At 43.7% G+C, this 144,179-nt stretch overlaps 5 protein-coding genes across 6 annotated transcripts; 3 read left to right on the forward strand and 2 right to left on the reverse strand.

The window, feature by feature from the left end:
* Positions 1 to 1,903: 1,903 nt before the first annotated feature.
* On the reverse strand, positions 1,904 to 18,647 carry LOC308292606 (homeobox-containing protein 1). 2 transcript variants are annotated; one of them, XM_080734992.1, is made up of 10 exons: positions 18,180 to 18,647; positions 17,139 to 17,613; positions 15,968 to 16,053; positions 15,184 to 15,294; positions 12,937 to 13,185; positions 11,947 to 12,103; positions 7,982 to 8,064; positions 7,472 to 7,567; positions 7,118 to 7,230; positions 1,904 to 4,703 (listed from the first exon to the last, which is right to left on the reverse strand). In XM_080734992.1, the coding sequence occupies exons 1-10, from the start codon at positions 18,262 to 18,264 to the stop codon at positions 4,557 to 4,559; spliced, it is 1,602 nt and encodes a 533-aa protein (XP_080591118.1). In that variant the 5' UTR covers positions 18,265 to 18,647; the 3' UTR covers positions 1,904 to 4,556. The 2 variants fall into 2 exon arrangements, with proteins under 2 accessions (XP_080591118.1, XP_080591119.1); XM_080734993.1 differs by lacking the exon at positions 18,180 to 18,647 and adding an exon at positions 17,808 to 17,944.
* Positions 18,648 to 21,154: 2,507 nt separating this feature from the next.
* Positions 21,155 to 22,153, forward strand: LOC308293166 (gap junction beta-4 protein-like; the record flags this gene model as incomplete). The annotated part of the gene is made up of 2 exons (XM_080735601.1): positions 21,155 to 21,690; positions 21,871 to 22,153. The coding sequence occupies 2 exons, from the start codon at positions 21,155 to 21,157 to the stop codon at positions 22,151 to 22,153; spliced, it is 819 nt and encodes a 272-aa protein (XP_080591727.1).
* A 4,361-nt stretch (positions 22,154 to 26,514) lies between these two features.
* LOC308293167 (gap junction beta-3 protein-like) lies at positions 26,515 to 27,204 on the forward strand (the record flags this gene model as incomplete). The annotated part of the gene is made up of 1 exon (XM_080735602.1): positions 26,515 to 27,204. One exon carries the CDS (start codon positions 26,515 to 26,517, stop codon positions 27,202 to 27,204), a length of 690 nt encoding a protein of 229 aa, XP_080591728.1.
* A 1,085-nt stretch (positions 27,205 to 28,289) lies between these two features.
* On the forward strand, positions 28,290 to 40,723 carry LOC308292255 (keratinocyte-associated protein 3-like). Its single transcript, XM_080734566.1, has 6 exons — positions 28,290 to 28,428; positions 31,132 to 31,328; positions 32,973 to 33,032; positions 34,396 to 34,587; positions 36,716 to 36,853; positions 39,321 to 40,723. The coding sequence occupies exons 1-6, from the start codon at positions 28,416 to 28,418 to the stop codon at positions 39,546 to 39,548; spliced, it is 828 nt and encodes a 275-aa protein (XP_080590692.1). The 5' UTR covers positions 28,290 to 28,415; the 3' UTR covers positions 39,549 to 40,723.
* Positions 40,724 to 45,234: 4,511 nt separating this feature from the next.
* LOC308292239 (hippocalcin-like protein 1) lies at positions 45,235 to 115,634 on the reverse strand. The gene is made up of 5 exons (XM_080734548.1): positions 115,604 to 115,634; positions 65,532 to 65,709; positions 50,130 to 50,411; positions 46,417 to 46,522; positions 45,235 to 46,004 (listed from the first exon to the last, which is right to left on the reverse strand). The coding sequence occupies exons 2-5, from the start codon at positions 65,625 to 65,627 to the stop codon at positions 45,907 to 45,909; spliced, it is 582 nt and encodes a 193-aa protein (XP_080590674.1). The 5' UTR covers positions 65,628 to 65,709; positions 115,604 to 115,634; the 3' UTR covers positions 45,235 to 45,906.
* Positions 115,635 to 144,179: the final 28,545 nt, after the last annotated feature.

Raw genomic sequence — 144,179 nt, forward strand, 5'->3', positions numbered from 1 at the left:
AAAGAAATTGGCTATAATGACAAACCAAAAATAACGACGCTACTGTAGTGGTTAATGCCTGCGATAAAGTGAGCCTGCACTGCAGTCAGCTCCAGGGATCAAATCTCTGTCAGGACAGTATCATGCTTACATTATTTTAGGGCCAGGGCCAATATATCATAATCAGCTATTATTTGACTTTTCTATGACATTGGTATTATGCAGTCCATGAGTCACCAATTTTAACCACTTTAAACCTGGCATGCCTTATTTGGGCATGTTATTTAGGAGAAAATATGTCTGTCAAATGTAATCGGTAGTCTAGGACTAGTCGGGTACTAATTAGTTTCACAATGAGTAACAATATTACCCTCTCATGGTACTCTAGACAGACGGCTCCAACAGTACTGCAGTGCACTGATAGAACCTGGAAATGAAGAAACATGTTGAGTAAATAGCAGTGTTAACTTTTCTTGTGGTGGAAACACTGTTTAAATGTTAAGTGTAGAATAATAGAGCTATATGAGTTGTTCGACAGATCTGGATATTAAATTGGTAAAATGCCAATTGAAATGACCGATATGTTTGTAAATTTTTTAGACTTCTATCTACATCACGCAATAAAACTGTGGTTCTTCAGTAGTTCTTTGGGGTGGTTGAGATGTTGTATATATCAGTGGTCCTCAACCTGTGGGTCTGGACCCCCAGGGGAGTCCCCACATGATTTGATGGAGTCCCTAACAGTGAACAGACAATTTAAGGACTTTTAAGACCTTTTTAAAACCTAAAAAACACTGCTAGCGTACAAAGAACCCATTAATATTCCGCATTGCCGCAAGAGGAAAATGGATGTGTTTCGACCTTCTGGCCTTTCAGAGTGAGCGCTGAAAAGGTCAACTCAAAACGCCTCCATTTGTGATTGTTGCAGCATAAGACATTTTAAACTTTGTTTGAGTGCGGCTGGTTCCTTTGTTGTTCTAGTTGTTAAGTCCTAAGCCTTTATGTCTCTACTGGTTATTCGGCTATAGTTTTGGCCTCTCTAAAGCTACTACACTGTATATACTGTAGAATGATGTTACAGATAGGTGCTATATACTGTAGCACGAAAAGATGCATGCTCCCCAACAATTATGAGCTTAAGACCCACTTTAAGTTATATTTAACATTTCTGTTTAGCATGGATTGTGACAATACAACTGATTATACAGTACATAGTGTAGATTGGTATTTCAATTTTTCAAACCAGTAAATACCAGGGGCATAGTTCTGCCGATTTAACATGACTCCAATACGGAAGTAAAACGTCCTATGATTGGCCGCTAGTTGCGCTGTTTTCCCCCCCGGCCGATCGCAAAAAGAATTGTTCTCCATTGGATCCCATTCATTTTCCCCTTTCGTTTTCTAACCTTAATTAACATTTTCATGAATACTGTATGGTTCCTATCGCTAGTTAACAAATGCCTTTCAATCACCATCATATTCGTTTTGTCAAAATGTGGTCCAATTTATTTAAATAAATGATAAAGTTGCGGGGGGGCGTGGCCAACTAAACTGATACCAGCCGGCTGTGTTCTTCGTGTGCTGTATTTCGGGAGGCTCCGACCATATTCTCCCATGTGTCCCTGCAGTTGCACGTGACCGTTGGCAGCCAATAGCATCTCTGATGCCTTTACCATTTTATGATGGCGACACCCATTCCAAGGGGTAGAAAGGGCCATTTGCGCTGCATAGAAACCAATGGCTTCACATCGTCCATATTTTTCTACATTCTATGGTAAATACAGATTAGACCTTACAAGATAGTAGAAAAGTTTCAGAAAATATGTGCTGAAATAATCTATCTTCCAGACCAGTCTCTCTAATAACAAAGTCTCTCATATCTTAGCGACATTCATCTAAGAGATAACTCCCAATAAATCCAGACGTGTCACAACCATTCAATATATGATTTATTACTGTTATTGTTTTGTTGTTGTCAGATAAAAGCAGATAGAGTAGAGAAGCTTACTAATCAGAAACAGCGTGCTGCTTTGGGGCGGAGGAGCGGCAGGGCTCCTCCAGTCCAAAGCAAACAGAACTGTCTGAAATCTAGGGATGGGACGATAACTGCTATTATCGTTTATCGTGATAAAAAAAACACAATAATCGTATCGTCGAGATTTAATTTATCGTGAAATTATCCTCCGTCATACACTGGGATCAATTCGCCTTTCATTTGCAGAGCTGCATATTCGGTACCATTTAAACCCTCGATAATTGGTAAAACAAGACCTGGAAATAACGTACTTGATACAGTCTTTTCTTTTCTTCATTCTCTACCAAATCCCTTTGCCCAAAAATAGCAGATCTACAAGCTTGTAGAACTGCAATTCTTTGGCAAATGTTCCACCCCAGGATAATGGATATTGAGGATATTTTGATTATCGCGATAATATCGTAAATCGCAAATTTCTTTCGCCACAATAATCGTGACATGAAATTGTCATATGGTCCCATCCCTACTGAAATCAGGACACTACAGCACAGGGCAAACCACCCCACCGTCATGGATGCTACATAACACTGTCTGTATGAGAAAACAGTCATGGTGCGAACAGCTACTGTCGTTCTTTGACAACTAGCTCATAGTCACGCGCGGGTGTCGCGTCACCAAGTATATAAACCGGGCTCGACACGTTCATGACACATTAGTATTCTTGAGGTAAGCTAGGGTTGGCTAGTGTTGTACTGAGCAAAAATGAACGTCTACGTCTATATGGTGTCATGACCGTGTCAATATCACTTGACATGACTTGTGGGATGTCGTAATGATCTGCTGTTTCCTATGTGAGCACAGTTTACATCGGTGCTCGCCTCTACCTTGACATAGCTTTGGCATTAGGAGGTAAAACAGGTTAGCGCCCCGCTGTGGGCGATCTGAGGAGAAGCAGCTTGGTTCATTTAATGACCATTTGGAGAATGTTGACCCCTTAATTCTTTGTGGGTCATCAAGTACGAGATATTACGCAATACAGAGGAAAGTCTCGTTTGTTTGTTAGTCTTGTATTGATATTTGACAGTTTAGTTTCTAAATCAGTGTTTCTCAAACTTTTAAATTCCAAGGTCTTCCCTTAACTCTGACAGTATACAAATGGAACCAAATGGAACCGTCAGGGTCCATTTGTATTCTATCAGAGTTACAGACTTGTAAGAGTCAATTTAAACCTTCCTAAAGGAACTCAGTCATTGGAAACCACTTTGAGAAACACTGTTCTAAATGGTGCCAGTGTAAGTTGAAGACCGAAGAAGCACCCATTGAAATAGATATTTTCAGCGATGCATATCTAGGCCCAACCGCATGACTCGTGTGTCTCGATTGTTCCCTTCTTTTAATTAGAGTGGAGTCCACTTTTGAAGTGCTGCTTTGCAATTATATAAACTTATATGAGCTTAGCTTATTCCAAACGCGAGAAAAGGTGCTTCTAGCGAGTAGGTCAGTACGTTATGATTACTGATAATAATAACATTTGTTTTTAGCGTTGTTTTAAAACATAAAAAAAAGGAAATTTAAAATCTAACAGTATACTTTACTGTACATAACTAGTCTAGTTTCACTGTCTGGGTGGAGGGTTCAAACGGATAGACGTACAGTAGATTACAAAAACAAAAAGAACACAAGAAATACTGTTCAATTGATCCATTGATTATATGGATGATAGATAGCTAGCTTGGCTAGTACAAAAAGGTACAAGTAATATGGCCTATTTTGGCTTAACATAGTCAAAGACATTCATCTGAAGAAAACAAAGCTTATGTCACAAGGAATAATAATATTAATAATATAAAAAACAAAAACAATCCTTTACTGTTTTGATCCACTGTCTTTGGATTACCTGAGATTCCTTTTCTCCCTCAGGGCTGTACTCGTTTTGATATCAAGACTACTAGGTTTGATTGACCGATTGATTTAATCAATCGACTTGATTGAGGTCATAGTCTCGCCACTAGGTGGGGGTCAAAGACACTCAGGCAGGCTGAAGGCATTCCTCATCACAACAAGCTCGAACCAATATCACGCTTCATGTCATCATCATCATCATCATCATCATCATCATCCTCACACCAAAGAGCAAGTCACACTCTCCTGTCAACCAAAACACACCTGACCTGCAGGTTCTACACAATTTAAGTTCACCACAGTCCACCAAACAAACGTTCGTCAAACATGTTTAAAAAGGAGGCATGTTGCAAAGAAAAGGAGGAAAGGCTATAGCTTAAAGAGGGAGAGTTATTCCTTTTACACTCCTCTCCCTCTAAGGAATTTAGGCTTCTTAAGACTGTCTTGGAATGCACTATATATAGAGAGATAGATATTGCCTTTACTATAAGCAGGATTACTGTTGATACATACAGTGGCCTCCTTACCACTTGGGGCACCGCAGCGAGCATTTAGCACCCTTCTTCCCTTTGGTTGCTGAGTACCACAGTCCCCAAAGGCCACCAGGGAAGTAGGAGATACTCAGACTTTTTCCCCCCCTTATTTTCTTTTTCTACTTAGGATTCAAATACGTGATTATCCAAGCTCCTCTGGGCTTTGGTCACTCCTCGTCCACAGTCTCCCTTTTTGATTCCTCAGCTTTCTGCTCCAGCACCTGAGGGCTTGGACTTGGAAGAGGCGCGAGCTCCGCAGCAGCCAGTAAGGACGGGTCTTGTGGATCCATGTTCTTCTGGGAAGATGTGTCTTCCTGTGAGAAAAGCACATATAACTGTAACTAACCACCAGTAGGACTCCCTAATCAGGAGATAAGCGACCACCAGGTCCAAAAATGTGTTTGAAAAAATGGGCCTGATGGTGGCGCTAAATGGGACAGAACCATGTTGATGACATGATTCTAGACATACTGTGTACCACTTGATGATGACTTGATGCATGATTTTAGGGCAAACTTTGTAGGAGCAGTGTAAAAAAATGTGTTTTGCAAGAATCGGCCTCAAGGTGGAGCTAGAAGAGGGCCATGTGAGAAATGAGGGGTTGAGGTTGTGGCTTGGCAGCCAAGGAGTGTGTGTGCAAAGTTTGGCATGGATGGGGCAACGGTGGCGGAGATATGAGTAGGGCAAAAGTGTGACGTGGCGGACAGACTGACGGACTGAAGGCCGGTGGAGGTTTTGATGGTAACTGCGACCTGACGGTCACAATTATTTTTAATCGACTAATATGTGTTTGTGTGTGTGTGTCTGTGTGTTCAGTAGGCTATGTATAACCCCAACGATCATGAACCCATGATATAAGATTTGTCTAAGTCAGATCAATTGTTAGTTTGCAGCGTGCACTCCATGTAATACCAGTAAGACTCCCTAATCGGGAGATAAGCGACCGTTGGTCGCTTATCTCCAATCTCCATATATGGAGATTCAACATTCCAGGTGTATTGTATGACATCACGCCACATCATCAGCTGTGGACTCTGTGATGTCATCGTATCTATGAGTTGGGGAAAAGTGTGACATGACGGACAGACTGACAGACAGCCGGTGGAGGTTTTGGTAGTAAAGAGCTGTGGACTATGTGATGTCATCGTATCTCCATATATGGCCATCTCCGTATATGGAGATATAAGTCGTCCATGCCCAAGTATGGGCTGGTGAGGTCAGACTTTGTGTGATGCGTAGGTTATCTCCATATAATGCCCAAGTATGGGCTGGTGAGGTCAGACTTTGTGTGATGCGTAGGTTATCTCCATATATGGAGATTCAACATTCCAGGTGTATTGTATGACATCACGCCACATCATCAGCTGTGGACTCTGTGATGTCATCGTATCTATGAGTTGAATCTCCATATATGGAGATTCAACATTCCAGGTGTATTGTATGACATCACGCCACATCATCAGCTGTGGACTCTGTGATGTCATCGTATCTATGAGTTGGGGAAAAGTGTGACATGACGGACAGACTGACAGACAGCCGGTGGAGGTTTTGGTAGTAAAGAGCTGTGGACTATGTGATGTCATCGTATCTCCATATATGGCCATCTCCGTATATGGAGATATAAGTCGTCCATGCCCAAGTATGGGCTGGTGAGGTCAGACTTTGTGTGATGCGTAGGTTATCTCCATATAATGCCCAAGTATGGGCTGGTGAGGTCAGACTTTGTGTGATGCGTAGGTTATCTCCATATATGGAGATTCAACATTCCAGGTGTATTGTATGACATCACGCCACATCATCAGCTGTGGACTCTGTGATGTCATCGTATCTATGAGTTGAATCTCCATATATGGAGATTCAACATTCCAGGTGTATTGTATGACATCACGCCACATCATCAGCTGTGGACTCTGTGATGTCATCGTATCTATGAGTTGGGGAAAAGTGTGACATGACGGACAGACTGACAGACAGCCGGTGGAGGTTTTGGTAGTAAATGCGACCTGACGGTCGCAATAAATACACATGCCTCAGATCATTTGAAACAGTGGACAGCAAGTCGTTTTTTTCCCCCTACTGTAATGTTGTGAACTTCAAAGTTGTTTATGGGATGGAACTGTGAATTATTATTATGCAATTGAAATAAATGCCTGTAGGAATGGGGGAGAAAAGCACCTCTGATATCCTGTGGTTGATTAAGATCTTAAAATGTATTAGCCCGCTTATAGAACAAAGCCTAGCTGTTCTTCACACTGGTCCGCCTGTCATAACAACAGCGATTATTAAAGTACTCAAATATAATTTGCTTAATTTACTCCTGATCGATTACCTGGTTACTTCACCACTAATAACTGTTAGAAATTCCTCTAACATCAAAAGTAGGGATGGGTATCGTTTGAATCGATACGATACCTTTTTCGATACCTGGGAATCGATACGATACCCCTTTCGATACTTTTTATTTAAGTTTAACTGCTCTACCGCAGCGGTAAACTCTCAGTAGCCCAACTGTTACAGATGTGACCGGCCAGGGGTGCATTCCAGAGTATCGAAACAAGGTATCGTTCATTTTTACGTGAACCGATACCCGATAGTATCGACGTCATGCAATCGATACCATTAAAAGTATCGCAGACGATACCCATCCCTAATCAAAAGTTCCCCATAAATGAAGATTAAAGGTAGTTATAACAACCTAAGAGTTTTTGGTCCTCAGTTTATGACTCACTTGCTCAGAGAAGCGCTGATTCTCGACAAACTCCTGTGTCTCTGCATCCTCCCCGTTGGAGTGGCAGCTTGGACTTGGCACCTCAATCCCGTGGCTTTCCAAAATGGCAGCCTCTGGCAGCGTCACAAAGGGGAGGGGGTGGTGAGACACAGAGACAAATGGGGACAGATGAGCTGTAATGTGAATATCTCAGTTCAACAGGTTGCTCAGTCCAATTGGCGATGCTGGGCTCCTTGCTGAAAATTTGGCCGCTGTGGGGTGGCCGTCATCTTGTGACACAACCTATTGCGAGCTTGCTACTTTTGCGATTTATCTTATGACGAAGCGTATAGGGCTTAAGCAGTTAGAACTCACCTATGTTGGCCCTTCGTTTCATCTCCTTCCGACGGTTGGCAAACCAGTTGTACACCTTCAACGCTGTCACACGCTCAAACTCAGACAGCTTGCATCCTGGAAGCACACAATTATGAGGCCATTATCTGACCATTCCATCACCTAACCTCAGCTAAAAATGAAGCCCTCATAAAAAAAACTAAACTAAAAACATTTTGGAATCTTCCATGTCTAAGAGTGTGTATGAAAGATCTAAGAAGCAAGAGACATTCCCAAGGTGCCGCCCGAGGGAATTGGCTATGCACAAAGTTTTCCATTCAAATCGTAACAATTTGCAGAGAGGTACACCTTCAATTTGTGAAACCAAACAATAGGCAATTTTCTGCACTTACACATTCTGCACAGTTACAGTAGTTTCAAGGATATATTTTTTTGGCGCCTTGCATTCGTACTTATGTGCTAGACATTTAGTTCATTTTATTACATTAAATCAACAAACGCCAAACGTTTTATAGAACTTAATGGTAATACCCGGTTTCTGGATGACTGAATTGCAGGCGTTGGCAATCTCCTCTCTCTTTGCCTCATCTGGATACTGGTTCTCCATGAAGAAACTGGAAGACATAAACACACACCCAGCATAATGAACACTGCTATGTCATCATGTTTTTTTGTTCATTTATATTGTTTTGAATTATCTTTTGGCAGTTATGCTTTATTTACACAGGGAAGTGTACATAGCAAGGCAAGGGGAAAACGGGAAAGACACAAGTGGTCTCCAGATAAAATTGAACAGACATTCTATGTAGTTGACGTGATATCCAGTAGGGCTTGGTAAAATCAATCAATCAATATTATGCAGTATCTTCAAGGTTTAAGGTTGTGCTTTATTGTTACATCTTGTGTACAGGAAAATAAGAGTAAAACCTCTTTTTTGTTAGGCTTCCTTCAGAAAAGGCAGCAGTATAGATAATAACAATCCTAAAGAAATTTATTTTTTAAAGAGAGTTCAACAAAGAGCAAAAAAGAAGAGAACATCAGCATATGTACACGTGCATATAATCTTGGTATATTATATACACCAACAGCATTTTGGCCCTTTTTTAGCTGCCACCTAACTTAATGTAAACGACTTCACAGTATACAGCAGCATGTCTTTCCCTGGTTTAAAAGCATTAAAGAAAGGTGCTATAATATTCTGAATTTAGTTACCTGACTGTTCTAGCTGTTCTATTTGCTCAATGGCATCAATGGTCACCAGTGTGCATCCACAATTTCGTCACAAAATCGAAAATTATTGAGGCATTTGCTCAGAAATATTGTGATATTTTGTCTACATGTGCATCGCCCTGCACTACTATCCAGCCACCTACCCGGTGTGAGTGCACCCCTGCTAAACAATGTCTAGGGCTGTCACGATTATGACATTTTACATGACGATTAATTTTCTCTCAAATAATTGCGATTAACGATTTAATTGTGTTTTTGTCGTTGACAATTACATTTCTGTTTGGCTTTTAGGCTTTGAAGTTGCACATGGTAGATATGACACATAAGCTAAATATACAAAGAAATTACTTGACATATTTGACAACTTTATACTTAAAAAAGAACCTTGATAGTGGAAATAGCCGATCTACAAGCTCACAACTTGTAGATCTGCTATTTCCACTGTTTTTGACATGGAAACGATTATGACGATTATGAAAAATAATCACGATTAGACGATTATGTAATAATTGTGACAGCCCTAACAATGTCCTATCGACCAATGGCTCTCCGTTTTACTCCAAGACAGCTTCAAACTGAACGCAGCGGACATCAGTTCCGAAATGTTACACCTCATCAATGTAGAGTCCTTGTACTGTTGTCAGTGGAGAGGTAGGACACAGCATGTATCCCATGAAATGTACTGTTGTCAGTGGAGAGGTAGGACACAGCATGTATCCCATGAAATGTACTGTCGTCAGTGGAGAGGTAGGACACAGCATGTATCCCATGAAATGTACTGTTGTCAGTGGAGAGGTAGGACACAGCATGTATCCCATGAAAGAGCAGGGACATGAGAGGGCCGTGATCATGATCCATAACAGGGACGTGCAGAGAATGTTAGGGAGGCAGGGGCTCGAAAAGGTCCTTTTGGTGGAAATAATTGAAAATAGCTGACCTCCAAGCTCACAACTGCGACGCGTTGTGTGCTTGGTGGTCAGCTATTTTCGGTGCTTGATACCACACTGAACAAAGCATTATCAAGTCAATAATGGAGATGTGACGTTCAACTTGGATTAGGGCAATTCTTTCAACAAAAGATGCTGCATTCAAGTTCAGGAGAGTTTGGACAAGGCAATTCTCTTGAATGCTGCCTTCAGGTATGGCATGGAAAAGAGGGCATTAGATTTTCTTTCACCATAGTAAAAACTGCATTCATGGTCTGGAGAGGGCACTTTTTACAGACAAATAAAAGGGCAGGGGCTCAGGCCCCCTTTGATGTCTATGTGTGCACGTGCCTGATCCATAATCCAATCTGCATGTTCCTCTGACAGCAGAGGGGCATATTCATGAGCACATTACGTGGATAACATTCTGTACTTTTGCCAGTGCGCATGGAAATGTCTTCCTATAAAGGCCCATGAATACCAGGCAGCTCTTTACAGTACAGCTACAGTATCCATCTAATAAAAAATAAATAAAAAAACAGCCTTGAGAGGATTACTGACTCCTGCCCCTCCTGGGTTTCATCCATTTCCTCTCCAACCTGCTCTTGCCCTAGACTCCATGGGTTTTTTATCTCTGCCATGGCTGAAAATGAATAATTATCTCACTTTACAAAATGCGCATGGATCAATTTCTCCTAACCCCTTATTCCTCTGCTTTGCCCTCCACCGTTCCCTCTTGCCCTATCCTGCCCATTCTGCCCTACACACACACGCGCGCGCACACACACACACACGCACATGCACACTCACACTCTCTCTCACACTCACTCTCTCTCTCTCTCCCTCAAGCTCTCCCCTCATCTTAACCTCCACGTTCGTCCTTCAGTCTTAACTAGCTCATAAAGATCAGCACTGCAGTAGAATTGTGTAATCTGGGAGCAGCGCTGGTGAGTGTGGTGTGCGTGCCAGTGTGGTCCTATTACTGAGAGTGCCCCGACTGCACCCTATACTTACAGCAACCACATAATACAGAAATCAATGACACATGAATGGTTGGATGCTGTGGGAGGGGGAAAAAATGCCTTTTCTTCTCTCCCAAACATCCTCTGTGTCATGGGTAATCACAGTGTTGGGGGGACAAAAAACGTTATCTTTAGAGGTGCAATAAGCTATTGCAGGGGTCTTCAACGTTTTCAGGACCCCTTAGTTGTGCGAGAGATGAAGCAGGGACCCCCCACCACCTTTTCATAGATTCCATATAGTTTCATCATTTGACAGCACAATCATCAGTGTGTTTTAGATTCATGTCAATTTGTGTTTTCAGATATTTAACCACTTGAACCGTTAATACTTAATAAACTTTACCTTGCTCTTTTTCCCCTCTACACCAAACCTCTTGCCGAAAATAGCCGATCTACAAGCTCAAAACGCGTTGTGTTGTGAGCTTGTAGATCTGCTAATGTTGGCTAATGTTCTCAGAATATGGATGCTAGGGTTCAAGTGGTTAAATATAAAAAAGAAGGACCCCCTGAAGTAACACTGAGGACCCCCTAGGGGTCCCAGACCCCCTGTTGAAGACCCTTGGGTTAGATGCTGTGGGGGAAAAAAGCCTTTTCTTCTCTCCCAAACATCCTCTGTGTCATGGGTAATCACAGTGTTCGGGGGACAAAACCGTTATCTTTAGAGGTGCAATAAGCTATTGGAAACTGGGACAGCCAACCTTTAAGGAGGACCCGTCATCCTGGGTGAACGCGCAGAGTGATAGCCTACTTTAAAAACCAGGAGCGAATGCCCCCAAGTCACGTTGAAGTTCAATCCATCATCCAAACCACCTCTGGAGATGGTCATAGAAGCATTTAGCCGCATTAACGAAAAAAATGAAAGATGCTAAAAGCAACGTGGTGCAAGTGTGAACTGTGAAGGGACAAACACATTTCTGCACTTGGATCCAACTAGAATAATCATGCAGGAATTGCATTTTGTGTCACATAGATCCAGGTTCTATAACTAACCTGACGAAATATTATACAGATGTAAATGTTTCTGATCATCAAATATTACGTCATTGTAATTGTTCTAGTGCAGTGGTTCTCAAGGTGGGTTCCAGGGACTCTGTGGGTTCCTTTAGGGGGATCTAAATTGACCCATACAAGTCTGTAACTCTGACTGTGTACAGATGGAACCAAATGAACCCTAACAGGTTCATTTGGTTCCATTTGTACACAGTCAGAGTTAAGGGGAGATCTTGAAAATACATTGAAAGTTTGAGAAACACTGTTCTAGTGAAAATAAATTGAAAGTTTGAGAAACACTGTTCCAGTGATAATTAGGTTATCTCACCTCTCCATGATTGACTGGCACTCCTTCCTCCAGGTGAACCTGCTCCCTCTGCGCAGCCGCAGCGGGCCGCCCACGATGCCAGCCCTTTCCCCCGTCATGATCCCTGACCTCCAGTCGGGTTCCTCCTTTACTAGCGAACGCATCGACAGAGTGGCACCTGTTGAGACGGAGAGAGACAGAGAGAGAGACAGAGGGATACAGTAGATAGAGAAAGAGAGAGAGAGAGAGAGAGAGAGAGATACAGTAGATAGAGAAAGAGAGAGAGAGAGAGTTTATTCATGATCTGAAGTTGTGCACAAACAAAGAAATTATCAAATTTGAACTGTTGTGATTTTAAAGATGCAGTGCCATGATTTATTTCCCCCCTAAAACATGATTATCAGGTATTATGATTATACTAGGAGGAGTATTTTCTTTTCCAAAAGATTGTACAGAAAGAGTTAAAAATATGTTTTTATGTGGCCAAACCCACCAGTTCATTAAGTATGCCTGGTTGTTCAGGTGGATGGGTGGCGACCCAGCTGAAGTTAGCCACACCCACAGTGTTGGGTGAATGGTAAAAAGGGAGGGGATGATTATATGAAGTAATTTAATCACTGTTTTTGGATCGGCACTTTCGACTCACAACTTCACAAGGTGTCAGCCTCTAGGAAGAAATCCAAAATACAAAGGGAATATATAATTGCTCATAACAACCACACCAGGGGGTCTAATGAAGTACTGTCAACCTCATAGACACATGAAAACCAGAAAAAGAACAAAACTATGGCACCACCTGTCGGTCTCAATAGTACAGAATGGCTTCCTTTTTCTTTTTGAGGGGCTAACCCCCCAATTCAGGTCTCCTGCTGAGAGGATGCCACCTAAAACTATTGGAGACACATCCATGGCCCAACAAAAGGAGTGACTACATATAGACACTGTATTCCGAGGCTGGCTGCTGAGACCCCAGTGGCCCCCCATCGCCAAGAGGGGGCTAGGCGTGGTTACCTGGTTGTGACTGGGCGGCTGCAGCGGCCGCAGTGTACCACGGCAGCAGATGCATCAGCAGCTCTCTCTGCCTGCCCCAGGCTGGGTTGGGGTTGAGGTTGGTGTTGGGGTTGAGGTTGGTGTTTGGGTTGGGGAGGATGTTGGTGAGGCTGGCACTTGACCCAGCGCCCGTCCCGTCTCTGTCTCTGTCCCCTCCCCTGGCCCTGGGCATGGAACCTAGGGCGTGCTGGCTTTCACTCCATCTCAGCCCTTCAGTTAGGACAGAACCACTGGTCAGGCCATAGCCATATATAGATTGATTGATTTATAGACAGATGTGACTGGCTGCTGATTTCAATGGTGCCATTTTGGCCCTACACAAACTTAGCCTCGCGTTGCCAGACACGAAATAGCCGGTGCAAACAAAAATGTTTTGCCCTAGCCTGGCAAATTCTATTCACAATCAGTTCAGATTCAAACCTGTGTTTGCTTAAAATGCAATCCAGTCCTCAGTCCAAGATATGCCACATTAGTCAATTTGACTGATAACAGTACAGATACGTAATTGGTGAAAGAATGTGCCCAGCTCTGATTGGAAACATTGCACAGAGAATGTGTTATTGTTAGTATCATTATTGTTAATAGCCTGTTTGTTAGCCGTGTAGGAATGAAAACCAGCACCGGAGTACCACCAGGTTCAGGTCTGAGAACACTGCAGTAGATACAGCAAAGCCGGGATGGGTTTGGGAATGGAAAATGGAGGGGTGTAACGTGATAGGGGGAGGTAGCATGTTTAACCACTTTAAACCTGGCTTCCCTATTTTGACCATGTTGTGGCATGGTGAAAATAGCTGATCTACAAGCTTAAACTTTAGTTGCGCTGCCTGTGAACACGTTCTGAGCTTGTAAATCAGCTATTTCTGCCAACATACAGAGAAGTATAAATTGAGCTTACATGATTAATGGACACTATACTGTAAACGTCTATTCTCAGACGTGACTTGATTAGATGTGAATGTCTAAAACATCATATCAGCAGAAATCTGGTTAGTTGCACGTTATTACTGGTTTCTAATGCAGAACTTGTGCAAATGCCACATCCCTGCAACCCCCTAGGACACCGAGAGGTCGACGCCAATCCAAGCTGTTACTCTACCCTGTTCAGACAAACCACATTCACCCACTAAAGTTTCATCTCCAACCAGATGACTTAACATTATTGATTACCATCTCACGTGTCAGGATTACTTCTATCCTTTGTCTTTCCTCTGATTCTTCTTTTTTATTTTTTTTATAGATTTGTCCCTTGTCCTTCCTTGAACCTATATGGCTCTCAAAGACCAGGATGGCAGGGGTGGTGTGCGGGGAGGGTGGGGGTGGGGTTTACCATGCAAAACACGTTGACAGGCAAAGGATAGAGGGGACGGGGCAGAGGAGAGGCTTGACATGCAGGTGTCAATACCAACATAATGGGCAAAAATGCACCCGCAGCTTTCTTGCAGCCTTATTACCTACAAACATACCATCTGTACTTTCTGAGTTGTTGTATGTGAAAACCCCCTTCAGTTCCTTCTATAATGCTGTTATAACACTGCTGATGCTATAACACTCCTGGCTTTCTAGTTTCTTTGAAGCACTTAATAGTTTTCTTTTCTTGCACTCTATCTATGTGACCACTTATATTGTCATTTGTTGACTAAAGGTGGTTGCACACACACTGCTGCATTTTGGAAATCCTAAATCCGCAAAAACGTTTTTCATGCCAAGGAGTGAGAGAGGAGGGAGAAAGCACCAGTGGCGACAGTTGCGAAAATTGAAAAAAATTGATCCTGGCCCAAAAATAAATACGAAACGGGAGGCAGTGTGCAAACGTGATTCAGATTGACATAGCGTGTCGTGAGGTAGACTTTTTTATTTTGCATGCTCCGAAATTCGCTCTAATATTCGTCCGAAAAAACACAGCAGTGTGCAAAGACCTCTGTTAAGTCTCTCTGCTAAATGCCCAAATTGGTATTTTAATATCACCTAAACCAAAGTGGATTCCAGGGACTCTGTGGGTTCCTTTAGGGGAGTCTAAATTGACCCATACAAGTCTGTAACTCTGACAGTGTACACATGGAACCAAATGAACCCTAACGGGTCCATTTGGTTCCATTTGTACACTGTCAGAGTTAAGGGGAGATCTTGAAATTTGAAAGTTTGAGAAACACTGACCTAAACCCATTCCTCCATACGACCCAACTCTATAAGTCGTGCCATGCTGCTCACCTGGGTTGTTCCTCTCCAGCAGGTACCAGCGGTAGAAGGCCCTGCGCTTGGAGTCGCTCATCTCCAGCCCCTGCTGTAGCAGCCACTGGGATATGTAACTCTGACTGATGCCTGAGACGTGAGACAGGGGGGGAAATGGACCTTTTTGACATATGCTGCTGATGTACGTTCCAATTTGACTTGGAAGCGTATACATTTTTCCCGCCCCCCCCAATGTTAAGGAGCCAACTTTCTGTCACCGTTTATTCTGTCCGTGATCACTTATTTGTGTTTCAATACAGCGTGAAACACGGCACAGATGTTGGCACTGACTGACGCCTGTTGCCAGACTATATAATAAGTGATTTGATCGATATTGCCAACAGCCCACAGGAATTACCATTAACCTCGGCTAGCCAGTAAGTATTTTGTTACCCTCAATCAAATCATTTTTTTAAAGAGTTGGGCAGTCGTCTGACAATAGCAACAAAAACATATGTTTATTATGACAAACATCTGCACAGTGTTATCCTCTACTGAAACACAATAGAAGTGATTATAGACAGAATCGGAGGCGACAGACTATTACTGCCTTGAATGGGGACGAACAATGTATACGCTACTAAGTCAAAGCAGGCTGTGTTTGTGGAAAAAGGTCCCTTCGTTGTAGAGACAAACTATTTATTCCAACACTTTTGTGACTTTATTTAAATTTTTTAATCATCAACTGCCATTGTACCTGTATCCATAATAACAATATTTGTAATAATAATTTGAAACCTACAGTTAGTGGCAAATAGACTACCTGTTACTTGGCCTACGATGGCCTGAGAGATCCTGCGGTTGTTTAGGAACGTTTTGATCTCTTCTTTCACAAGGTTGCTGTCTCTCCTGTGACAAAAACAAAAGAAAGGAAAAAACGACAACAACAACAACAACCAAGCACAGTGTTAAGGCCACAGCATCACACCACGCAGGGACGTGCAGAGAATGTGCAGAGAAAATAGCCGACCTCCAAGCTCACAACACGTCGCAGAGCTTGGAGGTCGGCTATTTTCGATGCTTGATTCTTGATGGGCAATTCTTTCAACTTTCAACATGAGATGCTGCATTCAAGTTCAGGAGAGTTTGGACAAGGCAATTATCTTGAATGCTGCCTTCATGTTTGGCATGGAAAGAGGGAATTTGCATTTCTTTCACCATAGTAAAAAACTGCATTGATGGTCTGGATAGGACACTTTTTACAGACAAATAAAATGGCAGGGGCTCAAACCCTCTTTGATGTCTAATTTGTCTATGTGTGCACGTGCCTGACACCACTGTTAAAGCGTTGTTCAGTCTAACATTATTCAGTGATGGCCATCATCAGTGGGTGATCTTGTTTCGGGTATCCCTGCACACCTGACCCGAATTAGTGCTACTAAATATTCTGTTCTCTGGGGACCATTCACTTGTCATTTTATCTGATGTTATAATAGTCTCCCATCCTCTCCACTCTCCACTGTTCTCCGTCTCAACCTGTCCTCATGTAGCCTCCATTTCTCAGTATACTTCTCTCCGAGGTTCAACAAAACAAACCCCACGTGTAGGGATGGGACGATATGACAATGTCATGTCACGATTATTGTGACCAAAGAAATCGCGATTTCGCGATATTATCGCGATAATCAAAATACCCCCAACATCCATTATCTTGGGGCGGAACTGCGACGGGTTGTGAGCTTGTAGATCGGCTATTTTTGGGCAAAGAGATTTGGTAGAGTGTGGAAAAAAAAGACTGTATCAAGTACGTATATTATAAGTACGTTTTATCAATAGAGGGTTTAAGTGGTACCGGATATGTAGCTGGGTGAATTGATTGAGGACGATTTCACGATAAATTAAATCTCCACGATACGATTATCGCGAGTGCTTTTTATCGCGATAAACGATAATATCGCTTATCGTCCCGTCCCTACTCCACGCGTGCGCCTTACCTCATGTACTCCTCCACCTTCTCCTCGAGGTCCCACTCCTCGTCGCCCAGCATGTCGTAGCTGAACGCCCTCTGGGCCGCCGCGCCGGGCGGGTAGAGCGGCGGGGGCGAGGCCTCGTAGCTGTTGCTGGGGGACAGCGCGCCGGGGCCGTCCAGGAGGCCCGAGGTCTGCGTGGTGGCCGAGGCCAGGGAGAGCGAGGAGGAGGAGGACGAGGAAGACGAAGGGGCCGGGGCTGCCGGCGCCCCCGGGGCGGCCGGGGTCGAGGAGGAGGTGTCATCGTTGGATGGCGCCGGGACGGCGGCGGCGTGGGGTTCACAGTAGGACGACGGGCGGCTGTCCGGGTCGAGCCTCTCCAGGGACTCCAAGGCGTGGATGATCTGGGGTTTGGTCATGCCTGACAGACGCAGGCGCTGCAGGAGGTCGATCTGCTCTATGGTGTAGCGGGGCTCCACCTCGCAGCACTCCATCCTGGCATCTGGACAGATGGAGGAACAGGAGGTGGTGGTGGGACATCATTCAGGACGCTGCCAGGTTTCTCTGAGCAAACTTTATCAAGTGTAGCTTTTTGCTGTTAATGTAAAGGTCACTCAGACTTTTGTTCGTTCGCATTAAAAAAACTGAAAGCAATGCCACCACTGTACAAGAAGCCATTTACAAAATTGAACTTACCCATTATCAGGTACAGGGGGGGGGGGGGGGGGGGGGGGGGGAATAGACTGCATTCTCCTCTGAAGTACCTCTGGGTCATTCAAAAACTTTGGCACAAATTCCACCGCTTGGCACAGACAGTAGAGACTTACTTGCTCCATTTATCCTTGCTTGCTCCATTTATCCAGGGCTATAACTAACGCATGATCACCGATCCATAATAAAGGCACACAGGCCCCAGTGGTCACCCGAAATTAACACGTTATTACCTTATTATCTGCAGAAAGCAACCATGCAGCCTCCTCTAAACATCAACACCCAGCTGAAAGTTGGCTATAGAGGAAACACAATGTTCCCATTCCCCAATCCAACCCCCCCGCCGTGGTTAGTTACCTGATGGTAGAGGGGGCGACACTGACAGGCGCCCCGTGGGGAGTGGTTCAGTGCGTGGGGTCGCAGTGAGACACCACTGTCGCATGGCTCGGTGCGTGGAGCTCCGCTGAGCTTGGCACCGCTGCTCTGCTGAGGGCGAGATGGGGACAGTGCAGTGCGTTGCGGTTTAACGCGGCTCGTTTAGCTCTCCCAACAAGCAGCTCACTCTCACTTATCTGGGCTAGGCTACGTGGCTAAGCTAAGCTGTTTAGTTACACTTCTCTCCCGGATCGCTGCCTGCAATCCGCCCCGACACCATGCAGACCCGCTTTGTCCTTGAGCTTTAACTTCGTAGGGTGGTTAGATCGATATAAGGCTGGTAGTTACGCTTTAGCTGGAGGTAGAGGAGGGATCCACGGTCCGGGGTTGCTAATTAGCTAGCTGGCTAACTTAACTAGCTGGTGGTGGCGCTGTCCCGTAGCAGCAGCGCCCCCCTCTGTGTATGTGTGAGTGTATGTACACTGTACAGTATCAGTATGTATGTGTGTGTATGGAGGGGCGGCTGCAGGCACGGCAGGCAGGCTGCAGCCCGGCCGGCAGGATGGGGAGTGCAGCAGGCGATGCGATTGGTTCGCCGCCTAAAAAAAAGTGCTGGTCCCGTGGATGTTAAACGTCCCAGTCGATGGCTGGCCCACCGAATAGAGCAGCACCCCCGTCCGTGTGCTGTTTCCCAACTAGCAGCCAGAGGCAACTCTGCAGGGTCACTCACTTGTTCAGTGTGTGGTCCTAATGGTGATGCAGTGATGGATGGTGGTGAGTGAACTGAAGAGAGACAGACTGACCTGACCTGGCTGACACAGTGAGGATTCAGGGAGGTTTTATGAATGGGAGTAACTTTATTCCCGTTTATTTGTGTAATATTATTATTTATTGATATATTTTTGCGACCGTAGGTCGCATAGTACTGTCAGAACCGTATCCGTCTGGATGGGTAACGCCTGACACTTGTGGTTTCCCTGACACATCACTGTGACATCACAGGTGACATCACAGGTAACATCACAGTGATGTCAGATACGCAGAGCAGGGATCTCCATATATGGGCATAAACAGGTGTCATCACAGTGGTGTGGCTGGTTCAGACAGTGATCTCCACGTTGAGATGTCATGGGAACCACTAACAGAATCCCTTTTATGCCCATATATGGAGATCCCTGATGTCATCAATATTAAGCCCATATCTAACAGGACTTGATATGGGAATGCCCATATATGGAGGAAGAGAGCCCATATCTGTGTGGCTGGTTCAGACAGGGATCTCAATGTATGGGCATAAAGAGATTGTATGATGTCAGATGTGACAGACATCATAAGATTTTCACATAACGAATAACTGAGTAAGCATGTTTGGGGTCTCGCAGCATATGATATACAGTACATGGATCACCATATATGGGTACCAGGAGTCTCCATATATGGGTAACTGGTCCGATATACATCACTGGGCCACCCGATCGGGTGACTGGCCAGACGGCCAAGACATGGTGCGACCTCGCCCTGAGGCGTCTTACTAGTATTATTATTATTATACTTATTATATTTATTTATTTTTGTAAATTAATTTACTTTTGTCTTGATTTATGTTTATTTTTGTTTCATGTTTGCTTTGGCCAATGTAAACATGAATCCCCTTTTGATTGTCAATTTGAAATCTATCCTTCTGAAAGTATTCTAGATCTCTTTCAAGTTTTGTCATGTCACAGCAGTAACCTCTATAGCTTATGCTAATGTATTATAATGTAATGGCAGGATGCATAAGGTGTGTGTGTGTGTGTGTGTGTGTGTGTGTGTGTGTGTGTGTGTGTGTGTGTGTGTGTGTGTGTGTGTGTGTGTGTGTGTGTGTGTGTGCGCGACTGTGCGTGCACGTGTGTCTGTGCGTGCGCGTGCGTGTGTGCGTGGATAGACCGATATTGATCTCGCGGGGAAAATCAGTCTCCAGTGTGTGAGTGTGTGTGTGTGTGTGTGTGTGTGTGTGTGTGTGTGTGTGTGTGTGAGCGTGTGCACGCACAAGAACACGTGTGATACCACCCAGAGTTGACAGGCCTGAATTGGTTTTATGTCCCAGCTGTGTGTGTGAAATCGTCTCTCTCTTTCTCTCTCAGGGCAGGGGCCTGAGAGAGAGACGGGACGGGTGCTGGGTCACGTGTCAGCCTCACCAACATCCTCCACACCCCAAACACCAACCTCAACCCCAACACCAACCTCAACCCCAACCCACTGCACCCAGCCTGGGGCAGGCAGAGAGAGCTGCTGATGCATCTGCTGCCATGGATCACTGTCTGCCCAATCACAGCCAGGTATATTCACACCTAGTCACGCAGAGCTGTGTAACATTGCAGTTTCTGTAAAAGAAAGAAACACACACAAACACAAATACACAAGATAACTCAAAATAAAAACAGCTATTCTTTAAACGTGTATTTTATTAAAGGTATTTCCGAGATCAGCACGGCGCAGATAGTGCAGGAATACACAGATCATGTATTTTCTTTGGTTGTTTTCCATTGGATGTCCTTTTCCTGTCACAATAGCTCACAAATCATGCAGCTGTGTTTGCTGTGTCCACATCACGGTATACCTCACCCTGAGATATGGACGTTCTTTGTTATTATTAGTCATATTTTTTGAAATATTTTTTGTCATGTTCTCGTAATATTTTGGGGGTGTTTGTAATCTGTGGGAATTACGTGTCTCCTATGACTCTGTACAGTTGGCAGGTAGTCTCTCTTGCCACACCACTCCCTTTGAGTTTACTTATCTTATTATTTCTCCCTCCCCTGTGCTTGTGTCAAGAAAGGCAGGAGTACCTAATAAGTACCATATTAAACCACCAGGCATTGAGGGGCATGTGTCTTGAGTGTTTCTTACTGTAGCACACCTCAGGACATTCAGACACGCGGTGGACTCGGTCGTCCCGTAGAGTCTGAGACGGCAACATGAATTGGGCGTTTCTCCAGGGTCTCCTGAGCGGAGTGAACAAATACTCCACCGCGTTCGGGCGCATCTGGCTCTCCGTGGTGTTAATATTCAGGCTCATGGTTTTCCTGGTGGCCGCGGAGAAGGTCTGGGGCGATGAGCAGAAGGACTTCGACTGCAACACCCGGCAGCCCGGCTGTCACAACGTGTGCTACGACCATTTCTACCCCATCTCTTACACCCGACTTTGGGCTCTCCAGCTCATCTTCGTCACCTGCCCCTCTCTCCTTGTGGTGCTGCATGTGGCGTACCGCGAGGAGCGTGAACGGAAACACAGGCTGAAGTACGGTGAAAACTGTGCCCCGCTCTATCCCAACACGGGGAAGAAGCGTGGGGGTCTGTGGTGGACCTACTTCCTCAGTCTGCTGTTTAAGATAATCGTGGAGTTCTTGTTCACCTTCCTGTTGTTCTACATTTACGAGGCCAAGTTCATCCCACCGTTAGTGAAATGCCACGAGGATCCTTGTCCAAATGTTGTGGACTGCTATATTGCCAGGTAAGGGTGAATAAAGGCCTAACATTCCTAATGAATTCAATCCTGGATTTACTATCATGTTACTACTCAAGTTTAAGTTTCAGTCCTACTGTATAACAAATCTGATATGGTTTATTTCCTGATAAAAACATCTGTGTCACATTATCTCACTGTTATCCCTGACCTCCATGTGCTCTACAGGCCCACAGAGAAGAAGATCTTCACTGTCTTCATGGTGTCGACAAGCTTCGTGTGCATCCTGCTTACCCTGATTGAGGTCTTCTACCTGTTCGGGAAGAGGTGCGTGGAGTGTTTCGGCGCGAGAAAACACCACCGCGTGCCGCAGAACTCATTTCACATGCCCAAGACAGCTCTGCTTGCCAATAAGGATAATGAGGTTGAGCTGGAGAAGATGAAGTTTGGCAGCAAGGCAGAAGAAGCCAAAGCGAGTTCTGCCCCGGTCTACACACTGCCCATCTCCTGAGAGACTTTACATCATGTTGTGTTTGACTTAAAGGACAACTTTGTTTTTTTACAACAAGGGTTCATATTTTAGATTATAATTAGAGAAAAGAAAAAGTGAGTGTTAAAATGTTTTCATTTGCTTCGTTCTATTGTTTTATTGCGTTTACCGTGCTAAAATGTGGGGCATGCGTACGCATGGGGGCATGTGTACAAGTGGCTAAATATGTCTTTTTAGACACAATAAGCCAGCAGTTTCTTTATTGCTATTTACAGTAACACTTCTAGCCCCCATAAGTCACATCCAACCATGAAAGGTTGCGTTGTATCTTGGGAATGGGCTTATTCTGTGTAAAATGACATATTTAGCCACTTGTACGCATGCCCCCAAACACTGAAATAAGAATCCCTAAAACAATAGAAAGAAGTAAATGAAATCAATTTAACACTCATCTTTTATATTCTTTAATTACAATCTAAAATATGAACCCTTGTTGTAAAAAAACAAAGTTGTCCTTTAAGGGAAAAGGACTATACGCACAGAAGCCCTGTCTTTTTTAGGTAGCATCTTTGTGCTGACCTGAACTACCTGAAACAGTTTTAAGTCTGAAAAAGAAAATGTTGTTTACAAAGCCAACATCAAGTCTTTTTTTTTATCCATACAATTTCCAGACCATGTTCAGTAATTTCCTGGTCCACTGATGCTGAGATGAAGATTTGTGTAAAGTTTTTTTGTGTGTGCTTTTGATATAATTGCTGTGTGTTGGACATCGTTTATTTTTATAAGAACAAATAATACATTTAATACACTTTATCATTCTCTATTCTATATACTATTGTCACTTGTGTGAGAATGGTAGATAGAATTTTTTCATCAGCAATAATGGAATGCATTCTCAACAGAGCTATGAGTAGGCATAAAGTCACGACCATTAGTCCTAAAAGGAATGGTTATGAAAATTAGATATTCCTAAATCAATACTGCAAAGCACTTTGCAACATTCTCTGTATGAAATGTACAATAAAATGAACTTTATCAGAATTCTTTGTCACTAAGCATATTTGCACACACAAGGAAGTTGACTTGGTGGGGTTGGTGCCTTTAAAATTAACAACAAAGTATTAAAACGTTTACCCTAAGTTATGTACATATTACACCAGAGGGTTATTCGTGGGGCAGGAACGGCAGTGCATTTTGTGTGTGTGTGTGTGTGTGTGTGTGTGTGCGCGTGCGTGCGTGCGTGCGTGTGTGTGTGCGTGCGTGCAAACCAGAATGTTTATAATTTTAATAATGAAGATTCTAATAAACAGTATACAGTTTATTATAATCATCATTCTTACAATTGTAATCCTTAATCTGGAAATTCACATGGTGCATATCCGAGCACTTTGCCATAAAAAGGATTTCTGAATCCATTCACAGCTCAGTATCAGAATTCTGATCAGAATCTGAATCAGTTCACTTGCTTCAGTACAAACGAGGGATTTGACACTACACAACAATGTACAAAACATGAAATAAAGAGACAAAAATGAGCTATTAATAATGTTATTTATCAACTTTATTCGAAACAGCAGCAAACAAAACGTTTCAACCTTGCTGTCTTCTTCAGGTTAACAAGTGAACATGAACAGAAAGTGACCTCTTTATATATCAAAGTATACAAAATCATAGGAATTAGTTGAACACATGAACCCTTGAGTTTGGGGCGAACATTGTGACGCATTGTGGATTGTAGATTGAATATTTTAAACATGAGGGGGCCTAGTATAGGTCCCTGGGGACTCCGGTCAACAGTATATGGGTTCACGTGGTTATGGAATCATATACACAGTATACAGTACGCAGGACTATTTAGAATAACTTACATACATATACTGTGCATGTTCTGCAATCCGATATCCGATTACTGAAATGTGAGAAAAGCAATCTTATCAGTTACAAATCTAACAGGTACATGACTGAATGCAAGGAGGAGTTCATTTTGAAATGTATTTGATAAAATACAATAACATATTAACCAGAAGCCAAAATGAATCACAATGTGCCACACCAAATCAGTTTGTGAACAAAAAGATTGAGCCCATATGGGTCCAGTGATAGAATGGGAGTGGTGATACTGAATCAGGGCTGGAAAAAAAAGACCACTCCTAATTACAACTAATGACCAGTCGATGACGGCTATTAACCACATCCTGAATTCCATGGTGATACATACCTAAAGTGATAGGAAGTTAATGCTTGATAAACAATTAAACAGCAATTCCCACAAATCTTGTTCAACTGGGCAGTGGCAATAGAATCAAATTATCACGAAATGGTCAACATTTGCAATATGTACAGGTATGTTCTGTATATTATCGTAATATTTGGACTCCATATCTCATTCCCATGCCAGCACCAATGGTCCCAGGGCTCTTGAATAAACACATGCTAAGGTAGTGGCTTTGCTTAAACCTCAGCAATCAAGGGTGGACAAAGGACATAGATTTAAACCCAAGATACCCACTGCAGCAGCTGATAGCAGGTTGCTGTTGACAAAGCTTCTTGTCACTCAACAGTCAACAGGGTGATACCTGGTCCTTTAATGTGTCTCTAGGGACACAGATTTTAAGGGCATCGTTCACTGTCATTTCTGATGTAAATGCAGCGTGACAAGGGGGAAGATATGAAGGATGACATCAGCAAAAACAAAAGGGGAGAAAAAAGAATTACAGTATAGCATAAAACATTTTTGGCTGTTTTATGGACATTGCTTGGCTGGATTCCAGAATCCGGTGACCACACCTCCAGAGTATGGCCAGCGGTTTCTGGCCCGGCCCAGTCATAATGAGGAAACAGTTGTACACGAGAAGTTTGTCAAACCAACGTCGTGAATTCACATCAGTTGTTGGAGGTTTATTTGACGGACAAAGGGTCGAGAGATGGGCCTAAAATAAAACCAGTTTGAAAGGTAAATATGCAATTTAAGCCATGATCTGGTTATTGAATATCTTGAATATCTGTCTTCCTCAGGTTCCAGAGGTCGACAAAGACTTGTCGTTGAATTAAACAGGCAGATTTTTTTGTGGAGGAGGATAATTCTTATAGGCAACACAAATGTAAATGTTTGCTCAAATATTAAAGGAAGTTTTTTTTATAGCCTCAGTTACAAATAAACACTTCAGTTATTGAACAGCCGGTATAGTGTGACCATAGGAGACAACTCATCGACAATTTTGTCTTGTACATTTTTGACCCACTAAAACAATCCGACCCCCTACAACAACAAAAATACCTCAGGTTTATTTGTAACAAGTATTTTATTTATTTATTAATTGTGATAATTGTAAATAATAGCATGTCTCACATCATCATCACAATGTTCTCAACAAGCACTCAGTGGATGATTTTAGTAGCAAACTAACTGATTCTGTATCCTCATAATGTACTTAGTGAGGGAAAAAAAGTCCCAAGGAATCCCATCGGGGCAAAGTTTTGAAAACGACCTACCTACCTTCACTTACTATACACTACACTATAAAGGAAAATATGACTCCCAAAAAAATCTGCTTTAAGTGGGATGTGAGGGGTCAAACTAGGGTTTTTTAATTATTCTGAATCCATTGCAAGCATTTGTTTTGCATGAAAAACATTCCTTGGGCTAAAAACGGACCCCAAAAGACTGTGAAAATTGATGACTCATCACTAAACCATCATTTTGAGGGGCCATTTCTTGCCCAAGGAATGTTTTTCATGCAAAACAAATGCTTGCAATGGATTCAGAATAATTAAAAACCCCTAGTTTGACCCCTCACATCCCACTTAAAGCAGATTTTTTTGGGAGTAATTTTTCCTTTATAGTGTAGTCGTGTATAGTAAGTGAAGGTAGGTAGGTCGTTTTCAAAACTTTGCCCCGATGGGATTCCTTGGGACTTTTTTTCCCTCACTAAGGACATAATGAGGATACAGAATCAGTTGAGTTTGCTACTATTGCAATTTGTTTTAGGTTTAGCCTAATTTTGGCCTAAAACTACTGGACTTATGTGTGATATTGGATATACTGACTTGTTTTTTTTAAAGATATTTTACACGCAAGAAAATTTAGAGAAATTATTAGTAATGTGCATATGATGATCAAACAGGTGGAGGCAATCATTGTTAATTTTTCTCAACTATTTTAACAGTGTCATAAGTTCCAGAGATTTTATGATTTTACGATATCTTGTATACCTCATATCTCGATATTATGGTAGCCTTGTTGTATCGCTCAGCCCTATTCTCAACGCACATTGTTTGGTCTCAGTGTAACTCTTCTCTTTCCTAATCCTTCAAGGTTCCGACAGAAGACGTCTTCGATATCAAAGCGCAGACACAAGGGAAGGTGACCTCAAGCCGGACAAATGGATTGGAAGGGCCTGGAGGGTCTGCTCAACGGGGCGAACAAGTACTCCACTGCCTTTGGACGGATCTGGCTGTCTGTGGTGTTTGTGTTCCGCGTCATGGTGTTTGTGGTGGCGGCGGAGCGTGTGTGGGGCGACGAACAGGGCCATTTCGACTGCAACACCCGGCAGCCCGGTTGCACAAACACCTGCTACAACTACTTCTTCCCCATCTCACACGTTCGCCTCTGGGCCCTCCAGCTCATCTTTGTCACCTGCCCCTCCTTCATGGTGGTGCTGCACGTGGCCTACCGAGAAGAGCGGGAACGCAGGTTTCAGGCCAAACACGGTGAGGGAGTCCACCTGTACAACAACCCGGGCCAGAAGCACGGAGGTCTGTGGTGGACCTACCTCCTGAGCCTCTTCTTCAAGACGGCCATCGAGGTCATTTTTCTGTACCTCCTCCACATGATCTATGACAGCTTCAAGCTGCCCAGGCGTGTGAAGTGTGATCTCGCGCCTTGTCCCAACATGGTGGACTGCTTCATATCCCGTCCAACCGAGAAGACTGTTTTCACGTACTTTATGGTGGGAACCTCGGTTTTGTGCATGGTCCTCAACCTCTGTGAGTTCTTTTATCTGATCGCTGTCCGAGTGGCGAGGCTCAGACATCGAGGCGGAGGCCACATCCACGCTCCACACCCTAGCTAAACTGAAAGGCCTGGCTGGAAGGGGACTGCATGCCTGTGACGGCTATGCAAGGGCTTTCAAGTGTTTTCATATCACAGACCCCTAAATTGACTTCCGTGGACCCCCATTTCAAATGATTCTGTCCTAGGGATCCAGAAATGATGTTGTAGTTTCAAATATCATGATTGTACTTGAGCAATACATTCATAATGGTGATATTGATTCATTGTTAGAAAGGTTACTCATTTTTGTAATGTTTTGTATTGTCATAACGTTAATTGAATCATAGTGAAATTAAACTACTCTTGTCTGGTGACCCCATTAAGGATCCCTGGCTGTCCCTGGTCCCACTTTGGAAACCACTGGGCAATTGGAACAGATTTATTTTGATATATTGTTTTACGTGAACATATACTTTTAGTGAAATGGAAATTGAGCAGTATGAGAAAATACATTTTTTTCTAATGTCAATTTAGCCTAATTATTTCCAAAGTTGACTCATCAACATGTGTAATGCTTTATGCTTACTTTGTGTTTCCTGAAAATGTTTGTGTGAAAGGAAATATTAAAGGGAAATAAAATCCTTTACATCAATTTCCCCTCGTGTGTTGTAGCCTTATTTGTCCACTTGGTGGCAGTAGATGTCTTTTAGAATTCATTGAGAAAAGAAAAAAGAATGGATTATGGGAATATAGGCCATATATTGCAGTAGGCTACAGGAGGATTTGTCAGCAATAATCAATAACAGATAGAGTTGCAATCATTTTTGTGATGTTCTTCCACTCAAACTAGCCCAATTAAATTGAAATGGTGTTTCTAAACTCTGACTGGCTACTGATAGCAGTTTCAGACTTCTATCCCCTGGATGGCGCTAAAGGTCTACTACTACAATTTACAGAGAGGAGTTCGACTCGACAAATTGAAGCACATTTAGCACAATAAACATAAGACTTTAACTTATTGGGGGTTAATTAAAACCCCTAACGGTTAAGTATAGGTCCATAGCTTGCAACGAAACTGACAAACAGCACAACTGTTTGTAAAATGCTCAAAATGAGTCATGTAGCTAAAATGCCAGAGGACAGGGAGGTGGTTCCTCACTGTCAGCAGATGCACCTGTGTGTCTTGTTTGGTTTGGTTTGGTGTCTGCACTCTGCATGTTGTCGACAGGACACTGAATGAATTGAATACCCTCCTCAACGTACACGGATGATGATTTAACAACCAAAGGAATGGCTCATACAGGTAGGCTATAGGGCCCCGGCCTCAGATGTTTGTTTTGTGAAATTGCAGATATAATGTAGTAGGCCTAGTAGCCTAGTAATGTACATGGAGGTTCAGAAGTTTCGAAATGAGCAGTTGAGCTTAGATTCGGTTGCATGGCTGGCTGGGGTATTTATTGAACAAGTGACATGCTTTGATGTCACTTGTGTTTATTTAAGTATAGTTGCCTTTAATAGGCCTATTAGTAGGGTGAATAGCATCCAGCATTTGTGTTGATGTAATACCCCCAATAGTTAGACCCCAAATTGAAATTTGGTACTAAGGCCTCGCCTAACCTGTGTCTGTCTCAGTTTACCACCCACCAGGAATGTACAGTTACAGTATGTTTGTGAGTAAAACATTCCTGGTGATTACACTGAGGAATTGAGAAAATGTTGAGTGGCTGTGAAATGTAGCTATTGTTGTTCAAGCAGGTGAGGTGAGTTGGAGAAAGACACACACACACACACACACACACACACACACACACACACACACACACACACACACACATTTATGTACTTATAGGCCTAAGGTATAGGCCTGGGTAGGCTACTTTTTATCAGGTGATTTCTTATAATTATTTCATTTTACTCGACTAAATTTCATCTTACTGAAACTGAACTTTTTTAAAAAGCATATATTTCTTGTCATTTTTTACCCAATTTTATTTTTCACATCACAATTTTACACCAGAATAGGCTATAATAGTGTGTGGAATTTTTATGCAAGCTTCCCACAAATTGCTGTTACATAAATTAAAATGAATAAGAGTGAACGAAAATGAATGTATCAAATAATACCATAACATGTTTGGGATTGTATCTACATTCATATGAATGAATATATGAGTGGGTAAACCCAGCAGAGAGGTTGTCTTGTCACACATACCATTACAGAGACTTACTGAACAGCAGTCAGTGTGGTTGTTTGGACAGCAGTGTCTGGTCTACTGTACTGTATGTGTTTAGCAGGTAATCATTAATGCCGGTGACATGTGTGCTGTGATTTTGACCTGGCTGCTGTGTGCAGCTGATCAATAGAACAAGGATAGCCTTGGGACTGTGAACCTGCAGCATGGATGATGTACTACTGTAACAACAACCTCCTGTAATGATTAGTGGCAGTATCTATCCAAAAGCTCACATCGTGTTGCACTGCCACACATTGTGAGCTTGTATATCAGCTATCAGCTGATGGTGTTTGTTTGCTCTTTCCAATTTTCCAAATACAAATGTCCCTCCCTAGCCGCAAATTGCAACACTAGATTTTTTTATAATCGGATGAATCTAGGGTTGCAATACCTCCCATAGGCAGCCAATGCATCAAAACGTTTTTTTTTTGCTATCTGATTGTGTTAAACGACGTCAAACTCACCAATATTGCGGCTCTATGGAAAGCTTGGAATTTACTCTTTCTATCTGCAAAGTGTTTGTTTCAGAAAAATCCACAGTAGACATGTTAGGAGCTACTTTCTATCCAAGAAATTTGGTTCAGGTGATCATCTTTTCTAAGTCCTGGAGTTTGGAAGCGCTCGTGGAAAATCCCTCAACGGTCCTGTGACCACCTGGTTCTAAATGTCACATTATGCAGGAGGCAGCGGGACATGGCGTTATAGAAGACGAGCGCTTTCTGAAGTTCAACACTTAGAAAATAAACCATGTCTACTCGGATTTCTTGACAGAAAATAAATCATAACAATTATACGGTGGATTTTTCAGAAACAAACACTTTGCAGATAGCAAGAGTAAATTCCAAGCTTTCCATAGAGCCACAATATTGGTGAGTTTGAAGTCGTTTAACACAATCAGATAGCAAAAAAACTGTTTTGATGCATTGGATCCCTATGGGAGGTATTGCAACCCTAGATTCATCCAATTATAAAAAAATCTAGTGTTGCAATTTGCGGCTAGTCCCTCCCCATCTTTCCTTCATTCCTTATATTATTTCCTCTCCTCTCCTCTCCTCTCCTCTCCTCTCCTCTCCTCTCCACTTTATTTATAAAGCACATTTAAAACAAAGGCCCGTACACTCCGTAACAAAACAAAAAAATCACAAGAGACAAAATAGACACATTGTCTATTGGAAACAGCAACTCCCAGTCTGAATTTTCAAATGCCAAGGAGAACTAGTGAGTTTTCAAACATGATTTGTGGGGTGGAAGTTCATTCCGCAGTTCCACACTATTACAACGGAAAACGACCTCCCCCGGGTCTTCAGTCTTGTTGGTGGGACCTTATGAAGTGACTGGTCAGTAGACCTCAAGACCCTGTAGAGCCATTGGGTAGAAGGTAGAAGCTCCGACATGTACCCATTTAAAGACTTAAACATATTCTAAATGACATCATCTTAAACTGAATCCTATAACGCAGTGGTTCTCAAAGTGGGTCTCTGTGGGACTCTGTGGGTTCCTTATTAGGGCGTTCTAAATTGACCCATACAAGTCTGTAACTCTGACAGTGTACAAATGGAACCAAATGAACCCTAACAGGTTCATTTGGTTCCATTTGTACACTGTCAGAGTTAAGGGGAGACCTTGAAATTTGGAAGTTTGAGAAACACTGCTGTAACGAACAGGGAGCCAGTGTAGGGAGGCAAGAATCGGGTAGATGTGATCATACTTCCGTGCCCTTGTTAAGAGGCACCTCTGCTCTCCTCTTCTCTCATGTTCTCTTCTCTCCTCAGGTGTGTGTTGTGCCAGCCTGGAGGAGCCCAAGGCTCTGATGAAGATGGGTCTTAGCATGCTGGTCATTGGCCACGTCAACTTCCTGTTGGGGGCCATAGTGCACGGGGCAGTGCTGCGACACATCAACCTGCACAGACAGGCCAGGGCCATGGAGTACGCCATCTCCAATGTGGTGGCGCTGGTGTGTGGAATGCTGGTGAGCAGGCAGACACACACACACAGCACAGATGCAGGGGGGACGAGTACAGTACATACAAATGACTTCATTTCAGTCAGGACATCTCGTGAATTGAATTAAAATATCTTTAAAGGAATAGTTCACCCAATAAAAAGACTTTCTTTCTATCGATTACTCACCCCATGAAGACTTGAATTCATGGATTTATTTCATTTTGTTTTGTTTTTCTCGCATTCCCAAGCCAATAATTTGATGACCAGCAGTGGTTCCCTAATCCCTATGGAGACACAAAGAGCCTGCTTAGTTCCCTATGGAGACACAAAGAGCCTCCGCAAAGTATTGGCTTAGGAATGCGTAAAAAACAATCGATAGAAGAAAAGTCATTTTGGGGTTGAACTATCCCTTTAACCACTTAAACCCTTATACTTCATTGACCAGAGTCCCCAAGCCAAGGTCTCTTTTATACTAGCCTACAGTAGGTCTGCTTCTATTTTCCCTCTTCTCTAAATGTCTCTGCCGAAAATAGCCGATGTACAATTTCTCAATGCGTCAGATCTGTTATCCTATTATTTCATGCCCAGAACAGGGATGCTTGTGTTCACATGGTTATTAATGAATATAGAAAGATCAATATATTTATTTGGTTCGTTTAGGTACTGGGAGGGAGAACGCTGCATCTCGCCTGCATTTATTTGCTGCCATCTTAAACGAGCACTCGGCTTGAGTTTTTTAACCACTTTAACCCTAGCATCACAATTTTGGACTTGATGTGTAGATCGGCTATAATTTCGAAGTAATTCAGAAACATTTTGTGGTTAACCGGTTGAAAGGCTAGGCTGACCTTTGTACACTGTGATGTAAGTGTGATGTAACACAGATGTACAAAGCCAATTAAATGAATAATGCATGTTAGATTAGGTGTGCCATGTGCTGGCATTACTGTTGACTTGTCAATGCTTGCATATGGGCGCACCTACATCTAAAACCCATTATTCATTTTATTAAGAGCTGTGTAGCTCATATCCGCTCTGCCTTAACCATTAGATGGCAGAAAACTAACAAAAGTGGCTTAGTGTTAGCTTCTCCTAGATAAATGGGATTTTGGGGATGCCTGAAAGGGGATAAATAGGATATCGTCATTGTCGGCTGGAAATCTTGTATGTCCAAAACCGTTCGTTTTGTATTTATCATTTATCAGCCGATCTACAAGCACACAACTGCGAGGCGTTGTGTGCTTGTAGATCTGCTGTTTTCACTACTTTCGTGCGACGGCCTTGTATGATGAAGCAGGGCTTTCCTTTCGAAAAAGTTTACACATTTGAAACTTGGAGATACAAGGTTTCTGCCCGACAGTGACGGTATACTAAATGAGTGTAAGACTACTAGTAAGACACCTCAGGGTGACATGCGACCTTCGAGGTCGTGCCAATTCTTGGCCATCTGGCCAGTGATGTATGGGATGATGTGCAAGCTATGTTTTGTGGATGGAAATGAGCTTATAGCTAAATCTGGCATATTTACATGCTGTCATGTTTATTGATTGAACTGTTTATTAATGTGCACTGTCCCCGATAATAAATAAAGTATTAACATACTTGGAGATTACATACAGAATAGATTGATTATTAAAATAATAAAAACTGTCCTGTGTTGTTATTGCAGGGTGTCGTCGTTGGAATTCTAGCAATTGTCCTGTCTAAAAACAAGCGAAACAGAGCTCTGGTGAGTGTTGCATTTTTAATAGGAAAAGTTCTGGGGGGAGAAAGCAGAGATGTCAGAGATGGTTGCTGCACTGTGTGCCGTTTCCATTTCTGCTGGCACCTCGAGTCTTATTTTGATCTCACTCCCACTGTGTTCAGGCTGTGTTCCGCTCGCACTCAAAGTTGTATTGCGCGTGTGTACAGATCGTTATTCTCATTCGGTGTCTGCCTCGCCAGTCAGAACTAGACAGAAGCCTTTTTGAAGTCCCACTTCTGGCCGCGGGCGCAGCCGAAACACATCAGTCACAGCTTGAGTCCCATCTGAGCTTGGAGTACGCTTTCTATCTTCCGCTTGTTGTTTTATCGCCTCTGGTCACGTACCACTGCTCTCCCCTGTTTATTTAATCAGCCGTCGGTCCGCTCAGACGAGACCGGCGAGTCAATGAGGGGCACAGAGCTTCTCTTTACTTTACAATACCTCCTGGGACGGCAGCACCACTCCCCTTGCCTTTGTTTGTGACCACAGAACCAAGGCAAGGCTCAATGGACTCACAGTAGTTTAATCACTTTAAACCTGTCATTATGCAGTAGTAAAAAAAAGAATTTAAGCAGAAATAGACGATCTATTAGCTCACAACGTGTGATGTGTTTTGTGCTTGCAGATCTGCCATTTTCACTATTCGTCGAACGACAAAGTATGTAGGGCTGAAGTGGTTTAAGTGCATGCACTTCGCATGAATAAATAAGTATTGTAGTAACCTTGTTAACGTCAGTGGGGAGTGAATAATTTGATCGCACCCTAGAGTAGTGAGAACCACACCTTATGAAACCCTGACACATTTTGTTATCACACTCCCTTGGCTGCATACAATACTTTTATCTCCCAGAGTATCGGTGTTCTAATCAGGAGTTGATTTCCCAAAGTAATCTAATCTCATGATTTATTAATCATGTAAGTTCCTTCCTATTCCTATGGGTGTAAAAGTACAGTTATTAACACATAAATAACATGAGATCTGAGGACTATCAATTCAATTCAAAGGAGCTTGATTGGCCTGAGAAAACATACGTTAACATTGCCAAAGCAAGTGTCACAATTAAAATAAAAACAGTTGAAAATGAGGAACATATATACAGTTGGAGGGGGTACAGCATTGTGTAAACTCTTTACATACAGTAAACTATCATTGTACTGTATATAAAGAGTAGAAAGACAAGTAGAGAGGAGAAAAAGAAAAGAAAAATGTTTTCTCAATATTCCCAATTTAGTAATTAAGCCAATTCCCTATACCTTACTTCTCTACAAGTATATAAGAGTTAACAAGTTGTTAATGTGACTCTTTAAAAGAAAAGATATGTATGTGTTGCTTCTGTGTGTTGACCAGACATGGTCATTCTTCCTGGTCAGCTTGGTGTCTGGACTGATGGCCACAGCCTCCGCCGTTGGTCTGATGGTTGCCGTGGTGAGAGCCATCGTGCACGGCGGACGCAGTCTTCTTACTCACTGTCGTTTCCCAGACGCCATTGGCTATTCCAGCATCACCAATGAATGCCCGTTCGACCCTACACGCATCTATGTAAGTGTGTGTGTGTGTGTGTGTGTGTGTGTGTGTGTGTGTGTGTGTGTGTGTGTGTGTGCGTGTGCGTGTGTGTGTGACATTGAAGCTTAAATCTGCTATTTTACTTTAATGAGTAGAATGTTATGTTAATCTGAAATGTAGACCCTGGTTATGGGTCGGACATGTTGTACTACGGTAGTTGACTAGTGGAACTGCCTGAAGCACATAGGCATAATATCTCACCCAACCAATCGGGGTTGCCTCTTGGATATGCGGGAGTCTCAGGTTCAACTCCTGGGTAGGAGTCGGACATAAAAAGTTAACTCTTTCTTGCAGCTCTCTTTCATTGCTGGCACAATGAAAGATTTCACATTTTTCAGGCACCTTGGTGTGGAGAGCAGGACTGCTTTATCCCACCTCTTGGTATGTCCTGTTAGAGGCCGTTCAAGACACATTAGCTTATTTTTTTAGCATGGCTATTGGCTAATAGACTAATGTTTTCTCAGTTGAGTTCATTGTTACCAATTGAAAGGTTACCCATTTGTATCAATCTGTTTGAATGAGGTGTGCAATATCACTGCTATATAAATTACATACGTGTGTGTGTGTGTGTGTGTGTGTGTGTGTGTGTGTGTGTGTGTGTGTGTGTGTGTGTGTGTGTGTGTGTGTGTGTGTGTGTGTGTGTGTGTGTGTGTGTGTGTGTGTGTGTGTGTGTGTGTGTGTGTGAGAGTGTATTGTATATACTGTATACTTTGTATGCAAACAGAAGTATAGATGCAGTATATCATCACTGTCGGGCAGAAACCTCGTATCTCCAAGTTTCAGATTTTTTTTTTTTTCACAAAGTAAAGCCCTACTTCATCATACAAGGCCATCGCACACAAGTAGTGAAAACAGCTGATCTACAAGCACACACCGCCTCGTGGTGCGAGGCGTTGTGTGCTTGTAGATCGTCTGTTTTCACAAGTTTAAATCATTTTAAAAATGATAAATACAAAACAAACGGTTTTGGACATACAAGGTTTCCACCCGACAACGACGATATATATACTTGTGAGTATTAGACTTTTTTGTCCCAGGGGGGGATTTGTTTTCACAGCCCGGTCAACACAGAAACACAGAGGCAAGTCGCTCTGGATTAAGAAGCGTCTGGATTTGAGCGTCTGCTAAATGCCACTCAGTACATACAAATGTAACACAGTGTGAGATTCAGCCTCTGAGTATCCTGGGTGTTTCATCATGAATAACTTTCGTTCCACATGAGGCCCGCATGAAGTCCGAATATTCTAAGCAAAGAGCCTGCTTGTGAAATTGTTTTGGCGCTCTCAAATTGTTTTTTCCGCTCCTCGATTTTCCCTGTGAAATTGGCCCGCTCCCCACCTGGAAATGAAAACACACTCGTTTTTATCTTTTTGCTTCAAAACATGCATTTTGTTCACGCTCCACAGGCACCCTCCAGAATTGAAACTCTGAATCGTATCATTGCGCATGCAGGCAGGCACAGATGTGCTGTGTCTCCAGTTGCTGCAATGCCTGCGGGTGTTCTCAGGGGCGTCACACCAAATTCTGCGCCCTGGGTACAAGGATTCACTGCGGGCCCCCCATGAATGTTAACTATTGAAAAATAGCAGATATACAAGCTCACAGCGCGGCACCGAGTGCCGCGCTGTGAGCTTGTAGATCTGCTATTTTTGAAAAATCGTGAAAATGTGTGCAAGAAACCTTATGTCAAGGACCCCCAAGATGATATGTATTTGGCCACGGACCCCGATCTCAAAATATTTAGTTCCAGGGACCCCCAGAAGCAAAATTTGAGTTAGAAATGTTCGCTTAAAAAATACATATATTCAAAGATTTTCACACATTTTCACAACTTTTCAAAAATAGCAGATCTACAAGCTCGCAGCGCGGCACTCGGTGCCGCGCTGTGAGCTTGTATATCTGCTATTTTTCAATAGATAAAGTTATTAGGGCCCCTCCACCTTGGGCCCCAGTAACTCAGTCCCACTTTCCTACCCCTTGTGACACCCCTGTCTCCAGTTGCTGCAATGCCTGCGGGTGTTCTGGCCTGTGATGGTGTTTCTGCACAGTCCAGGTGAGGTTGGCTACTCACTCAGTCACACATCTGTTATTCTGTGTCTCTCAGAGTACCACCCTGATCCTGTGGGTGCCTCTGATCGTCACATCCATCGTCCAGTTGGTGTTTTCCACGCGATGCTTCGCCGTGTGTCTGACATTCCTGGGTCTGCCATGCTGCAAGAGGCCCCGAGGCCGGAGGCCAGTGGTGAGTGTTGACCAGGCACGTGCACATAACATAGACATCAAAGGGGGCTTGAGCCCCTGCCCTGATATCTGTCTGTAAAAAGTGTCCTCTCCAGACCATGAATGCAGTTTTTACTATGATGAAAGAAATGCAAATGCCCTCCTTCCATGCCAATACCCTGGTGTTGTGTCCCTATTTTAGACGTGCCAATAGGCGAAAATGTTTAGAAAACATTTTGAATTTCTTCACAAATAGACAATCTACAACAGTATCGGCTATTTTTTTATTTTTATCGTCTCTTTATCGACTTTTATCCACTCAAATCACAGTAGTTTGACCTTATATGTATGTTAAGTATGTTAATACAATATAGCTAGTACATGTGCAGTGGTTGGAGGTGGCCTCCCTACTCCAGGGTGTTGTATAGTTTATAGTTACCTGTCGGAAGAGAGAGACAGCAGACTTTAAGCTTTAATCATTAGCTTACTTACAATGTGAAATAATTTCAATTTCCAATTATTCAGTTATGTATCTCTATTCGTCACCTTCTCTAGATCAATACAGATAATAATTTCTGTGTTTCCTATATTAATTAATTCCCGGATTAGCCTATTGAATCTACACTAGAGTTCTCAAATTCTGCCCGAACCCGACCCGACATTTAGGGTAGGATAGGGCCTAAAAGGTATGCTAATTAGTCGGGCCGGGTAGGGCCTCAGGCTCAATGAAAGAAAAATATATATATTTTTATTATTTTATTACTTTTACTCTGTGATAGAGTTCTCAAATTCTTCCCAAACCCGACTATACCTGACCCAACCCGACCCGACGTTTTCGGGCCGGGTAGGGCCTAAACTGTATGCTAAGTAGTCGGGCTGGGCCAGGCCTTGGGCCGGCCCACTTAGGGCCCTGTTAGGACCGGGCCTTCATTTTTGGGCTGTTGAGAACTCTAATGATACACTCTATAAGTTTTATGTCTGTTGTCTCCCTCTCCTGATGGAGGAAGGCAATTGCAGCGATAGTTCATGAAGTCCATTAAAGATGCTGGTGCATCTAGTGCCCAATCCTGTGCTTGTCAACCAGTACTGTAGGTGTCCTACCTATGGATTCCGCCAACGTTATAGGATAGACCCGCCTTACCTTTATTGTGTTAAGGTTAGGTCTAGGCATAGTTTTGCAGAGGTTAAGGTTAGGTTTTGTCATAGTTGCAAAAACGCCAGGAAGGAAGAACTGTCAATCACAGCGACTGCTGGCCAATCACAGCGGGTCTCCCGCCTAGAAAAGCGGTGGGATCCTTAAAGGCCCACTTCACCTCTGGTACAACCAGATCTTATTTTATTGTTGTTTGGGACACGATCAACACAATCCCGAGTTATTTTTTGTGTTCAATCTGTGTTTTGAGATATTTTAGTATTTCAGCATGACTAGTGATGCATTTTGCATCATATGATGCAGCATGATGATGCAAAATGCATCATATGATGCAAAAAATAACTCGCGATTGTGTTGATCGTGTCCCAAACAACAATAAAATAAGATCTGGTTGTCCCAGAGGTGAAGTGGCCCTTTAAGCACGCACCTGGCCCCGGAGTCTAATCGATTGATGGAAGAGTAGGGAGACCGCCTCCGATCACTGCAGAATCAATGTACTAGTTCTATTCATGCTCCACAGATGAATCTACAAAAATTGCAGATCTACAAGCTAACAGCGGCACCGACTGAGTGCCGTGCTACAAGCTTGTAGATCTTCTATTTTTGAAAATATATCTTTGAATATATATTATTTTAAAGCGAAAAAATAATTACGATCAGTTACATATAATTCTAGGGGTCCTTGACAATAAAAACTTTGAGCACCACAGATAAAGAAATATACGTTTTTCAGAAAACCATTAGGATTCAAAAGAAATTTTTAGTTCTTTGAGGGCCGATTCATACTCTACTTTTAGAGCCGAATTTGTTTCGGTTCAGCTCTGTCCAAACTACAATATAACCTCATTCAGAGGTTCGGGGGTGGGACGGGTACCGTCATTAATGTAAGCCATTTACCATGAGAGGGAGTGTTTGAAACAACCCTGAAACAGTGGTAAATCAGCCAACAAGCCACGATCCTCGAATGGTAAATTTGTTTTTCTACCACTTCTGCCATATAAATGAAAGAAAACACAGTTGTAACTTGCATTGATCAACTGCAACACAACAGTGAGCGGGGTCCATGAGCCAACTCTAGGTTGTTGACTGATTTACCACTGTTTTAAGCCAATCAGAATCCAGTATCTGAACATGCGACCACAAAAAGTGGCAGAATCGGCTGTTCGGTACCACCGAGATTTTGGGACTCCCCGCACCAAACCTAAATTAAATTTGTCTCTAAAAGTAGAGTATGCATCGGCCCTTAGTCCCACATTGTGGCTTGGATGCTTGATTTTTGCTTAATTGTGAAATCGTTCCCAAGCGCGTCTCTTGTTTCTCCCCTCTCTCTCTCCAGGTAAACGGTGCAGCGGTGCAGCCGATGGAGACAACAGCGGTTCCTCTCTACGCTCCACCTCCGACATGGCAGCACCAGGAGCGTGGGTTCCACGGTCATCCTCCGTCGGAGAGGCAGCCTCTCAACCAGCCCCCCAGAGGAAGCAACACCTTGCCCTTACCCACCATCACCGAGCAGCACCAACTACTGGAGAGAGGTACCATGGAGAGGTCCAGCTTCTGGGTTTAGATGACGCTAAGATCACACGTTTATGTGTCTTCTGGTTATACAGTATCTGCTATTTATCTGTGGAACCGTGAGTAAAACAACATGTAATGCATCAGCTCCTACAATTCCAAGTGCTTTGTCAGGGTCCCCAGTGCAAATATGATTATTTTGGGGGGGGGTCACAGCCTGAAAAGGTTCAGAACGTTGGAATCACACATGTCTTGTACATTAGGAATAGTAATGTCTGATTTGTACTCCACTCCACACGTTTTACATGCAACACTGGCGCATGAACCATTCAGGCCGGGTACACATTTTAGTGTATGGGAGGGGCTTACAGTACATGTACAGTATGTATCAACATATTCGTTTTTGTAGGCTAATTTCTGATTTGGGCCTAACTATAGGTTAGGCCTAAATGGGTTAAGATCACATGTCTGTCACATATATTAGAGCAGTGTTTCTCAAACTTTCAAATGTCAAGTTCTCCCCATAACTCTGACAGTATACAAATGGAACCAAATGGTTCCATTTGTATGCTGTTGAGAGTTACAGACTTGTATGGGTCAATTTAGACCCCCATTAAAGAACCGACAAAGTCCTTAGAAACCACTTTGAGAAACACTGCATTAGAGTAATGTCTAACAATACAGCCTAATGTATCCTCCGTGGTACGATAGTGCCTCTTGCCGACAAGAACTGATGCGACGTGTCGTTAGCTTGTCAGCAAGCGACACTGTCTTAGTATTATTGAGCTTGAATAGCACCCACAACCCCGCTCCGCATTCATTATACCCATGGCAACTGTGACCCCCAGACTCTAAACTGTTACAAATGTTCATGTTTTATGTTGTTTGTAGTTTTTTTGCTAACTCGTGTGACTAGTACTTGAGGTATAATCTGTGATTTATCGATCTTAAATGCCAAGATTGTTATTTGAACAAGCACACAGGATTCCAGTCACATCAGTATTTTGAGTGTGTGTGTACGTGCGTCTCAACTGGTTCAGCCAGCCTGTCTGTCATTCTTTCGTAATAAGTCGCGTGTAAAGAAGCTTGCCATCATGTTTGAGTGTTTTGTCTCTGATAAAAGGTCAAGAGAAATACGTTTTGAGTTAGAACTAGTGCTTTGATGTGGCTGCTTTGGCTTGAGCATATTTATTTTATTTCTAAATAAAAATCACATTGATACATGTATTATCCCCGTGTTTGGCATTGACTTGAAATATTTATTTGAATTAATAATTCATTATAAAATCGGTGTAACTTGGAATGTTTAATTGAATTATTAATTAATAATGATGAAATCAATGTAACTACTCAATGATGTTGGCAATCGGTGACCTGACAGGACTAACTGGTTATACTCTCTCTCTCTCTCTCTCTCTCTCTCTCTCTCTCTCTCTCTCTCTCTCTCTCTCTCTCTCTCTCTCTCTCTCTCTCTCTCTCTCTCTCTCTCTCTCTCTCTCACACACACATACTTCCATCCACCTTCTTGGTAACTAGAGGTTCGCGGCCTTCGGCCGCTCACATCTAGAGTCCACGCCCGCTTCTTTACTAAAAAACTTTAAAAAAAAAAATGGTGGGGGGGGAACTATTGTGTCGGAACTATTGTGTCGGAACTATTGTGCCGCAGCGCACGTTTCCGGTCGGACATATTTGACCGCCGGACGCACTGGAGAGAAGTGACTGTTATGCCTCTGCTATTTCTCTGCACTCAATGTGGAGGCAGCAGCAGCAGTGCACATTAGGGATGGGTATCGTTTGGATTTTCACGATTCCGGTTCCGGTTCTGCTTATCTGTTCCGATTCCTAACGGTTCCTATTTCGGTTCCAAAATGGTTAAAAACACATTTTTTTAGCCGAAGCTGAATAGAGATTTTTTGCCTCTGCTATTTCTCTGCACTCAATGTGGAGGCAGCAGCAGCAGTGCACATTAGGGATGGGTATCGTTTGGATTTTTACGATTCCGGTTCCGGTTCTGCTTACCTGTTCCGATTCCTAACGGTTCCTATTTCGGTTCCAAAATGGTTAAAAACACATTTTTTTAGCCGAAGCTGAATAGAGATTTTTTTTATTTTTTATTCTATACACACATTATTTTTAAACATTCTTTATTTATTTATTGGGTAATAAAAGGTAATGTAATGTCTTCAGTTGCATAATTGCACATTTATGGCCTAATTGTGTTATGATTACTATTTTAGGCCTGCCAATGTTTGGGGAGAATTCAGTTTCATTTTAGCAACACTGTCACACACACACACACACACGCACGCACGCACGCACGCACGCACGCACGCACGCACGCACGCACGCACGCACGCACGCACGCACGCACGCACGCACGCACGCACGCACGCACGCACGCACGCACGCACGCACGCACGCACGCACGCACGCACGCACGCACGCACGCACGCACACACACACACACACACACACACACACACACGCGCACACACACACACACACACACACACACACACACACACACACACACAGCTGGTGTAAGTATCTTGCTATGAACTGTCTCTAGATGTGAGTCGCCCGAAGAGCCGCCGAGCTTCTTGTAGGATACAGTCAGGCTCTCAGCTAGCTAGCTTAGTAGCGCTAATGTTAGACCCTCTGTGGAACACGTGGATTCTAGTTTGGTTAATTCCAGCAGAAAAGCTTGGTTACTGGTTGGCTATTTCTTCCCAATTGGCCAATTCCTACTTGTCTTGAGACGGGGGAAGCAGGGGGACAGGGAGGAGGGGAGGAAAGTAATGCAGCATGTAGCGACGCTCCGTGCTGTCTGTGTCTGTACTTCTCCTCCATTCAACACAGAGAAGAGAGAATGCGCTCGGTGCCGACTACCGACTACCTATGCGACGACTACCTATGCGACTACCTATGAGTTGGAGTGGATGTAAAGGGGGCGTGGAAGTGGGATGCGGCAATAAGAACAATGTAATAATAGATAGATGCTTAATTTATACTCTTGCAATGTTTTTGCACATTGAAAATAGCAGATCTAATAGCTGGCGTAACATTGTGAGCTTGTAGAATGGCTATTTTTGGTGAGCAACACCGTGGTATGACCAAGTTTAAATCATGCTTAAAGGGCTATTTCACTTTCGTAAAAAAACTTTTGGCCATTTTATCGTCTAATCAGGCTTTTGTGAACACCCTGGAGAGATTTTAGTTTGCTTGATTCGGTATTTAGATATTTGATATTGATTTTATCAGACACACGCCCTTCCTATACAAACCCATTGTAACTTCAAACTCCATTTTAAACATGATAGATTCATTGAAAACACTTGTTATTTTTTCTGGTGACTGCTGACACCCTCCTAATACATGAGCTGGCCTTGTCTTTTCATTTATTTTTAATATTTTTTAAATTATTTAATTTCTTTCATTTTCCCAAACAATTATTAAAAATAAATGACAAAGGAAAAAACAAAAGCCTGATTAGACTATAAAATGACAAAAGTTGTTTTGAAAGTGAAATATTCCTTTAACTGTTCTGCTGCCGTTGACAGTCCTCACCGTCATTGAAAGGGTTAATACCATGGCGCCGTTGACGGTGAGGACTGTGAATCTTACTGTATATACAGTAAAGATATTATCACTTACTGTACGTCGCTCCGGTCCCGCCCGCATCGGCAATGTCCGCGATTTGTTTACAACGCACGTCGGGCGTGCACGCGAAGTGAAGCTCCTCCATAGTAAATCCATTGAGAGGCCCATAAAGAAACTTCAATAACTCATAAAAGACATTTGTATACAAAAAGGGGGCTCCACTCTGCACACTCTAGACACGGGATGCGCGCAGCCATGTTTCCCTTCTGGACCCACACTGTCATGTGACTAGATGACGTAATCGTTGCCGTCAAGTGATAATCCAAAAAAACAAAAACAACCCCCTTCCAGCCCTTCAAAATAATAGTGGCGGCCTATGGAGGAAACGGCGTGGCACCGAGGCACCAAGCAACCTTCAGATTAAGAGGCACTAATTGTGTTAATGAAGTGCAGAGGCATACCTTGACCCAGATGCATTACTTGTATTTTTATGTGATACTGTCATCCACAGGCAATAGTCGTGTCCTTTTTAAAAGTACTGGTAGTTCTTCTGCATGAACACTGAACAAACATTGTCTACCAATTCCACATCCTTCAACGGTCATGATATGACTGGTTGTTTAAGAAAAGGCACCACACGTGCAGCGTTTGAAACACACAAGGTATATTTTTGTCATCGATTTCGGGTCCAACTTAACAAACATGACGTCCTCACACGAGGTTTTCATGCAACAGAAAAGAAGGAAGTGAGGTTAGGAAGAAAGAAAGAAAGGAATTTATACAACGCACGGTACCAGTTCCAACAGAGGCAGTGAGAATAGAAAAGTATTTTTTTTATATAGCTCAGCAAGTGGGGGGGTAGCAACAGTTGTTCCATATCCTACCAGCAGATGGCAGTGAAACTATAATAAGATCCCCAAAAGCAGAGGTTGCAGCTGGTTAGGAAGCTACCTGCATTATTATTAGTTTGGTGGAAAGTTGGCCTAAAAGTCACTGGTCTCCGACCAGGTTGGCATCCCCCAGAAACCCGAGAACGCCACTGATCAGGAATCGTTGACTGGTGGTAACTTGTCTCCATCTCTTAAAGGAAATTATCTGTGTAATCTTAACTGCTGGGTAAGCAGACAAACTGAAGAGGTTATAAAAGCATTTTGACTAGAGAATGATGAACGAGCCCTTAGTGAGTTCTCTGTCTGCCAGAGGAAAGAAGAGAGGGAGGGGGGGGGCAGTTTTATCCCAAAGCATGACAATGTTTTATTATTTCAGTGTGTGTCTGGTACAGTGCTGAGGAAATGCAGAGCTACGAAATGGAACAGCAGCTGCTGCTGCGCATTTATTATGAAGTTGTTGGGTTTTGGTTATCATGTGGTCTTTGCAGGAGCATGCAGCGCACTGAAGAGATAAAACAACAAGAGCCTTGAACTTTACTGTTTCTCAACGAGAGAACTTTAAAATACTTACAAATTAAGAAACGACACATCATGATGATAATACTGTAAAAGGTAGCCTCGGACACAGCATATTCACATGCACACAAAACTGTCACTTGCTGTGCATTTAGACCAAATATGCAGCCTTACTTGTACGCACGCACGCACGCGCACACACACACACACACACACACACACACACACACACACACACACACACACACACACACACACACACACAGAGAGTGGCTCAAATGATATGTACTACTGGTGTCATTGACCAAATGCATTATGGATTCACCTGGTACTCATTCCCCCTCGTCAACAAGTTCCCCTGCAATACTGAAAGGTGACGATTCTCCTCATATCAACACTTTCCGAAATCCCAGTGAGGTCTGTCCACAATAGTGTGTCTTTCCCACTGTTCAGTTAACATATTCAATATCCAAAACGAAAAGAAAAGAAAAAATGTATAAATAAGCAACATCAAGAGGAAAACGATACCGTGTACAAAATAAAAAGACCAAAATAAAAATCATTACAAATTAAATGTATCAACATCAATAAAAATCCAACAAGATCACCACCAGCCTTTGTTCCCTTTGTGAAACCCCCCCCCCCACCACCATACACACAAGACCTCAACTAGACTGCCCTGTGTGCCCCCATCCTGAATTCACACCATCTCATAGAACTACGCTACATAATACTGCCTTTTCAACGCGAGAGAGTGTGTAATCTGTATATGAAAACAAATATACTCGTCTATTTTATCTTATGATATACATATAAGCGTTATATATATATACGTATATACACATAAATATATGGATATAAAAGTGTAAGAGGAGCTGTGCCTTGGAAGAGAAGACTGGAACGAGACATGTGCAGAACACATTAACGGGAGCCATGCACGGTTTTCAAGATGAAAACGTCCCCGTCCCACAAAAAAGAATGAGAATAAAAGAGCAGGGGGGGAAAACAACAAAAACTCCGGACTTGTGTCAAAATGGCCCGACCCGGTGAAGCAAAGGCGCACGCTGCATGGATCCCTACAGCCACACGGAGACAGAAACCCGGGTGTTGGGGGGGGGGGGGGGGGACGTGGGACGTAGCGGACGCCATGGCAACTGCGTGTGTTTGTATCTCAGTTGACCTTAACGTAGTTATGCGTGTGTCCCTTTTCAAAAAAGTACAATTTTTATGTGTGTACAGTGTGTGCGTTTCTTGTTTTTTCCCCCTCAAAATCTTTGTACGCAAAAAGAAAAAAGATAATATAAGAGAGACGAGAACCATCATGCATTGATTTGAGTGACTGTTTTCCATAGCAACGGGGGGGCGGGCCGAGGGGGGGGGGGGGTGGGTTGGTAGTCGAGAGCCTCAGAACTGGGAGGCGGAGCTTGGGTCGCACTGAAGTAGCCGCACAATGGAGGGGTCGCTTTTGGCACCTTTGATAAATTCTTCCAGAGACAATTTACCTGAAAGAGAGGGAAAGAGGGAGAGAGATGTAAGTTACTTCAGCCAGGAACATGTATAAATTAATATAACATAAATCACATAAAATGTCATAAATAAATGTATCCCAACAGTTCTACATATGGCATCAATCACAAATAAATGTATCCCAACAGTTCTACATATGACATAAATCACGAATAAATGTATTGCAACAGTGGCAACTGTGTACAAATGGAAGACAGTTGATAGCTCGGCTCTCAAGATGCGCCATAATCTTAACCAGTTAGCATGCTAAACTAAATCAGTGGGACGGGTGCAAAACCCTCCTATGGGTATATAAAAGTGAGCCCAAAGCCAGACATTGACTGAGCCATGCAACATTGAATTTCAGTTTAACTTTGAACATGTTAACATATTTCTCCTTCCTCCCACCATCGTTGTTGAGGTCCATCTGTCTGAATATCTTATCCGTCCTCTTCTCTGGTGTGGACTCGTCCTCTGGCATCTTCATCACAGTTGACACCATCTTGTAGATGGCCTGGGGGAGAGAGCAGATAGATAGAAAGCTGAGTTTCGGCCAGGCAGTGGCACGTAAATGACAGAAAAACAAAAGAAAATCACCAAGCTCCATTTTCTTTTTTAGGATGCACATTTTAGCATGTTCATCTAGAACTCATATGACATTTGTGTTCCCTGTGCCATGAGCCGCTCCCAGTGCAAGTCTTCAAGGAATGGTGTCAGTGACCACATAGGGCACCGAGACCATTCCTACCGAGCAGAAGTTGGCCTCTGACTGAGATCAGAGTGGGGCAGGGAGGTGTTTTTTTTTTTACGAGCAGAGCTTACCGTATTGATCGTGTATATCTTTATCTATGACCGATAAGACCTCCTTCTGTCTCCTGATAGTACTAAATTAACCTCTGTGAGTGAACGGAGAAGCTCCCAAGTATTCGCCGGTCTTAGGCATAGCTTACGCGCCCACTCACTCCTCTCCGGAAGGAGTTGAGGGATGCGAGGCTGACTGTAGATCATTGTCTAGGACTCTCACAGCATCTTCCTCAGAGGGAAACTTAGCTCGCATAAAACGAGCCCTCTGCGCCACCGCTCCGCTGCTGTGACTAAATCGCTGGCAGCGGGTGCCTGCACACCAAGGCGGAATGATTTCAAATGGTTTTCAGGGGCTGAAAACCATTTGCTTCTCGTCTGGTCGCAATGAATAGCTCTCGGTTGTGGGGATATTGGTGAAGGTGAAAGTGCCCCTCGTTACCATACAGCCTAATATCATTGAAGTAAATTGGAGACCTTGCTTTTGTACTCTCTCACACCCCCCACTTACCCTCTCTCAATGCAATAATACAATAGGTCCCTTTACTTTCATCCAGCGGTGTGTATCCTCAACGAGCTTGAGGATAATCCCAGTATTCTGCACACTTAGGGATAAACTCTGGTTAAATTTAACTCACTAATCCAAGAGAACACACATACATTCACAGGCACAGACACAGTCTGTTGCATCTATGCACAATGCCTCGTCTGTGAAGCTGTGGGTCTCTTTACATTTTGTTTAGATACTGGCTTGGTGATGGCGAGAGACTTGCGTTGTGCTCTGTTGCCTTCACATGCCCATACTCAACAATTGACTCAGCACTGTGGTGGTTAGTGTGTCAACCCAGTCGATGTCTTTGTATGCCAGAAGCTTAGCCTCCATGCCGATATCGTAATCCATACATTTTAATGATAATCACGTTTATCATTTGATCACAGAAATAAAGTGACAATGAATCATGAGCTGATGTCCAGATGGCCAGTGTTCTCCCTATGCTGGAGCTTAGATGGGGGACATTCTCGTTTGTGATTGGCTAGCTGGCCACACCGTGTCTGTCCAGCTGCAGCTCATTTTTAGTAGGCTAGTTGCGTAAATCAAATAGTGTGACGACTAGCGCTGTCAGGATTATGTCATTTTACATGATGATTAATTTTCACTCAAATAATTGCGATTAGCGATTTAATTGTGTTTCTGTCATTGACAAGTACATTCCTGTTTGGCTTGTAGGCTTTGAAGTTGCACATGGCAGATATGACATAACCTAAATATACAAAGAAATTACTCACATATTTGACAACTTTAAACCTTGATAGTGGGAATAGCCGATCTACAAGCTCGAGCTTGTAGATCTGCTACTTCCACTATTTTTGAAAATGTTTGAAAATATGAAAATGTTTCAACAAGTAAACGATTATGACAAAATAATTGCGATTATGTCAAATAATGGCTATTAGACAATTATTATGTGACAGCCCTAGTGACGACAGCGCTGTGTAGCCAAATGACCACAAGCACTAATGACATATTTAGACTTCCAAACCTTAACCCTGCAAATGTAATATCTGTGCAAATTCGGTGTGCAGTAGCAACTGTATGTTTGCGAAAACAGTGATACGATCTGGTGAAATGTGCCTTTGTGGACATAGTACTGAAAATTGGCACTATGGTTTTGGTCTTCTCTCTCGGACATATGGCATGGTAAAAAATCCCCATTCCCAGATTAAACATTTGGAGTTCCTAGAACTGGGCTTTATTTCAATCAACATGAAGAGAAATCCAATCTGTCACAAGGAAGCAAGCCTCCATGTCTGTCTGTCTGTCTGTCGTATCTGCTGTATCTACTATCTATCTGTCAATTTGTAGCTTAACTCTTTGAGCGCCAGCGCCCTCTAGGGGCCAAAGAATGCCAGCGCATCTCTCATAGGCGAGCGCTTTAGCTTCCAGGACTTCAGCTTCCAGGACCTGACGTTCTCACGTTCTTGCACGGCATGGAAATGTCCCGGATGAAGATGCTAACAGAATGGCTATTCCCATTTTGTCATCTAAAAGATCATTTTTGGGCGATTTCGCCGTAAATAAACCTCGCGCCGCTTTCCTAAAACACAAAAAAGAGATATAAGCCTTTAAAGATGCGGTCTTTCATTGGATTAGGCGGAGATTGGCGATTGCGTTCGCAAATTACGGCCGGCCGGGACGTTGTTAGCTTTCGGCTAGTAGCTACAAAAATCAAGCCAGGCTTCAGAAGGCCTCTTATCATTTTATTCATTTAATTAAATAAAGCCGAACTACTTCGGGATCGGCACACTCGTGTACTCATCGGAAGCGGCGCCGAACATCGGGTGAACATTGGGGAGCTCAAAAATGTATTTTAAACCATTTTTAATGGAATATATCGTCGGACAGAGTAGAACGGCTAGCTGGCTAGCGGCTAGCGAGCCAGGACCACCCACGACTCTACAAGCAGCTCGGGGTAAGTGAATTAATAAAAAAAAGATTGTATTGGATTGAAATAAAGCCGAACTAGTTCGGGATCGGCACCAGATGAGTTAAAACAATATGGATTCTGGATGGTATATATTATATAGTGTGTGTTTGCATGAGTTAAATGTGTATTATGTATGCAGATGGTGTTCTTGTGACATAACTAATCCACATGCAAGGCAATCATGTGGGTTTTCAAACCCACACGATTGCCACTTGTAATTGTGAGTGTAAGTGTAAGAGGTTGTATGGCGAACCGCGAACAAGAGCTGATCCACAGGCTCACAACTCATTTCAATGTGACGCATTGTAAGCTTGTAGATCAGCAACTTTCACCTTTTCTGGAAATTTTGATTGCTACTAATGACATGGCCAAGGTCTATGTATTAATGCTAGGAATCTCTGTGGGTCTGGCTATGAGTGTGTCCTGCATTGGTCAGATAAGAGGCTGTCCAGAATATGACAGTATGACTGCCTCGGGCATAACCCAGGCACCGTCCGAACGATTTCACTTCCGACTAGTGTTGATTTTGAAAGCAAAGTTTGATTAGGTTTTAAGTCATAGTCTTTTGAATAACATTTAATTTAGTTTCAGTCATATTTTAGTCATCTGAAAAGGTTTAGTTTTAGTCTAGTTTTAGTCGTCTAAATATCATAAGATGTGTTTTGGCAGGTCTTGATGGCGTCATATTTGCACATATTTTCACTCTGTGCCGCGCTGTGAGCTTGTATATCTGCTATTTTTCAATAGCTAAAGTATAAAATAATTAAGGCCCCTCCACCTTTGGCCTAGTAACTCAGTCCCCCCCCCCCCCCCCTTGTGACGCCCCTGTCTCACCTGCACGATCTCCAGCATCTCGTCGCGGCTGATGTATCCGTTGCCGTCCAGGTCGTACATGCTGAAGGCCCACTTCAGCTTCTGCTCCAGCTTCCCCCGCGACGTCACGCTCAGCGCGATGATGAACTCCCGGAAGTCGATGGTGCCGTCGCTGTTGGTGTCGAACGTGCGGAAGACGTGCTCCGCGAACTTGGAGGCGTCGCCGTAGGGGAAGAAGTTGGCGTAGATCTTCTTGAACTCCTCCACGTTGAGGTTGCCACTCGGACAGTCCTTTAGGAAGCCCTGGGGAGGGGAGGATAGGAAAGGAGAGCAGGATTTAATCGATTATTAAATATATATAATAATCTGTCATTCAAAACAAAAACATCTGCCTGATGGTGGCGCTACAAAGAGGGCCATGTGAGAAATCAGGGGTGGAGGTTGTGATTTGCCATCCAAGGAGTGTGTGTCCAAAGTTTGGCATCAATAGGGCCAACGGTGGCGGAGATAAGAGGGCCAAAAGTGTGATAGTAACTTTCATTCAAAACAAAAAAGTTAAAATAATTGATCTACAAGCTCACATGTCGTGAGCTTGCAGGTCTGATATTTTAACTATTTTTCCACAACACTTGTGCGACAAATCCTTATTGTAAGTGGTTAATTAATTGTAAAAAATATATACTAAAAAATCACAAAAGTAATTGATAGAATAATTACAAAGAAAATAATCGATAGTTGCTGATCTGTCCTTGCTACACCAGTTCTTGTCTATTGATAAATCTATGGTGTCTACTTTATGTATGTCCTCCGCACATGTCAAGATAAGAACAAATCAACCAGTTGACTAAACACTTGGCGGGTGCACGCAAGTTTGCATCGGCCACAAACTCCATATTTGGGTCAGAAATTCACAGGGAAGACACACCATTATTAGACCCTGTCTTTGAATGACGGCTGTTCCCTCTAATGACACAAACGTACTGCACAAGTTACTCTTTAAAACAAGCACATTACATGTGTCCCCCACCAATGATGCAATTCCAGGAATATAATATCAGAATTCAAGCACATTTCTGAAAGCACATTTAAAATCAAGCAAAACTAAAAATGTACGATCCCTGATGTTGAGATAAAGGAATAGCTTGCTTGCTAACTAGCAAACACAAGGCGCTTTTCCACTGCAAGGTGGAACCAGAACTTTCAGGAACCAGAACCTATTTTTTTGGTTCTGGTTTTGTTTCCATTGCGAATGGCCCGGTTCCAGACAAGGTTCCTGGAACCTCCTGGAACCTTTTTTAGGTCCTGCTCCTGATGTAGAACTAAACTTGAGTTCTGGGAACCTATGGGCGGGGCTAGCAGCGCTCCTGCTCTCGATTGGTTGAGCGGAGGTAACGACACCGAGGAGAACGGGGAGAAATCTCTCACAACACAACAGCGTCATTTTTAAAATCCTATTCCGACAGACAGAAACACAGAAACACTATGGACGCAACGCCAGACGACAGCCACGACACATTGGTCAAGTGAATGTGATGATACAGGCTCTTATTTGTGTCTGGGCGGGAGAAGAAAATATCCAGAAGGAGCTAGAAGCATCCGTTCATCCGAAAAAGGATTTTCAAACAAATTCCGTCGCCGTCGTCTTTCTGAAATGGGCGTCGAGTGCACAAGCAGACAGACACGGTGCCAAGCAAAAATAAAGAAAATGTACGTCGATAGACCGACAACAAACTAAAACAGTGGAGATAAGCATTTCTACATTCGCCCGTCCATTGGTGACTCGAGTCAGCAGCCGAGCCGTGCGCTGTGTTCAGGACACGCCTGCTTCATATCGTATCGTGTGTGTGTGTGTGTGTGTGTGTGTGTGTGCGTGCGTGCGTGTGTGAGAGAGACACGCTTTTTTTCTCCATAGAGCAAAGGCAGAGTACCAGCTCAGTACAGTTAGCAGCTTGTTTGAACGTTCTATTGTTTTTTATTTTATTTTTATATCCAGAAAGTAGTAACTAAAGATGTATTTCTTACATACAGCTGTTATTTTAGATTTTAGATTCCCGAATGTGCTGCTGTTTAAATGACCAGCTGTTTGTCTCAGCCAAATCAGGCTGACGAGTTGAGCTTCCCGGTTGGGTCTGGTTATATGGAAACAAAAGCAGAACTTGGTTCTGGAACTTCACAGGTTCTTGAAAGTTCTTGGTTCTGGAAAGTTCAGGTTCTATTTCTGGGTTGGCCCTGCAGTGGAAATACGGCTATAGTGTGAAACTATTTTGAACGAGTGAGGTGATTCTAAGTTTCTAACATAGCCTTCATTTAGCTAATCCAGTTGTGAATGGAACTAAATTAGAATGATACATATTTACTGGAAACAAAGTACAGTAACGTTTCCATTTGTTAAATATTGGCATTGCAGATCAAATATGACTCAAGATGAGGAAGCTGTACAGCCTGTTTCTCACTTCAAATGTTTAGTGAAATAAGGTTTATGAATATACTGTCATGTTTCTTTCCCTGGTAAGGCCGAATCTTGTTGTTTGTGGGCCCTAGACCACCCCTTCTCTCACTCCCTTTGTAGACATCACGTCTGATATTTTTGTTGCAAAGGTTTGCAGACAGCAGTTTTTGTTTTTTCAACATTCTTTGGAATCATAGGGGGCCAAGAACAAAGTGCGCTAGGCTCCCTACAGTATATAGCATCTGTTAGGTTTTAATTTTAGAATCATGATTAATGTCAGCACGCTTTATTTTTAGAATCATGATTAATGTTCGCTCTTGCATTACACTCAACTAATGTTAGGGTTGAGTGACATAATATTTCTCATTAGAGTAGGGTATTTCGAGTATTGTTTGATAGTTCGATATTATCGTGATAATCAAAATCCATTATCCTGGGGGCGGAACATGATACTCACGATACGATTATCGTGAGTGTTTTTTATCACGATAAACGATAATATCGCGTATCGTCTCATCCCGTGTGTGTGTGTGTGTGTGTGTGTGTGTGTGTGTGTGTGTGTGTGTGTGTGTGTGTGTGTGTGTGTGTGTGTGTGTGTGTGTGTGTGTGTGTGTGTGTGTGTGTGTGTGTGTGTGTGTGTGTGTGTGTGTGTGTGTGTGTGTGTGTGTGTGTGTGTGTGTGTGTGTGTGTGTGTGTGTGTGTGCAACCTTCAGATAGGAAGTTACTAGAATTGTGACTTGAGTCAGACTCGAGTACGAATCAGGTGACTCAAGTCCTCAGCTCTGGCAAAGAAACTTGTCAACTTTAAATAGTTTACCTATTGCACAAGGTTGCTGACATTGCACTTAAGAAAATGTCTCCAATAATCTGTCTCATTCTGCCTGGTCAGCTAGACTGCAATCAATTCGAGCAGTTGTATCTGTCATAGAAAATAGATTTTGAGGTGATATGGGGAATGTTCAGGTTCACACAGAAGGGAAGGGATATTTTCTCAGTAATGACATGCTGATGTGAGGGTAGTTGCTTTCTTGCCAGATGTAAATGGTGCATTTATATAGGACCCTTCAGCACAGCACTTTACAAGGTGCATTCCATCCCATTCACATCACACATTTCACACACCGACGGCGGAGGAAACCATGCGGAAGGCATCAAGCTGCTCATCATCGGTTAGGGTTTAACCACATGAATCCTAGCATATCCTATTCTGGGGAAACTATGAAGTGAAAATAGATCTGCTATTTTTGCCAAAGAGATGTTGTGTAGAGCAGTGGTGTAAAGTAACTAAGTACTTTTACTTAAGTGCTGTACTTAAAGGGAGCGTGACACAGCGAAAACAGCTAATTATGGCTATCAAATTAGCAATTTTTTTTAATGATGTCATGTACCCCCATGTTAAATTATCCAATCAAATGATGCAGTACAATCAACAGCCTATCACTGGGGGCTCTGTGTTGCTGCCGACAGGCCCATACAGCTACTGTTGATGGGCCTGTCGGCAGCAACAGCCGGCTCCACCCCCTTTCCAAACCGTTTCAACAAAGACCACGTGACCTACTGTACCATAATGTTACATTTCGGCCGGTGTCATCACTCCTTTAAGTAAAGTTTCGAGGTATTTGTACTTTACTTTCCAATACTTTCACTTCTACTCCATTACATCTGGGATCCAAATATTGTACTTTTACTCCACTACATTTATTTGAAAACTATAGTTACTAGTTACTTTGCTGGTATAAATTATAATATGTTAAAACATAGGCAACATAAACCACTTTAGCCCTATTTTATACTAGCCTAGTAAACGACCAACTTCCGTTATCCAGGAGGATTCCAGAAGATTGGTTTCCAGAAGAGGGCGGGTACGAGGCTAATTTTATACCTTGGCTATTTGAAAATAGCAGATCTACAAGCTCACAACACGTCGCATTGAGATTGTAGATCTGCAATTTTCAAACATTTTGTACTTTTACTTTTAGTACTTTAAGTACATTTTGATGCCAATACTTCTTTTGTACTTTTACTCAAGTACATTTTGAATTCTGGACTTCTACTTGTAACAGAGTACTTCTACAATGCAGTATTGATACTTTTACTTAAGTAGAAAATGTGAGTACTTTTTCCACCACTGGCGTAGTGGGGGAAAGGAGATACCCTTGTTTAGACCCCTGGCGGACTACGGTTAACAAAGTATATAGCCACTGACTGACGTGTTCTCATCATGGAATTTTAAAGATTTTTTGGGAGCCTTTTCTGCCTTTTCTTGATAGTTTTTTAAGTGAAGATGGACAGGAAAGAGGGAGAGACATGCAACAAAGGTTGTCAGGATCGGGGACTCGAACCTGCATTAGAGCCTATGTGCCCGGACCGCTAGGCCAGTGGTCTGGGCCATCCCTATATGAAGCAGGGTGGTAATCGTAAGAAGCTTGGTATTATAAATTATTACTGAATATCGCTCAGGGTAGTCGTGGACTGCCTGGAATTATACATTTTCAAGTTCAGTTCAGGGCTTCATATTGGCATTGGTTGCCTCCACTGATGTATTCTCATCTCTTTCCACCTGGAATGCTGCAGAATAACTAAACACTGTGTCCTTCGATCAGAAATAATGGCGTCTGGCACTTCTTGGGGTGAAATTTTCCCTAATGTTAGTTCATTCCTTTCTATTGAACTCCTGTATCTCTTCAACGTCAAACTGACATTTTCTTGGACAGAATTTAAAAAAGAATAATGATATTTTTCATTCCAATTCGGGACCCCATGGAGTGTTTTGGCCCTCGGCCCAGGCCTTGTCGGCCTCCACCAATTTCTAGGGCGGCTGGACAAAGAAATTCAAAAACTGATTCTGACTCCAGAGCAGAAACCTTATTAGGATCGACCTCAAGTAAAGCCTTTCCAAATCATTAAGAATCAAAACATCTATTTCCATGATAAAACATGGCAAGCCCATTTTGTTAGAGAAGGCTATGTATATTCTATCTGTGCGATATATGCATGAATATACATCTACCACCAATGAACTTCAAAGAAGATTGAAGAACCTTTTGAGAATGCACTTGGTCATGGGCACAATTTCAGTTCAAAGCAACACTAGCCTCTGCCTCTTTTAAAAGCAGTCGAGACAGTTATAAAGTGCCATTGTGCCTGAGGAGAAAGGGAAGAAAAAGGTACAAGTCACATCTGTCTATGACCTGATTTTCAGTACACTTCATTATTTTAAAACACTTGAGGTAGAGGGAGCTTTGAAGCTTGAAATTACATTTTGATTATCCGAACAAAGACGTTGCCAGAGAGAGTGGGAGGGTAAACATTGGTGCTCTCTGGTGAAGAAGAAAAAAAATCTCATTAGTTGTTCTCCATGTTTGCTACAGAATAGGCCAGACCTTTGTTTGTGTCTGATGAAAGTCGATGACTGAAGCATTAATTGCTATTCCGGAAATGTGCAAGTTGCGACAGTGTGCAGGACTCCTTCATTCTTGTGCATAGGCTGTATAGCAGGGGTCTTCAACAGGGGTTCCGGGACCCCTAGGGGGTCCTCAGAGTCACTACAGAGGGTCCTCCAAATCTTTGTGTGATAGAAACCTTTTTTTCTCCTATGTTATATTAACCACTTGAACCCTAGCATCCATAGTCTGAGAACTTTAGCCAAAAATAGCAGATCTACAAGCTTGTGAGCTTGTAGATCTGCTATTTTCGGCAAAGAGGTTTGGTGTAGAGGGGGAAAAAGAGCAGACTAAGTACAGAGTGAAAGGTCAAGTTTAGTAATTATTGACGGTTCAAGTGGTTAAATATCTGAAAACACAAATTGTCATGAATCCAAAATACACTGACGATTGTGCTATCAAACAATGAAACTATATGGAATCTATGAAAAGGTTGAGGGGGTCCCTACTCCCTGCTTCATCTCTCTCTCAACTAAGGGGTCCCTGGCCTATGGGGTGGCTGTAGGTGAGTGGATAGAGAGGCCGTCAGAAGGTTACCATTTCGCATCCCTTATGCAAGACACTTAATCCCTAAGTAACAGCCATATAACTGCCAGGTTTGGAAATATCAATATGCTGATTTCAATATTACCTTCTGTGACGGTCATGGTTTGGTAGGGCTATGATTTCAGTAGCTTGCACCTGTTTGTTAAAGCAAGATCTGCCTCTGCCCCGGGTACATTTTCGGTGTATCGTTTGGAGTAAGGAGAATTCCGTGCTGAATCGCTTTCTCACTTTTCCGAATCGGAAGTCTTGCGAGACGAGATTTCGTGCAGAGTGAACAGTTTTACAGCAGAATCTCAACAATGACGAAACTCTGGAGTCAAATACTGTATGTTAAAATTGATTTTGGAGCGATGGAATACGCAGATTTGCATAAGCCCCACCGCTTCCGTTTTGAGCTGTGGTCGGGTCAGCCAAAATGTCTTTTGGAGGGAAAAAAACAGCCGGAGATGTTTTTTGGGGACAAAATAACAAAAAAAGGTGAGAAAGCAATTTAGCGATTTTGCATGTTCTCTCCGTGTCTCCTTGGGCATAGGCCCTCACACAAAAGCATGCAGTAGTCCTGGTTTCTATACTACCTCCCCCTAGCCAGCCGGGTGCTCCCCAATGTCCCCTGGCGCGGCAGGGGGAGAGCGGAAACCAGGACTACAGGTTAGGTAGTCACCGGGTGAGAAAAATGGGTTGCAAAAAACGTGGGATAAAAAACATTTAATACAAATTAAAAAAAAAGAAAGCGATTCAGCAAGTCCACTAAATTAATAACTGATTGGATTGATTTAATTGAGAATTAAATAAATTGGCTCATGTAACCACACGCTGACAAGGTACCCATTGGATCCAGAATGAGTTTTGGGTTAGTGTGCTGCTAATGTAAATGACAAGTTACTTTAGGTCCCTGTTAATCTAAATGAGATTTAATGGACATCTAGTAGGGCCTCTCAAATGTGCCTGTTCACTTTGTTGCTTTTTAACCGTTTTCTTTCCCAACTAAATAAAATGTACTATTTTAATAATTAATAGTCGTTATCAAAGGCAAACTCCATGTAGAAATATATTTCCTGTATAGGCCCACAAAACTCATTCATTATAAAACACTCCCGGTACAGAAAATGCTCTTCAATGCGAGCAGCCTTTCAGAGTAAATAAGCCTGTCTAGCCTGCAGCTCAGCAATTTGTGTCCGTCTGAAAAAGCATCCACTTTACTTGGAGTTTTTCTTGTCTAGCCATGGTGAATATGCTCTGATGCACTAATAATCCCTGTTATTTTGGTCTGGCATTTTCTGGGTGAAACATTCTGCTAGTTTATTCCTGTCGAGCAGCTGTAGCCCTTCAACAACAAACACATTTTCGTTGAGTGAACCTTTCAAAAATAATAACAGTGTTAATATTTCTTCCATAATGCTTTGCCCCAGGGATGTGAAGAGAATTTTAGAGAGGCAGGGGCTGACATTTCTAAAAGGGCCTTTAAGTGGAAATATCGAAAATAGCAAATAGCAGACCTAGCAAGCCCCCTTTGATATCTATGTGTGCACGTGCCTGCTTTGCCCCAATCAACATTTTTGCCTCAGACCTCAGGCCTCTGCTGATTTCTCAGGTGTAAGACAAAAAGCATTGACAAACTCATTCTGACTACAGAGCTGAAACCTTATTAGAATCGACCCGAGTAAAGCATTTCCCAATCTTTAACCCTTTGTAAGCCACGGGGAGCCCCTTAATGTTAAAACCGTAGTATATCGCACATCCCAGCAAGGAGTCTCAGCCACGCCGTACTTTCCCGGACTTTGTCATTAAAACCGGAATAAATGATTTTGATCCGAAAATCCCCCATTCTATCCCAACGGAGATCGAGAAAATCACGGTGAGCTAATGACCTGGGGAAAAAAAAAAGAAAAACAACGGCGCTGTCCAAGAAGGAGGGGCGGCGGGCTCATGTTTATAAACATAATATTATGTCTCAGATCACAATACAATAATAGAAATTTCACGGCTAATCTACCAACTAGGGTTGTTCGATTAATCGATTTTTAATCGTAACCCGGTTTTTTTCCTTTGGAAGATTTAAAAAAATGGAAATCGTAAAATCGATTTTCACTTTAATTAGGGAAATTCTTACTCATTGGAGCCTTGCACGCGCAAAAAGTACACAGCCCCGTCCTCCTAAAGCAGGACGACAAGGTCCGACACCAAATTAATACTACTTTCTATCTGATGTGTAATTTCTTTGATGCGCGTTTAGCGCACGTCAGACTGAGCAGAGTTCACCACCTCACTGCGCTCACTTGCGATGGTTCAAGCAGCAAACAGAACAAAACGCTGCTGAGCTGGTAAACTTACTCTACTTGTTGTAGTTTGAAAGAAGCTTATTAATTCTGTTTCGGACGGCAAAGTGTTAAGAATCTAAATTTATATTTCCCATATTTTCTAATCCCATGACAAAATGTACGACCCTTTTGGCAGAAGAGGTTCATTCACCCAAGAAGATTGAAGAACCTTTGGAAAATGCACTTGAGCATGAGCGCACAACGTTCTGTTCAAAGACATTCTAGCCTCTGCCTCTTTTTTAAAGCAGTCCAGAAGTTGATGAAGTGCAATTGTGCCTCAGGAGAAAGGACTGTCAGTACCACTAAAGGCTTCATTATTTAGAAACACTTGCGCTAGAGGGAGGAGTGGTGAAATCCCCCCCCCCCCCCCCCCCCGCCCAGAAAAAAGAGGGGCCGTGTTCGCTTCCATTCTTAGGAATACTTCAAGCCCAAAAGGACTTTTTTCAATCAATTACACCACTGACCCCGTGAAACCTTGAATTGATGGAGAGGTTTTTGAATATGTCACATTCCTTCACGGGGGGAAAGGAAAATCCAATGAGAATACTTCTGCCCGGAACGCTGGCCAAGTGGTTCGGGCACCTCCAATGTAGCCTGATGAGACCTGATCCTGACGGCCTTTGCCTTACTACTACTAACTGTGCTATCAGTAAAGGCATAAATGGCCCAAAAAATGTATCATAAAGAAAATGTTTCCACACACACACACACACACACACACACACACACACACACACACACACACACACACACACACACACACACACACACACACACACACACACACACACACACACACACACACACACACACACACACACCATCCCCTGCGCTCTTCTATTCTCACCAGTACTGTAAGTAGACTAATTAATAGTTAATACACCTCTCTGTTATCCCTCTTTCCTCCAGTAGCACATCCAACAAAAAAAACAGATGTTTTATAGTTTTGCTGTTGTTAATCCTGGGCCATTAATTAGCTGTTGTTTGTTTTTGGATTCTCCATCCATGAAATAATTGGAACCCAAAGCTTCACAGAATGAGTAATTGATGAAAATCCTAGTTGAGAACGGCGGTGGTTCAACATGTGCTAACGCCAGCTGTTCTAATAACTCTAATCCATCCATAAAGCCCTATAAGCATCTCACACACGCACAAATGCATGCACAGATGCGCGCACACACACACACACACACACACACACACACACACACACACACACTCACTCAGAACACACAAATACGCCGTCACACACACCCTCTCAAACACAAAAGATGAAATAGTAAATGTTCAGGGGCCACCACCTCATCACACCAAGATTTGGTTTAGAAATGTCTCCAAGGCCAAAGAAACATGGCAAGCCTATTGTATTTTGATAGTAAAGGTTCACATTAACAGCCCCTTTTCCCCCCTAAAATGTAACTTGCCAGAATTCTCACTTGTCATCATCAGAGACCAGTTTCACCTCATTTGAGATGGACAATATTGTTCATTCCCATTCAGGACCGACGCATACTCCACTTTTAGAGCAGAATTTATTTCAGTTTGGTTTGGGGAGTCACAAAATCTCGGCAGCACTGGACAGCCGAATTAATAACAGTACCGGACTATACCACCCCCTGAACCTCTGAATAACGTCATTGTAGTTTGGACTGGAGAGAGCCGAACCAAAATACATTTGGCTCTAAAAGTGGAGTATGCATGGGCCCTTAGACAGAAGTGCAATCTTTTTGCCTTTAAAAACTGATTAGTTTCTTCAAAAAGAATACAAAACCAACAAAAGATTATAATTCCTTGTTCAAAGGCTTTACTTGGTCGTGAATTTGTACAAATCCTTATTGTGTTTGTCAGTTGTCACACATGCAGTATTGTTGTTTGGGCAGATCTGAAGTTATAGGAGCGATTGTTGTTGATTCGAATGGATTTCTTTGCTGTAGTTTTTATAGGCATTTACATAGGCTTTTGTGGTTCTACAAGCAAGTCAGTGCATTCCTTTAGGTGGTTTCAGAGAATTACAAGGTTTTGTAAATCTATTGTAAAAAGAATACAGGTGACATTTAAAAGTACTCTTGTACTTAAAACTAAATTAAGTAAGTAAGTAAGTAAACTTTATTTAAATTAAGTGTTTGACTGTATCTCTCACCAATATCTCACCAAGTTCAGGCCTACATATTTTAATTGGTTGTCTCTTGAAAAGCGACAAATGGTGTGAAGAGTTTAGCCACTGATGAGGACAAACTATTTCCATCTCTTTCCGCCAAGAAAACTGCAGAAAGATTTGCGGCCCACCTCACAGCCAGCACAGTGAATGCGGACACTGTGTCCTTCCATGGGAAATGGCTTTTTGTGCAGAAAAATGCTCCGTAATCTGAACAGTCATTGAGAGTAAATAAGCCACTCTCTTGCCTGCAGCTCAGCATTTGTTTTGAAAGTGTCCACTTACGTTAGCAGTGCCTGTCTCAACCCTGGTAAAGCCTTTCCAAATCATTAAGACTCAAACCCTAGGCGCTAGGGGTCGCAGTGGTAGCACCTGCCCACCACCGCAGAGACTAGGGGTTCGAATCCATGGTGGTCATCCGGCTTTGTGGAGCGTCTATATACGAACACAATTGGCCCACGTTTGGGGGAGGGAACCCCGGCAGGGAGGCTGATATTTGTCACTGCATGTACTCCTACGGGCTGGGGGGCGGACCTGTTTGGCGGGAGTAGGATGAATGCTCTACGTCCTCCTGGTGGGGGCGCGTCGACGTTTTTCCCAATGACCCTAAGCGCAAGGGTAGGGGTGATGACGACGGAGGCGACCATGAGACACGTGAGACACCGCTCAGCCAGCGGTAGCGAGCGAGTCATCGTGTCGAGCGTTGCGACCGTCGCATGAGCCGACTCGGCAACGCTACAGAGTTATGTGCCGTTATGGACAGAATAGTAAAGTCCCCCCGACTTTCGGCACCTCCGCGCGGTCCAAGTGAACACAGCGAAGCGCTCCCTACCTCCTTGCCCACCACTGGCCCTCAACCGTTGCGCTCAGGGTCCCTGGGAAATGCGAGGGATTTAGCATATTTACATGACAAAATGTGGCAAGTCCATGTAGGTAGACATTTTGGTTAAGATACTGTAAGTATATTAAATTAATTTCAACTATTGCTATAGAGTATTTCATTAACAGGGATATCTCCAGCTCTTTAGTAAATGGGAAATATTCAGGTCGAGATACCATGTTTATCCTATCAGGAGAGAGAACTCCTAGATAAACAAGTGAAATTATAAGTGATTAAACAAAACCGAGCAGACTATTGGAACAATATACAATTGAAGCTGATAAAGGATCTTTGTCGGGTTCTCTTGTCTTGATTGGATGAAAATGGTATCCTGGTCTAAACATGTATTTTCTGTTTACTAAAGAGATGGGGAGACCCCTGTTACTGAACAAACACTATATAACAATGATTACTCTAGGAATATAGCTTAAAAATAAATACATAAATGATATACAGTAACTCTTACACCCTCTTTAACCCAAGACAATTTAAGAACCTTTTGAAAATGCACTCAGTCACATTGGGCACAAAATTGAGCTCAACGCCATTCTAGCTTCTGCCTCTTTTAAAAGCAGTCCAGACTTGGATAAAGTGCCAATGTGCCGCAGGAGAAAGAAAAGGTACGATTCAGGTCTGTTTCTGACCTGATTTCAGTACCTCTAAAGGCTCCATAACAAAGACTTGTGGTGCATGGAGGAGGAGAGGTCAAAACTCTTGGCTGGAAATTACATTTTGATTTTCCTAAAAATGACTCTTGCAAGTAGAGGTTGGGATGGTCAACATTGGTGGTGACTGGTAGAAAAAAACAAGTTCTCTAGATACAGTATATGCTATAGGCCAGGCCTTTGTATTCCTGATGACCGTCTACGACGGAAACATTTTAGAAGGTATGGCGGTGTGTGGGGCTCCCTTGATTCGTGCACATAATGCCAAAATTGATTGTGTGGACAACCAATTCAAAGGCACACCTTGTACCTGTCTGTCCTGACTCTCCACCTCATTCCTAGGCTAGCGGCATCTCTGAACCCTGACCAGAATGGTATTCAATGGTCCCTCAATCACCACTGTCTGTCCAGTCTGTCTGGAACTCGTTGTACTTGCCATCGTTAACGTAGAGAGACTCCTTGTTGTCGGGTGGAAACCTTGTATGTCCAAAACCTTCCTTTTTTGGTTATTATTTTAAAAACGATTTAAAATAGTGAAAATAGCTGATCTACAGGCAACACAACGCCTCGCATCGCGAGGCGTTGTGTGCTTGTAGATCTGCTATTTTCACTACTTTTGTGCGACACTCTTGTATGATGAAGTAGGGCTTTAATTTACCAAGAAACACACATTTGAAACTCTTACGAGATCTTACGAGCTCTGTAAGACGTTTCTGCCCGACCGTGACGAAATCCTTGTTTCCTAGCGCTCTAATTCCTTGAACACTCAGACAACAGCTGTTGTTTTGACGAATGTTCACAACACTTACCCTGACCTTGCACTTTATAAGTCGCTTTGGATAAAGATTAATTTATACCGCATCGTGGTACTTTCTCGCTCGCAGGAAAAGAAAACATTCAAGTGAACAGCGCGAGTTAGGTACGCTTTTATGCCGTGTACTGCATGAAAACCTACTACAGTGTCCGCAAACATTTGATCCATATCTACGGGAGGTCTGTTGTCACTATGGGTGTGATAATAAGAACTGTACCCTGCAACCCAGTAGCTATAGAGCTTAAGTGTGATAGGTCAAAGAGGTGGTGTTTCAACAACAGCTGTTCTATAGCTCTAATCCATTCATAAAGCCCTATACGCATTACACACACATACTGTACACACCACCACACATGCACATGCGCACAAATGCATGCATGCACGACATGCATCCATAAACACACACGCACATATTGTACTCTACACACAGGCATACAGTATACACACGCGCACACAAAAAGAATTACATTTTTATGTAGCCATTAACTTAAACCCCATATACTTTGTTGACTATGGTCCCCCAGGAGTCTATACTTGGTCCCCTTCTTTTTTTGCCTTTATACCAAATCTATTCCCCCAAAATAGCAGATCTACAAGCTCACAACACCAGCTCTGTGGCCTTGTGGTTTGAGTGTTCTGACTCCGCCCTGAGACTGGAAGGTCATACCAAATACTATGGTACCCACTGCTTCAGCATCAAGGTTTGGATTATAAATCCTGGTGACATACTAGTATTTATGTCCAGGGGTGCACATCAACCTGTCTTACGCTACGCAAACAGGAGATAGGCTCCTGAACTATGGGCCACATGGCTCAGGAACTGTTGGTTCCCAGGGCTCCTTACTAACTTACTAGCTCACAAGCACTGTGAGCTTGTAGATCAGCTATTTTCACTGAATTTTATCCAAGCTTCGCCAGAATGCTCGCCTACTATGACATGCCAAGACTAGATGTGCTGGGATTCATAAGGTTAAGCTCCATTTTACACTTTGACTATTTTCCAAAAATGTGGAAAAAGCTTTTCACCTATAATGACTTGCCCAAAATAAGGGTGTCCGGGTGAAAGTGCCTCATCATGGCAACATTTGGTGGAGAAAAAGTCTAAGTGAATGACAGCGATGAGCATATGGCACAGTGTCCGTCTCAACCTTAGAATGGAACAGACTGGGATTGAACGGAACACTGCATTGAGAGTTAAGCGCTCACATATTTTTTAAGATTTCTTTTTTTAATGCCTTTTATTGATAAGACAGTAGACTGACAGGAACCGGGGGAGAGATGGGGAGAGACACGCGGCAAAGATCGTCCGGATCGGGAATCGAACCGATGTGGCAAATTATGCCTAAGTGGTATGCGCCTGGACCAGTAAGCCAGCAGGCGCCCCAAACGCTGTCACATTTAAACATGTTGTGACCGTGTAATGGATTGATGTGAGGACGATAAACATGAATGTTTTTATAGAGGAGGACGATGCCTGGTGGTGCAGTATCGTCTGTCTGTCTGTCTGTCTGTCTGTCTGTCTGTCTGTCTGTCTGTCTGTCTGTCTGTCTGTCTGTCTGTCTGTCTGTCTGTCTGTCTGTCAGTCAAAGTCTATTTCAAGGGTGGTGCAGTTTATCAGACTGGGTTGATCAAAAACAGTCAGTCAGTCAAAGCCTATTTCAAGGGTGGTGCAGTTTATCAGACTGGGTTGATCAAAAACTGTCAGTCAGTCAGTCAAAGCCTAATTCAAGGGTGGTGCAGTTTATCAGACTGGGTTTATCAAAAACAGCCATTATTAACTATAATTGTTTGAGGTGCAAACAATAGTTTTCTCCTCCGATAGAATGTATCCTACCCTTTGTTAATCATATTAAATCACTGACTCTTTGTTAGGTTTTATAAAATTGTTGACTTTTAATATTTTTATTATTGTACTTAGTAGTCTATAATGAAACGTAAAAGCAATGATGGTTTTCACTGTCTAGCGCTGGATGATAACGCAAGCCTTGCCAACCGGCGAGGAGATAATGTGCCCAAAAAAGTTGGCAACCTTTTCCCATGCACCCCAGGCCTCATTTATACGTCGCCACTAGCAAAAAATTAACAGATTTCCAATTAAAGAACCTGATATCTGCGTGTGAGGTTCCGGTAACCGTATACGGTATATGCTGTACCTTATACCACTCCTGCAACTCGTGGTCAGAGAACTCTGTGTTCTCCCGGAGGTCTTGAAGCATCTCTGGCCTCAGCTTGCTGTTCTGTTTCCCCATGGCGACGACAGGACAGGAGGCTCAGTCTCCTCAACGGCGGCAACGACAGCAGTGGCGGCACCAGCCAGGGCGCTTTTCAAACCTGTCAATCAGAGGAGAGGGTGAGAAATGACGGTTTTCGTGATAATCGCGCGGTGCGTCGTGACCAAATAACTCGGCGAGCCGAGGACAAGTGAAATCAAAGTTTCACTTTGAAACTTATATAGTTTCCTATACCTCGCCTAACCAATCGCACACCATCATCTTGACCAGTCAGTCACGACAAGGCCTCTTTTTCTTAGGAACAATCCAATCAAAACCCTTGTCACGGCTCTCTGTTCAAGCCCAGTGACATGGCGGGTTATGCAACATGCCGTGACCAGTCGCCAAAGTGTAACATCACATTCAGCTGCTTGCGGCAAAATAAAAAGATAGAAAACGTGAATAATCTGGAGCGCATCCCCTGTGACGTCAAATGCTTGACCCACTGATCATATTTAGAGAGCTGGCCAGCTGTGTTCGTATCGGTTGGCTGGTTGTAAGTACCCAGATTCCCTAATCTCCCGTCTCATCTGACCTGTCTGAACGGATAAAACACAAGTTCTTCCACTCTCCCTACAGTATGTAATGCAATGATGGAGAGACGCCAATTTACAATTTAGCCATTCATCAGACACTCTTATCCTGAGCGACTTCAGATCATGCACCCTAGTCAACAAACGAGACGGTAAATGGTCACGTAAATGGAGTGTAAAGATAACAATGAACTTAGTTTTTTAAGTGTTTCTCAACCTTTTATGTGCATTGATATTTAACATTAATGCTCTTGAAGCTTTAAGCCATCAATGTTCTTGAAGCTAGATACACACAATCCACTGTAGCAGATATACCAGATCTGCAAGCACGCAACAAGCTTGTAGATCTGCAATTTTTGTGCGCAAGGTTTTCCCCCACACTGCATGACATTATGATAGATTAATTAATTAAACACAAGTATATGTGTTTGCCAAGTAGTGTTGGAGTTGCCTGACTGCAAGCGTCAGACTCTATCACACACTTCGTTTTGGGAAGAGAGTCTGAGATTTCGGGCAGACATTCCACTTCTGGGGGGGCGGGCAGGGGGTGGTTTAAAAGAATGTTAAGTTGACTTGCTCTTAATTGCTCCCTCTGAACTTCAAAGGGCTTGTGAGCTGCTGTAATTGATTGAGCCATACAAGTGTCAATAGCTCGTTAGTCACTGAAAGCATCAAAGACTACAATCTGTTTGATGTCTGTAATAAGAGTGGAGGGGGGAATGTGTTTGAATACACACAGACTCGCCTGATTGGCTGAATGGTTTTGAACCAGGCCACCACCCACCACGTGCCCCAAGCCTACAGCCCTGATTGGCTCGCCCTCTCTGAGGGCTGGTGGAAAAAGCTTATTTAATGTGAATGGCCAGACTACACAACACCACCACTACCAACAGGGGGTGGTGTTGTGAAGTCTGGTTTATTAACCAGGCTAGTGTTGGAGGTGGGTGTGTTGGCTAAAGGTACTCCACATACTGCAGTGTCAAATGGGGAGTGAGTCTGCAGTCCTGACTGAGGGGTGGAGGTCATTGAACAGCTTGGGAGCCAGCCAGGTCTGGGATCCATCCAACGCATCAATGCCCCTATATGGGCTGGGCTGCATCAATGCCCCTATATGGGCTGGGCTTCCTTGGAAGCAGGACACTTTAATCGCACCTGAGCGGGCCGGCGCTCACTTCGCATCAGAGACGTGCAGAGAATGTTAGAGAGGTAAGGGATAACATTTCTAAAAGGGCCTTTTGGTGAAAACTTCGAAAATAGCAGACCTCCAATCTCTCAACGCGTCGGCTATTTTCGATGCTTGATTTCTACACAGTTCTTTGATTTCAACATACTATACTGCATTCTAGTTCAGGAGAGTTAGGACAAGGACATTCTCTTGAATGCTGCCTTCAGGTATGGCATGGGAAGAGGGTATTTGCATTTCTTTCACCATAGTAAAAACTGCATTCATGGTCTGGAGATGTTATATCATCATTGCCAACTATTGCAATAATAATTGTAATACCCTCCCGGCCCAACAGTTGTCCCCGGCCCACAGGTTGAGAACCGCTGCATTAATGGTGTTTAGTCAGTCAACTTTTTTTTTCCTTTCTTTTAAGTACACTGGATGGAAGACGTTTGTATGCCTTTCCCCTTGGTACAATTTGCTCGTTCAAGACCACTAATTGGCATTCACATTCACATTCACCGTTAACAGTATTGGCTGTTGTGTGTTTTTCTGTCAGTGTTATGAGTTGCAGCTTCAGTGCAGCCTGAACGTTCCCTGATGAGTGTTGGCCGACCCATCTGACCTCTAATCTCTTCTCCCGCACACTGAATAAATAAAGCATGTTTGTGTTCACTTGTGTGAGTGTCTCATGCGTGCTTGAGGAAGAAAATGAGTCAATAAGTGTACGTGACTGTGTGGTGTTTGTCAGGTACTGTAGTGTTGGCGGTGGGTGGGTTGTCTTAATATGGGTGTGTCATCATGCGTGTGTGTATGTATTGCCAGCACATCTGTGCATCTACACCCCTGCCACGCACGCACGCGCGCGCACACACACACACATAAAAAGATAACACCAGTAATACTCCCTAAATCGGGAGATAAGCGACCGTCTGGTCGCACAAACTTTGGAAGGCAATGGTAGCCAATCAGGAGGGAATATGGGAAATGGGACAGATCCATGTTGATGACATGAGTGTAGAGATACTGTGTACCGGTTTGCGTGATATTAGGGCAAAATCTGTAGGAGCAGTGTCCAAAAATGTGTCTTGCAAGAATCTGCCTCATGGTGGCACTGGAAGAGGGCCATGTGAGAAATGAGGGTGGGGGTTATGGTTTGGCAGCCAAGGAGTGCGTGTGCAAAGTTGAGCATGGATTGGGGCAGCGGTGGCGGAGATATGAATAGGGGAAAAGTGTGACGTGACGTGACGGACAGACGGACGGACAGACAGACTGACTGACTGACAGCCGGTGGAGGTTTTGATAGTAACTGCGACTTGACGGTCGCAATCAAACCTATGTATTTTCATGTATGATTTAGTTTAAACCTGTGTATTTTCATGTATGATTTCGTTTTTTGGACGCAGTATTGATTTGTCTTGTTAAATATTGTTCATTATTGATTAGATTTCATTGATTATCAACAGTAGTAGCCGTTGAAAATCAATAAATATCCATTGTTAAAAAAGGAACACAACAGCTAAGATTGAGAGGCCAGAATGCCAACAGAGTGGCGCGGGGACAGAACCGACCCGGTCACAATACACTCCGGCTTCGACCCAAAGAACAAATGTCCACTTTGTCCACGTCCAACAGTCTGACCTTTTCAACGAGCGTCCGCTGTGTTCTCCCCGCTCCTTCTTTCTGTTTCATTTGCCCGAGTCGGTGACCTGCGAGCGCTCACTCCATTTCTTCCCTGGAGCAGTCTGACAAACAGAAAAATATCTTGGCTTCCTATGGACAGAGGCGTCTAGGAAAGGGTCTCTGTGTGTGTATGAGTATGTGTCTGTATCTAGCCACTGGGCTAATCAGCGACATTTTTGCATTATTATTGCTTTGCACACACTGTCAGTGTCCCAGAATATTCATAATATATTATTTGCGTTTGTGAATATTATTCACATTTTGTGAATTCATAATCTCAGATCCACCATCCGTCCATATTTTGGGAAGACTGACATCAATATGACATCATCCAACATGAAATCAGAGATCCACAGCAAAGTTACGCCGTTATCATACCCTGCCTTGTTTATTTTTTTATATTCACACTTAAAAATGATTTAATTCGATCGATTACCGCTTGCCTTGTCTCTCCATCCCTGGAAGTGTAGCGCTAATCCAGGGGTTGCATGTTATCCTCAAATAGCCATAGCTTCTGGCACCGCTGCATGTTATGAGCTTGTAGATTGGCAACATTCAATAATTTTAGAAAAAAAACTACATTTTGACATGCCAGGTTGACTGGTTAAACTTGCACAATAATCTTACAGTTTCAATTAAAATCTATAAATCATAATTATTTTCATGACATTTTCTAAACCATTCGCTGGTGGTCCCCACTTTGAAAACCTGGTTGTTGGTTCATGTCCAGCTCTGTCAACACACTGACTCTCTCTCTCTCTTGCTACCAAAACACGCTGCCCTTTGAACATCTGTTGTAGCCACCAACATCTGGGCTTCTAATCATCCCACAGTGGAGGAACGGACACAAGTCAGTGACACAGGATAAAAGCTGGGAGGGATGACCAGGACACAGCGTTATGGGTGCAATGAGAGCGGGATAGAGCGAGAGGAGGACTGGGAGAGCATGAGATGCTACAGTATGACACGTTATGACACATCCAGGCCTAGAATTTCGTCATTTTAGGGGCAAGGCCACTTGGCCTTTGATGTTGTCAATTTTATGAGGGCACAAAGGCCAAATGCCAGGGCAGGAAGGCCATCAAATAAAACAAGATTTTAGTCCATTGAAAGAATTTGTTGAATGTTTTGGGTTCGGTATGATAACCTAATCTGCAGTTAACTAGATAAATTATGATATTTACAATCTGATCCATGCTCAGATCTGCTCCAATCAAAGTAACTGGATTGGTTTAAAGATGAGGACTCGGGGGAGTTAAGATTTTAGAATAATCAACAAAAGACACTGGTGTCTACATGACTAGATGGAGACACTGGTGTCTACTGTTTACATATAGATAAGAAAGAGACAGAGGAGAAGGTGGTACAGTCAGCTGGGACATTAAGGCCACTGTGGCCTCAGGTCATGCCATTGTTTTGAGGGGCACAAGGCCAAACTGAGGGGCAACGGTGGCCATGGCCTTCACGGCCTCCATGAAATTCCTGCCCTGGACAAAGAACCAGAGAGAGGGATACTGATCCAGAGGAAAGAGGAAATAATTGAGTCAGGGCCACAGAAAAAGACAATTCAGTGCTCATTTAACCATTTTGGCCATGTCATTTTAGGCATGTCATTTTAGGCGGAAACCTTTCATAAATTGCCAAAAAGGGTGCTCAGGTGGCGCAGTGGTAAAGTGCCTTTGTCAAGCGAACACAGTTGGCCCGTGTTTTGGGGGAGGGAAGCCGGGCGAGGAGGGCGACATTTGTCACTGTACATGCAATACTCCTACGGGCTGGTTGGGCGGGAGGAGCAGGGCAAAGGCTCTACGCCCTCCAAGTGGGGTCTCCTCACTGGCAGGTGAGCCAGTAGCATACAGTGACAACACATAGAAACGTGTGTGGGGGGCATAACGTGTAAATTGTGTAGAAAAATGGGGTACAAAAGCATTATACATTTACCAAAACAACAGCACATCTACTAGCTGTACGCTGTACTATGTAGTATTTAGGGCTTAATTGGTATTGGTATATTGGTATAAGTGTAAAAAAGAACCCAAATCGACACCTATGGGTCCATTCCTACATTCTCGAGAGTTAAATGAACACAGGATATCTACCTCGTAGATAGCATTGAAGAGAAACGCACACAGATGGGAACCAGAGTCAAACCCCATGTTCATTATCATACCTTCAGGATGACCCCCCTATGGGACAACGCCGTCTCGCGTTGCAACAGAGTAAACTCATGCACTCCCGTACGACGATTCGTCGGTAGGGCTGTCACTCAAATCGGGGGCACCGCCCCGAGTGTATAAAAGCCAGCCCATGTAACATGGCGTTCTCTCTTTTTGCTTCTCTCATCGCGACAGAACGAACTCAGCCATTCCGGTTAAAATTCTACAATCTACAGCCTTCGGCGGCGTCTAGGAAGACGCCCACGGGTATTATCGGAAAGTTTCCCGTACGTCTAACTTCACAGTTTGTTTCCAGTTCCAGTTCGACGGGGTTTACGTACCTTTCTTCGAAAGTTCTTCGCTCCACCGATCCCTCAGGCCTTCATCGTCCGTGAGTTGTTTGTAGCGCTAGCTGTTAGCCTCTTAGCTCTCCACCACGATGTCTGCTAACGAACGCCCTTCTCTTAGCAAGCTGCTAGCTAGCGTTCCCAAGTCCTGTGGGGTCCGTGAATGTAACAACATTATCGCAGGCGACGACCGTCACCCCTTCTGTATTGCCTGCTTGGGTGTGGCGCACGCTATCGGTGCCCTGGCTCCGCCGTCCCGGGCCCCGGGTGTCTCTTGTCCGGCCTGCCTGACCTACGACGCGGCCACGCTGAGAGGCCGCTTCGACCTGGCTTCGGCTAGCGCTGGTTCCTTCTCGGCGCTATCCGGCGGCGCCCAACCAGATCGTCCTGCTCCGGGGCCTAGCGGCACTGGACGCCCCCACGCTGTTCCCCGGCCCGGGGTGCAGCCTGCAGCCGTTCCGCCTGGCGGCGACACCAACGGTCCTGGTGCTCGCCCCACTGCCACTGCTCCAGGTAACCAGGCCCCGGCTCCCACTCTCTCGCCCACGGGTTCGGCTGCCGCCGTTCCACGTAAGAGAGCCTGTTTTCCCACCACAGCTGCTCCCATGCCGGGAGTGGCTGGCTCTTTGGTGGCTAGATCCCTGTCCTTCGATGACCTTCAACAGGGCGGTTCTCCTCTCCTCCACTCGGCGGAGGCTACAGCTTCCTCCGGGCGGGCGAATTCCGAGCGTTCTTACCACGCAAGCGACGGCGAAGCCCACGATGGCGACTCGCTTGAGGAACAGAGGATGAGCGGCGAGGAATTCGACGAGGAGGATGACCAGGAAGAAGGTGAGGATCTCTCCTCCTTCCAACAACCTTCCAGCCAGACGGAGGATACAGTTATGGTGAGCCCTCAAGCCGAGGGCACAACCCCCTCCCCCGCTGTAAACGCCTCCCTTCCCTCCACCATGCCGGCGGAGGGTGAGAGTGGGGCGGCCCCTAGTGGTGAATCTTTCAACTTTGATGAGCTGACTATCTTTGAGCGTGCTGCTGTGAGATGTGCCATCGAGGTGCCCATCGCTGCCAATCCTGTCGGGCAGGAGGGGGAGATTAGGGTCCTTGGCCAGGACCCCACTCCCGCCCCCCCCCCCACGCATGTCCAAACTACCTGTGGTTCCGGGCTTCCAGAGTGCCCTCCACTCAACATGGACCGACCACAAGGATCCTAAAAAGTTGGACTTTCTGATCGACTGTGTCGATGCAGAGAAGATTGGCATCCCTTTATGCCCCAACATGGATGGCCTGCTGGCCCAATCATTCATGGGCAGCATCAAGCCTGATCTCCGCAAGAGTGGGCCCAACGGCAGACCCCCTTTCAACCTGGGCACTGTTAAAAAGCCCCCGGGATTTGCCATCTCGGAGGACGAAGCCCACTCTGCCAAAACTAGGAATTCATACAGGTGCGCTGCACTCGCCGCACGCGACCTGAATGCGAACCAGATGCTCCTCACTTCCGCCAAGCTCCTCGTCGAAGGCCTCGACGGGGTGCCCGCTGAGACAGCTGCGGAGCTGCAAAAGACCTTTAAGATGATGATTGACGTGAACGTCCACGCCATCAAATGGATGGGTCACGGGATGGACTACGCCATCCAGTCAGAGCGAGCTAGGTGGCTCGATAAAGTGGAGCTAGTTGGCTCCGCCGAGGGTGAAACCAACAAGGTCATGCAGGCCTTGCCTGGGCACCCCACCACCCTCATGGGTGGCGGGTTGGAGCTCCTCAAGGGTACAGTGGAGTCTAGGAAGACCACCCGGGAAATCCTAGAGGCCACAACGGAGCCCAAACAGGAAAAGGAGGACCGTGGGCGTGCCTCCCGCGGCCGCCAGCCTGACAGAGGCCGTTCTACCTCGGCCAGGGCCAAGACCTACAACCCCCCCCCTCCCAGAGCCCCCTCCTACTCAGGCGGGTCTAAACCCCGCAGTAAGGTGGTAGTGCCCAACCGGGAGGACAGCCGCCCTCCCCACAAGGACACCAGGCCCCCTCCTTCCTCCTCCTTCAGGGCCCGTGGGAAGGGGAAGCGCAAATGACATTGGACTGTTTCAGGGGTCTCTGACTGCACAGAGCCCCCCTCCCCCCAAGCGCACTTGTTTAAATCCTTTAACCCAAGCAGGGAAAGTGAATATGTTGCCGCTTTTGTGTCCAATGTGTGGAATAAAGAATTGTGTGAAGAAACAATGTGTGTTCCTTCCTCCTCCTCTTACACTAGCACAGACGACGCCATTTTGCATGCAGCCAGTCAGTGTAATGACACCCATGCAGGGTTCTCTAGTCACTCACAATACAGTAGATTTTCCAGTCTGGCAGACAGGTTACAATCAAGAAGTGTTTCTGACATGCAAAAGGTTCCCACCAATGTTAACGGTCAATTACAGTGGTCAGGTTTCTCCTCTGTGCAATATCTCTCTGTCTCCACTGAGCGGCACTACCGTGCCAGGTTTAGTTCAGGACAGGAGTTTTATGTCAACCCACGTGAAGGAGACAGCGTCGGGCACGGTGAGTTTGGGTTTGAGTCGGCCTCGTTTTCCGCGCAGGAAACTAATAAAGGCCTCAGAACAGGGAGTGAGCGTAGATCTTTTTCCCCGCACCGGGAAAAGTGTATGTTTTGTAACGAGCCATGCCTCACAGGCTGCACGTTCTGTTCTTCCTGTTCACCCACCGATCGACGTGTTGACGTCACGCCCGTCGGCGCGGCCGTCACCGGATACGGAAGTGCGCTTCCCGGATACGGATGCGCTAATCCCCGACGTGTCTTCTCCCCCGCACAACCGACGGGTTTCTCCCCCGTTCCAAAACACGTTGGCACGCTGTTTGGAACAATGGAGACTATGCAATCCAAATCACTGGGTGCTACGTACGGTGACAAGGGGCTACAGACTGCAATTCGCGGACCAACCCCCGCTATCCAGCAGAGTAGTTTACACTCGAGCCCGCGGCTTGAAAGCAGATGCTCTGAGGGAGGAAATAAGCTCGTTATTGCGCAAGGGCGCGATAGTGGAGCTCTCACGGGACCAGAGCCGTTTGGGCTTTTGGAGCCGTTATTTCCTGGTTCAAAAGAAAGGGGGCGGCCTGCGTCCTATTCTGGACTTGAGGTGTCTGAACGTTCACCTAAAAAAGTTCAAATTCAAAATGCTGACGTCACAGGCTCTGTTGAATTCAATGAGACAGGAGGATTTCCACTGCTCTGTGGACCTGAGGGATGCTTATCAGCACATTCAGATTTATCCTCCTCACAGGAAGTTCCTGCGGTTCGCTTTCGAGGGTCGCCTGTACGAATACACAGTGCTCCCATTCGGTCTGTCTCTGAGCCCTCGGGTTTTTGTGAAAGTGACCGAAGCGGCCATTGCTCCACTGAGGCAGCGGGGAATCAGACTCGCAAACTACATCGACGATTGGTTAATTTCGTCGGGGTCCAGCCTGGAGGCGTCGCTCCACACCCAGACAGTGTTAGCTCATCTGACGGCGCTGGGCTTCAACATCAATTTCGAAAAAAGTATGTTGATTCCGGCCCAACAAATTTCCTTTATAGGGATTTTGTTGGACTCGACCGATCTGTCCGCCCGTCTCTCTCAGGAGAGGGTGGACAGGTTTTTGGCGTGCCTGAACTCCTTCCAGTTGGACCAGGTGGTCCTATACAGGGAGTGTATGAAGTTATCAGGTCTGATGGCATCAGCTGTTCAACTTCTACGTTTAGGCAGGTTTCATATGAGACCTTTTCAGCGTTGGGCGCTTTCTCTCAGGATTCCTTCTCGTCAAGCGTACAAGAAGGTGGTGGTCTCCCAGACCTGCATGGACACGCTGGTCCCGTGGCGGGACATAGCGTTCCTGACGAGCGGGGTTACGATGGGCGGGGTGGTGTCACACAAGGTGGTCACGACCGACGCCAGTCGTGTAGGATGGGGAGCCGTCCACGAGGGTCGCTCGGCGCGGGGTCTTTGGACCCCGGCGATGCTCAAGCATCATATCAATTTCTTGGAATTAATGGCGGTCTTCTTGGCGCTCAAGAAGTTCGAGCCCCTGATTCTGGGTTGCCATGTCCTGGTCAGAACGGACAACACGACGGCCTTGTATTATATCAACAAACAAGGCGGTCTGTCATCGCGTCCACTAGATCAGCTGGCTCGCAGGATGACTCTCTGGTGCGAGCGGCGCCTGAGGTCCATCAGGGCTTCCCACGTCCCAGGTCTCCAGAACGGCGGCGCCGATCTGTTATCCAGGAGGGAGCCTCGTTACGAAGACTGGTCCCTGCACCCGTCGGTGGTGAGACAGATCTTCGGCAGGTTCGGTCAACCGATGGTCGACCTGTTTGCGTCCCAGGAGAACGCGAAGTGCCCTCTTTACTTTGCAGTGAAGGGGCCCTCCCCTTTGGGAGTGGACGCGTTCGCGAACGTTTGGCCGAAGGGCCTGCTTTATGCGTTTCCACCTCTGGAATTGATTCTTCCCACGTTGGAGAGGGTCAGGAGGTTCGGCCTGGAGGTGCTTCTGATAGCACCGTTCAGGGGAACATGGAGGTCCTTGATCACCCCGCTCCTCTACAAACCAGCGTGGCAGCTCCCTCAGCTCAGGGATCTGCTCCGCCAGGCAGGGGACGAGATCTTCCATCCCGACCCCCAAGGTCTAAATCTTTGGGTTTGGCCCGTGAGAGGGAGAATCTGCTAGCTGCTGGGTTTTCTCCAGCAGTGGTGGCTACGATTCAGAGTGCTAAGGCACCCTCTACGAGGGCGTCTTATGAGGGGAAATGGAATGCATTTGAGGACTGGTGTGGACTTCGGGACCCACCTTTGGTAGCTCATGTAGCGTCTGTTCAAGACATTACTGAGTTCTTACAAGACCGCTTGGACCGTGGTCTGGCGTTCTCGACATTAAGGGGTTATTTGGCGGCTATTGATGCCTGTCACCTGGGGGTGTCTGGCAAAGGCCCGTCTAAAGTCCCTGAGGTCATTAAGTTCATGCACGGTGTGGACCGTTTAAGACCTGTGACTAGATCTTTGTTCCCTGCGTGGGACCTGCAGGTGGTTTTGGAGGGCCTGTGTCGGGCTCCATTTGAACCTCTGGAGAAGGTTTCTTTGTCACATTTAAGTCTCAAGACTGCTCTTTTGCTTGCCTTGTCTACGGCAAAAAGGGTGAGCGACCTTCAGGCTCTCTCGGTGAGTCCTGAATGTATGAGGTTCCTTAATGAGGATTCTAAGGTTCTTCTTAAACCGCATTTGCAGTTTATTCCCAAGAACCAGGTGGTTCCTAAGGAGCCGGTTGTCTTAACGGCTTTTCACCCTCCTCCGTTTGCCTCGGAGGAGGACAGACGTCTCCACTGTCTTTGTCCGGTTAGGGCCTTGAAGGCCTACTGTGACAGGACTGCGGGCTGCAGGTCTACGTCCCAGCTTTTCGTGGTTATGGGCAACGCCCGTCAACGAAAAGCGGTGTCCAAACCCACCTTGTCTAGGTGGATTGTGGACGCTATCAGGTTGGCTTATACTAGTGCGGGTTCGGTAGTGCCGGAGGCACTCAAGGCCCATAGCACTAGGGGTGTGTCGACCTCTTGGGCTTTGACCAAAGGTGTCTCCATTATGGAGATTTGTACGGCGGCGAATTGGTCTTCGCCTTCTACCTTTGCGGCTTACTACCACCTGGAGGTGGCGCCATCTGCGTTGGCGCATTCAGTGCTAGGTGCGGCTGCCCCTTCTACGGTGTGAAGGGGTGGTTTTTTCTTCCTCCCCTGGGTTCAGCATGCCGCTGCCATGGGGGTATTGGGGGACCCTGGATTCCCTTATATTTACTGTGTTCTTATAAGGCAGACCTTTTGTCTGTTATTAGTGAATAAGGCAGATTTCGGTCTGTCAGGGTCTCTCTCTTTCTCTCTCTCTGACACCCAGGCCCGGTGGGTCTGGGACCTCCCGGTGGGGAGGGGTCACGTCCGTTGCGGACGGTGTCCCCTCGCTGCTGGGGGGTGGGTTGGAGATAGAGTGTCGGTTTATGGCTTCTCGGGGAGTTTATGTGTCCCATAGGGGGGTCATCCTGAAGGTATGATAATGAACGGTTAGGTTCCGTACGGAACCCTTGTTCATTTAATACCGGAGGGATGACCCCCCGGCTTAGGCCCCTCTGTTCGTATGTCGCGATCAGAGAAGCGGTTTTAGAGGACGCCATGTTACATGGGCTGGCTTTTATACACTCGGGGCGGTGCCCCCGATTTGAGTGACAGCCCTACCGACGAATCGTCGTACGGGAGTGCATGAGTTTACTCTGTTGCAACGCGAGACGGCGTTGTCCCATAGGGGGGTCATCCCTCCGGTATTAAATGAACAAGGGTTCCGTACGGAACCTAACCGTTTCCCCTTACATTGTGACTGACTACATTGTGCGGTATGGAAGAGAGCAAGTGCCTCCTTCATCTCCCACGCAGACAACACTCATTAACGAGAGAGAGGAGAGTGTGGGTGGGCGGGTGGGCGTGCATGCGGGTGGGCGGAGGATTGGCGATAAGGGTCAGCGGAGAGAGAAGAGAGAGAGAGAGAGCAGTTTGTGAGCCCCATGACTCAGGAAATCAAACACGTCCACGAGAGAAAGTGAGGGATCAAGCGGCTGACAGGCGGTATTGATTTGGCCTCTTCACTGTAGTGTCGTCGTGCTCCACCCCCCGCCCCCCCAGCCGGTTGTTTACGGAAGCGCTGCAATCTGCGACGGACAGCCACCTGTGACGTCTCGCTTGGCTCACACACCTTCCGTCCACGTTGTTATTGTTCCACTCCGCTACTGGATTTGCTGGGGGGGGGGAGGAATGGCAGGAGGGAGGGTATCGATACCCCCCATGCGTTAATTTTGAACTCAGGTGGTGGTGGGGCTAAGTTGCAGCCCTACATGCATTTTGATATGTTTGATATTGGTAATATCATAGTTTAACAATTTAAATAAAAACAAAATGTTAACCACGTGAACCCCCTCGTCCATGTTTTAGGTTGTCAAATTCGTCAGTATATAAAAAAATCATAGCGATGCGATGTGTTGTGAGATTGTAGATCTGCCATTTTCACTATAGGAATAGAGCTTGAGTGCCTTGTACTTTTACCTTCCTGGAAATGTAGTGGAGTCAAAAGTACAATATTTGTCTTTTTAAATGTAGTGGAGTGAAAGTATCCAACTATACACATACTCGGCACCTGAGAACAGAAAATGTACAGTACTCATTACTCAAGTAAATGTACTTTGTTACTGTCTACCACTGATCAGCAATTGCCTATTCAAAACAAGAGCTGTCAACGCTGTCTCTCTGCCTCGCCGCCCCACTGTTCTACCCTTCCCCTGCTTTCTCTATTTTGCTCCTGACCTTTTTCTCCTGACCAGCAAAACACGATATGAGGAATGGAGAGAGAGACAGAGAGAGAGAGAGAGTGAGAGAGATATCGGACGACGGAGAGACGGTGATGAAGCACGGAGACGGCAGCGGTGACGGTGGCATGACTGATGAGGAGGGCGTAGCGTGCGAGAGGAGGAGACAAGGACTTACAGTATAGTGTAGGAAACAGGGGTGTCGCACCAAATTCTGGGCTCTGGGTACTTTAGCTATTGAAAAATAGAAGATATACAAGCTCGCAGCGCGCCAGCGCGGCACCGAGTGCCCGAGCTTGTAGATCAGATTTTTTGAAACAAACTATGTTTCTATGTCAGTGATGCTCAAACTTTTTCATGTGAAGGACCCCCCAAATGATATGTATTTGGCCCATAGACCCCCCCCCCCCATCTCAAAATATTAGGTTCCAGGGACCCCCCAGAAGCATAATTTGAGTTACAAATGTCTGCTTAAAAAATACATACAGTATATTCAAAGATTTGCGCACATTTTCACAACTTTTCAAAAATAGCAGATCTACAAGCTTGCAGTGCCGCGCTGTGAGCTTGTATATCTGCTATTTTTTCAATAGATAAAGTATAAAATAATTAAGGGCCCTGGTAACTCAGTCCCACTTCCCCCTCCCCCCTTGTGACGCCCCTGTAGGAAAGGAGGGATTGTTGGAGGAGCGTTTAAAAATAAAGAATGAGGTCTGGTCCTTGGTGTGGCCGCAACCCCTGCAGGAGGCAGGAGCGTCACAGTGCGTCATCGAGCTCAGCTCTCTGTCACGAGAACAGGACTACACCAAAAGGGATGCGTGCACTGGCACCTACAGTATACACACAGCTGTTGTGGAGTAGTTGGAGCACGTATGGCCGCTGTGCATACATACCACAGACACACACACACACACACACACACACACACACACACACACACACACACACACGGTGGTGGGAAAAGTACTCAAATATTTTACTTAAAGGAGTACTTCACCACTTTTCAACCTATCTTCATATAATTGGTCCTCACTAAAAAATAGCTTTTTTTTTTTCTCAGAGGAGGGTTGTGGGCAGGTCAGAAACCCATCGTCTTATGACATCATCGATTGGGGATCCAAGCTAATAGAAAATGCAGGCTTTCTACTCCTGAAAAGTTGCAATGTTAAAGTGGAAGCCATTGTTCTCGCGATAATAGATATAAAAATGATGATGTCACAAGACGATGGATTTCTGAACTTCCCACAGCACTCCTAAGAGACTTGGACCGAGTAGAAAAGAGTTTGTGCTATTTTATTATGAACAAATTAGTGAGGACCTATTATATGAAGATGGGTTGAAAAGTGGCAAAGTCCTCCTTTAAGTAAAAGTATCAATACTGCTTTGTAGCAATACTCTGTTGCAAGTAAAAGTCTGGAATTCAGAATGCACTTACAGTACAAAAGTGCAAAAGTATTGGCATCAGAATGTGTTTAAAGTACCGAAAGTAAAAGTACTCATTATGCAAAATGTCCCAATTCAAGTCTTCAAATGTATAACAATATTTTGAAAATACCAGATCTACAAGCTCACAATGCGTCAACGCATTGTGAGCGTGTAGATCTGCTATTTTCAAATGCCCGGAATGTGTAGGGATGACGTGGTTAATGTACGTTTTGCAATAATCAATCTACAAAGTAACTAGTAACCAAAGAGTAAACATAATTTTAGTGGAGTAAAGCCCTTTGCACACAGGCGCGTTTAACCGCACGGATAAAACGGACAATATAATTTTTTGAAAAGAAAACAATGATTCTCTATGACCTCATGCACACCGGCTCCGAATTAGCCGTGCGACGAGTGGCTGCCGCCGTGCGGTTTTTTCTCGATCGAACCCAGTTCGATTCGTGCGTCTTGTCGCATGCGGTAAAAAACTCATCACTCCTTTTATGACTCCTTTTTGGATCCGCAGCGCCGATTCCGCACAGCCTTGCACACCAAATCCAATGCGTTTTATTCATGCCGCAAACGAAAAAAACGCAACTGTCCTGTGTGCAAAGGGCTTAACTCATTCCCCGCCTCCCCCGATAGTCCCGAGAAAATCCCAATGTCGTTCCCCGCCAGGCCCGATAGTCCCGAGAATTTGCTTTTATATAATGTAATGTTTAATTACACTCTCCCCCAGCTCGTGACAAATTTTTATCCTTTTATCTTACAGAGAACCTAAAATATCACACATCAAAGTAAGTGTGTTTGAAAAAAAGACTGTAATAATGTATAAATTGCAATACAAATGCATATAAATCTCCCCATAACCCACAGTGAACTGGCACAGTGACGCATTTTGCGCACACAAGGCTGGCGGAAAAAAAAGAGAAGAAAAAAAAAGTGTGAGAACAGCTGTGTGTGTGTGTGTGTGTGTGTGTGTGTGTGTGTGTGTGTGTGTGTGAACATCTCTTAGCTGGCTGGTGGTCCACGGACCACTGTCTGTTTCAGTGGTCCCCCTGTCCTGATCAGCACAGTGCTATCAGAGTCTCTGATTCAGAGATCTGTCTCTCTCTCTCTCTCTCTCTCTCTCTCTAGATACAAAATAATTATCGCCAATTCGCCATATAAATGCTTCTAAAACATACCTGAGAATGATGATGGTTGATTAGAATCCACAGGTTATAATCCATATATCCAGGCTATAATATATTGTTTTGTAATGGTCCACAAGCAGCCAAGCAGGCCATTGGCGCCAGGCGGTCCTTTGCAAAGGGGGGTCCCTGGTCGGCTTTCTAACAGGGGGTCCGCGGGCCCAACGCTTCGCTCCGCAGAGCAGTGGGAACACGATAATCAACTCTTACAAAATCAATCAATAAAACTGCCCGATTACATAAAGTTCACGACGCGATCCAGTTGAGTCAGAGACAAGTGAAGTGGTCCCTGGAAGGGGGTCCGTCCTCTCATTACCCTGCCTGGTCTCCAGCCAACACTTCTCACGGACCACCACCAAAACTCCCACGCTCCCCCACCACGCTCCTCCCAAAAAGCAAGAGATCAACTAGTGTCGTTACTAACGAGCAAAGACGCAGAGGAGCTGTTTAGCAGGGCAGTGCAGAGGATTTTTTTAGGGGCAGGGGGAGACATTTTTCCAACATGTCCTAGAATGTGAAAATAGCAGATCTACAAGCTCGACTTTGATTGATTGATTGAAGACTTTATTAGAAGTTTGCATAGGAAAAGGTACAGTTTCATGACGGTACAGTTCACTGGTACAAGGTCTACTAAAAGGAGATCCATGAAAAGACTAAGCTTATTTCCACTGGAAACCATTGAAGTATCTCATATAAAATTGAATGACAAGCTCTCAATGTGTCACAGTCTCAGAGCGATGTGTTGAGCTTGTAGAGCTTGTAGATCTGCTATTTTCACATTCTAGGACATGTTAGAAAAAAGACTCATGCCCCCTTTTATGTCTATTTGTGTGTGTGCACCTGTACAGAGCAAAAGACAACCAGCAGACACACAGAGACAGAGAGAAAGCGCCCCCAAGTGGGGGCTCACAGAAATACTCACAGAAATACTGCAATATAGTATGTGAGTTTTTTGGTCAGATATAGCCAATAAAAATATTTTTCTCTGCATTTTTCTAAACAGAAAATTCTAAAAATAAATCCTATTACATAATTACATTAGTACACTTATCTGATAATGCCTGAAGCCATAAAGACACATCTCAAGTGAGTTATCCACTTGAAAACAGATCATTCACAAAAAGGTCAATAACTCCAATTATTTTGAATTTCCACCTGGATTTTGAAAAAACAAGGGGTTTGAAATGGCCAAAACTCTAGATTGCTACATCGTACATACAAAAAAATATTTTTTGGAGAGACTAGAGGATGTCCTCTTTTAATCCATGCACTGTATGACATTTTCGTGCAAACAGGGAATTTAGGAAAAATGTCTAAATATGAAGAAAATGCTTAAACAAAATGGCAGGGGAGCCTACAGTGAATGTTAAAATGGCGGTCAATGTGTTAAGAGTACAATATTTGGAAATGCAGTGGAGTAGAAGTATAAGTATTGGAAATTGGAAATACTCAAGCAAAGTACAAATACCTCAAAATTGTACTTAAGAACAGTACTTAATAAATCTATTTAGTTACTTTACACACACACACACACACACACACACACACACACACGTGGCCACAGTATGACGTGGAAAAGGAGATAAAAACCACTGTGTGTTAAGCCTGCGGGTTGCGAGAAAGGAACTAAATGAAACCTACTGTAAAAGAGAGAACTGTAATTCTGTAGGTGCATAAGGCAAAGGTTCAAAAGGGTTGGTGCTATTCACTCAGGGAGGGGGTGGGGTAAGGCTGGCTAACGTGAGGTTGAGATAGTTGACATGGAGCAAATACTATAGTACAATGAGTGGGAGAAAATTATATATTGGAGAGATTGTCACAATGGGTGGCTACTCGTGTGTGTGTGTGTGTGTGTGTGTGTGTGTGTGTGTGTGTGTGTGTGTGTGTGTGTGTGTGTGTGTGTGTGTGTGTGTGTGTGTGTGTGTGTGTGTGTGTGTGTGTGTGTGTGTGTGTGTGTGTGTGTGTGTGTGTGTGTGTGTGTGTGTGTGTGTGTGTGTTTTAACCACTTAAGCCTGTAATACATTTTTGAATATTTGCCCAAATAAAGATGCCAGGGCTAATGTGGTTAAGCAATGAACTTATTGAACATTGAATACCCGCAATGTTCGGGGCCACGCACCACTGCCAGCAGACACACACATGAACGCACGCACACTGCCACACAGATTTGCATTTTAGGATGGCAATTAAAAAGTTCAGACCACCGCCTGTCACCAGGCTGGCCAAGTGGCCATGGACTTTTTTTGCTTTCCCTTGTCGATAAAACATGCTTGTACCTGTGAAGATTATCGACCTATGTGGTCTACCCATCCTATGTGAACCTGTCAATGCATTGATACTCTTTTTGCACATTATGTCAAACTCCCATGCATATATACAGTATAAATCTGCTGCAAATGTAGACCTACTGAATGTGTCGCCACCTTGCACCTCATGTACACTACATACTGTACCCGAAATGTCTGATTGTATTATTTTTTAATTTTTACCTTGCAACCCTGCTCACCTTTTTTATTTTCTGACAAAAACAATGGAGCTGGGACATTTCACACACCTTTAGATTGTGATATGATAATAAAGTTGATTCCAAAGGCGATGTTGTTGTGGCATTTTTGTGTGCCATTTTTAACCCTAACCAAAAAGCAAAAAAATTGCAGAACTACAAGTTCACAATGTGTCGCGCTGTGACACGTTGCACCACGTTGCACCTCACCGGTCTGGCATGCAAACTTAAATCAGGCATAACTCCAACACAAACCCCTAAACCAAACCCCTAATCCTAAACCCAAGTTGAACCTTTTTCCTATTGCAAGACTTACTCCCCAAATCCTGCGAGAACCAAGAAAATGGTAATCACACACACACACACACACACACACACACACACACACACACACACACACACACACACACACACACACACACACACAAGGACACACAAGGACCCAGGCCAAGCCCTCCATTTAGGAGGACGGCGGGTCAGGGTCGCAGAACAGCGACCTCATTTGAGGAACATCATGCTATTCTCATCTGGGTCACGCAGACGGGGAATATCGTCCTCCTAGGCTGAAAGCAATCATTAGCCGAGCGTGACTGGAAGATCAAAGCCATGATGCTGGCTGTCACGTTTGTCAGTGTCTTATTGCCCGACGTCAGGTGTTGTGAGTTCTCAAGTAGGATGGAACCACTGAAAATCCATTTGTATTCCATTCTATAAGGGTATAGATTTTTTTCTTTCATTATTCAAATAGATTTCTGCAAATGGCAAAAACAACTTACAAGCACACAATGGGTTGCAGCGTTTGGCAGTTGTGAGGCACTTGTAGATGTCTGCAATAGGTGGGCGGGCCGCACGCAGCTAAAGTATAGGACTATTTGGGGGTCCTTGGCATGGCAAAGTTTGGGAACCACTGTTTTATAGAATACTAGACCTTACCCGTTCGAAGATATGTGCTCCAAAATATGTCAAACGCACCCGGTGAAAGTGTGTGTGTGAGAGAGAGAGAGAGAGAGAGAGAGAGAGAGAGAAACATTCCTAACTGTGAGAGAAAGGGTGTGTGTGTGGGGCTACAGATCCCATGGCCTGGAGGAACGGACCGTAACCCTGGCAACAGACAGCAGAGTTCAACAGAAGTGGTTAAGAAAACGCTAATTTAAACTGCTTTAATTTGGGAGAAATGAAATTCGGGCTCCGTCAGTGTTGGTATAATGCTAATGGCCAATACCATGTGAACTTTGGGATCAGTTGCTGAAGCGAGTGAATAGATAAACGTAGATAAGCGTGAGCGTTAGAGCGTTAGAGCGTGAGCGTGAGCGTTAGAGCGTTAGAGCGTGAGTTTGCTCCTTTATTAGTAGGATTGCAATTTTGTATGATGAAAGGTTTCACCATACTGAATACTGATGGTTTAGAATTAGATTAACAAGCCCTCACAGCCCTCTCCCTCATATGCAATTAATTGCAGCCTATGTGAACTGCATATGGCAGTAATTGTTTTGTTTTATTTGTGTTGATGAATTGTTCAGGCCTAGTCCCAAGTATGGAGAAGTTGCTATGTAAAGTATTAAGATCATATCTAATATACAGTTACAGTTTAGGCATTTAGCAGACGCTTTTAATCCAAAGAGACTTACAATACAGTAGCCTACATGACTACATTGGACATAATGTAGGATATATTATGTCTATGTATTAGTACACCATAGTACAAGTACTAGTCTCTTAATTGTACTGATTTGTCTTTAAAGTCCCAATACAGGATCATTATTAACATACAATATAAATCAGGGTTATATTCACATACTGAAATAATTTGATTTGTAGATGGAAAGTGCTATTTGGAACTTTCTTATCCGATCATGAATCACAATATAGGTCTGCTTTTCTCAACATTTACAAACATTACCAACTTAAACAAAGCTATTACAGCCCAAATACAGTGAAAGAATTATGTACAGTGTTAGGCCTGGTGACTACCCATTTGTTTACATTTGGATCACTAATTTGGGCCTTTAAGTTGCGCTGGTGCCAAAACAAATCCTTTCATTGTGGTCCTGAAGTAGTAAAGACAACTCACTTGCATGTTTTCTAATGTAACACCACTGACCCATGTAGGTTATGCTGATGCACCAGCAGAGAGCACAAGGTAAAGATAATGTACTGTCAAGGAGCATAAGATAAAACTAATGCGCCAGCACAGAGAGCAAGATAGAGATAATGCACTTTAATGCAGCATAATGTAGAGATAATGGACCAACACAGAGCCTCTCTTGAACAAGTGACATTCTGCTTAATTTCTTTGCATGCAGTTTATGAAAACCGGCACATCTTGTCCACGTATCCGTGTATCGCTAAAGGTCACGCCAGACATGGACCATATCTGTGTGGCTGGTTCAGATAGGGATCTCCATGTATGGGCATAAAAGGGATTGTATGTTGTGATGTCATGGGAACCACTCTAACAGAATCCCTTTTATGCTCATATATGGATATGGAGATCCTTGATGTCATCAATATTAAGCCCATATCTAACAGGATTATGGGAATGCCCATATATGTAGGAAGACAGCCCATATCTGTGTGGCTGGTTCAGACAGGGATCTCCATGTATGGGCATAAAAGGGATGTACCATATACAGTATCTCCATACATGGGTACCAGGCTCTCCATATATGGGTAACTGGTCCGATATACATCACTGGCCAGATGGCCAAGAATTGGCACGACCTCGCCTTAGGCGAGGTCGCATGTCACATGAGGCGTCTTACTAGTAAACTATATACAGTATCTGGTCCTGTTATCTGACTTTCCCTTGTTTCCTTTTCCTTTTTTTTTTCCTTTTATGACTATATTTTGTAACTCCAAATCTTTGGAGTTTTGCAGGAAATGATTTCAATAACTGATGTGATGAGACAATAAAGTTGAAGTTGAAGTAAGGTAATACTAATGCACCGCCACAGTGTTGGCGGTTACAGCTAATAGCCTTCTTGGCACGGAGCAGCGCTATCATTTCTGAAGACTGTCAGAACCTAGTGGCCACGGAGCCCTCTGAATTTTATTCTCTTGGCAAAGATGTGAAAAAGATGTTCTGAAGAATAGATCTGGTCACATAAGATTGTGTCTCTCAAACCACCAAGCATTCTGCACAGTTATTCAAAGTTACTGTGCTATCCGCCTAGAAGTTCGTCTCGACTGAACATTTCGGAGTAGTTTTGTTTACCAGAAAATCCTTTTTAGCGTCTCTCCTACTGATGAATGACACAATGACAATGACTGCGACCTTGTTTGTGTTGATTAATTTTTCTTTTTCTTCAGAGTGACTTTGTACATACAGTATGTTACTATGCTACTATATATGTTACTATGTCCGTAGCATGAGCTGCAATACCGCTGGTGACCAAGGGGGAGGGGCGCTGTTGCGTCACACACAAACGCGACCAAGTGGTGCTGTTGCATCTCACACACACACACACACACACACACACACACACACACACACACACACACACACACACACACAGTGTCCCCAATAAAAAGTATTTAAAAAAAAAAATGAAATTAAAGGGATATTTCACTTTCAAAAGAACTTTATGGTCTAATCAGGCTTTTGGGAACACCTAGGACAGTTTTTAAGTTGCTTCATTCAGTATTTAAATATTTGATATTCTTTTTCCCCCATTTGCCTCCTTCCTATACAAACCCATTGTAACCCTTAACCATGATAGATTCAATGAAAACACCCGTCCTTTTTTTCTGATGAATCCTGAAACCCTCCGAATACGTGAGCAAAATGAGTTTGAAGTTACAATGGGTTTGTATAGGAAGGATAAAATGAACATCAAATCAACATTTTCTAAATACTGAATCAAGCAATTCAAAAACTGTCCTGGTTGTTCCCAAAAGTCTGATTAGATAATAAAATTAACAAAGTGAAATATCCCTTTAAAGATCATACATGGACACACTCACACACGCATACATATTGTTATATTGCTTTCAGAGAGGGCAAATTTATACTGCGCTCGAACTGTGAAATTCCATGGCGAGAAATATTCCATTTCATTTGGAACATGGTTTTCAGGCAGGCATACTTGTAGAGCTGTACCTCATGAAATATTTACACAGGATTGCTCATCTTCACTGTCAGAATATGAAATTCAGTGTCTAGCAGGGAACCCTTTTTTCAGCCCGCCAGCTCGCTTCCCCGCTGATCTTCCAACCCTGCTCGTCAAAGAGATAATTGCATTGAGGTGGCAAATCAAACTGGACAATTGCATTTAACCCATTTAGGCCTTTGATTATTGAATGCTTTAACTATTGAAAAATAGCTGATATACAAGCTGCGAGCTTGTAGATCTGCAATTTTTTTGAAAAATCATGAAAATATGTGCATCTAATTTTTTAAGTGTTTTTGTAACTCAAATATTTGCTTCTGGGGGAGGTCCCTGATACAAAATATTTTGAGACTGGGGTCGGTGGCCAAATACATATAATTCTAGGGGTCCTTGACATGAAAGAGTTTGAGAACCACTGACGTAGAAACGTGTTTTTCAAAAAACCTTTTGGAAGACACTTATAGAATTGGGTCAAAATCTGGTAAAAATTCGAATGTTCACGATTTTTCTAAAATAGCGGATCTACAAGCTCGTGAACTTGTATATCTGCTATTTTTTTTATAGTTAAAGCATAACATAATAATACGCAATAATGGGTACCCGATCTAAATTGCTTAATATACATGTAAATGTATAGCTAATTATCATACGAATGAAGCATTTGCTCTTGTTCCCGCTGAGTGAAAGACATGGGGGCGGCTAGGATCTGTCCAAGCACCACTTCTGTTCCTTTCACTTCAAATGATTGGCCAGCAATCAGACAACATTAGCACAATTTAATGGAAAACTTAGGAGCGAGGTCATGTGACTGAGCAGCGAGCGCGCGCACACACACACACACACACACACACACACACACACACACACACACACACACACACACACACACACACACACACACACACACACACACACACACACACACAGACACACACTTGCAAGGACTCATTTGCATACACACTCTTTGTTTCACAGTGATCCACCAAGGAGAGAAATCGAGGGCGGAGGAGAGGGGGCATTCAAGAATATGTATGAGTGATGCCGCCGTAGCGATCGTGATTTTATTGCCCTATCTCTCCATGTAATTTTGTTTAATAGCCTTAGACAGGCAGCAGATTAATGTGTTAATTATAAAGCACTTATTGAGACAAGGTTACATTAAGTGCCTTACATAAAACGGAAGAAATAAAACGAAATTAGAAGCGGAATTAAAGAAAATATGATTGTGTGTTATATAAAGTACACTGAGAAAGAAAACATTGAGCGTTTTCCACAACAGTACCAGGGATGGGACGATGTGAAAATGTAATATCACGATTATTGTGACAAAAGAAATCTCGAATTTACGATATTATCGCGATAATCAAAGTCCATTATCGTGGGACAGAACATTTGCCAAAAAATAGCCGAAACTTGCAGATCGGCTATTTTTTGGCAAAGACATTTGATAGAGTGAAAAAAAGACTGTATCAAGTACGTATATTACCAATTATAGAAGGTTTAAGTGGTACCGGATATGCAGCTCGGCAAATAAAAGGTGAATTGATCCCAGTGCACGACGGGGGACAATATCACGATAAATTAAATCTCCACGATACTATTATCGTGAGTGTTTTTTTTTATCACGATAAACGATAATATCGCTTATCGTCCCATCCCTAAACAGTACGTTCTAAAAAGTCATTTAAAAGCAGACACGACTCCATGAACCTTTTTGTCACCCTTTTGTCATTCAGCCTCGACTCTGGAACAACCCGCAGGCTCCTAGCCTGAGGACCTCCAGCTGCCTGCACATAGGCTCATATAAGTAATAATAACTCAAAAATGTAATTAGGGGCCAGGCCAAGAATAATACTCAATCGATGAACCCAGGAAACACATTTAGTCCTCCGTTTTGAGGCCATGTGGATCGGTGAGTGGGAGAGAGGCATCTAGACTTAGAATGTGAGCCAATGCAGTTAAGAATATCGTCGTTGTCGGGTGGAAACCTTGTATGTCCAAAACTATTTCGTTTTGCATTTATAATTTTAAAAATGATTTAAACTAGTGAAAACATCCGATCTACAAGCACACAACGCCTCGCGGTGCGAGGCGTTGTGTGCTTGAAGATCTGCTGTTTTCACTACCTTTGTGCGACGGCCTTGTATGATGAAGCAGGGCTTTACCTTGGGAAAAAACATACACATTTGAAACTTGGAGATACGAGGTTTCTGCCCGACAGTGACAATATATTGGTCTCTCTGCTGTGTGTGTGTGTGTGTGTGTGTGTGTGTGTGTGTGTGTGTGTGTGTGTGTGTGTGTGTGTGTGTGTGTGTGTGTGTGTGTGTGTGTGTGTGTGTGTTGTAGTTTTAAGGAGGAGGGGGTACAGTTGTGTTGCCACTTGCAGAATTAAAGGGAGAGCCATTTGTTGATTGCAAAGTACGAGACACCGATGCAGAGGTGCTCGTTTCAAAAATGTTGGTTGTGCAGAGGGTTGTATAATGCAGGGACGAGGGGTTTTATTTTTTCATGAGGACACAGAACAGAGAAAATACAGATGAAAGGATATGGCAGTGGAAAGAGAGAATCCTGTGGATCAGCTCAACGGAAAAAAAGCAAAAGGAAAGAAAATAACAGTACACAGTTATGGATAATTGATGTCCCCCCCCCCCTCTCTCTCTATCTCCCTCTCTCCCACCCTCCATCCATTTAGTTCCAGTATCTGCTGTCTGTTAGTGCAGTGACCTTTAGTGAGTCTGTAATCCTAGCGCCGTTCTGAGGCTCGTAATGTATGAAAATCCATACCGTTTTCTCCATACCGAGCGCTACAGTAAGACAGGGGGGCTCTTGCCTGCTGACAAGCCAAATCACGGCCCCTCGCACTCAGACGGCTTATCATTACCAGTAGCAGCGAGCCAACCGGCTTTCCCTCGGGACGGGGAGTTAACTTCTCTGTCTCGTACAGAAGCAACTTGACCTCTTGACGCCGAGCGAGATGCAGCCGAGGAGCAAAGATTCCTTTAATCTTAACATCCTTTTCTACCCAGAGCTGTCATTTTCTACTCCCACTCCTTCGCACTCAAGTGCGTCCGTGACCGTCCCACAGTCACGACGCTGCAACAGATGAAGCCGTTCCTCTGCCTCGCTCGCATGAAACTTCAATCAAGGACTCGGGAGGCTTATTATCCCCTGAGCAGGTGGGACGTGGGCAGGGGCGTCACAAGTAGGGGGGAAGGGGGACTGAGATACTAGGGCCAAAGGTTGAGGCGGGGCCTTAATTACCGGTATTTTATACTTTAGCTATTGAAAAATAGCAGATCTACAAGCTCACAAGCAAGCTTGTAGATCTGCTATTTTTGAAAAGTCGTGAAAATGTGTTCAAATCTTTGAATATATTTCTTAAGCAAACATTTGTAACTCATATATTGCTTCTGGGGGGTCCCTGGAACTATAATTTTGGAGGTCCTTCGCATGAAAAGGTTTGAGCACCACTGACATAGAAACAGGTTTTTCAAAAAAAAAAACCTTTGAAGGATTTGAAATATTCAATATTTTAACTATTTTTTCAAAAATAGATCTACAAGCTCGCAGCGTGGTACTCTTGTATATCTGCTATTTTTCAATAGTTAAAGCACAAAATGTGAGTGAAACCTTGTACCCAGGGCCCAGAATTTGGTGCGACACCCCTGCTAGGGATGCCTGTTAAAAAGAAAACTTTGAAGGCGTCAAATTGAAACACGGAAATGCGGAACGTTCCTTATTTGCATTTCCTCATACCAGTCTAAACACGTCACTGTTTACTCATTAAGCTCAACCATATGACTCAAGCTCAAACATATGTTGTGCATAAACACGGCCCATTTGTCTTCAAGTGTGTCATTGTTGGAGGTTCTACAGTTTGTTCACGTCACGGTTGTCCTCAGTTTGTTTACATGCTGAGTTGATTGATGCTGCAGAGTGCAGACATTTACATTTTTTTTTGTTTTTTACGAACCACCCCCTATTTTCAGCTACATTTGTCAAATAAATCTACATTTTAAAATGTATTAAAACACAATGATAATGTTACTTTGACAAAAAATCCAAAAAACTAAAAAGAACAAACAGAAAAATATCACACAGTTATAATACTTTATAGCATTTACTATTTGAAGTAAATTGCATGCTGAAATGAAAGGTAAACATTAGCTTTCTGAAGACCAAAGACAAGACCGTTTTTGCTTTGGAAAATGGCCAGCCATGTCAAGTGTACTTCTTTGAATCATAGTCAATAAGCTAAACATGCCAGACTGGTGTGGTATGGTAAGAAATGAATTGTGTGCAGACTGATGTAATGTAAAACTGGTATTATATACAACCAGTGTTCATTTTAAAGTCATAGTCTTATAAGTCATATTTCTGAAAGGTTTTAGTTTTAGTCTAGTCTTAGTAGACTAAATCTACATTTGATTTTGTCGACACAAATGTGTTTTGGCAGGCCTTGATGGCGTCGTAATAATGGCTGATTTTACACTTGGTTGCATGCAGAAAATAGTATGTCTACAAACTCACAACACCTGCGAGTGGATCTCTTCTCCAGTAGTAGCTCCCAAATATTTTAGTCTAGTTTTTGACCACAAAATTGTCAATGTATTTGGTCTTAGTTTTAGTCATCATAGCTTGGTTGGTTTTCGTCAGTGAAAAAAAGTAGTCGACGAAATTAGCACTGACTGGTATTATATACAATTACTTATTAGTATTACTTATAAAAAACAAGGCATTCTGGAGGTGTGCATTGTTGAGCTGCTTCATCACCCTCTGGTGGATAGATTTGCAGACATAAATCCTCAAGCAAGCAATCCTAAGAATAGTTTTGCATCACATTGTCGTTTAACTAATGATTTACTTGCACAATTCAGCAAAGAGAGGGCGAGAGAGCATTGTAAAAGAAGATCTGGTACAGCAATGAAAACATTGCCATCAATACCCCGCCGTAGTAAACAGAGAAACATCCATCTTTGACCCAAACAAAGTCATAATCCCACCTCTAATATGCATAAGTTAATTTAGCTTCCTGTCATAATGATATGGCAAATGTAAAGCCAGCACATAATCCAGTAGATAAAGTAAGGCTTATAGCCAGATTATTAGACCACTTCTCTCTGATGATGTATACATGCACAGATATTAGTACACAAAAGGGCATAAATGAACCATTTGAACCGTATACTTAGTTGACTGGATTCCTAAGGGCCAGTGGTGGAAAAAGCACTCAAATGTTGTACTTAATGTTGTAAATTTTGCAATTTAGAAGTACTCCGTTCAAAATGTAAAAGTCCGGAATTCAAAATATGCTTGAGTAAAAGAACAAATGTATTGGCATCAAAATGTACTTGAAGTACCAAAAGTAAAAGGTCTCTTATGCAGAATGTCCCTTTCGTGACACATTGTGAGCCTGTAGATCAGCTATTTTCAAATATTTGTATGCATTTGAAAACTTGTGAAATGTATACTATATTATGAATAGTACTGTAATAATTTCTTGATCGCCTCTTGTCTTGATTGTTTAAACCTGATGTCATGGGACACTATATGGTCAATAATAAGCTTGATAAGCCCAAAGCTTATTGATACCGGGTACTCAATACATTTGTTATCGAGTTTGTAGCAGGTTTTGTTTTCGAGCTCCATCCATAATCTTAGGGGCAGCCATAGCTGAGTGGTTAGTAAGCCCGGCTGGGGAGCCAGAGTCCCTGGTTGTCCCAGGTATGATTCCAGGCCAGGCCAGCAATGTGTCGACATCGGTCCCTGAGCAAGACTCTTAACCCCCTAATTGCTCCCTGAGAGAATGGCTGCTCACTGCTCCTAGTTGTTATTGGACGGGTAAATGCAGAGGATGAATTTCAAGTATGTGCATATACATATATATATACTGTATAATATATACATATACATACATACTGTATATATACTGTACATACAGTGACAGGAAACACCCCAAGGAGTAGGGACTAGGGACCATTCTATTCTATTGTAAACCTATGTCATTAATCACAATATCTTACATTTGTGTTTTTCTTCACTAGATAAGTCTCTCGGGAGACAAATCTTGACAGGCACGCTATCATTTTCAAACTATTTCTGGACTAAAATGATTTTTCGATCTCCATTGTAGGTCTCCATTGTATATAAAACAAAAACAACAATGAGTTGAATGCATGTCATTGCAAAGTGACCCTTAAATCCATATCGTCCACAGACTGTCCCCAGGGCCGGTCGGGGGCATGGCTATTCTAAGACGGGGAGGAGAGTCCTGATATTGTTCTATCCTTAGCTGCAATCGATCCACTGACATGCAATGCCCATCTTAACCTATCCTCGTTGCCGGGTGGAAACCTTGTACGTCCAAAACCGTTAGTTTTGCATTCATCATTTTAAAAAGTGATTTAAACTAGTGAAAACGGCCGATCTACAAGCACACAACGCCTCGCACCGCGAGGCGTTGTGTGCTTGTAGATCTGCTGTTTTCACTACTTTTGTGCGACGGACTTGTTACGATGAAGCAGGGCTTTACTTTGCGAAAGAACGTACACATTTGAAACTTGGAGATACGAGGTTTCCACCCGACAACGACGCTATCCTCTCTGTTCTCCTCTCCTGCTCCTTCCATCACTTTCCGTTCCTCCCGGCCGCTCGTCTCCGGTGTCAGCTCGTCGTTTTTTTTCTTTCTTTCTAAACAGCCGTTTGTGATCTTTTCTAAACGCCGTGGGCCCTGTCTGCTGCTGCGTCCTTTTTGCCCCGCTCTCCCTCTGTATCGCTGCTGCAGATCTCTGCCACCACGGCACCTGCCAATGCTGGCCTGTATAGTTTAATGGCCCTCTGGCCACCAATCTCTTTCTCTCTCGGCTGGTGGAGCGGGTTTAAAAAGGGAGGGGGGTTTGATCGTCATCACCGGGACTACCGCGTCGCCTATTGGCACACAACCATGCCTGCCCTCCCTCCCATCTCTCTCTCTGTCTCTCTCTCTCCCAGTGCATTCACTCTGTCTCTCTCTCTCAGTACTGGAATGTAACCAAGTACATTACTCAAGTGCTGTGCAGTAACTTCAATCTTGAGGGACTTTTATTTTACTTGAGTACTCATACGACACATATCAAATATTGTGACTTTTGACTCGAATCCAATCATTTGAAAACTTTAGAGAGATTGTTATTATGATTGTTATTACAAATCACACATTGGCCACTTAAGCCATGTTTTTATACTTTGGTCATTAAAAAAATGAAAGTGAAATAGGGCTGAACTGGTTAATTAATAAATCATCATTTGTGTACGTTTGGGTCCGTGGGCCCCTTCCTATACTAGAAATGTAGTGGTGTCAAAAGTATTTGTCTGAAATGTAACGGAGACCAAGGAGTCTGGGGGATCGAATCAGGGGTGGGCAACTTTAATGATGGAGCGGGCCACTATATTTCCACACTAACTCCAGAGGGCCACAATGGATATTGCTATGTCGTACTTTGTCATTCTACTATATGTCATACAAAATGCGTTTTGAGCTTGTAGATCTGCTATTTTTGCTTCTTTTGAATTGTAATCCTGAAATGTAACATTTTGATTTAATGTCGAATGCATTTTGTTATACTCATGTTAACTTTATGAACTTATAATACAAATACGTTGGACATAAAAAAATTACTGAAGTAATTAAAGCGGGTCATGTTTGCAACTTTGGAATTGTAACAGCTGAAATCAATATCTCAGTATTCAGATATTAACCTGAGGGCCGCATTAAGTGAAGGTGGGGGCCGCATGTGGCACCTGGGCCGCCAGTTGCCCATGTATGCTCTACACATACACAATTAGCCTGTGTTCTGGGAAGGGAAGCTGGGGCGGGGAGGGTGATAATTGTTACTATTGGACAGGAGGAGTAGGACGGAGGCTCTATGTCCTCCTGGTGAGGGCTCCTCACTGGTAGGGGAGCCAGTAGGATAACAGCCGTGACAACACAGCAATGTGTGTGGGGACTGAGGAGGGATCAATTGGCATAACGACTAAATTGTGGATACAAAAGTGGTAAAAGGCAAATGTAATGGAGTGAAAGTAAAATACAGATACTTGAGTACTAAATCAAATGTACTTAATAATTACTGTCCACCACTGCTGTCCAATAGGGCTGTCACAATTATTACATTATCGATCAATTATTTGAGGTAATCGCAATTATTTTGCATAATCGTCATAATCGTTTACATGCTGAGAAATGTTAATATAGTTTCAAACACTTTTAAAACAGTAGTGGAAATAGCAGATCTACAAGCTTGCAACGCGTCGCATCGCGACGCATTGTGAGCTTGTAGATCGGCTATTTCCACTATCAATGTTCTTTTTTAAGTATAAAGTTGTCAAATATGTCAGTAATTTCTTTGTATATTTAGGTTTTGTGTCTTAATGTGCAACCTCAAAGCCTAAAAGCCAAACAGAAATGTAATTGTCAACGACGAAATCACAATTAAATCGTTAATCGCGGTTATTTGAGAATGAATCGCCACAGCCCTACTGTCCACTCACTCTCTCCCCTCCCGGACTCTCTCACTCTACCTCTGCTCGCTCTCTCTCCTTAACTCGCCCCCCCTCTCTCCCTCTACACTCACACTCTCTCTGTTCTGCACACGACCAAAAGTGTGTTCAGGTTCCCGCGTTGTGTTGGCCTGACACTAGCGAGTCCTGTCCTGGTGTCCTGGTTTCACTGCCTGTCTGATCCGCTTGATAAAAGGAAAGTATGTCACCATGGTGCAGACAGGTCGAGGTTCAACTCTGGAACATCCCCTGGTGCTCTCGTTTTGGAAGGAACGAGCCAATTACTGCTCGGTGCAAATGTGTTTGAGTCTCCGACTCTCCGTGATGTGCTCAAGTTCAGGCACGAATGCAGGCTTTTGTAGCATTATTCTGGACCTAACATTCTGCAAAAATGGCAGCTCTACAAGCTCACAACGCGACAACCATTTTCAATATAAAGCCATTGGGAATATGGTCAACTAGTATAGGATATAATGCAAGTGGTTAACACTCTGACTCTGTGGAGTCTGTTTTGCATTTTGCGCTCGGAGGTTCAAGTTTAGAATTCACAGACATGGTTGCGTTCTCCACGTCTCAGTGTCACCATTCCGTACCCCAGTTTGAACGCACGCGTCGGTAAAACAATAGTGGAAGGACAAGTTAAACAGGACACCCAATCAAAAAACTCTCCGCTTTCAAGTTGGCCCACAGTATCGGGTTGCCTTTGAACTGGATCACACACACGAGTGGGGCGTTGAAAGGGTTATTGTGCCGCTTTCTGAGGTCTGCGAGGACTCTAAAAACGGGACATCCCTTATTGTGAGAGGCCTCTTGGGCGAAGAGGCTTTCGAGGCATTAGAGCGTATTATTTTAGCTCATGTCCCAGAGCATCGCACCACACTAGCACAGTGGCAAGAACCTAAAAGAGCCACGCGTGTGCATTGTAAGGCACACGCGCACACACACAGACACACAGCCACACACACACACACACACACACACACACACACAGACACACACACAAAGACACACACAAATCCCTCCCCAGATGAAGTTTGCAATTATTCTCACAGCATCGACTTCCTTCCCACACCGCCAGCAGCGATGGAAGTTATTGAGGTCAAGGAGAACTTGAGTGGCGGAGGGATGAGAGTAGTTGCAGAGACAGAAGCACCGTCCGTCACCCGCATGTTGGACAGACAGCCAGGACGGAACAGAACACTGATGAGAAAGACTGAACTTGGCAACAAGAGGGGAGAGAAAATCCAAACAAACACAAACTGATCAAGAGAGAAAGGGATGGCAAGAGAGGGAGAGTGAGACAGAGCAGTGGAGCGTGAAAAACAGCTGGCGATATGGACGAAATAGAATATTGCAATATTTTGACCAAATACCTTGATATTGATATTGTGCCGTTAATATTGTATTATATTTAATAAAATATAACAAATACCTCTATCGATATTGTGACGCTAATATTGTATGGTGATTTTCTTCAAGTTTAAAATTGGGGCTTGAGTTAATGCCATATCACAATAGCACAACATCGAAAACGTCGGACGATATCTGGTCTCAAATCACGATATAACATCGCGTAAGGCAGGGTTGCAATGGACGGACGGCAAGAGGGAGATAGTGGGAGAAATATGTAACAAAAAAAGGCAAATGTGTTCACTTCCGGCAGAAAGCGTGAAAATTTGCACCTAGGGGTATTTTTGTGTGCTGAATTCAAAAATTGACGGTCCCAAGCACTTTTCCCATGGGATCTGGTGGCTCTCATTCACTTACCATACTAGGGAAAAAAGACCCCCCTTCTTCAAGTAGCATGTGAGGGGTCAAACTAGGTGTTTTTCGGGATTCTGAATCCATTGCAAGCATTTGTTTTGCACGAAAAACATTCCTTTCCGAGAAATGGACACAACAAAACTTTGAAAAGTGATGACTCATCACTAAACCATAGTTTGTGGGGTCCATTTCTTCCCCAAGGAATGTTTTTTGTGCAAAACAAATGCTTGGAATGGATTCAGAATCATGAAAACCCCCTAGATAAACCCCTCACATGCTACTTGAAGAAGATTTTTGGGGGGTCTTTTTTTCCTAACCCTAACCCTATGGTAAGTGAATGAGAGAAAAGTGAATTTGAGAAAAGTGCTTGGGACCGTCAATTTTTGAATTCAGCGCACAAAAATACCCCTAGTTGCAAATTTTCACGCTTTCTGCCGGAAGTGAACACCTTTTTCACATATTTCTCCCACTAAGAGGTCTTATGGTGTAAAGGAGAGGTGGTGGTGGATTGAAGAGGGAGAGGTCTTATGATGTAAAGGAGAGGTGGTGGTGGATTGAAGGGCAGACGGGCGACGCGGGAGGCGAGATGTTAGGGATGGTTTGGTCTGTTCCAGCTGCTCGCTGGCACATGCCTTCCTGACAAGGTTACAGTACGACCCCTCTGGCTCTCACACCTCATCTCTCTGCGTTTCCTTTTTCGCTTTCCCCCTATTTCACGGTCGATCTCCAACTCTCTCGCACGCACGCACGCGCGCGCACACACACACACACACACACACACACACGTGCGCGCACACACACACACACACACACACTTCTTTGATGGTTGTGAAGCTAGAACGGACCTATCATAGTAATTATAATTGACTGTGTGTGGGACCGGGATGGGAGTGGAGGAGGGATTGTGCCATTTCTAATTGTGTGTTTGTTTTTTGTTTGTTTGTTATTGAGTGTGACTGGGCATGTGAACTGCACATAGTCCCGTCAGCCGTCAGGCAGAAACCTTGTATCTCCATATTTCTTGTTCATGTTTCTTCATAGATTAATTCCCTACGGTTTGGGAAAAACACGGTTTCCACCTGACAGCGGCGATATAGTGATAGAATCCTGAAAGTGGATAGAGAGTGTGTGTACTGTGTGTAGCGTGATATGATGAGTAGTATATCTCTCTTCCCCAGCATGTCTCGGGTGGCTTGCCTCTTTGCACTTCATGTGAGTTCCTGTTATTCCTACAGTATGTGTGGGTACATGATGTGCTGTGTGCCGCTGGCTCTCAAAGTGGGGTCTGGGGTCCACCAGGGGTCCTTTAGAGGGTTCCAGGGGGTCCCCAGCAGAATCAGCAACACTTCAAGGCCTGTTTTTTATATTACGGCTATTCAAAAAAGCTCACAGCTTAGATGTGCTATTTTTGAAAGTTTTTGAAAGATCTTTGCAAATCTTCTCGTGTGTGGTCCCTGGCACAAACTCTAATACATATCAATTTGGGGGTCCTTTGACACGAAAATGTTTGAGAACCACTCCCTAGTAATTCTCTGATTCTAAGATGAGATAAACCTTTATCAAGGTTCAAGGGTTGGTTCAAGGTTGTACTTTATTGTTACGTCTTTTGTACAGGTACATAAGAGTAAAATTTGTTTTTGTTTGGCATCCTTCAGTCAATGCAGTCGTATATCAAAGAAAAAAAAACAATATAATAACATCAACATCAAACCACATCTAAAAATAATAATAATAATAATCTAAAAAGGAGTGCAAAAGGCAAAAAGAGCAACAGGAAAAGAAAAGAGCATCCTCAGATGTACTTGTGCAAAAAGTTTGGCATATTCTATACGCCAACAGCATATTTTTCCAGTAGTTGCTACTGTACTGTACTTAACTTTTGTAAACATCTTCACAGAGTGTTCTATGTGCAACAGATTAATATATTCAACTTCACAGTATGCATTTATGTACAGTAGGTGCAATTCAACTTCACAAGGAGGGAACGTAAGGGGTATGTACAGTAGGTGCAGTTCAACTTCACAAGGAGGGGTCGATAAATTCAAGTCTCATTGCAGACAGCTCTGCACAGAGAACAGGAGGCAAAGGTGAGGGTAAAAGGAAAATATCAAGATAAGATACTGCGGTGCATTCTGCAATGCAGTTTGAGAGAGAGAGAGAGATAGCGAGAGTTTGAGTGGGGGGATGGATTCAGTAGTGCGGTGTTTCTCAACCACTGTGCCTGGGGACCTTTGGTGTGCCCCTGAGAAGGGTCAAGTGTGCCCCTTGAAACTGCTTGAAAGCCAGTATTGTATTCATAATTTTGAAAACGATTTAAACAAGTGAAAACAGCCGATCTACAAGCACACAACGCCTTGCACCGCGAGGCGTTTTGCTGTTTTCACAACTGTTGTGCGACAGCCTTGTATGATGAAGCAGGGCTTTACTTTGCGAAGAAACTTACACATTTGAAACTTGGAGACACAAGGTTTCTTTCCGACAGTGACGATATTTACACCCCCGTATTATGTTGGTGTGCCCATGGATTCTTGGGACATGAAAAGTGTGCCCATGCAGAAAAAAAGGTTGAGAAACACTGCAGTAGAGTCCTTGTCGAAAGGCCCTCACATTAATAAGGCAAAGGACAGTGCTCTCTGTAATACCCCTTTTCCATGACAGTCCTGAGGCCAAGGGAGTTTGCACCGCACCGATCCATGACATCGTTTGTGTTTTACACTCCAATATACCTGGAATTAGTATCACTAATGATATGCTACTAATGAATTAATAGTAATGATCAATGTAGAGACCTTGACTAGATACCTCGTTTCGCATTGGAATGAATGTATTTTACATAAAACCATTTGTCTGGTGAAAACCTGAGGTATTTATTTACATATAGCCTGCAATCAATAACATGAATTGAGTGTCTAGTGTAGGTGACAGCTCCTGCAGAATTATATAGTTGTGATTTTATATACTCTATTGTTGCCTCAGGCAGTAGTAAATATTCATTCATTAGTTTTATTTTCTAGTGTTGCTTTCCCAGAGGGACTAAAATCAATAATTGAATACCTACTGTTGTACGTCATTAAGCCTCCCGCCGGATTGGCTGTGCTCAAAACCGCCTGCAAATGGAAATGCAATCGCACAATAAGGTTGTGTGCCTTCCCTTTCTGTTCTGAAAAAACATAATCTAACTCAGATTTTGCTTATCTAACGACATGGTCACTTCTCTCTGCATTCGGCTCAAGGGAGAGACCGGATCAAGACGCGGCCAATGATCTCGGACCTCCTGGCTGCGGCTATTCTATGACGTCAGTCACCTATGACTATACAGTATCTATGAGGTATGACTTTGTATTTGGGAAAGGTTTCAGCCTGATCTATAACAGCCATTGAAATGCAAGGGAGGTACTCCCTTGGCATACTGGAATCATGCACACTATACAGCAGGGGCCTTCAACAGGGGGACCGGGGCAGCGGCGGCTCCAAAGAATTGTGACTAGGGGGGCTATGGGGGAGCTGGCTTTTTTAGAGCGAGGGATAATTAATTTTGGCAACAAACAATAATGAATAGTACTAATATAACAAACGAGATTCTCTCGCGTCTAGGTTATGGATAACTGAACAGACCAGATCATTGGCAGTTTCCAGCTCCATATCTGAGGACTGTAGGTGATCGGATAGGGTTTTTGTGAGGCTGAAGATGCTTTCCAGCATAAAAAGTATGATTTTATAGTATGGTTTACATAGAAGTCAGTAAATTGTCTTTCACATATTCATATACATTTTATTTATTTTTTCATCAGTATTGGATACCCCCCCCCCCCCCCCCCCCCTGGAGCCGCCACTAGTCCGGGACCCCTAGGAGGTCCTCAGAGTTACTACAGGGGGTCCTCCAAATCTTTGAGTGATAGAAACGTTTTCCTCCTCTTTTATATTGACCACTTTTACCCATACTCTGAGAACTTTAGCCAAAAATAGCAGATCTACAAGCTCACAACGCCGTTGTGAGCTTGTAGATCGGCTATTTCCGGCAAAGAGGTTTGGTGTAGAGGGGGAAATGAGCAGACCAAGCACAGAGTGAAAGGTCGAGTTTATTAAGTATTGGCGCTTCAAGTGGTTAAATATCTGAAAACACAAATCGACATGAATCCAAAATACGCTGATGATTGTGCTGTCCCTGCTTCATCTCTCTCTCAACTAAGGGGGCCTGAAAACGTTAAAGATCACTGCTATACAGTATGTGGCACTGATCAGTCCAGTGGTTAACCTTGGATACACCCACAGACTCTGTGTGTGTGTGTGTGTGTGGGGTGGGTTGGGGGGGCATTATATCTAAAGCATACATTCCCAACTCCCCAAATTCCCAAATAAGGCAGAGGCATCCACCCCAACAGCATTGTGGGAGGCAGGGAAAAGCTTGGGAAGGAGCCTAAAACTCAGGAAACGGCGGGGGATAAAAAAGAGAGAGGGATGATTGGAAAAGTATGCCATGCCGACTCGCCACATTGTAGACGTCTCGCTTTCCCATTTCCTGTGCCGATGACGAAAGGGGAGAGGAAGGGTCTAAAAATACACGCTGCACCCCCACTTCTGCTGTCAGGAAGGCCAGCGGCCAGCTCAGCAAGAATTTCCCCTTCACTCACTAATACGGATCGTGTCGCACGGTCCCCCAGCCAGCCAGCCAGCCAGCCGGGAGAGAGATTCAATCCCACAATGCAACGCTGTGGCTCGTGCGGTGCATGCTGGTAGCTAGGGTTACCTCTGGGGCGCGTGTATCAAAACAGCGTCCAGGTTCTGACAATGGAAGCTTGTGATTGGCTGAACCAGAGGTATAGGGAGCGCTCCGTTGCATTCGCCTGGACCATGCGGAGGTGCCGATCGAGAGCTCACTCGTCTATAGGTTATAGGTAATATAATAGGCCTACATGCGATGTTTCATGACATATAACACAAGAAATAATCATAAACATTTTATATTTATAAGGTCAAGTATTATACTTAATAATTGGGACTTACAAGAAGTTAAGAACCATTATCATAGTTATAATAGGCCTACATTTTTGCAGTAGTTTAGGCATTTTGGTTTGATAAGGTTGTGGGCAGAACAATTTGTCTTTGTTTGTTATTTGACTATTATTACTTTAATTATAATTAAAGACACTTCATAGTGAATTAGTGATTATAATAAATAGCCTATGTCGTGATTGATGTTATAGCTAGATCAGATTGTGTTTATAATACAACGCCGGCGCGCCTCCGTCATCTCCACCGAAAACAAGCGCTCCCCCCTTGTTCCATTGTCAGAACCGGGACGCTGTTTTGATTCACGCCTCTGGGGCTAAGTTCGATCACATCACACGTTTTTCAGACGATTTTCTTTCCGCTTCTCTTCCCTCACCGCTCCCCCCTCATCCTCCCCCCTCGCCACCGCATCCTGCAGGCGCACATGTAAAAGTTCACACATCAACCTGGCGAAGAGGTGCGAGATTCACACATCCTGCTCTGATCATTACCTTCCCCCGGCCCACTCACTTTGCTTCCGGCTACCGCCACCAACAACACTGTCTTACTTTCTACCATCTCAACCTCTTTCTACCTCTCTCTCTATCTCTCGCTCGCCGTGTCTCCTGACTCGCTCCTCCTCACCAGTTCCCTTGAGTTCCTCACTCCCTCTCTCTTAAGTCATATCGTCACTGTCGGGCAGAAACCTTGTATCTCCACATTTTAAATGTATATGTTTTTTTTTCGCTAAGTAAAGCCCTGCTTCATCAGAAAAGGCCGTCGCACAAAAGTAGTGAAAACAGTCGATCTACAAGCACACAACGCCTCGCACCGCGAGGCGTTGTGTGCTTGTAGTTCGGCTGTTTTCAATAGTTTAGTTCATTTTTTTTGGACATACAAGGTTTCCACCTGACAACGACAATATCTTGCTTTTGTTTTCTGCCATTCATATTACATAATGCGTAAGATAAAAAAAACACAACGACCTGTAGTTGAGCTGTAACACTGGCAGATGGATTTAGCAGAAAAAAACACTTGATGTCGCTGGTGATTGGCGAAGGCGATGACGCCTTCATTCCCCCTAGCCTTCATTCAAAACACTACTATAGGGCCTTGTAAAAACTCTTATCGAATGTACTCAAGCATCTGTCAGTGCTTTTAATACTGACAGATGCGGCAAACCACGCCCCCCGTCACTGTGATTGTCTCCACCAGCCGAAGGCTGAGGGAGAGTATGTTTTCCCCTCCGTCCGTCCGTCCGTCCGTCCGTCCGTGCGTCCGTGCGTCCGTCCGTCCGTGCGTGCGTCCGTCCTCGCAGTTTGTGAGCAGCTAATCTCAGTCACCGTTGGCCCGATCGCTGCCAAACTGAGCACACACACTCCCTGGATGCCAATCTAGAACCTCTGCCCCACATTTTTCAAATCAGCCTCATGGTGGCGCTATAACAGGCCGATTTGTGTGGCCTGGTTGTTACCAGCAAATCTCAGTCACCGTTGGCCCGATCGCTGCCAAACTGAGCACACACACTCCCTGGATGCTAATTCAGAACCTCTGCCCCACATTTTTTAAATCAGCCTCATGGTGGCGCTATAACAGGCCGATTTGTGTGGCCTGGTGGATACCTGTGCTCGGAAGAGCACTGCTTCTAGTTTTCACTGTGATCCCTTGACAACGGAGGCAGGCACACCAACAGCAAGGCCTTTGAGTTGAGGCTCGTTAGGCGTGGCTGCAAAGCGAGCGAGTCCCTAGGCGAGCGTGTGCCTACACCAGGGGTCTTCAACGTTTTCAGGCCAAGGACCCCTTAGTTGAGAGAGAGATGAAGCAGGGACCCCCCCCAACCTTTTCAGAGATTCCATATAGTTTCATCGTTTGACAGCACAATCGTCAGTGTATTTTGGATTCATATCAATTTGTGTTTTCAGATATTTAACCACTTGAACTGTCAATACTTCTCCCCTCTACACCAAACAACTTTGCCGAAAATAGCCGATCTACAAGCTCACAACGCCTCGCGCGCTGCGAGGCGTTGTGAGCTTGTAGATCTGCTATTTTTGGCTAAAGTTCAGAATCTGGTTTAGAATGTGGCTAAAAGATTTGCTTTTTTACTTTCTATCACAGAAAGATTTGAAGGTCCCCTGTAGTAACTCTGAGGACCCCCTAGGGGTCCCAGACCCCCTGTTGAAGACCCTTGGCCTACACCGATCCACCAATGGCCTTGTGCACCAACCCTTGTCCGAGTTGGCAAGTTGTTGTGGTCGGCGAGCTAGCATACAGTAAGCATGCATACAGGCGCACGTCACTTCCAACCAGCTTGAAGGTGGGACAGCGTAGCCAGTGATTATGATTGGGGGTGTGGTTTGCTGCATTAGTCAGTGAGGAAAGCACACATGCTACTCAAGCAGCTTCATCGTTGGGGCTGCTACAGCAGGTGAACAGAAGTTTGTAAGTGGGGGAAATGAATGAGAACGCCCCCTCCTCCCCATCCTTCCCTCAGTGTGTCCTTGCGCAAGGAACCTCGCCAACAAACGTACCAGCAGAGATGCTCAATGGCCAGCACCGAGAGAGAACCCCATGGGGGGCTGTGTGCATAAAAGCAGAATGCTGCCGAAAAGATCATCTAAATTACGTTCAGTGTACTTTTTCCCTGGGTAAATATGGACTGAAGGAAGGGTCATGTCTAAAATGTATGCTCTAATACAGTGGTTCCCAAACCTCTCAGGTCGAGACCCAAAAGAGAGATTCGACCCAAACTAGACGCGTTTGACAGCTTGTAGATAATCTTTTTTTTATGGAATTTATTAGGTTTGTTTGAAAATGCATAACATTTGTATTATTTTTTCTAAAACATAAAATGATATATTTCTAAACATTTTTCATTTTTTGAAAATGCGATTTTTACTCGAGTCATGACCCGTAAAAAAAAAGGACTGTGACCCACAAATGGGTCCTGACCCAGTGTTTGAGAAACAGTGCTCTAATAACACAGCGGTCTGCATCAAACGGAACACTCCAGTCCAGACCCATTGCGGTTCTCGTCGTACCAACATCATGTCCTTCCCCGGAGAGTCAGATGGCAGATTTGATTGAAGACCGTTGTGTATTGCTGCTCCAGAGGCTGCTGTATGATTTCAGCAGCAGCTGGGGAAACGAGGGCTGCAGTTGTCACGGCCGCTTGTAAACGCAGCCGTGCCGCCCACGCCGCACCAGATCGACTTTTGCCGTGCCGCGCGGCACCAGATCGACCAGATCTATTTCTGATTGGGCCTCTGCTATCGGGGGCTTTGCAGTTCGCGCAGCTGTTCTTTTCTTTCAGAAAGAAAGAAGGGAAGAATACTGTCTTCAACGACCAAACTTTTCATCGGAGAGTTTCGATTTTCCGACGTGCAGCTTTCCGAACTCTAATTCGGGGTAATGCTTTTCAGAAGATGTGAGTGGCTTCATTTTGTAGTTGAACCGGACCTTTCTGATGTCACCAAGCAATCTGCCCATTAGATTTTGAGATATCTTGTGTGAAAAGTTGACATTTGTGCATGACTGACCAAAAATAAATAAATCAATATCAATGTTTTTTTTCCTTCGATATTTTGTATATATGGTCGACTGGAATCCAACATTAAAATGAAATGTGTGCATGCACTGTATGTTTGTAAACATGTGACACACTCTTCGCTCAAACTTTAAATTAAAATATTCAACAGCCTGCTATGTGAACAATAAATCAACTGCCATTTACCGTAGAGTAGTATATAGTTTGGTTGCAACAAAAAAATATATAATAATGTAAAATCGATTTTTTTAAATGTGAAAATCAATATTGGACACTGCACTGACTAAGGTTATGGGGCCACTCAGAAGGCTAGAGTTGAATCATTGCTGTAAAGTTGCCCGAGCGGCCAGGCTTCCAAAAACAGTCCAAGATATCTTTTAAGGGTTTTTATTTTACCCCACATCTCCCATCAGCAGTGCAGTTTACAATTCATTCACGTAGACAAAAGTATGACTGGCCAAAAATAGAAAAAGTAGAACGAGCTGCAAAATAAATAAACACTTAGGCGAACACTAACATTAACCCAACAGGCCAAGAACTCTCTTCGGGTAAAACCAAGTCTCCGCAAGGCCCCGTAGTTCTCCCTTCAGGGAATGCTCTCTTGTGTTATTTGCCCACATCAGAACTAACTTGGCTGTCACTGCAGCCTCCATTAAGTAGAGAGTGGATCCTACCACAGGACACCAATTAGCCTTAGCAATACTTCCATATACTTCCAAATAACATTCCAAAATAACCCACAGCTAGTAAGAGAACTTAAACATTCTAAATGATGCATGTTACACTTACACTTGGGTGAACTTCAAATGAATGACATTATAACTACACACAACTCTGAAACCAGAGGAAACACCCCTCTCCTCCACAGCACTTGGCCCATTCCTATTAACCAAGGAATTGCCACCGGCTGCGAAGGAGACCCAGGAAAATTGGCCACACCCATTTCACCAACACCCCAATGATTCAATAAACCAACAGGAGAACATTAAAATGCATGTAAAGCCCATGTTAAGAACACTGTCCATTAACCCACACTTTCACACAGTCATTTCCCAAAGCCGGCCGGCAAAGTTAGTCAAATGGTAGACGCTGTGTAGTTAGATGAGTGAACACTGTCCTCAATCATTGTATATAAATATATACTGTATGTATGTATAGGGCACGGGCTGCCCCGTGACAATTGCGGACAGCTAATTCCACAGCAATCCAGACATTAGTTTGGGAGAAATGTCGTTTGGGACTGAATAAGTGATGGATCAGCATGGCCATCCATAGGGATAAATAAATAAACTCCACCGCTAAACTACATCTACATCACCAAAATATAGACATAGCTGACGGCCATTCTTCCATGAAAAACCCCTGCATTCTCTTCACGCAATAACAGCGGCAACCTAAATCGAGAGAATCCTCTGGGACTTGAGAGTATAATACGAGACTATTAGAGCGAAGGGGATTTGGTGGTGTTGTGTGTCATTATGGCCACTTCTCTCCTTCAACCAGCTTTTGTGGAGGAAGAAGCATGGGGGAAAAAAGGCGAGAGAGAAGAGTGGGGGTAAAATGGCATGAAGAAAGATGGAAGTACGGGTAAAGTGTGTGTGCAGCACAGACCGAGGAGGGACGCCCGGGGAGATCTAATGGCCGAGTGAGAGTAATGGAGCAAAGGAGAACGACGGCATGGAGGGTGCACTGAGGAGAGAGGCCCTATTTCAAGAGAGAGAGAGAGAGAGAGAGAGAGAGAGAGAGAGAGAGAGAGAGAGAGAGAGAGAGAGAGAGAGAGAGAGAGAATGAAAAGCAGGAGATATGATGTACAATGAGCTAATTAGTGAAGTGCACAAAGAGCATGTTCCCCCAGCCTTGTCTGTAGATAGGTGTTGGTCCTTTATGCTAAAACAACAAGTCTTGTGTGCACCAACACACACACACACACACACACACACACACACACTAATGCTTTGTTCCCCCCGAGTTCATTAGCCCAACAACTCACTGGGTTCTGAGAGTAATTGGCTTCCCTTTCAGCTTGGAAGAGAGGGGAGGGGAGACGCACACTACTATACTGTTTTTGCCTTTCTCACAAGAGATTAGAACACGCTTTCTAAAGAATATCATTTGTGATACCATAAATAGTGAAAATGGCACTTTTTTTTTATCATCTTGAAATAATTTGAAAACCCTTGCTTATGAGAGTGGTTAAACCGAAACTTCCCATACAATGATCCGCGAGCAAATGTACCAGTTGGAGTTCAGCCTCCTCGGCCATGTAGCCAAACAAAAACAAACAGGCCCAAAGTGTCTTTGATCCATAAAAGCAGGTGTTTTGAGATGTTCACCAACTCTTATCTGTTGATCACATGACAGCAGCACCTCAGACTGTAACTGTACCATTTATGGGTCTTTACATGGTTATCCATGTACAGTAGAGTATTTATTTGTGTAAGTATGTGCATACACAAAGTTTGCTGACTAATACACAAAGTTTGCTGACTAACGGGAGGTGTCCCTCCCAGTAGAATAAGGCGGAATTAGCATGCATCATGAGAAATACACACCCCACGCCACATATCATACATCATATGCACTGCACATCCACCTTCCATAGGAACACATATACTGTGCACTTTAGACTCATTCAGCAAATTGATACACGGTTGCACTGGCCCTTATTCCTTCTTGGTGCATGAGGTGGTGGCTGGAGAAATCAGAGGAGCAATTAAAACAGAGAGTTTGCCACACGCAGACGTTTTTGCCAGAAGGCTGACTCTTATTCCAGCTTCAAGTGCAAGTCAAAGGCTCAGCCAACACTGCGTTTTGCATACAGCTTCATCGGGTCTGACCTAAACTATTGTTCAGGAATCATGCAGGTGTTTTATATTACATACCTACCTATATCATAATGGGGAAATACAATTAAGGAATACTTTTGTCATAAGCTCTTGTTAATACTTTTCTTTCAGGTTCAATATTTATAAAGCCCACAGACAACACTGAAGCACTTTCACTTAAAAAAAGAAACTCTAAAATAGCAGTGACACTGCAGTGTGGCAAAATGGGGCATTCACTTGTGAAAGAAATCTAAAGAAGTATTACTATATGGAGAGGTTTCTGCCCCGATAGCGACAATATTGTAACTGGTCGCGGCACACAAAAACACTATAAAGCCATTATGTGATAAGCGTAACCAGCGCCGTTTCCTCTACATTACCGTTTTATACCACCAAGCCGCAGAACCACTGAAAAAGCAAGGCTAACGTTTTATAGCTAAGTCCGATGCTGTCCTCTTAACGACTTATATTGCTCTTTTTCCTTAAACTCTTCAGAGTTTGTCCTTCTTTAACCCATTTAGGCCTAGGATTATTGACTGCTTTAACAATTGAAAAATAGCAGATATACAAGCTCACAGCGCGGCACCGAGTGCCGCGCTGCGAGCTTGTAGATCTGCTATTTTTGAAAAAGTCGTGAAAATGTGTGCAAATCTTTGAATGTATGTATTTTCAAAGCGAACGTTTGTAACTCAAATTTTGCTTCTGGGGGGTCCCTGGAACTAGATATTTTGAGATGCGCGTCCGTGGCCAAATAAATATCATTTTGGGGGTCCTTCACATGAAAAAGTTTGACAACCACTGACATAGTAGTCTCTCAAGAACAGACTAACTGAGCTCCAGTTGAGTGAAAAGAACCTTTTCTTTGACGATGGCTCGCCAGATTGCTGACATAGAAACATAGGTATTTCAAAAAACCTTAGAAGGATTCAAAAGACACTTATAGAATCGGGTCAAAATTCAAATTTTCACGATTTTTCAAAAATAGCAGATCTACAAGCTCGCAGCGAGCTTGTATATCTGCTATTTTTCAATAGTTAGAGCATAAAATAATGATACACAATAATGTGTACCCGTTCTGAATGGATTAAACGACCCTCGGCATCCATCACGCCATTAAAAGATTTACAAACAGCAGGCCACACCGCTGTAGAGGGAGGCGCGTCATCCCCGCCCTGGTGTGGCCCTGCTTGCTTGCCTGTCACTTCAGCCCAACCAAGGGCTCCAGAGGTCACACCTGTCTCCCCGGGAGGAGGAGGTCTATGATAAAGCAGTGGTTCAACTTCTCATACGTTCTCATGTCAAGGTTATACTGTATGTATGTTGCTGTGGACACCCATCGGACAAGCTCTTCTGCCAGGGACCCCCATAAGAGACGATGTGTGTTGTTAAAACTTTTCAGCATTATTACAAGCTCACAACACATTGCATTGCGATGCTTTATGAGAATGTAGGTATAAAATAAAATAGAGCTTAATAAGGAGCTATAGTCAACTTTTTTTTTGAAAAACGGACACTAAAATAAAAATGTTTCGAAAATATTTTATAAAAAAAGATTACGTTTCATATGTGTTTCTATTAAAAAATGACCACTAAAAGTATAAAATAATGGTAAAATAATCATTTTGGTCATTGTCGGGCCCACAATGTTTACATCCGATGTAAACAAAGTCGGCCCTTTACATCCGATGTACCCAAAGAGAACCAGTGTCTTTAGAGAAGCTGAATGATGATGAGCCATACTGTGCTGTGGGTGTGTATGTATGTGCGCGTGTGTGTTTGCAAGTCTAATTCATCTTCCCACACCTATAGCTCTCCTGCATCCATGTTAATGGTCAGGAGCCCTGATTCAAAGTGACGTGAAGACCATTTGCATGGCTAATTTATTCCATCCGTACATGCGGTCACGACATCTAGCAGCATCACAACAGACAATGTTCACTGCCATGTGCATTCTGTGTTGGCAAGGCCAAACCATGCAGTACACAGTCAAATCCGGAGTGTTAGTTTAATTTAAGTTAATCGAACTCTCTACTACCCAGAGGCCCTTCTATTCCCGGGGGTTGTAAAATTATTTTATTCGATTGTTATAATAGAATATCAAATGAAGTTATTCTTTTTTTCCTGTTTATGAATCACCAATGATGAACAGATCTAGGATTTATGTTGTTTTAACCAGACAGGTCAAATTGTACTTAATCGCTTTCCTGAGTGAGTCAAGCTGTCTGTTGGCATGCTCTCGCACATGCACTTTGTCTGCTCTAACTCGTTTTGTGCACTTAACCATTCAAGCCCTGTATACTTCATAGTAGAACAAATAGCAAAACTAACCGATCTGCAAGCACAACGCATTGCATCGCCATGGTGAATGGTGCATTTATATAGTGCCTTTATCCAAGGCGCTTTACATAGATTGTGCATTACATTCACCCATTCACACACACATTCATACGCCGATGGCAGAGGAAACCAAGCAAGGCACCAACTTTCTCATCAGGAGTAATTAGGGATTCAGTGTCTTGCTCAAGGACACTTCAACACTAACCCTGGGGGAGCCCGGGATCGAACTTGGAACCTTCCGGGTTGCCAAGCGGCCACTCTACCCCTGAGCCACTGCCGCCATGCGGTGGGTGAGCTACTGAGCTTGTAGACCGAGTGTTGCCAAAAGTTGAGTCAAGATCCTATATAGGATTGGAAGGGATGGTGGACTTGACAGTTCCACCATCCCTTAATGAGATCTCTGTCGTTATGTAATAGAGGACTTTGATAAGTTGCTCTTCACCCCATGGAAACTACAGTCTGACTGCATTGTAATTGGCATTAAAAGCTTAGTTGTAAAATATCGAGTCTTCAAATCTCTCTCTCTCTCTCAGTTGAACTGCCTCAGTTGAACTGAATGCCCTATGGCATCTATCACTGAATACTACTTGCTTTTATACTGCCGTGTGTGTGTGTGCGCGTGTGTGTGTGGGTGGGGGGGGGGGGGGGGGGGGTGTATGTACACACTATACAACCGTGTGTGTGTGTGTGTGTGTGTGTGTGTGTGTGTGTGTGTGTGTGTGTGTGTGTGTGTGTGTGTGTGTGTGTGTGTGTGTGTGTGTGTGTGTGTGTGTGTGTGTGTGTTATGCACATTAAAATGAAGGCACGCGTGTCTATGTTGTGTCTGAGTTACCGAGCCAGTGATGGTGCTGCCCCGCCATCCGTTTATCTTATTACGTAACAACCTGGCTAGCATTAGCAAGAGTAAACACTGGCAACAGGAACTAAACATCACCAAATAACAGAATCTACGTATTTTTCCGAGACCACGTGCCACTAATGGCTCAATGACTCAAGCAGAGATTGTTTCTGCCGTATAGAAAAATCATCATGAAATATTAATCAGTAGCACCTTTTCCTCCTTTTCCTTTTCCAAAATCCCATTAACCTCAGGTCAGAAGGAACCAATAATGACCACGACACTGCCACGCTCATCATTACGTTCATTATGGGGCCACTAAACCGACAATCAGAGAATGACCATAGTGGCTTCAGTCCTATAACTGCTACTTAGCTCCCAAATTACTTTGGAATTTTACAAAATCAATACGTCTCAGTGGCTATATGCCAAGGCTGGCATGGAAAGTAATTGAACTACCGGGATGACATGTATAACTGTGACTGATGCCTATGTTTAAAGATAATGCTTTGAGAATTATATTCACTCATGCTCATTGTTTATAGACTACTCATTAGTGTGGTTGTCCAACAGGGCAACACACTGTAGTCCTGGGGAAACTATTTATTCTAGATAAACTGTATCTGTAAATGGTAAATGGTGCATTTATATAGCGCTTTTAATCCAAAGCGCTTTACATAGATTGTGCATTACATTCACCCATTCACACACACATTCATACACCGGTGGCGGAGGAAGCCATGCAAGGCACCAACCTACTCACTGGAGGCAATTAGGGGTTCAGAGTCTTGCCCAAGGACCCTTCGACATTAACTCAGGGGGAGCCCGGATTCGAACTGGGAACCCTTCGGGATTTATACCCTTCGTGCTCTAATACCAGTTTCTCTACCCCTGAGCTATGCCGCCCCCATCTGTAAGTAAGTCCATTGAGTCAAAGGGGGATTGGTCAAGCTGCACATGACAATTTGGCTACTCAGAGTAGACAAATAAATAGGCAACTACACTTGCAATTTCCAATTGCATCTTCCTAGTTATATTCAGATTCACTGTTTAAAGGCTGTACATTATCCAGGTGCTACTCACTGCTAAATGCAGATTGACACAGCACCTATATCAGAATCAGAATCATATTCACTCCATGTTTACAATCTGTATAGTAGCCACATACGTATCCACTCATACTGGTGACTGAGAGAGGCATATTCAGGGCCAGGCATATTTTCACTGCCAGTGATAGATTCTACATTGGCTGATTTAATAGAAACACACATGTTTAGCTCACCAGACCCACTCACTGCACATGTCTAGTGTTAGACACTAATCTGTTTATTAAATTATTAAACAGATTAATATGTCATTTTCTTGTGTCCGTTCTTACCTGTAGCTACCGCTCATGTATTTCACCCACTGCTGCTGTTGCTGCTAAGACACCTGCTTTTTGATGGATCATAAATCTCATCTTAAAGCTATAAAAGTTAGGTCTTTGTGTTGACTGAATGCTGAAAATGTAATGTAAATCGCAAAATACATTTTCACTGTATGGGTGAATACACATGCCCTATGGATCCTTCATACAAATAATCTATGTCTTCATTTGTATAAGGCCTTATATATAACTAATATAGCATACCCTTGTGTGCCACGAGTTATGATCCCTCACTCTGATGGTTGAAATACAGTATTCCGCCGTCTACCGGCTCAATAAATAACGGGAAAGTAGGCCTATACTCCTTTCTTCAGTAGGCTAATATACAGGAAATGATAACACATTTATTTGACACATGACACGAGAAATAAGAGACACGATTAACGAGGGACAAGGGCAGATCTTTCTGGTGCAGCAGTAGCTAGCACAGTGAGAACCCTGGCTGTCACGTCATCATTACACAGTAGTAAGGGGTCTATAGGCTACTAGAGAAACAGGAACATCGTTTCACTTTACTCTGTCTGGCGGACAATAACAAATGATCAGACCGTGCAGTGCTCTCTTTTTTTCCAAGCATCGATTCATTCGTGAGGAAAGAAAGGAACAGCTGAGTTGAACGAAGCACGGTCAGACCGAGCGCATCATCCATCCTCACCCCATATGTCCCACATAGCGAGATGATGCGCCAGCTAGGATACACTTCATCCATTCATTAAAAAAAACACCGTATATGTGAGACTACATATACCGTTATCTGCGACTAGGCAAATGATTTACTTTATAATCAATGCATTTTGACGATCGTCCATTTTGTGCAAAAATGACACGGTCCGACCGGGGCAGATTGCATGTGCTGGCCGCTATAAGTCACCAAACCAACTGATACGCTAGTATTTACTAATTTACATCCTAATGTAGCCTATACCTCCTCGGCTACCTGTGAACCGGTGCAGGTTGTGTGTCACCTCTAGGCTAGTCTACTGACCGCTCGGCCGGCGTATAGCCTTTTTTGTGTCGCTTCTCCCCCACACACACATTGCCGTGGAAACACTAGTGTCCTGATAAACAATAGCGGCACAGCAACGTGCCCCAGACAGTCCTGTCAAAGCCATCCGCGCGTACCCTACTACTCTAGCCTCTATTATTAACACTCCAGCCCTGCTCTGCTAAATATTTAAGGTCAGGCTATTTTGTTGAGAGATTGGTAACGAAAATCTTACCCGATCCGAGGGAAGAGAGGGTCCAGTCCGCTGCGAACCACCCGGGGCGGTGTGCAGTGCTGTTGGTTGGGAGGTGGGGGAGAGAGAAGAGAGAGACAGATGGGGAGAGATGCTCGCTGTGTGTTCTGTTGGCTGGCTGCGTCCACCGTATTGTCGGCCTATAGGAGAGAGACAGTCCCGTCCGACACACCGATCGTCCGACTTGCTGGCCTATAAATGGGCTTTTCTTTTTTTTTTTACTGAAATAAATCCCCGAAAACCATGATCTACTACCGTGCAGTCAGTCTGTCACAGCAGCACACACGCACCTCGGCCCGACCCGCACACGAACACGACAACGAACGGAGGAGGATATAATGGAACCGCAGTGGTTGGGACAGGAGGAGAGGCGAGTGAGAGACGAGTGTGTGTTTAACAGGCGCTGCACCGAGGCTGACCGTGCGTGTTTAAAGGGGGGAGGGGGGAGGGGGTGATCGTTGTCACCGGGACGCGTCGCCTATTGGCACACCACCACCATGCCTCCTCCCCTTCTCTCTCTCTCTCTCTCTCTCTCTCTCTCTCTCTCTCTCTCTCTCTCTCTCTTTCTCTCTCTCTCTCTCTCTCTCTGCTATTTTCAAATGGTCATGAATCTAAATGTATATAGGGCTGAACGCTGAAGTCAAGTGGTTATGTTTTGCAATAATAATTAAGATAAGATAAGAGATGTAGTGGAGTAGCCTAGAAGTAAAGCATTGGAAATTGGAAATACTCCAGTAAAGTACAAATACCCAAAATTGTAATTAAGTAGGCTACAGTAGGCTACTTCAGTAAATTCACTCAGTTACTTTGACGCCTAAGGGTGAAAAGCGACCTTGCCCATATATCTGTCTTGGGCTGGCCATATATGGATTCTGTTGTCTGACATCATACATACAATCCCTTTTAGGCCCATATATGGAGATCCCTGCTCTGAGTATCTGACATCACTGTGATGTCACCTGTGATGTCACAGTGATGTGTCAGGGGAACCACGTACAGTGTCAGGCGTTATAGACAGAGATACCCCCAACTGTGACTGTTTGCATACCAAACTGCGACCTACGTCGTAACCACTGCTCTATCAATTCAATTCAAAGGCAGACCCATCTCTTTCTCTCCCTGCAGCTGTCCTCAGGCAAGAGGCAATGTCCACTCTCATTAGATATAAAGGGAGAGGGGGAAAAATATATGAGCACCATTATCTCTTTATTCTGAAATATACTGCATCACGTCCCTCTTTCACTTGCTGGTAATGGGATGAGAGTCTTGTATATGGAGGGTTTACTCCCTGTTGAACACAAGAGCTGAGGCAATCATCCGAGAATGGGTGGAAATTGGCTTTGATGGGTATGGGACAAGTCTCACACATACTTGGATGCATGAATGTGCGCACACGCACGCACGCACGCGCGCACACACACACACACACACACACACACAAACTCGCACAGGTGGCCTTCTCAGTGTGATAGTGTTAGTGTTACTGATTGACATAAGTATTGAATCAATAACACACACACACACACACACACACGTCACACACACACGTCACACACAGGTGGCCTTCTAAGCCATTCAGTCAAGACGGTAGTTGGTCACACCTGACAGACTGTGGGATGCTCTCATTAGTTGTGAAAAGGTTGGGGATGACTCACCGATCAACACGCAACGCTCTCTCCGGTCCAAACTTACCAGAAGTAAGTTTGGATAACCTCAGATCGACAGCCAGGACTAGAGCCATTATACTTGCATGAAAGGGGATAAAAAAAAGAAGAAAAAAATAAAGAAAAGAACGACCCAGGATTTAGGGACAGAGTTTTGGAAATGATTAGACACCCACGACATCTCAAGAAAGCCTTTGGGCTTTTTGGGGCTTCATATAACACTGAATGACAGACAAATAAAACACAGTATTATGCAGCAAAAAATAAAAATAAAAACAGTCTGACTCATTGAAGATTTGTGTTTTTATTGGGAAAAAACAGTTTGTGGAGGTATCACAAGGACACACTGATGGTCAAGCTGCCAATTAGTTCAAGTGTGTGACATGAGCGGGGGGGAGGAGGCGATGGCCCTCCACGATGGTTTTGGGACTGATTATGAAGAAACCAATATTGGCAAATGTTAACGTCAACGACAGGGTTCGATTTGTAAGAAGGGCGGACATTTTTCGTAACCACTTGCGCCCTATATACTTTGTATGACAAAAAAATACCCGATCTACAAGCTCAAAATGTGCTGTGATGTGAGCTTCTATTCTGAGCCCCTGCCCTTTTATCTGTCTGTAAAAAGTGCCCTCTCCAGACTATGAATGCAGAAAGAAATGAAAATTCCCTCTTTCCATGCCATACCTGAAGGCAGCATTCAAGAGAATTGCCTTGTCCAAACTCTCCTGAACTTGAATGCATTTGAAAGAATTATCCTCTCTGTGTAGAAATCCATGCCATTACGCCACATCTCCGGTATTGCTTATGCTTAGTTCAGTGTGGTATCAAGCACTGAAAATAGCCGACCTCCAAGCTGCTATTTTCGATATTTCCAGCAAAAGGCCCTTTTTGAAATTTCAGCCCCTGCCTCTCTAACATTCTATGCACGTCCCAGGTTGGGATATCAAAAGCAGAGGTGTGTATTTTCCCCTCTTCCTCCCAGCAAGTCCAACCTTCATTGAAGAAGGTTTGCTTCCCAGTAGGGTTAGAATGAATAGAATGCACGATGAAATTCTGATGAACCACAGCTGAAAAAGAAGAATGCAAATCTCCCACCACAACTTGGGTCCATATCGTGGCTATCAGGCAGAAACCTTGTATCTCCAACTTTACTTTTTTCTCCATAAATGAATGCCGTACTAAACTTGGAACTTGGAAAATAGCTGATCTACAGTAGCTTACTTTTGATTGAATCATTTATTTAGACAAACATGAGTAACATGACAAGTACATACAACACAAATATGCAGCGCAGCACAGGCCAGTTAAAACATCCTGCCCAAAAGGAACATCCCAAATAAGACCTTTTACGGTTTTGTTTACGTTGGAAGTCCTTGGCATTCGATTCATCACAAATAGAAACACGCTCAGAACATGTCACATCATGTCGCAATCTGCCATTTTTCCCAAATAAATGTATTTAAAGTGAAAGTGGTTTAGTCTTGTCTGTGGGGTTTATACATACGTAACCAATGAAAAGTCTTGTGACTAAATAATACGGTAACTACATTGGAACACAAGTACATTTTTTAAATGTCTTGAAAAGTTTTGGACACACAAGGTTTCCACCCAACAGCGATAATATCACAGAAGTGAAGCCCAGTTCAAATTCATCCGCTGCCTTCCAAGTATTCAGTGAGTCCATTTTTTATAACTTTGTAGTTGTTTGGCCACAGCGTGACACTTGACACCCAGCCGGCCGTGGCAGATGGCTGCCCACCTAGAGCCAGCGTTGTTTTAGGTTTCTTCCCGTTAAAGGGGAGTTTTTCCTGGCTGCTGTTGCCAACTGCTTGCTCATGGTGTATTGTTGTGTCTCTGTAAACAAGGACCACGGTACTGGCCTGTACTGATTAATGTCACCTTACGTATGACTCTTCACTGTAAAGACACTATTGCAAGGGTAGATGGATGGATGGATGGATAGATACAGTAGAGTAGATAGAATATTTATTGTCCTTCTAGGAAGATAATATACATATATCTATACAATACACGCTTCACTTAAAACATACTGTAACACACACACACACACACACACACACACACACACACACACACACACACACACACACACACACACACACACACACACACATACAGTATATTTATGATATAAGTCAATGGGGAAAATGTCTTAATTCAGTGGTTCTCAACCTGTGGTACGTGTACCACTGGTGGTACATGGGACCCCCTCTGGTGGTACTCAGAGGAGTCTCCCAAAAATAAGAAAAAAAAGTGGAATGAAATATTTATATTGTACGACAGGTAGTTCTTCTGACCAAGCAATTGGTTGAATTAGGCTCTCCAGCCGTGCTGAAATGAGCATGACAACACACAGCCGTTAAAGATTTGAGAACTGATTAATCACATTAGAACTTAGTTTTGACCACCATGCAGACATACCAACTGCCATGTTTTTGTTACTTGTTTTTCACCACAAGGTTAAAATAAAATTTAGATAATTAAATAGATGCTATGTTCATTGTTTACCTGTACTCTATATTGTCAATGTACACATTATTATTTTTGGACAACTAATCATCATCATGGACTTAGACTCTTAGATCACCTTTCTTAAGTAGAAGCAAAGTTATAGACATTTCCTGTTTTGTGGCATAATTACCTAATTATGCTATTTTATTATTAGTATAGACCTACATGTTTATATACTTTTATAACATACTTTTATATGTCATTGCCTTTGTGTGTTTGCGTAATTATAAGTGTGAATCAAACTTAACTGTTACCGTGCATATACTGATACAGTTGGCTAAACTGCACAAAATCCTATACTCTGCATACTGTATAATGAGAGATAATGGGCTATCATGTTTCAAAGTACTTACTGTATATGGACCCTACAAACAAAATGGTACCAAAGAGATTGTGCCACCTGTCACCGACCTGTGGTCTGGTCCATGGATGGACTATACTGCCTCACCAGGTGCAGCATGGAAAATGGCTTCGCAGTCTCAGACTGGCAACAGACTGCTAAAAAGCTTTTTTGCCATTGTCCGCATTGTCTGAAGGAAATCAAACAAAAATATGTTTTACTCTTATGAACCTATGCACAACATGTAACAATAAACACAACCTTGAACCTGAAGCTCAATATCTGCCCCTGATCAGTGGGGTCCGGGATGAGTCAGTGGCAACACTTTGAAATAGACCTGGGTTACAATCCTGGGTAGGACAAGGACATACAGTAAAAGTTATGCAACGTTGTTAACAGAGAGTTAATTATCACTGTTGGTTGTGGCTGTGTGCAGTAATACACTATGAAACCCTGAGGCCTCTGCCTCGCAGTAGCGCGGCATGAATGAAGCTCCTCGACTTGTTTTATCACGGAGACGGGTCGGGGAGGTCCTGTAGGCTAGCTCTCTGTTAAGTTCAGCTCTCTCTAATTGCTAATCTGCCTGGTGACCCGATGATGTTGGCTGGAGGCGTTTTTGCTGCCTCTTGACTCGAGCAAAGAGGCGAGATCAAAGAGGAGAGATAAAGCCTCATCCCCGGAGGGAGAACGGGTACGGTGCTGTGGACGATGAAGAACACAGCCGAGAAGTTAGTTTTACTGTGTAGCACTGCTTCTCAAAGTGGGGTCCAGGGAAATAAGGCACTAGTTTAAACACGTGAGGCCTATTAAATGTTTCGGCTAAGGGCCACGGTGGCATAATCAGTAGTGCTGTCCCCTCACAGCTAGAAGGTCCTGGGTTCGATTCCCGCCGGGGGACACTGTGGGCGCTGGGGGCGTGTTCTCTCCTCCACGTCATCAGTGCCCATACCCTAGTTGGGGTTGGCCTTTCTGTGTGGAGTTTGCATGTTCTCCCCGTGTCTCCTAGGGTAGGTATAGGTATCCTCACAAAAAACACGCAGTAATCCTGGTCTCAATAATGCCTCCCCCTGGCCAGCCGGGGCGCCTGATAGAGGGGGAAAGGAACTGGTTGGAATAACGTGTTCCTTCCATGCGCTAAATCCAACCGGGAAAACTCTCCCCCGTCAGGTGAAAAGAAGCAACTTGGACTCCTCATGCATAAGGAAGCATGAGGTCAGTCCGTTGCTCTCCCCAGGTTGGCAGAGGGAGTGTAGCGCTCTAGGCTCTATGACGTCCTCCTGGTGGGGTCCTCCAGGGGTGGGCAACTTTGATGATGGAGAGGGCCACTATATTTCCACCTTCACTCCAGAGGGCCACATTGCATATTGCTCCTACTTTGTGATTCTAGTATCTCATTCAAAGGAAGCAAAAATAGCAGATCTACAAGCTCAAAACGCATCGGCTATTTTTGCTTCTTTTGAATTGCAATCCTGAATTATTTGTTATTTCTTAATTGGAATCCTGAAATGTAACATTTTGATTTAATTTCAAACGAAATAACGCATTTACTTATACTCAAAAAAATACATTTTAATACTACTATACTAGTCATTAAGCTACTAATATTGACTGACGGAATTGAAGCAGGTCGTGTTTGGAATTATAACAGCTGAAATCAGTAATATATTCAGTATTCCGGTATTAACCTGCGGGCCGCATTAAGTGAAGGTGGGGGCCCCCGGGCATGTGGCCCCCGGGCCGCCAGTTGCCCATGTATGGTGTGAGGGGAGGAATCAATTGTTTGTCATCAAAATGTTTGTCTATTGCTCTATAGGGTGGTTTTGAGGCTTCATGCAGTGCACACATGCATACAAGTGTGCGTTTCCGTGAGCGTCATGCGTGCGCTGCAGTCTTCAGGGGGGATTAGGACGCGTGAGAAGTTGCATGGGAGAGGGTTTTATAGTTTTTCTCTCTTGTTGTGTTTGAGCGTGACCTTTTGATCCTTCCTCGCCACAGGAACGGAGGAATTCTCGCTGCAACACACCCATGTCCCCACACACACACACACACACACACACACACACACACACACACACACACACACACACACACACACACACACACACACACAGTGTCTGCATCACTCCCTCCCCCCTTTACTCCCCCATCTCTCTCTCTCTCTGAGTAGCTCTCTATCTCTTGTTGTTGTTGCACAGAGAGAGAGAGAGAGAGAGAGAGAGAGATGGGGACAAATATATGACTCAGCTTTTGCTTATTTCATTAGTTGTTTATAACTCTCTCTCTCTGTGTCCTGTGAACGAGGACACTGATGTGATTGAATTACACCCTCCTCCCCCTTTTTCCCTCCATTTTCTCCCCTATACTCTCTCTCTCTCTTTCTCTCCCCCCCTCCCTCTCATGCATTTGTGTACTGCTGACACTCTCGCTCCTCCAAGCGCAGGGTTCAATGCAATGCTGGTGTTGCACTTTTCGTCGGGGCTTGCATAACTGTGCAGCGGTCGCGTTGCTGCACCGCTGCTGCGCCGCTGCTGCGCCGCTGCTGCATCTTCTTCGTCGTCTTCTGTTCCAAAGCCCCGGCGTGCCGGTGGTCACCGCTCGTGGCCCGTGGGAAACGCTGGCCCAGAAAGCTGACCTCCATTTCAATATTCTAGAAGTTCCTCCTCCCCTCCTTCCTTCCCACACATGGCCTCCTTGAAGGAGAGCTTTTGCACGTATACTCCAGGAAGGATACCGTGTCACTCGGTCGATTTGACCTCGCCTCAAATACGACAAGGCACTAGGGTGCTGCGGCGTGTCGGACACACACCACATATCTCGCCGGTCTTAGCTTTTTTTTTTATCTCACCATTTTGTAACCCATTTTTCACCCAGTGCCAATTGCCTAAGCTGTAATCCTGGGCGATACATTCCCTCTACCAACCCGGGAAGAGCCCTGAACTGAGCTCATGCTTCCTTCAATGCATGAGCAGTGAGCGGGCCGCTTCTTATCACCTGACAGGGAAGAGTTTCCCCGGTAGGGCGTAGTGCGTGGAAGGAACAATTTATTTCAACCAGTTCATTTCCCCTCCATCGGCTGACCAGGGGGAGGCAGTATAGAGTATTACTTGTTGACGTTACCTACCCCAGGGGACACGGGGAGAACATGCAAACCACACACAGAAAGGCTGTTTCGCCAGCCCCACCTCGGGTATGGGCACTGATGACACGAGGGAGAGAACATGCCCCCAGCGCCCACAACGTCCCCAGGCCCGGGATCTAGCTGTGAGGTGATAGTGCTATACTGCGCCCCTACCCCTACCCCTGCCACTGCTCTGTCTATTTGTGTTGCCGGTCAAGTGCACGTGCACATGGCATGTACTGTGATGTTGCTGTGTGTGTGTGTGTATATGGGGTGGGGTGTATGTATTGTGTTGGTCACTATTTGATTTGTGTGTGTGTAAATATATCTGTCTGAGGAATTGTAAAACTGGTGTCGAAAAACAAGCAGAGCTAACTCTACTCAAGGTAGAGTCAATGACGTCAGACAATAGAAGGACTTCCGTATGAACGGGGGACATCGTATCCTTCCTTCCTGGTGTAGTAGGCAGGTCTGCAGTAATGCATCGACAAAAATATTAAATGACATACTAGTTGTCCTTAACAGACTTGAAAAATATTTGAGGAGTGAGTTCCTTGGCCCGTTGGCACAGATTGGTGGCACACACACACACACACACACACACACACACACACACACACACACACACACACACACACACACACACACACACAGTATAACAGTGATCAGTATTATTGTGTATAGTGAATGATGCAGTTAATGTGCAAGTCAGCTATATGACAGTCATATTATATTAGCACACTAACAAGAACTTCAGCTTCCATGCGAATCTGTGAGGATTTCGCCGTCATAAAACCCACATTTACAAGCTCAGTAGAGCCACACTTTGAGACAACGCTGAAGGGTGTCCTTGACTAGGCTGGCATTTTCAGTGTGAATGAGTTTAACCGCCTCTCTGTTGCACTCACCTCCACCAAATATATATACACCAGACAGTTCTAAAGTAGACCAAATATTCCCAACCTGTTGGCTGGGGGCCCACTGGTGGGCCATGAGGATATTGCAAGTATGCCCTCAAATGATTGGAAAAACACCAAGATTGTATTGCTAATATAACATTAATTTAAAAAAAAAAAAGTCAGGGTATTTTTCTTAAACTCCTTGAAAATGAGTTTGAATTGTGATACAGATGAGTTGGAACTTAAAGTATACTACCCACCAATCCATGGCCCACTCATCTGACCCCTTAAGTCCCCTTTTTGAGAATAAAAGGCCCTGATCCAGAAGAGGTTGAGAACCACAAGTCCAGACACATCACAATAAAACCACTGCTCAAGGCTCACAGCCTGTGGTTTTGTCACAGGCTGTTCTTATATTGGACACCACAGTGCAGTTCTTGACTTCACAGCACGGCAGCGCGCATCATTATCAGAGCTAACTTCTGCTACCTTGCCGTGCTTGGGGACTGCCGTTCATTTCCCAGGACACTGCTGTGGATGCTCTGCAGGCAAAAAGTGGTGCAGTGAACAACCTCTGTCCAGCCTAATAACTAACTGCTGCCTTCAGGGGCGTCACAAGGGGGGGAAAAGTGGGACTGAGTTACTAGGGCCCAAGGTGGAGGGGCCTTAATTATCTAACAATTGAAAAATAGCAAATATACAAGCTCACAGCGCGGCACCGAGTGCCGCGCTGCGAGCTTGTAGATCTGCTATCTGCTATTGAAAATGTGTGCAAATCTTTGAATATATGTATTTTTTAAGCGAACATTTGTAACTCAAATTTTACTTCTGTTGGGTCCCTGGAACTAAATATTTTCAGATGTGGGTCCGTGGCCAAATACATATCATTTTGGGGGTCCTTCACATGAAAAGGTTTGAGCACCACTGACATGGAAACATGGGTTTTTCAAAAAACCTTAGAAGGATTTGAAATATTCAAAAAAAAATCTGCGCTGTGAGCTTGTATATCTGCTATTTTTAAATAGTTAAAGCACAAAATAATGCGTTCTCAGTCTAAATGGGTTAAACCCCCTCCCCTATGAAGAACATTCATGGGGGGCCCGCAGTGAATCCTTGTACCCACCCAGGGCCCAGAATTTGGTGCGACACCCCTGGCTGCCTTGCTCAGCTGGCCGGCTAGCTTTTCCTGCTGCGCTACTCTTCTTACAGGAGACGATACTTCAAATAAAAACGACTGGATGGAAGCTGTCAAAGCATTTGTTTCCCCCACTACTTCATCTGACCCATACATGGGCAACTGGCGGCCCGGGGGCCACATGCGGCCCCCACCTTTGGCCCTCAGGTTAATACCAGAATACTGATATATTATTGATTTCAGCTGTTACAATTCCAAACATGACCTGTTTTAATTTCGTCAGTCAATATTAGTAGCTTATAGTAGTATTAAAATGAACATTTCTATATTCAATGTATTCGTATTTAAGTTCATAAAGTTAACATGAGCATATAATTAACGGTGTTTGAAATTAAATCAAAATGTTACATTTCAGGATTCCAATTAAGAAATAACAAAAAATTATTCAGGATTCCAATTCAAAAGAAGCAAAAATAGCAGATCTACAAGCTCAAAACGCATCGCAGCGCGATGCGTTTTGAGCTTGTAGATCTGCTATTTTTTGCTTCTTTTGTATAAGATACTAGAATGACAAAGTAGGACGTAGCAATATGCAATGTGGCCCTCTGGAGTGAAGGTGGAAATATAGCGGCCCTCGCCATCATCAAAGTTGCCCACCCCTGATCTGACCTATGCACCGTGACATGCTGAAAATCGATGAATAGAGCTGGAAAGGTAATCGGATATTTGCCTTTTCAGGAAGCACAATAGGAACAGAGCGGGCTCTGAACCCCACCTGGATAGCCTGCTGGCCTACAGTATTCGCCGACACTATAACACCGCAGGGGGGCTCTGCCTCCGACAAATGAGTATTCCATCATTGAGAAAAGTGGTTGCTTTCATGAGCAGCAGCAGAGCCACCGTCACTGCATTATCATATAATATGCAGCTTTCATTGGCAGCAATGCACACAATACCTATACCTCTATTTATATCTACTGATGGCTTATACATTATGCACACCACCTGACCAGCTCAGGCTCAGAGGGCCAGGTCGGATGTTAAGTCATCTTTTATTGCAACCGTAGGTCGCAAGTTTACTATGAAAACCGGCACATCTTGTCCGCGTATCTCTGTATGTACATCACTGCCTGACTCTGTGGTTCTATGGGTTTGTCTGTGGATCTAACGCCACTTTTAACAGAATGGGTTTGCCGCTCTGACATCACGCTCTAGCTTGATGTCCCTTTTATGCCCACATATGGAGATCGCTGATGTCATCACGAGTCACACTTGCAAATTAATTACGTCTTTGTCCGCTTTATGCCCATAAATGGAGATCCCTATCCATATTAAGAGCATATCTGGGAATGCCCATATTTGGTAATGCCCATATATGGGCATGTTCTGATATCACATTGTTGACTATCATGCAGGGGTCTCCATATATGGGTAACTGGTCCGATATACATCACTGGCCAGATGGCCAATAATTGGTGCATTAGGGAGAGGTCGCATGTCGCCCTGAGGCGTCTTACTAGTACTATCTTTTATATTGTTATCCTATTGTAATAATTGTTACTCTATACTGAGAGCTGTGTCCAAACATTTGACTGGTAGGGTAAGTAAAGCATGTGACCGTAGTGCAGCCATGCTGCTGCTTGACATGACCTCTCCAAGCCCAGGTAGACTATAGGCTACTATATGTCTCCACTGAAACCCCGGGTGAATGTCAGGCTGACTTGGGTGAGGTCCCACTTGGTCCAGTCCTCTGGACGGTCTGTGCATCACGGGCGGAGGTGATTCAGATACTGTAATCCTCCCCTGTAGTGACTGTGGCCTTAGCGTGCCAAGAAAAATTGCTGGCTTGCCGGATAAAATGTTGACACACCTGCAGAAATGAATGTATGTGGTTCACCGCGTGTTTACGGGCAGAAAGGTACAGATGGCGGTGACCAGGTGTGTGGAGAGAAGCCTCTTCTGGGACGCAAAGAGCAAGTTGTGCTCGTACAGCAGGGGTTATCAAAGTGGGGTCCGGGGACCCCCAGGGGTCCTTAAGGGTTCCAGGCGGTCTGCAGCTAAATTAGTTAATTTGCCTTGGCACAAAATCTTTTCAGATGGGGGTCTGCAATATAATGCATATCAATTTGTTTGTCCTTGACATGAAAATGGTGCAGAATACAGAATAGTATATCAGATCTCTGCCAGTCGTTACATTTGAAACAAGCTTGTACATTAAGTGTGTGTGTGTGTGTGCGTGTGTGTGTGTGTGTGTGTGTGTGTGTGTGTGTGTGTGTGTGTGTGTGTGTGTGTGTGTGTGTGTGTGTGCGTGTGTGTGCGTGTGCGTGCGTGCGTGCGTGCGTGCGTGCGTGCGTGTGTGTGAGATTTAACTACAAACCATCTCTTTGTTCTTCCGTTCATAATGACATTTCCCTAACAATTCTGGACAGTTTTTTCATATAATTCAAAATGGTGGGAGATCTAAAAGTCAGAGGTCAAATGTCAGACTGTGAAAGTTGTTCGGCATGAGGAGACTTTGTGCTCCTTGGCCCCTAAATACTAAATACTAAATACTAAATACTTGGAATATTCTTGTTAAACAGTTTAACTACACTAATCGGAGTCGCTGGCACAACATCGTTTCACATGGGGCTCAGCAGACAGCATGAAAACACACATGCACACACATACATTTTAACAATTTATTTATGTAGGCTACATAAATAAGGCTATAGCCTATATACGGTGGTGGTAGGGAAGATTGGCCCCCAGTCGATTCCGATTTGATAGAATGAGAGCCGCAACAAGATGCATCGCCACAGTTGAGACGATAATCTTCCATTAAAAATGTATGTACATCACTGCTGGTCATGTTGATTAAAGCCCCACACACCCATGAAGTGTTTTACAATCCGACGTGTTGACTTTCATCAGCCCACATCACGACAGCCAGCCCCATGGCCTCCCCTAAGTAACTAAGAAATCTTGTGAAATAAAATGTCGTCAACCAATCATTAAGGACGATGATACACGAAAGAAGATGACAACCCCCAGTCCAGCAGTACAGCATCCTTTGAAGGCTTTGCCTTCTAATTGGTTCTGTGATTTGCAGGCCCTTTGCTTTATGAAGATGAAGTCATATCATTGCGGTCTGGCAGAACCTTGTATCTCCATTTTTCCAGCTTGAACATTTAGGAATACAAATCTTGTATGGGGGTAAAATATGTTCAGATGGGGGGAGGGAGGGGGGGGGGGGGAATTCAACACACGTGTTGAATTTCCCTCTGCTCAGAGGCATCATTGAAGGACGGGAATTTTAGCCAAAGTAAAAAATACATGCATCAAAATCAGTTCAAATACCTGGGGGTTAGGGTTAGTGTGGGGTAGGCAACCTTAGGCATGGCATGGGTGACAACATTGGCACAGGGGAGGGTGATCATTGGCACACTGGCAGAAGTGTGAGAGCAGGCACGTGCACACACACATAGACCTAAAAGGGGGCTTGAGCCCCTGCTCTTTTATCTGTCTGTAAAAAGTGCCCTCTCCAGACCATGAATGTAGTTGCCCCCTTTCCATGCCATACCTGAAAGCAGCATCATAGGCGCTGACATAGTGGGCGCTTGAGGGCTAGAGCGCCCCATTACAAATAGCCAGTTACTCAATTTTTGTACTTTTTTGAGTATTTCTCACTCAACCACATTCCTGATACTCTGGGCCGATTTTCACACGTTCCCTTTGTCCGAGGGAACACGCACAGCGGCAATATTCGATATTATCGGCCACCCAATATTATCGGCAGATAATAGCATAAAATGTTAAACTTTGTATTTTTTATGCATGCTATATCTACAGCAGAAGAATCAACTTCTTTGTTCTACTGTCTGTAATCTGTGAGGTCTGAACTGATTCACTATGCACCGTGTACACATACAACCACTTCCATTTCTGTCAGTCCCGTGAACACAATACCAGTATGTATCTGTGACCTAACAACATCACTGTATTATATTAGATGTTATATTAATATTATTTAATTTTTTATTAGATATGTGATATAGTTTGCAATTCTTTGATTGACTTTTCTACTTTTTACGTATTTTTTTTGTCTCCCCAATGTCCCTTAATTCTACCCCCCAATATATATATTTTTTTAATAGATTTTTATCCCACGATTTTGTTACCCATTTTTCACTTAATTTGTCAATTATCTAATGTAATCCTGGGCGCTACACTCCCTCTGCCAACCTGGGGAGACAACAGACTGACCTCATGCTTACTTCTATGCATGAGGAGTCCAAGTAGTAGTGGACATACTGTAGCGTGTGGAAGGAACACGTTATTCCAACCAGTTCCTTTCCCCTCCATCAGGCACCCCCAGGCTGGCCAGGGGGAGGCAGTATAGAGACCATGATTACTGCATGTTTTTTGTTAGGGTACCTACACTAGGAGACATGGGGAGAACATGCAAACACCACATAGAAAGGCCTTTTCGCCAACCCCACTATAGGATATGGGCACTGACGCAGAGGAAAGAACACGCCCCCAGCCTTTTTATCCGATATTTTTCTGTTTTTCCCATGCATTTCCCCATGCGCACCAACGCCATCTATTGAACACTGAGATGTGGGTGTGTCCTTGCAAAAATGGGTTCCGGGGATAAAAGGCTTCTTATTAAAGAACACGGAGGTTCCTGGTAATTATACAATGCCGGACAGTATTTAGACAGTTTGAGACTTTATTAAGCACTTTGTTTGTGAAATCTGTTTGTGTAGTTTGTATAGGCTATCGAATTCGCCTCCGCCAACCAAGGAAAATCCTCATCCATGACGGCCGTACATCATTTTATCAGCGACCGTCATGTTTCGGGGCTAGTAAAGTACCATGACTCTACCACCACACAGCCACATTTGCCTATTTCGGAGTGAGAGTGTGTTGCAGAAATCGACATTACAACAGCCCTACAGTCCCTGTGTCACATCTAGTCAGCATTCAGTCCATTTTAGAGACACTCTGCCAGTACCTATTTCCAGTTCTATCCTAATCCGTTTAGCCTTGGTCTGCGCTCTCCAGTCAAGCCAGACCGAGAAGGCTAGTTTTAACACAGATCTGGGCTTAGGTTAATACTTTGACGGCATGTTGCAATGCCTCCCGTTAATCTCCTTTGGCTGTGAGGAGAGGATGTTCTCACCCTAAATGATCAGCACAGAGGGACTTAATGAATGTATTGGAGTTGAGACTGAACAGGTGATGGAATGCCATCTTTCACACCGGTGGTTTTCAACCCTTTTCATATCGTCGTTGTCGGGTGGAAACCTTGTATGTCCAAAAGCATTCGTTTTGTATTTATCATTTAAAAAATGAACTAAACTAGTGAAAACAGCCGATCTACAAGCACACAACGCCTCGCACCGCGAGGCGTTGTGTGCTTGTAGATCTGCTGTATTCACTAGTTTTGTGCGATGGCCTTGTATGATGAAGCAGGGTTTACTTAGCGAAAAAACATACAAATTTGAAAATTGGAGATACGAGGTTTCTGCCCAACAGTGACAATATCAAGGTCCATTATTTACACAGAGAACCATTTGAGGAACATGCTCCTCAAACTCTGTGTTGGCATCACAATGAGTACTGGCGTCATAGACTGCCTGAATAGTAGTTTGTGCCTATTCCCCCCTCCCAATAAGTCCTGGCAATGTTCGTCGTTACCCCGGCTTGTGATTGAGACCGTCAGGTCGCAAGTTACTATGAAAAGCTCCACCGGCTGTCCCTCCGTCAGTCCCTCTGTCCCTCCGTCTGTCTGTCCGTCACGTCACGTCACATCACATCACATCACATCACATCACATCACATCACATCACGCTTTTGCCCCTACTCTTATCTCTGGAACCGTTGGCCCTATCGATGCCAAACTTTGCACAGAATGCACACACACTCCTTGAATGGCAAATCACAACCTCCGCCCCTGTTGTCTCACATGGCCCTCTTCCTGCGCCACCATCAGGCCGATTTTTGCAAAACACATTTTTGGACACTGCTCCTACAGATTTTGGCCTAAGATCACTGAATCTCTGAAGTCATGTCATCAACATGGATCTGTCCCATTTCCCATATTCCCTTCTCATTGCCTATGATTCCCTCTAAAGTTTGTGTATGCGACGTGATGGTCGCTTATCTCACGAATAGGGAGTCTTACTGGTCTATATGTAGGCTACGTGGGGTTGACAAATCTTTGACGTCTCATTTGGCCCATATGCGTACTGAAGGAAATTGTGCATGTACTATTCTTAAAGTGTGACAATCTTTCTTTTTTTTCCTCACTGACTCGATCATCAAGAGGAGTCCCTGGGGAGTGACTCACTTCTCCGGATCATAATCAAATCATGAAATTGGCAGCTTGGCCAAGGTCCTCACGACCAAGGTGAGAAAGCCTCGCTCGCTGTTTTGCTTTCCACTAATGAAATAGAGGAGGAGAGCATTGTTTGAGATGTGACTGTCAGAAGTGTGCAGAGTAGAGTGTTCATTAGTGCAGGGGTTTTCAAAGTGGGTGAGGGGCACCCTGGGGTGTCGTGACGGCAGTCCAGGGGTGCCGCGAGATAATTCTATAATATTTGGAATTTATTTGGACACTTATTTAGTATAATTTCATCGTTGTCGGGTGGAAACTCTTTGTTTTGCATTTATCATTTTAAAAACGATTTAAACTAGTGAAAACAGCCGATCTACAAGCACACAACGCCTCGCGGTGCGAGGCGTTGTGTGCTTGTAGATCAGCTGTTTTCACTACCTTTGTACGACGGCCCTGTATGATGAAGCAGGGCTTTACTTTGCGAAAAAAAAAAAAAAAAATACACATTTGAAACTTGGAGATACGCAACATAATCGCTAAAATATGGCATAAATATATAAGGTGTTGGAAGTGAAAATTATGAATATAATGTAGGGGTGCCTCAGAAGAAAATAATATTTATAGGGGTACCCTGAGCCAAAAAAGTTTGGGAACCCCTGCATTAGTGTAAGCAGATGCCAAATGATGGAGTGAGATAATCTCAGTCACAGAAATACATTTTCTTTTGAAACCACAATAACTTCCCTTCCCTTGTTTTTTACAACCTTTAAAGAGGTGGCGTCATAGTTTTGTACTTTGTCTGTTTTTCATGTGTCTAGGAGGTTGAAAGTACTTCATTAGACCCCCTGGTGTGGTTTTTATGAGCAATTATGTATTCTCTTGGTATTTGTTTGTTTTCTCTTGGAGGCTGCCACCTTGTGGTCAAAAGTGTCAGTTAAAAAACACACATACTTATTACATCAAGTATCAACCCCTCCCCTAATTACCATTCACCCAACACTGTGGGGTGTGGCTAACTTCAACTGGGTCACCACCCACCATGACATCCATGCATACTTAATGAACTGGGGGTGTGGCCTCATAAAAAACAATTTTAACTCTTTCTGTAAACCTTTTTGGAAAAAATCTTCCTCCTAGTATAATCATAATACCTGATAATCATGTTTTAGAGGGGAGGAAATCATGGCACCACCTCTTTAAGGGCTGTAGCTGAGTGGCCATCTGGGAAGGTTTCAGGTTTGTTTCTCCCCCAGGCCACACAGTCAAACGTGTCACTGAGCAAGACACACAACGCTAAACTGTTCCCCTTAATGCTAGTAATGACACTTCCCTACTTCTACTAATAGTTATGACGGGTTAAATGCAGAGGACAAATTTCACATGCTAGTGCGTAGCGGTTAAGTAGGACAGAGTCTCTGACTGTCTGCATCAGTAGATAATACTTGTCTAAAAGCCCTGGGCTAGGTAATGGCATAGTAGAATGACTGGGTTATGCCAGGGCTGCACTATGCTTATGTAACACGTGCACATACGCGCCACACACACGCGCACGCACATGCACATAAGCACACACGCATGCCATGCACACAAATAGACACACAGAGATAACATATTTGGCATAAGAACATTAACTTCTGACATCTACCAAGGATTGTTTGGTTCGTTGTGGGTTTCATGGGACTCATGTGCTGCAAAACAATCAGTGTGAACAGAATAAAGTGAACAATATCAGGGTTTAAGAGCTAATGTTTTTCAGGCTCTCAAGGAGCAGCCTGGGTCACTTTAGTTCCTGATCTTCAGTGGTGGACAAGGTACTCAGATGTTTTACTAATTAATACATGTTTAATACATACCTGTACATTACCACAATGTAGAAATTCTGCCCGAACCTGACTATAACTGAACCTGACCCGACATTTAGGGTAGGGTAGGGCCTAAAATGTATGCTAATTAGTCGGGCCGGGTAGGGCCTCGGGCTCAATTATTTTATTACTATTACCCTGTGATAGAGTTCTCAAATTCTTTCCAAACCGACCCGACGTTTTCGGGCCGGGTAGAGCCTAAAATGTATGCTAACTAGTCGGGCTGGGTAGGGCCTCGGGACGGCCAAGTTAGTGCCCAGTTAGGGCCAGGCCTTAATTTTCAGGCCCGTTGAGAACTCTAATACTCTGTTGCAAATAAAAGACTGCATTCAAATTTTCATTTTACTTGAACCCTAACCCTAACTTGAATAAAAAGTGCAAAGTAAAACTATTGAAATTGTCAAATAGCCAATCTACATGCTCTACAATACATTCATTGCGAAGCATTGTGAGCTTGTAGATTTTCAAAGAAGAAAGTATAAAATACTGCTTAATAGTTTAATGAAGGTTTTGTAATAATAATCAAAATCTTCAACTATTAACACATGTTTTCAGAGAACTGTAAAAAGTAGTTGCCTCTTGAGATGGAGTAGAAGTATTGAAAATTAGAAATACCCAAGAAAAGTGAAAGTGCCTAAAAATAGCACAGTACTTAAGTAAATGTACTTAGTTATTTTCCAGCACTGCTGACCTCTCAACTACCCAAGGATATGTCCTGTTAGATCAATAGATAATAAATCATTTTGTGCCTACTGTATACCAAAAAAGGAGGCCAATCACAAACACGATCAATATGGCATGATCAATACGGTGGTCAAGGAGGACACACCATAACAAGTGATGATTGAAGACACTGACATAATTGATTTAGTTTTTTGCTTCTCATGATTAGACTGAAGAATATGTTTAATTACAGTATGCAATAAAAACATCTTAGATTTTCTACCTAGATCTCTAGGTTTGAGATAATCTATGCAGCTATGGTTTTTAAATGTTTTCTCAAAGTTCAATGATTCTAAACTCACAAAGCCATAGTGTGATGCAGTGTTGATTTCGTCGACTAAAACTATGACGATTTTTTTTTTGTCGACTGCGTTTTTTTCACTGACGAAAACTAAATAAAAACTAAGCTGTGATGACTAAAACTAAGACTAAATATATTGACAATATCGTCAACAAAATAAAAACTAGACTAAAACGAAGTAAAAGAGAGGGACTAGTGCTGAAGAGAGTGTTTGCTCTCAGGTGTTGCATGCTGAAAATAGCAGATCTACAAGCTCACAGCGACCCGTTGTGAGCTTGTAGATCGGCTATTTTCAGCACGCAATCAAGTGTAAAATCAGCCATTACGATGCCATCAAGGCCTAGCCAAAATACATTTTAGTTGACTAAATCAACTGTAGATTTAGTCGCCATAAAATCTTAGGATATTTAGTCGACTATAATTGGACTAAAACTAAAACTTCTCAGGTGACTAAATTATGACTAAAACTAAATTAAATTTTATTCAAAAGACTGACTAAAACTAAATCAAAATTTGCTGTCAAAAACAACACTGGTTTCCGCCGCATGTTCGCTGAAACAGGGATGATAGGGTTCATGTGATTAATGACATTATAATTAGTATTTGCACCAAGCTCGCACTGCGGGGCTTTACTTCAAGGCTGGGATCACCCACACCTCTCAGGGGCGAATGAATCATCGGTGCTCTGACTTCCGCACTCTTGGATTCATACAGCGAGCGAGATACAACCGAGTGCAAGAAAACAAAAATAAAAGTTAAATTATTAATGTGGTCTGAGGCTGCTAGCAGCAGGAGGCAGGTGATTTAATATTGAAGAGTGGAGAGCAGGAGGGGATGACTCATGCAGGGCAAGAGGGACAAAGAGGCAGTGTAATACACATCGACAGGTCTTCAATTCTTTAACTCCAACCTATGGTAAATAAAATATACAAAAGCCTGAACGTTGAAAGGAGATGTACTGTACTGTAGTTGAGATTGTTTTGTTATTTTAAAAATAAGTGTCAAATAGTTAACTTTAGTCTGTTAGTAACCAAAGTAGAGTGTTTTTTTGTTTGTTTTTTCAGTAACAAGAGTTCTCTCCATCTCTCCCGCTCGAAAATTCATACACATTGTATCCAATCAGTAGAGAGACCACCAACAGGATACAGGATAAGGGAAGGGGAAATTGGAAGTAAGGAAACAAAACAAAATGAAAGAAATGTCAGAAAAATAATTGGAACTGGACCCCCAAAATGATATGTATTTGGCCACGGACCCCATCTCAAAATATTTAGTTCCAGGGACCCCCCAGAAACAAAATTTTAGTTACAAAATGTTCCCTTAAATATTCAAAGATTTGCACACATTTTCACGTTTTTTCAAAAATAGCAGATCTACAAGCTTGTTTGGTATACATTTGGCTAGGAACCCCTAACTCTCAGAGCTACAGTCCTCCTTTTGGTTCATAACTGTCACACGTGTAGCTGTAGCTTTATAGTGTTCCTTCACATGAAAATGTTTGAGCACCACTGACATAGAAACATATAGGTTTAAAAAAACAAAGAATTTTCAAGATTAAAAAAAAGAATTAGCAGATCTACAAGCTCGCAGCGTGGCACTCGGTGCCGCGCTGTGAGCTTGTATATCTGCTATTTTTCAATAGTTAAAGCACAAAATAATGCGTTCAGTCTAAATGGGTTAAACCCCCTCCCCCTATGAAGAACATACCCCCCACCGTGAATCCTTGTACCCAGGGCCCAGAATTTGGTGCGACTCCCCTGGTGACATGCGTTGCCACCACCACCAATGCACTCACCCAACCATGCGTGATCAACCACATCACAGAGCAGGTAGACAAGATATACCACATCATCCACTTGAACTCTTGTTGACCAGGGTTCCCCAGAGGTCTACAGTATTAAGTCTCCTACTTTCCCCCTCTTAACCGCATATGGACCATCTAAAACAGGGCTACTCAACTTAAGATGGCTCGGGGGCCACTCAGCAAAATACCAAAAGTCCAAGGGCCGCAAGCTAAAAAGTACGGTCCTATTTTGTTCGTTTAGAGAATGATTTTGTAACACACTAAATGACTAGTCTAAAAATTAAGGAACCACAAAAAGTACGGTGCTATTTTGTACGTTTTTAGAGAATGATTTTGTAACACACTACATGACTAGTCTAAACATTAAGGAAACACAGATAACAGCCAAGGCCAAACCTCATTGAACAAAACGATTGTCATGGAATGATGATGAAATGATAAAGTTTCTTCTTTTGGAACAAACAATATAGCAAAAAAGTCCAAAAAGTCTTGTATAAAACAAAACAAATTTTGTTTCGGAGAGAAACTGAAAAATGACATCAGAAATTATTTGTCCACACTGAAAGTATAAAACAATTATGACCATGACGGGCCGCATAGACATGCCACTGGGGCCGCGTGCGGCCCACAGGCCGCAGGTTGAATAGCGCTGATCTAAAAATCTACAATCTATGATCAACAAGCCCATCCACAAGCTTGGCATAGTATGATACAGTATTTATTATTTTTTTAAGCCATACTTCTGCTATTCAAAAATAGAATTTGCAAGCTCACAATAATATGCTATGTTTGCCAAATGTTCACATACTTTTGCCGAATGTGCACGACATGTGAATGACATACCCAGAATAGGGAAAAGAAAATGCAAGATCTTTGCTAAAATCAAACAAACAAAGAACAAAAATAGCAAATCTGCAAGCTAACTGATTGCAATGCAACACCTTAGCTAGTGGATGTGCCATTTCAAATAGCTGAAGTATATAATGGGGCATAATGGTTATTAACTATAAAACTAAGGATTCCTATAAACGAGGGATGATTTAGCTTAGCAAAATGACCAAAATGCACCCACCTCGTTAAATGGATACACCATTATTGATCCCAGGAGGGACATTGGGTTGTCATGGTATACTGCATCTAGGAACACAGGACATGAAGAGCTGGCTGAATAGCAGCTGGACCTTAATTAGAACCATAAATTAGTTGAGTTGTACAGCAGGTCCATTGGTACCAATGTTGTTGTTTTTTTGCTATTGTGGTCCAACACTCTGGAAATTGTAGGAATGCATTTGTTATTGATTTGACATCAACAACGATCTCAATAAAGATCTCTATCTAACGAGGGGGATGCATTTTGGTCATTCTGCTAACAAGGTGGGTGGCAGCCCCCCTCAACCCCACCAAATCGCCTAATGTTTATCCTTATTTTAATTCCATTTTGAAATTCAGCTATTTGAAAATAGCTGATCTACAATGAATGCATTGTTCAATTGTGCTTTAACCTGCCATCCCCTCTCCCCAGTCCCCTGACTGTGATGTCAGGGGAACCAAATCCCTTTTATTGCCATATATGGAGATCCCTGTGATGCCAGGGGAACCAAATCCCTTTGGCCAGATGGCCAAGATATGGCGCAACCTCGCTTTTCGCCCTTAGGCGTCTTACTGGTAAATGGTGCTTTTAGATATGGACATTCTCTCGTCTACTCATCAGCAGCAACTGCCTGGTGCTGCGCTGTGAGCTTGTATATCTGCTATTTTTCAAATTTGAATATTTGTGACTGGATTCTAATGTATTCTAAATCCTTCTAAATCAGTTGTTCTCAAACCTATTCATGTCATGTGGACCCCCAAAATTAAATGTCTTTGGCCGCGGACCCCCATCTCAAAATATGTTGTGCATGCTGGGACGATTTTTCAAAAATAGTAGATCTACAAGCTCGAGGGCGCGTGCTGTGAGCTTGTATATCTTCTATTTTCAATAGTTAAAGCATAAAATAATTGTAGGGATAAATGGGTTACGTTTCAGCATAAGGCGATGGAAGTGAAACTCCACAGCCTTGAGAGAGTGCTCCCGGACGGTTTATCCTCCTATTTGTGCGGTTCCTTGCTGATTCATGGGGAAACGGATGCCTTTGAAATCATTGTATTCAAATGTTTCTTTCAGCCCTCCCTGGGGGGCGGTTTGTGATCGTTCAAACTGCGATCAATACCTAAATCTCCATTGCTGATGATCAAGCATGTTTGAGGCCTCCTTATGCAAATGTGAGCCCAGAACCATTCCAACCCATCACTCAGACAACCGCCCACCCACCCGCTCAGCCTCTGCCAGAGTGGTCAAGGACCCCCAAATTGACATGTATTTGGCCGTGGACCTTCCATTTGAAAAGATTTCTAAAAAATAGCAGATCTATAAGCTACCTGGAGATTTTTGAATAGTTGCTAAATAAAATGGGTTTAACTGTTTGTTCACTGATCATTTTGCTGGGCAGGGACGTGCAGAGAATGTTATAGAGGCAGGGGCTGAAATTTCTAAAAGGGCCTTTTGGTAGAAATATCGAAAATAGCAGACCTCCAAGCTCACAACACGTCGCAGCGAGACGCGTTGTGAGCTTGGAGGTCGTCTATTTTCGCTGTGTGATACCACACTGAACTAAGCATAATCAAGTCAATACTGGAGATGTGGCATAACGGCATGGATTTCTACACAGAGAGGGCAATTCTTTCAACATAAGGTGCTGCATTCAAGTTCAGGAGAGTTTGGACTAGGCCAGGGGTCGGCAACCCAAAATGTTGAAAGAGCCATATTGGATCAAAAAAAAAAAAAAAAAAATCTGTCTGGAGCCGCAAAGAATTATAAAAGTCTTATATATCGTCGTTGTTGGGTAGAAACCTTGTATGTCCAAAACTTCGTTTTGTATTTATCATTTACAAAAATGAACTAAACTAGTGAAAACAGCCGATCTACAAGCACACAACGCCTCGTGGTGCGAGGCGTTGTGTGCTTGTAGATCTGCTGTTTTCACTACCTTTGTGCGTCAGTCGTGTATGATGAAGCAGGGCTTTAGGCCTACTTTGCAAAAAATATATACAAGGTTTCTGCCCGACAGTGACGATAAAAAAATCGTTGAAACAAAAAAAAAAATCTTTTTCCATTTTCATACATTTCTGAAAAAGCTCCAGGGAGCCACTAGGGTGACGCTAAAGAGCCGCATGCGGCTCTAGAGCCGCGGGTTGCTGACCCCCGGACTAGGCAATTCTCTTGAACGCAGCCTTCAGGTATGGCATGGAAAGAGGACATTTGCATTTCTTTCACCATAGTGAAAACTGCATTTAGGTCTGGGCTCTGGAGAGGGCACTTTGTACAGACGGATAAAAGGGCAGGGGCTCAAGCCCCCTTTGATGTCTATGTGTTGTGTGCACGTGCCTGTTGCTGGGGACCCCCTGGAACCCGCTCAACATGTACCGGGACTCCACTTTGAGAACCAGTGTGCTACAGTACCGCCTCCACCTCTACATTCATGTACAACACCCAAGACTTGTATCGGTCATAACGATGAAACTGACCGAAATCATGTGTGCATAATACACATGGTATACAGTACCGATAAGTGAGTCACTGAGTCATGAAATCAGTCTGCTCTTAGGATGTATTTATTGGACTCACTGTGAAAACGACAGGCCTGGGGAAAAAGATAATGGCGAACACTGGTACACACAATGCTACGTTTTCATATTCTGCAGAGACGCCGTTTGCAGCGACATAATGGCACACAGGGGCGTCACAAGGGGTAGGAAAGTGGGACTGAGTTACTAGGGCCCAAGGTGGTGGAGGGGCCTTAATTATTTTATACTTTAGCTATTGAAAAATAGCAGATTTTAAAAAATATCAAAAAGATCTGCTATTTTTGAAAAGTCGTGAAAATGTGTGCAAATTTTTGAATATATGTATTTTTTAAGCGAACATTTGTAACTAACTACTCGGTGCCGCGCTGTGAGCTTGTATATCTGCTATTTTTCAATAGTTAAAGCACAGGGGCCCCGCAGTGAATCCTTGTACCCAGGGCCCAGAATTTGGTGTGACACCCCTGATGACACAGGTAGCGCTGGGGCTGAATACAGAAACAGAAGGCCTTGCTGGCTTTTGGATTGGCTCATTAAGTTTGTTTGTGCTGCGTCTTCTGTCCCATCACTCTTCATTGTTGTGTCTTATGAAGCGGGAAATGCGCTAAAACTAAATATACGGTATATACCTGCAAATAACAAAAGCACAGGCTAATGCAGCCTATTAAGCGAGTGTTTGTGTCTGTGTGTGTGCTCGTTTCTCAGTGGGTTCCTGCAGGCAGGGGCGTCACAAGGGGTAGGAAAGTGGGACTGAGTCACTAGGGCCCAAGGTGGAGGGGCCCTAGTAGCTTTAGCTATTGAAAAATAGCAGATATACAAGCTCACAGCGCGGCACCGAGTGCCGCGCTGCAAGCTTGTAGATCTGCTATTTTTGAAAAGTCGTGAAAATGTGTGCAAATCTTTGAATATGTATTTTTTAAGCGAACATTTGTAACTCAAATTTTGCTTCCGGGGTAGTCCAAAAACTAAATATTTTGAGATGGGGGTCCGTGGCCAAATTCATGAATATCATTTTGGGGGTCCTTCACATGAAAAAGTTTGAGCATCACTGACATGGAAACATGGGTTTCTTGCACACATTTTCACAATCTTTCAAAAATAGCAGATCTACAAGCTCGCAGCGCGGCACTCGGTGCCGCGCTGTGAGCTTGTATATCTGCTATTTTTCAATAGTTAACATTCATGGGGGGCCCACAATGAATCCTTGTACCCAGGGCCCAGAATTTGGTGTGACGCCCCTGCCTGCAGGCATATTTATGGCCTACTTTATACTAGCCTAATGCTCATTGCTCAAGGTGTATGGCTTTGTCATGGGTGTCGGGGCAGGTCACTACAAACGCTCCCGAAGGCACTCTTCTTTTTAATTTAAAACCTTTGGTGGATAACAGAACAGAACATCCACAACCACTGTGTTTGTAGATTGGCAATTTTAAAAACTATAAAAACTATTGGCAACTATAAAAACAGCAACTACCATTTGGAAAGAAAATGTTGCTTTTCACCTAATAATGACCAAGCCCAAAATAGGGATGGATTAAATCGATTAGTTTGATTACCGTAACTGTTGCAGTCCTACATACTGTATTTGTAGACCTGAAACAACAGATTAAACTGGATATGTGCAGCCTACATGGTCCATATGGACCATATTTAAGGAAAGGATTTCATGAAACATTTAAGACGGCAACGTTAGAGGACAAATAGGACAGCATGTTGCAGTTTTTCATGAACCCAAATGCCTTGCATTGCCTAACATTTTTATTTTGTTATTGGGCAGCCAATTTTCATGAAATTAATGATTGTTGTGACCCTTACACCCGTAACCGGTCTATAATGAGGATAAGAACTCCTCCTTCATTATCTCCGGAGGCTTTGGTCTTTTCCCCCCATTATTATCCCAAATATATTATAAAGCCAGTCGCATTTTCGTATGTGTTTTCCTTTCTCCAAGTTTGATGGAGAGAGAGAGGTCTGGCTCGTTTCTCACTCTTGGCTCTTTTCTTGGCCATTTTAATGGCCTCCACATTAAGTGCAATTCACGTCACTGTCATTTGTTCTGGTATTTTCAGGCTCATAATTATGCTCACACATATTTTACATCCTTTCCTCATCCTCCAGCCGGCTCTCTGGTTGATGAGATGGTCCCTCATCTCCCTAAAGCATGTCTCCATTTTATATGACGTTATATTATCGTCAGGTGTGACCTCTCTTCCAGGGGTTAGGGGTAATTGGGAAAAGGAGCTTGACAGATGGAGGGTCAACTCTAGAGTGGTGTAAAGACAAAGTGACGACAACTCTATTCACTCTAATAGACATGTCTTCCCCCCCACAGCCCTCCCTCCAACATTCAGTAATGCTTGAGGCTCTTAAAGAGGCTGCTGCAGAGGTGGATGATGGTAGGCCAATGACCTATAGACATACAGTACATTGTCCTTCGTTTAAAACGTACTGTTAGAACACCTCGTTAGTACAACTAGGACAATTTTGATCCCTGTCAGTTTGCCTATAAGAAGGGCACCGGTTGTCACACTAGTCCAAGGAATTACAAAGCCTAAGTCTATTGGGAAAACCACAAGTCTATTGGGAATCACGCGAGAGTACTTCAGCTTTCGATACAGTCAAATCTGATATTCTGGTGTCAAAGATGGTACAGTTGAAATGTACTGAACCATATTTAATTCATTAGTATATTAATCTTTTCTCACTAGTACAAAGGATAACAGAACCCTCTCCTCAGCATTAACTACTAATGTTGTTTTACTAATGTCTTCACTCTTTATACTGACAATTGTCATACTGAGGAATGTCTGCCTGAATGTCGCACTGGAACGCCAGAGACCAATATTTTCTAACACAAATGCATTTCTACCTTTATCTCTTCAGCAACTGATCCCAATTTTCACATTTTTCATTGGCCATTAGCATTAGACAGAGGCTGACGGAGCCCGATTTCCATTTTCACCAAATTCAAGCTATTTATTCGCGTTTTTATACCACTTCTGTTCAACTCAACTTCAGCCTGTTGTCAGGGCAACGGTCCGTTCCTCCAGGCCATGGGATCTGTAACCCCACACCCACCAATCTCACAGTTAGGAATGTTGCAGTCTCTCTCTCTCTCTCTCTCTCTCTCTCTCTCATGTGGTTTGCCTGCATGCACGGGTCACTCATGCACCGGGTGCATTTGATGTGTGTCTTATCTTCCGACGGGTATGGCAAAATTATGTAGAGCAAGCGCATTCTCACGCACGCACCAGTTACAGTTACTTTCTCCATAACCCACACTCTGCACATATATTGGAGCACATATCTTCAAACGGGTAAGGTCTATATTTTCTAAAGTAGCTACTCTGATGATACAGTTTTAGATCCTTCCATTAGATAGTTGAACTCACTCTCTTTCCTACGTCATTATTACTTATTATTTTATCTTTAGTTGTGTTGTTTTGTTGTTCTGCTGTTATTTTATATATACCACTGCATTGTCTGAAAGGAAACCGAACAAAAATAAGTTTTACTCTTATGTACCTGTACAAAAGACGTAACAATAAAGTACAACCTTGAACCTTGATCCTGGGCTGCACCACTCTCTTCAATAATACAGAAGAGATTGTTTTCTGTGCACCATCAGAGATACACGGTTCCCCTATTACTCTTCATGGTGAACAAATCATCCAGGTATGCTCATATACGGAGCATCTGCTGTCATGGAAAGATCACAGCATGGAATATACTTAACGTACTTCACCGTCTAAGATCTTTTGGTGCAAGAAGACAGATGTTTCTTTTGTTTATCACTTCTGTGATTATGAGTGTTCTTCAAATCAGTACTGTAGTACCTGGTGACGGTGTGGATGTGTGTCTGTTGCCTTAAACTAAAGTCACAACTGTTGCAACAACTGAACAAATAAATTGTTGATCAACCACTTCAGAAGCTCTATGCATCTAAGTATACAGTATACGAAGGTCGGCAGGAATATTTCTTCCAACACTAGCCATGTTTTGAATGGAGAATATAAGTTGCAACCTTCAAAAAGGAGACACAAAGTTCCAAAATTCAATAAAGGTCAAACTACAGAAGTCCTTTGTTCATCATTCGATTTTGTGACTAAATTTATCATCTGTCCAGGGATAAGGGGAACAATGGACATTATTGCTCTTGTTTTTTTGTGTGTGTAATTAATTCGTTTTTGCTATAGTCTTATGTCAAATGCTATCAAGGGTTTGAAGAGGT

This window comes from Nannobrachium achirus (assembly GCF_963921795.1).
Source record: "Nannobrachium achirus genome assembly, chromosome: 10".
Lineage (NCBI taxonomy): Eukaryota > Metazoa > Chordata > Actinopteri > Myctophiformes > Myctophidae > Nannobrachium > Nannobrachium achirus.

Excerpts from the sequence above, each read along its gene's own strand:
- LOC308292606 (XM_080734992.1), bottom strand. The coding sequence starts at position 18,264 with ATGCGACAGTGGTGTCTCACTGCGACCCCACGCACTGAACCACTCCCC. Across the intron at positions 16,054-17,138 it reads AAGGTGGAGGAGTACATGAG|GAGAGACAGCAACCTTGTGA; the intron begins GTAAGGCGCACG and ends TTTTTGTCACAG. Across the intron at positions 7,568-7,981 it reads TTCAGTCATCCAGAAACCGG|GATGCAAGCTGTCTGAGTTT; the intron begins GTATTACCATTA and ends GTGTGCTTCCAG.
- LOC308292239 (XM_080734548.1), bottom strand. The coding sequence starts at position 65,627 with ATGGGGAAACAGAACAGCAAGCTGAGGCCAGAGATGCTTCAAGACCTC. Across the intron at positions 50,412-65,531 it reads AGTTGCAGGAGTGGTATAAG|GGCTTCCTAAAGGACTGTCC; the intron begins GTACAGCATATA and ends TCCCCTCCCCAG. Across the intron at positions 46,523-50,129 it reads AGATGCTGGAGATCGTGCAG|GCCATCTACAAGATGGTGTC; the intron begins GTGAGACAGGGG and ends TCTCTCCCCCAG.
- LOC308292255 (XM_080734566.1), top strand. Across the intron at positions 31,329-32,972 it reads CGCTGGTGTGTGGAATGCTG|GGTGTCGTCGTTGGAATTCT; the intron begins GTGAGCAGGCAG and ends TTGTTATTGCAG. Across the intron at positions 33,033-34,395 it reads ACAAGCGAAACAGAGCTCTG|ACATGGTCATTCTTCCTGGT; the intron begins GTGAGTGTTGCA and ends TGTGTTGACCAG.